At 46.3% G+C, this 142,056-nt stretch overlaps 5 protein-coding genes and 3 long non-coding RNA genes across 21 annotated transcripts; 4 read left to right on the forward strand and 4 right to left on the reverse strand.

Moving 5' to 3' along the window:
* Positions 1 to 27,581: 27,581 nt before the first annotated feature.
* LOC118557094 lies at positions 27,582 to 29,770 on the reverse strand. Its single transcript, XR_004927586.1, has 2 exons — positions 29,638 to 29,770; positions 27,582 to 27,929 (listed from the first exon to the last, which is right to left on the reverse strand). It is a non-coding gene; the product is annotated as an uncharacterized LOC118557094 (long non-coding RNA).
* A 7,115-nt stretch (positions 29,771 to 36,885) lies between these two features.
* rps27a (ribosomal protein S27a) lies at positions 36,886 to 39,912 on the reverse strand. Its single transcript, XM_012857864.3, has 6 exons — positions 39,834 to 39,912; positions 39,653 to 39,717; positions 39,275 to 39,329; positions 37,380 to 37,465; positions 37,148 to 37,279; positions 36,886 to 37,073 (listed from the first exon to the last, which is right to left on the reverse strand). Exons 2-6 carry the CDS (start codon positions 39,698 to 39,700, stop codon positions 36,924 to 36,926), a joined length of 471 nt encoding a protein of 156 aa, XP_012713318.1. The 5' UTR covers positions 39,701 to 39,717; positions 39,834 to 39,912; the 3' UTR covers positions 36,886 to 36,923.
* Positions 39,913 to 40,150: 238 nt separating this feature from the next.
* Positions 40,151 to 46,786, forward strand: LOC105921981 (clathrin heavy chain linker domain-containing protein 1). The gene is made up of 11 exons (XM_036126201.1): positions 40,151 to 40,365; positions 41,958 to 42,085; positions 42,259 to 42,344; positions 43,321 to 43,501; positions 43,662 to 43,816; positions 44,777 to 44,864; positions 44,933 to 45,036; positions 45,107 to 45,278; positions 45,976 to 46,175; positions 46,258 to 46,434; positions 46,525 to 46,786. The coding sequence occupies exons 1-11, from the start codon at positions 40,174 to 40,176 to the stop codon at positions 46,719 to 46,721; spliced, it is 1,680 nt and encodes a 559-aa protein (XP_035982094.1). The 5' UTR covers positions 40,151 to 40,173; the 3' UTR covers positions 46,722 to 46,786.
* Positions 46,787 to 57,107: 10,321 nt separating this feature from the next.
* rtn4a (reticulon 4a) lies at positions 57,108 to 81,119 on the forward strand. 6 transcript variants are annotated; one of them, XM_012857858.3, is made up of 9 exons: positions 57,108 to 57,921; positions 63,516 to 63,569; positions 64,577 to 66,412; positions 75,876 to 76,083; positions 78,689 to 78,827; positions 79,016 to 79,085; positions 79,293 to 79,339; positions 79,427 to 79,485; positions 80,384 to 81,119. In XM_012857858.3, exons 1-9 carry the CDS (start codon positions 57,327 to 57,329, stop codon positions 80,424 to 80,426), a joined length of 3,051 nt encoding a protein of 1,016 aa, XP_012713312.2. In that variant the 5' UTR covers positions 57,108 to 57,326; the 3' UTR covers positions 80,427 to 81,119. The 6 variants fall into 6 exon arrangements, with proteins under 6 accessions (XP_012713312.2, XP_012713314.2, XP_012713315.2 ...); XM_012857860.3 differs by lacking the exon at positions 64,577 to 66,412 and having other exon boundaries at positions 57,118 to 57,921; XM_012857861.3 differs by lacking the exons at positions 63,516 to 63,569; positions 64,577 to 66,412 and having other exon boundaries at positions 57,118 to 57,921.
* LOC118557092 lies at positions 61,542 to 62,073 on the forward strand. The gene is made up of 2 exons (XR_004927584.1): positions 61,542 to 61,591; positions 61,755 to 62,073. It is a non-coding gene; the product is annotated as an uncharacterized LOC118557092 (long non-coding RNA).
* Positions 80,563 to 97,945, reverse strand: mmrn2a (multimerin 2a). Of its 8 annotated transcripts, none has more exons than XM_036126182.1 (11): positions 97,740 to 97,945; positions 92,604 to 92,726; positions 92,425 to 92,528; positions 89,477 to 89,668; positions 85,586 to 85,944; positions 85,188 to 85,508; positions 84,745 to 85,109; positions 84,612 to 84,699; positions 84,203 to 84,542; positions 82,495 to 83,016; positions 80,563 to 82,428 (listed from the first exon to the last, which is right to left on the reverse strand). In XM_036126182.1, the coding sequence occupies exons 1-11, from the start codon at positions 97,925 to 97,927 to the stop codon at positions 82,037 to 82,039; spliced, it is 2,994 nt and encodes a 997-aa protein (XP_035982075.1). In that variant the 5' UTR covers positions 97,928 to 97,945; the 3' UTR covers positions 80,563 to 82,036. The 8 variants fall into 8 exon arrangements, with proteins under 8 accessions (XP_035982075.1, XP_035982076.1, XP_035982074.1 ...); XM_036126183.1 differs by having other exon boundaries at positions 84,612 to 84,684; positions 84,730 to 85,109; XM_036126181.1 differs by having other exon boundaries at positions 84,730 to 85,109.
* An 8,117-nt stretch (positions 97,946 to 106,062) lies between these two features.
* On the forward strand, positions 106,063 to 135,568 carry sncga (synuclein, gamma a). Of its 2 annotated transcripts, XM_036126231.1 has the most exons (6): positions 106,063 to 106,272; positions 110,229 to 110,270; positions 111,885 to 112,012; positions 112,301 to 112,327; positions 114,221 to 114,277; positions 135,483 to 135,568. In XM_036126231.1, exons 1-5 carry the CDS (start codon positions 106,152 to 106,154, stop codon positions 114,275 to 114,277), a joined length of 375 nt encoding a protein of 124 aa, XP_035982124.1. In that variant the 5' UTR covers positions 106,063 to 106,151; the 3' UTR covers positions 135,483 to 135,568. The 2 variants fall into 2 exon arrangements, with proteins under 2 accessions (XP_035982124.1, XP_035982125.1); XM_036126232.1 differs by lacking the exon at positions 112,301 to 112,327.
* LOC118557097 lies at positions 120,297 to 120,700 on the reverse strand. Its single transcript, XR_004927590.1, has 3 exons — positions 120,612 to 120,700; positions 120,427 to 120,521; positions 120,297 to 120,334 (listed from the first exon to the last, which is right to left on the reverse strand). It is a non-coding gene; the product is annotated as an uncharacterized LOC118557097 (long non-coding RNA).
* Positions 135,569 to 142,056: the final 6,488 nt, after the last annotated feature.

A 142,056-nucleotide genomic window follows, 5' to 3' on the forward strand; every position in this document is an offset into this window, starting at 1 on the left:
TAACAAAAGAAATAGAGAAAGAAATTGGACAAATTAATTCGGCCAGGACAATGAACAACCGAAAGATATTAATTTTTGCTAATAGCAAAAAACAACAAGAACAGATTCTCAAAATGACAACCTTGGTAGGTGAAAGAGTCAAAACATTCATCCCTGGTGCAGCTGCAAGATTAAGAGGAGTGATACAGGAGTTCCATTAGACATGACAGTTGAAGAAATCAAACAAGAAATGAAAGGAGGCAAAGTTATGGAAGTAACAAGGATAAAAAACAAAAGAGACGGAGTAGTTAAAGATACAATGGCAATAATATTGATGTTTGAGGATGTTGTGCCGGAATCTGTACAAATAGGATACATACATTTCAGGGTGAGAGAATACATTCTTAATCCAATAAGGTGTTTTGTTTGTCAGAGAATGGGTCATGTAGCAAAGGAGTGCAAAGGGAAAATGAGGTGTGCAAGATGTGGAGGGTCGCATGAGTATGGAAAGTGTGATAAAGACGCTAAAGTGAAATGTTGTAATTGTGGAGGAGAACATAGTGCAGCATATGGAGGGTGTATAGTACAAAGAGAAGCAAGGCAAGCACAAAGAATAAAAATAACAGAGATGGTTTCATATGCTGAGGCATTAAGGAAAGTTAGAAAAGAAAGTACAAATAACTTGGGAAATAAAGAAATTAATCAAGAAGATTTAAATCAGGAAAATAATGATTCACAAAGAAAACAGAAGCAAATCATTGTTAGTTCAACAGCTGAACGTAATGCATGTAAGCACAAATGTAATGTAGATGAGAATACAATGATGGTCAAAAAAGATAATTTTGTGGCATTTATTTGTCACATTATTAATGTTACAGTGCAAATGAAAAAGAAAAGTGATAAAATCAAAACGATTATAAGCAGCAGGACGGTTTCTGGACATGAAAGAGATTCAAGCAGATCAAATTCATAAACTTCTGAGTTCAGCTGGAAATGATCAAGAAAAGGATAAAAAAAATTTAATATTCTACAATGGAATGCTAGAAGTCCTATAGTAAATGGTCAAGAACTTAAAAAATATGTACATGAATTAGAAACAGTTCCAGATGTTATTTGTATTCAGGAAACTTGGCTAAAACCATCTTTAGATTTTAAAATTCCAGGGTACAGTTCAGTCAGAAGAGATAGGAGTAACAATAGTAATGGAGGAGGTTGTGCAACTTTCATTAAAGATGGATTGGCATATAAAGAACATCAAGTACCTGGGCAGTATGAATGTGTAAGTGTAGAATTATATAATTTAGAAAAAATTGGTAATATTAGGATTCTCAACTATTATAATCCATGTAAAAGGTTAGAAAGTGAGGTGTTTAATAACATTTTAGGATCAATAACAAGAAGAGAAGTTTGGTGTGGGGATTTCAATGCACATAATAGCCTATGGGGAAGCAGACAGACGGACAATAATGGTAAAATAGTGGAAGAAATGATGGATGAAAGGTCACTGGTGTGTCTTAATAATGGATAAGGAACAAGAATTGATATACATAAAGGAACTATGTCATGTCTTGACTTAAGATTAGTATCCAGTTCGATAGTTAGTTCTTGTGAATGGGGTGTGAGGGGAGAGTCTACAATAGGAAGTGATCACCATCCTGTTAGTACAATTATTAAAGATAATTTATTTAGACAAGATGAATTAAAAATAACAAGATGGTGTTTTAATAAAGCTAAGTGGCAAATGTTTAGAACAGTATGTGAGCAAACTAGTCATTTAGTAACATTAAAAGGAAATATAGATGAGTGTACTAAACAGGTAACGGAACATATACTTAATGCTGCAGAAATAAGTATTCCAAAAACAATTATTAAAGGGAAGAAAAAAATTGTGCCATGGTGGAATAAGGATTGTAGCAGAGTGATTAAAGAACGAAATAAAGCTTTTAAAACTCTTCAGAAAAATTTGACAGGAGAAAATCTTATTAATTATATGAAGAAAAGGGCAGAGGCTCGTAAAATAATTAAAGAGGCTAAGAAGGAAACATGGAGAAATTATTGTTCATCTATAGGAGCAGAAGTTAAACTACAAAATGTTTGGTCAATGTTCAAGAAGATGGGTGGGAAAAGAAATCAAGTTAGAATTCCAGCATTGGTTAGCGGTCAAGAAATAGTGGTGTTAAATAAAGATAAGGCAGACGTTTTGGGTGAGGCATCTGCAGCAGTGCATAGTGGGGAGCACCTAGGAAATATAAATAGGAATCAAAAAGAACAAAAACTCAAAGAATTTAATGATATATACAAAAAGAAAGACAGATCTGTATCAGCATTAGATGAAGATATAAGCATGAATGAAATAAAAACAGTTTTTTTTTTTTTTTAAACAGTTATTAAAGATACTGGATATTCAGCTCCAGGAGATGATAATTTTTGTTATGCAATGTTTAGAAGATTACCGGAAGCAACGTTAAAATTAATTCTACGACTTTTTAATAAAATTTGGAGAGAAGGTGAAGTTCCAAAGAAATGGAAAATTGCAATAATCCTCCCATTTAATAAACCAGGAAAAGATTCTTCAGACCCAAATAATTACAGACCAATAGCATTGACATCTCACTTCTGTAAATGGATGGAGAAAATATTAGTAAAGAGATTAGGGTTTATTTTAGAGCAGAGGCAGATATTCAGTAATTATCAATGTGGATTTAGAACAGGAAGGTCTACAATGGATGCACTAGTGAGAATTACTAATGATATAGAAAAAGGATTAAAAATGAAGGAATTGATAATAGCAGTATTCTTTGATATAGAAAAAGCATATGATTCAATGTGGAGGGAAGGTTTACTGATTAAGTTGGGAAATATGGGAATAGGTGGAAGAATGTATAATTGGATAGCAAGTTTCTTTGCAGATAGGAAAATTAGAGTTAAAGTTGGGGATAATTATTCAAGAGATTTTAAAGTAGAAAACGGCACTCCTCAAGGGAGTGTAATTAGTCCTTTACTTTTTAATATTATGATTAATGATATATTCTTAAATATAGATAAATGCATTAAATCAGCACTTTATGCAGATGATGGAGCCATATGGATGAGGGGAAGGAATGTCTCGCACGTAGTAAAAAATATAAAGAGAGTTGTAAATAAAATAGAAAAATGGTCATATGAATGGGGATTTAAATTGTCGTTAAGTAAATCCTGTTATATGATTTTCAGTAATAAAAGAAATATTGATATAAAATTATATGATCAACCTATAAAAAGAGTAGCAGAATTCAAATATTTAGGATTATGGTTAGATAGTTCATATACTTGGAAAATACATATTAAGCAATTAGAAACAAAATGTAAGAAAGTAATAAATCTCATGAAAGCCGTGGCTGGGAATGATTGGGGGGCTGATAACCAATCACTATTGAATACTTACAGGGCACTTATGAGATCAGCAATAGATTATGGATGTATGGTATATAGAGCAGCAGCTAAATCATCATTACAAATAGTAGACAAATTACAATATGGGGCATTACGAATAGTTACTGGAGTAACTAAGACTACCCCTATTAATGCTCTTTTAGTAGAGGCTGGAGAAACTCCTTTGGAAATGAGACGGGTCAAAATATCACTCTCATTCTGGATCATAATTAAAAGTAGTAGTCAAGAAAACTTAGCAACAAGCATTATAAAGAACTGTTGGGAATATTCCAAATTTACAAGAAAGGGTTTTGGCTGGACTGTGAATAAATGGGCAAAAATATATGAGTTAGATAATAAGACATTTTCAAAAAATAATCTAATTAGTGCTGTGCCACCATGGTTGTTTCCAGAAACCAAAGTTGACCTTAAAATACATGAAATGAAAAGAGAATGGAAACATAATGAAGTCGGGGTTAAAACTAGCATATATATTAGACAATGGTATTATAGTTATTTAAAAATATACACAGATGGTTAAAAAAATTTAAAGGGAAATGTGGGAATAGGGATATACATTCCGGAGTTTAATAAATGTATATCTAAAAGATTAACAGACCTGTTATCGATATACACAGCAGAAATGGTTGCAATTATTCTTAGTTTACAGTGGGTGGAGGAGGTTAGACCGGTGTTGAGAATTAACAATATATCTTAGTTGGGGTTACTGAGGAAAGCAGAGGGGGGTCTGTCCTTTCCTGCTTCAGCGTAAGATAAACATGGAGTTTTATTGCCCCGAGGGGGTGGTCAGCAGGAGAGGGGGTCAGTCATCCTCCCTCTGAGCCATGCAGGAGGAGTTTAAAGTTGATAAAAGGAATGTCTTGGTAAAACTTACTTTAGACAGACAGACAGACTTCTCGACCACGCGGTGAAAGATCTCGATTGGTAATGTAACTCTGTCTCCATATTTAATTTCTATGAATTAAATATGTATTTAAACCGTTCTACTTCTGATCAATGATTCCTCATTTATTGTCAAATCTTAAACCGGGGTAAAAATGGGCCTTTAGTAGCGAAGCAGGATTAGGCCAATAATACATAAATCACAATTTGGTCAGCCGTGACCCGGATTTGACATTAAAGTGGAGGATTTTGAATTTGGGCACGAAGAAGTAATCACTTACAGCAAAACAGGGTCGACCCGAAAAAAAGTAAGGAGATTTTGATTCTCCTATTGGCTAAAGATTAGATGTAGGCTAAATCAAGTGTTGCTGTAAATGAGAAGCTTTCTTCTCAAAATATCAGAGGCTGAACGGTATAACTAGGTTTGAATGGAATTTATGTTGAAACCGAGAAATGATTGAATGGGATTTATGTATTTGTTTGCGTCAGAAAAACGAAAAATTAGATAGAAAATTAAATGGCAAGTAATCTTAGATGGTGAGGCTGTATGAGAAGGAAATTAGAAATAACAGCCAAGAAACTTAACTGTTGAGACTTTACAAAAATAAATAAAATAACATAAGAATAACAATTGAGAAACTTAAATGTTGAGATTACAAAAAATATTTAAAATCAAATAAAAAAGATAAAATACAAAGAATAAAAAGAGTCCCGAGATTTGGTCACCTCTTCACCAGACTGACAAACTGGTGAATTTAGGACTAAGATGGAGTGCTTTCTTTGGGGAAGGGGACACCCTAATGCAGCACAGGGAATAGGACGGCCGAGAATACGTAACATCTTTAAGTTGAGGCTAAGAGCAGCAAGACCTTAAGAGTGAGCTGTTATAGAAGATAAGAGATAAAAAAGGGGCCCCAAGGGAACATTTACATTGTTCTCTAGCATCAGAACGGGGATTCTGATTGCACAACGATTAGACCGAGGTGGTATTAAAATGAATAGTTGGTTTCGTCGAGTGGATGGGTATTAAAAGGAGACCCTCTGCGCGCGCAAGGCTGTCTGTCTTAAATGTTATATTTGTTATGTCTTGTCTGATGTTTTGAATGTCTCAGTAACATGGGATCCATGGTTTTGAGAGAAGGAGAGATTGGTTGGACCCTGCAACTCAGCGGAGAGTGGGGGTGTGTATGTGTGTGTGTGTGTCTTCATGACGGTGTGAATTTCTCTGCGTGCATGGGCCTGAAGATAAGAGCAGTGACTGGGGAGCAGTTTAATTTTGTTAAGTAAAAGTGATAAGTAAAAATATGGGTGAAAAACTAAGGGGAATTTGGAAATCATTAGAAAAAAGGCCGATGCATTAATAATGTTTGTTGAAGTGCAGGAGAATTTCAATGCAGTAACGCGATTTGAGGTATTGGCTGCAAGCTGTATGTGTGAGTTGCATTGGAGAGCATGAACTGCTGCGTCTTGGTGAGTTTTGGAGAAAATTTTTATTTTGAACTGTAGCCTAAAAGTTAGAAAGTGGTTAGAAGTTTGGAAAAGTTGTTGAAAATTTGGCTGAACATTGAACATCTGTTTGAGGCATTATAAATTGGGAAAACACAAAAAAGGGAAAAGGCCTTCTGTTAGAGTGTAATTTTAACTAGCATTATCTATTGCAAAATAGCGTTTTAAAATGCCTAATGAATATATATACTTTCAGACATGAAATATAATTTGCGATTAAATAGTGATTAAATGATTTTCATTGTTTGATAGCCCTAGTTATAATAGATAAATAGATAAATATAATTCATCAGACTTAAATCTAGCTGATTAATAGGGAGCAGGAAATAGCCACCCTATAAACTTTTGCTCATTTGCAGGCCTGGGAAAACCACATTAAGCAGAACTAAACAGAGTTAAAAGTTGGGTTAAACTGTACCTTAATAGTGTGTGCCAACTGATATTGCGGTTGATTTGATCGATTTTGTTAACACTGCATTTAGTCATGAGTCAGTTTTGAAGTTATCCTCAAAAGAAGCAGCTAAAATTGAGGAATCTGTGACAAATGTTAATGGCGTGTATCATTTTATTATAGATACTGATATTGCAGAGCGCCAAAACCTAGAAATAGAAAATATTACGGGATCATAGGGTTAGGGTTAGAATAGAATCAAGAATAGAATTTAAAATTCTTCTTCTAACGTATAAAGCCCTTCATAATCAAACTCCATCATATATCAGAGCTCTGATTACCCCGTATGTTCCTAACAGAGCACTTCGCTCTCAGACTGCAGGTCTGCTGGTGGTTCCTAGAGTCTCTAAAAGTAGAATGGGAGGCAGAGCCTTTAGCTATCAGGCTCCTCTCCTGTGGAACCAACTCCCAGTTTTGGTCCGTGAGGCAGACACCCCGTCTACTTTTAAGACTAGGCTTAAAACTTTTCTTTTTGACAAAAATTATAACTAGTGACTCATGTTACTCTCAGCTACCTTTATAGTTTTACTGCTATAGGCTTAGGTTACTGGAGTATATCAGGATCTAATTTTCTCACTATATTGAGTTCTACTGTTCTTCAATTATGCATTATGTGTTGTCATTTCTGCTTTAACTTTCTGTTCTCTCTCTTTTCTCTTCATAGTAGGTACACCTGGTCTGGCGTTCTGTTAACTGTGACATCATCCAGAGAAGACGGCTCACCCGCTACTACCATCTAATGTAGAACAGATTACTAGATCAATGTGTGCTTCTGTGCTTTTTTGTCTCTCTTGTTGTGTCTCTGTTCTGTCTTCTGTAACCCCAGTCGGTCGAGGCAGATGACCGTTCATACTGAGCCCAGTTCTGCCGGAGGTTTTTCCTTCCCGTTAATGGGTGGTTTTTCTTTCCACTGTCGCTTCATGCGACAGTGGAAAGAGAAAGAGTAAGAAAATGGATGGATGGAATTTTCACACACACACACATTCAGCTTTAAAAGGAGAGAGTTAGGACTCCTGTGGATGCTACCTGTGAAATGTGCATCTAATCAAAGAGAGAGTCCTCTTGTTGACAAGCAGAGGAACTGCAATTTTTCGTTTCCCGAGTCTTCTTTTTTTAATGTTTAAGTTTAATCTCCCACAGCCTTTTTATCACCTGAAGAACATTTCCAGGATTAAAGGACTAATGTCTCAGCAGGATCTGGAAAAACTAATCCATGCATTTATTTTTAGTTGAATTGATTACTGCAACGGTGTTTTCACTGTATTTTGCCATGTTCTATTTTGTTTCTACATTTTATTCCTACTTGCTTTTATTCTGTTTTTTTTCCCTGTATTTTAATCATGTAAAGCACTTTGCATTGTCTCTGTACTGAAATGTGCTACACAAATTTGCCTTGCCTTCTCCTGCCATATATTCCAATAAATTGGAAATTTACCAATTCATAATTTAGGATTTAACCAAATACTTGAAGAGACATTTAGAAAGTGCTTGAATATAAATATTCGGGTGACCATATTCCAAACTAATATACAATGAGCGATTATTGGATGCGTTTTTGCTTTTTTTCTTAATTTAGTAGAAAAGACTTGCATGACGAGATTCGCCCGGAGTACCTTAAGGCTCTGGATGTTGTGGGGCTGTGTTGGTTAATGCGGCTCTGCAACATTGCGTGGACATCGGGGGCAGTTCCCCTGGATTGGCAGACTGGGGTGGTGGTCCCCCTATTTAAAAAGGGGGACCGGAGGGTGTGTTCCAACTACAGGGGAATCACACTCCTAAGCCTCCCTGGTAAGGTCTATTCAGGGGTTCTGGAAAGGAGGGTCCGTCGGATAGTCGAATCTCGGATTCAGGAAGAGCAGTGTGGTTTTCGTCCTGGCCGTGGAACACTGGACCAGCTCTACACCCTCAGCAGGATTCTTGAGGGGGCATGGGAGTTTGCCCAACCAGTCTACATGTGCTTTGTGGATCTGGAGAAGGCATTCGACCGTGTCCCCCGGGGGATCCTGTGGGGGGTACTCCGGGAGTATGGAGTACCGGACCCTTTAATAAGGGCTGTCAGGTCTCTGTACGACCGGTGTCAGAGTCTGGTCCGCATTGCCGGCAGTAAGTCGGACTCGTTTCCGGTGAGAGTTGGACTCCGCCAAGGCTGCCCTTTGTCACCGATTCTGTTCATAACTTTTATGGACAGAATTTCTAGGCGCAGCCAAGGTGTTGAGGGGATCCGCTTTGGTGGCCTTAGGATTGCGTCTCTGCTATTCGCGGATGACGTGGTCCTATTGGCTTCATCAGGGCGTGATCTACAGCTCTCACTGGAGCGGTTCGCAGCCGAGTGCGAAGCGGCCGGGATGAAAATCAGTGCCTCCAAATCCGAGACCATGGTCTTGAACCGGAAAAGGGTAGAGTGCCTTCTCTGGGTTGGGGAGGATGTGCTGCCCCTAGTGGAGGAGTTCAAGTATCTTGGGGTCTTGTTCACGAATGAGGGGAGGATGGAGCGGGAGATCGACAGGCGGATTGGTGCAGCGTCTGCTGTGAAGCGGGCGCTGTACCGATCCGTTGTGGTGAAGAGAGAGCTGAGCCAAAAGGCCAAGCTCTCGATTTACCGGTCGATCTACGTTCCTACCCTCATCTATGGTCACGAGCTTTGGGTCGTGACCGAAAGAACGAGATCCCGGATACAAGCGGCTGAAATGAGTTTTCTCCGTAGTGTGTCTGGGCTCTCCCTTAGAGATAGGGTGAGGAGCTCAGTCATCCGGGGAGGACTCAGAGTAGAGCCGCTGCTCCTCCACGTCCAGAGGAGCCAGTTGAGGTGGCTCGGGCATCTGGTCAGGATGCCTCCTGGACGCCTCCCTGGTGAGGTGTTCCGGGCACGTCCCACCGGGAGGAGACCCAGGGGAAGACCCAGGACACGCTGGAGGGACTATGTCTCTCTGCTGGCCTGGGAACGCCTTGGGATTCCTCCTGAGGAGCTGGCCCAAGTGGCCGGGGAGAGGGACGTCTGGGCCTCCCTACTGAAGCTGCTACCCCCGCGACCCGACCCCGGATAAGCGGAAGAAGACGGACGGACGGACGGACGGACGGACTTGCATGACAGAGGGGCACAACAGCTTGTTTCTTACATTACCAGGGTGGGGCTCTTTCAGGAGGCAGAAAACAATGGGCCAGGTGCCTTAAACTAAAAGATAATAGTAAAATAACATCTTTGGTAGCCCTAAACCTCCTTTATCAGATGATCTTTGTAAGTTGCTGTGTCATTTACCATTCTAAATAAATATCTTGGATATTATGTTTTTGAAATAATAGAGGGGAATTTCTAAGCGGAGGGACTGCTTAAGATAATTAAGCTTGGGAACACAGTTCATTTTCGAAATGTTAACTTTAGCTGCCAGGGACAAATTAAGAGCTGTCCGTCTTTCAATATGATATGAGATTTTTTTTTTGTAATATTGGCTCAAAATTGACTTTGACCAAATCTTTAAGCTGTCTGGGAAACCGAATCCTGGGTCGGGTCGTGGGGGTAGCAGCTTCAGTAGGGAGGCCCAGACGTCCCTCTCTCCAGCCACTTGGGCCAGCTCCTCAGGAGGAATCCCAAGGCGTTCCCAGCAGAGAGACATAGTCCCTCCAGCGTGTCCTGGGTCTTCCCCTGGGCCTCCTCCCGGTGGGACGTGCCCGGAACACCTCACCAGGGAGGCGTCCAGGAGGCATCCTGACCAGATGCCCGAGCCACCTCAACTGGCTCCTCTCGACGTGGAGGAGCAGCGGCTCTACTCTGAGTCCTCCCCGGATGACTGAGCTCCTCACCCTATCTCTAAGGGAGAGCCCAGACACACTACGGAGAAAACTCATTTCTCAGCTGCCTCAGCTTTCAGTTCCCTGCCATATCATTATTGAGCTTTTGGTGAGTTCTGTCCAGCCTCGCGTTTGTAAGCCTGTAGACTTAACCCAATTGCCCTTTTTGTGTTTTCTGAGCCAGCCTGTGTTCCTGTCTGATTTTTCCTGTCCCGGTTTTTTGAATGCCTTCTCGTGTACCGACTTTTGGATTCCTTGTATGACCTTTGAGATTGCCTGTTCCCGTTCTAATAAGTTCTGCTTATTAAAACCTGGTTTCTTTACGTACCTCGCTTGTTTTGGCTGAATTCTGGGTCCACCTTCATCTAATTCATTACAGTCCCTTTTTACAGTAAATCTGGTCACTTACATTCCTCTTCCCAACGTAAATAATCTGAAACAAACCCATTGGTCTGCTGCTAGTGGGTGCTTATATATACATGAATCCATATAATAAAGGTGCTACCAAATCCAAACTCTTCAAAAAGTTTGAACAACTATCCACATCCGATCATATCAAATGCCTTTTTGACGCCTACAGAGATTACAGGCAGGGGGAACTGGGCATCAACCACCAACCACATAACATCAACAAGGCATCTAATATTATCTGAGGAGCTATGAAATCCAATGATCTTAACATTTTGCATTAAGGTAATAGGATGGTAATATTAGCATTCATCCAGATCTTTACCATTTTTAGGAACTAGACTAATAACAGACCTCTCAACCTTTATCAAAAATTAAGAGTGAGATTATGTTCATTTTGGAGGCGTGGCTGACTGGACCCTGGAGGAGAAATCTTTGTTTCCTGACTTTGATAAGAAAATATTGTAGTTGATTATAGAAGGAACAATATGAATTATCAGATTCAAATGCAGGCAATGAAAACACTGCAGATTATCGTTATTCTATCCATGTGGGTCTCATTGTGAATGAGGCAGAGTTTCATCAAGCGGTCCAACATTTTCCCTCTCAGCTGCCACACTTAAAGCACGCAGGGGTTCGTGCTGCGTCTTTACGCTGATCCAGCTGCTGGATTTTACCCTGGTTCGCTACGCGCAAAGGATAAACAGTGGGGAAAATGCATAAATAAATAAAGACTGTAAAGGGCTCCTTTAGGGAGAAAAGAAGGAATAATGGGTCTGAGCTGAAACCCCTGATGTTACAAGTTCCTTAAAAAGACCCTTAAATGTGTGCACCTAAACTACATGTAATGTAATTTTGTGCACCTGAAGGCAGCGGCCCACCGAGGCACCGCTGGTTCTGTGTCGTTAAAGGAGAAGTCCGGTCAAAATCAGAATTCAAACTGCTGAAAGTACTTTAAATATAAAATTATTACATACTGTTCAATAAATGATAAGATTTTTTAATCAAGAGTTATTTTCATTTGAAGGTCCTTTTATGGGGGCAGCCATCTTGGTCAAGAACAGTACTGCCTCCTCCCAGTTCGTGACGTCAGGTCGCGGTATCGGCTGTAGAGCAAGTCCCAATGCCCCATCTGTCCCAGGTAAATAAATATCCTTTTTCATGCTGAAATATTTTGTTAACCTCTTAAACAAAGACAGACATGGTTTTAAGCATTTAAATTTAAATTAATACTAATTTTACATTTTAGAGACATAAAAAGACAACAAATAAGCATTAAAGTACGGTTTATGGATTGGGTTCTGCAATGTTATAAGATGAGTATAAAACTCATCTTTAGAACCAATCTCTGCTCAAAATGGTGATCTGCACCGCCTGATCTACTTTCAGCAGTTATCATCAGTTATTGCAACCGTAAACTGCAGAAAATACAGGCAGATCGGCTCCTTCTGAGTTTACTCTGCTGCTGTCAGGATGAGCTGCTGTCAGGATGAGCTGCTGTCAGGATGAGCTGCAGCGTTATGAGGCGGAGGGATATTTCAGCGTCACTTAGTTTAGACCCCAAACAATCGACTTCACTTTCAGAAACAAGCCCAAAAAACTTGTGCCTTACCGCACAAAGATGTCACAGGATTTGATGTCAGGCGGCCATTATTGCCCAAATATGGGCAATAATGGCCGCCTGAAATTGGGGCATTTTGGTACGAGTGGAAGGACATTAAACGTAGTGGTTCACGTTTTGAAGGCTGGCTGCTGATAAAAGCACCTGGCTCTGAGGGGGGGAGGAGCAGCACAGAGACACAGCGCATGTAGTTAAAGCATGCAGAATTAATAAGATCGAAACAGACTAAATGGTGTTTTAGAATGCATCTGGTTAGCGGATCTGTTTTCTGATCCAGCGTGCAGCCATGACTGGTTCTTAATGAAGGACTTATCTGGATGCCGCTCTCCCTCTGCCTCCTGCTTCGCACTTTCACCGCTGGTTAAGACCAAAAAATCATGACTCTGATCGCTCTTCCTGCTGCTCTGTTAACACGAACTGCAGCAGGAATAATTACTGATGGCCACAAGCTGTGAAAGAAGCTGAACCAGCTTCGCAGAAGGCGGGTTTAGACTGAGCTCTGGACGGACAGAGGTGTGAACGGATGATCCACAGCCCAGATGGGTGTGTGAAGTTAGTGAAATGCGTGTGTCACACGGTGAATACGTGAGAGTTGAGAGCTCTGCTGATAAGTTGGTGGCAGCACCCTCACCTCTAGCGCGTCACCTTTGGAAAGTTGAAGCTAAGTCTGTCGCCAAGCTCTTAAAGAATTTCTCAGTAAAGCCGACAGGCCCAGGCCCTTTACTTGACAGCAAAGCCTTAATTACCACTTTAATCTCATCAATAGTAATATCAAGATCTAGAAAATCCCTCTGTTTGTCTGTCAGTTTTGGGGTCCTAGTAGTTCTATAAACTTATGAATTTCTTCTTGAGATGGGAGAGATGCTGAACTATAGAGATTCTAACAGCAGGAATAGTGGGGGAGAGTACCCTCTGCTTTATATAACTGGCAGCCAACTTACCTGCTATATCTCCTGACTCCCTAAATAGATTAAATTCAACCTTCTGGGATAATATGTTATTACACTATCATTTTAACTGAGTCAGTTGTCTCTTGCCTTCCTGTATCATGTTGCTTCAACTCTGTTTCAGCCAGTTTAATTACACTTTCCAGTTCTAGCGGCACCCATGTTTTAATTGTCTTATGGTATGACGTATGTTTGATAATCCGTCCCCTAACCACAGCACTTCAGGGGATCCCACGCCACACCTGCTGATGATACAGATTAATCAATTAGTTCTGTGCTTAGCCACTCAACATTTACTGGGTCCTGCAGAAGAGATGAGTTTGACCGTTATCTATAAGACTTCCTTCTCTCTGTGGTAAAAGATATGAGCCAACCCAAGTATGGTCAAAAATAATTATGTTCCCTATTTCACAACCCATAGTAGAGGAGACCAGTGCTTTTGATATTAGGAAAGAATCATGATCCTCCAAATATCTATTAATTCTAAAGATTTGCATATTTTTCTACTGTTATAGCGGCCCTTGGCACTTTACGCAACACTGCCCCACTGATCCATTAACAGATTAAAATCTCCTCCCAACACAACAGCGTTAATCCCAGCGGGTTGTAATTTCCTATCAGACCAATGAAAAAAGTTTGGTCATTCAGATTAGGCGCATACATGTTCCTCAGGATAAGTTTCTGAGACGGTATTACAGCCAGTATAATGATTAGCCTTCCCCAAATGTCCTTAATATGTGTGAGACTTTAAATTTTAAATGTTTACTTATTAAGGTTATAACACGCTTGCTCTTGTGCCTATACTGTAAATAACATGTCCTGCACAGAGCTTCTCAGAATCCACTTTTGACGAGTGTGAAAGACGGAGGAGGTTCCCTCTCTGGAAGGATGGGCTGTGGAGATGGAACGACTTTCAGCATCGGACAAAACGTCTGGATAGACTGGATATATATGAAGCAAGATGGGTCAAATATTTAACTTTGTTAGAAGGCCTCTGAAAAGTGTTATATACTGGTGAGACAGAAGGTTTCATTAAAATCTGTACAAATATATAACTGTGCTTCTTATTTTGATATGTAGGTTCTATTTTTCGCAATATGTCCTCATCAATATGGTCAGTGTAGCGGTGGTAGTTATGCAAAGGAGCAAGGGAGTAGATGCTGGTAACCAGAAAATGATCAGCACAGATGGGGGTGTTTGTCTGGGTGAAAATAAACTGGCCGAATGATAAAAACATTTCAGACTGACTCAGTTTCCACAGTTACAGCAGTTAGATACAGCTCACCTCTCTGAGGATGAAGGTCCAGGAGATTTGAACTGAAGAGGCTCTCCCATTGACCAGTCGCTCTTAAAGGACACACAGCTGGGTTCTGGTTCTGGTTCTGGTTTCAGTCTCTGATGGATCCTAACAGAAACATTATGATTAAAACACATTCTGTGAGGTTCTGTTTCCATTTCAGCCCACATTTACATCACTGACCCATATAGGCAGGACTGGGCTGAAAAACTGGACCCAGATGTAATTATCTACAAGTTAAATAATGTGTTATTTATCTATTTAGATTTGATGCAGAACAACTCTGGGTAAAAACTGGGACCCATATGGGTACCAGAGGTTCTGCTACATTTGATCTGATTTACCTGAGACCCATTTGAGACCCAGTCAGTACCTCTATAGCGGGACCAGCTGGTTCTGGTCATCTTGGTTGTATTTAAAACATTTCAGACTGACTCAGTTTCCACAGTTACAGCAGTTAGATACAGCTCACCTCTCTGAGGATGAAGGTCCAGGAGATTTAAACTGAGCAGGTTTATCCATTGACCTGTCGCTCTTAAAGGACACACAGCTGGGTTCTGGTTCTGGTTCTGGTTCTGGTTTCAGTCTCTGATGGATCCTGACAGAAACATTGAGATCAAAACACATTCTGTGAGGTTCTGTTTTCATACCAGCTGTTAAGAAAATATCCCAGGCTTAAGGTACCCCCCCCCCCCCCCGTTGCTGGGCAACGGGGGGTGGGGGGTGGGGGGGGGGCGGGGGAGGGAGCTAAAATCGATTGAGATTTTAGCGCCCTCTGGTGTACACATCATAAACAAGAGAAGACCTCGTCATTATAGCAGCCGCATTGTTTATTTTTATTTTTTTTACAAAAACTGAACAGGGAATAGAACAAATAACACATAACAACGCCAAGGCATAAATTATTGAAATAAATGTATTAAGTACAAAATACAGAAATACATATGCAAATCAAATAAATGATAAAAAACCCTGAAAAATATTCAAAATCAAATACTTTTTCTATACTCCTATATGTGTTTATAGCTGGGTTTTTTTATGTACTTTAGGAAATGGTGTATATATACAAAAAGAACCCCCCCCCCCCCCCTAAATCGTGCTACCGGTACGGATCGGGTAGTGACAGCCGTGTCACTACCCGATCCGTACCGGTAGCACGATCCGTACCATCAGCTCATTTGCGCGTGTGCGAACAGAATAACTTCCGGTAGAAAATATTTAGTTTTTCTTACTTTTTTATTCTTTTGTATTTTTTTGAGGCAGGGGTTTCTTTTTGTATATCTTTGTATTTGCGTCAATATTGCTAAAAATTAAACAACAGAAACACATAAAAAATACATGTTTTTTGTTTTTTTAATAGCAAAAATGTTTCCCAGTTGTGGTTATGGAAATAAAAATATATAAAACATTTCTTAAAGTACATAAAAAAAACAAGCTGACGGTCCTCGGGTTTGGGGCGGGTTCCCGGGTGGGTGCCGGCCCATTCCCGGCGGCTGCTTCGCGGGGCCTGGCCCCCCGGGGGGCGGCCGGGGCCCCTGCCGTGGGGGCGGGGCGCCCCTGGGGCCTCTGGCCCTCAGGGCCCATGGCCGGGACCACTTCAGTGGGGCTAGCTGCCGGCGGAGCCCACGGGCTCGTCCCCGCGGCTCTTGGGGGCGCCGGCATTGCGGTGGCTGGGGGATTTCCTCGGGGTCGTCTCTCCTCTTTCCTCGGGGGGGGGGGGGGGGTTGCAGATATCCTGTGTAGGCCCCTCCTGGGCACCCTGCTTTGGGGGCCCCTTTGGGAGTCCGGGGTTATGGGTCCCCAGACTCCTGCCTCTGTGCTCGGGTAAGGTGGGTCTTTGGTTCTCCACAATCACTATCGAGCCATTTCCTTCTGGATAATTTTCACCTAAACTATTGCACTCTCACAAACTCCCACAGGTGCTGGGTCCCAGGTATTAAGTGTTCACTTATATACAGAAAGCCTATAATTTATTTATTTTATTTTTTTTCACTTTACACATGTCAACTTAAATAATAATACATATGAATTAGCAATGGCATCTAGGTGTTACTTGATTGTATCTGTTGCTTTATGTCTGTTGGTTGTGCTGTTCTTTTTGCGTCTCTTTCCAGGTGATGGAGAAGATTCTCAGTCATTCAGGTCATGCTCATTCCAAAAAAGTAAAAAACAAAGCAACTGGGCTTGTTTTCTGTAGTTGAAGACGTTTCGCTTTCTCTCCAGGAAGCTTTCTCAATTCAAAAAGTCTGGAGTAATGATGAGTACCAAGCTTTATACTACTGCCTAACAAAGGCCTGTAATGGCTTAGATAACATGCAGATTCAACAGAAACAGGTCCACTCCTCTGTAATGGGCGGTCGTTAAAGCCATTAAGCCAGCAGATTGAACCGAAACTGGTCCACTCCTCTGTAACGAGGAGTCGTTAGGGTCGTTATTGGCCTGTCTTAAAGGAACAATGTTTTAATCACCTGAATGAGGGTGAGAGTTAAGGTGATGATTGGCTGGAATTAATCCAATAGCTGTGTTGTAAGTTTTTGAGAGTTGGAACCTAAGGCCTCCTCCTCTGTTTAAGGTTGGTCTTTCTCTCTTGACGTAGATGGCTTCCTTCACACCCCTTTCAAACCATCTGTCTTCTTTGTCCAAAATGTGGACATGTTGGTCCTCACAGAGTGTCCTTTGTCCTTTAGGTGTAGGTGGACAGCAGAGTCTTGACCTGAGGAGGTAGCTCTCCTGTGTTGAGCCATGCGTCTGTGGAGAGGTTGTTTGGTTTCTCCAATATAAAGATCAGAACATTCCTCACTGCACTGAACTGCATACACCACTCCGCTCATCTTAGGTTTGGGGGGTTTTGTCCTTGGGATGCACCAGCCTCTGTCTGAGGGTCCTGTTTGCTTTGAAATGTTCTGGGATTTTGTGTTTGGAGAAAATCCTCTTGAGTTTTTCAGAGGCTCCAGCAACATATGGGATGACAATGTTTTTGTGTTTATTCTTCTCACCATTATGTTCTGCAGCGGGTCTTTTGGATTTTCTTGCTGATTTGACAAAAGCCCAGTTAGGGTAGCCACAGGTTTGGAGGGCATCTCTGATGTGTTTCTGTTCCTTGTGCTTCCCTTCTGTTTTAGTCGGGACATGCTCGGCCCGGTGTTGTAAGGTTCTGATGACAGAAAGTTTGTGCTCCAGTGGGTGGTGTGAGTCAAAAAGAAGATATTGGTCTGTGTGAGTGGGTTTCCTATACACTTCAATGTTGAGGTTTCCATCTCCTTCCATGTTCACCAAACAGTTGAGAAAAGGTAGCTTGTTGTCGTTGGCATCCTCTCTGGTAAACTGGATGCTGTTGTCCACCGAGTTGATGTGTCTTGTGAAAGCTTCCACTTCTTTTACTGGATTTTGACAAAGGTGTCATCCACATATCTAAACCAGTGGCTTGGTGGTGTTCCTCTGAAGGTTCCCAAAGCTCTCTTTTCCATTTATTCCATGTAAAGACTGGCTACAATTGGTGACACTGGAGATCCCATGGCACAACCATGCTTCTGTCTGTAAAATTGATCGCTGAACTTGAAATAAGTTGTAGAAAGACAAAGGTCCAGTATGGTACAGATGTGGTCCGGAGTGAAATTAGTTCTGTTATTTAGGTCACTATCTTGTTGAAGACGTTTCCTGACTGTTTCTACTGCCTCTGATGTAGGTATGCAAGTGAAAAGTGAAGTGACATCGAAAGACACCAGGACCAAAATGTTCACATTTTGGTCAGAGAAGACAGATGGTTAGAAAGGGGTGTGAAGGAAGCCATCTACGTTAAGAGAGAGAAACCTTAAACAGAGGAGGAGGCCTTAGGTTCCAACTCTCAAAAACTTACAACACAGCTATAGGATTAATTCCAGCCAACCATCACCTTAACTCTCACCCTCATTCAGGTGATCAAACATTGCTCCTTTAAGCCAAGCCAATAACGACCCTAACGACTCCTCGTTACTAAGGGGTGGACCTGTTTCTGTTGAATCTGCATGTTATCTAAACCATTACAGGCCTTTGTTAGGCAGTAGTATAAAGCTTGTTACTCATCATTACTCCAGACTTTTTGAACTGAGGAAGCTTCCTGGAGAGGAAGCAAAACGTCTTCAACTACGGAAAACAAGTCCAGTTGATTTGTTTTTTACCTTTTTTTGGAATGAGCATGACCTGATGACTGAGAATCTTCACCATCACCTGGAAAGAGACGCAAAAAGAACAGCACAACCAACAGATATAAAGCAACAGATACAATCAAGTAACACCTTTTTTACCTTTTTTTGGAATTACCAGGTGATGGAGCAGACAGGGAACATTTTATCATTCTCTCCCTTTTATCTCTTCTTTCTTTCACCTCTTCTCTTTCTTTTTTTTCTCTTCTTGTTCTTCCTTTACTCTCCCATTGTAGTGTCCATATAATTTAAAATTTTCCCTGCAGGAATCACAATAAAGCTATTTACAAGCATAAATCAAGCGGAGCACTATGCTAGACAGGACATTGGGGGAAAAAAATAAATAAATAAAATAAAAATAAAAAAAAACCCAGCTATAAACACATACAGGAGTACAGAAACGTATTTGATTTTGAATTTTTTTTTATCATTTATTTGATTTGCATATGTATGTATTTTGTGCTTAATAAATGTATTTTAATAAGGTATGTCTTCGCTTTGTGTGTGTTCTTTGTTCTATTCCCTGTTCGGTTTTTGTAAAAAATAAACAATGCGGCTGCTATAATGACGAGGTCTTCTCTAGTTTATGATGTGTACACCAGAGGGCGCTAAAATCTCAATCGATAATTTTAACTTTCTAATAAAATAAATGTTTAGAACAAGATTATTTGTATTATGAAATTCACAGTATAATTAAGGATTAAATATTTTTACAGTCCTGTTTGAACAAGCCATAAAACTAACAGAGTGCATTCAGACAATACAGTTAAACGTTACGCAATAATATCTTCCCCGACTTCTGAGCATATCTGACGATGACGTCAAGCAATACAATGGAGAGAATGTAAAACGTATCAATTTCTTTTAGAAAAGTCTTCAATATTTTATTTACGATATAGTTTAGCATTCTTTACTGATGTAAGTATAGAAATAAGTATTTTCAGTACCGTAATTACATTTTTCTTTTGGCGACCCGGAAGTTATTCTGTTCGCGCAAATGAGCTGATGGTACGGATCGGGTAGTGACAAGGCCTGTGGATTTTGTGTCCCTTACTGTCAGGACCCAGGCTTGGCTCCGTTATTGCCTGACTATAAATGAATCAACATGTCTTCCCCAGTGTGGTCGTTTGTCTGGATATTAGAAGATGACAGCAGCATTGCAGTTTGCAAAACCTGTTTAGCAAGAATTTAGACAGGAAGAAAGAAGGCTTCGGGTTTTAACACAACAAACCTGATAGCTCACCTGAAAAATCGTCATCGTGGCACTTTATTTTGAGGATGCAGTTTTATTGACTTTTTTGAATTGTTGGAATCGACGCTGATCTGCATATGTTAGTACATATAATTTCATGTTTGAAAATTATTTGACTTGACTCCACAAATACCTTTGCAGATGCTAGTCTTCTGAACATTTTTTAAGAAGTTGCTCTTTTTTCTTTGACCTTTGCTGTGGTTATTTTTGAAGATGCTTTTTATTTTTTGACTTCACAAATGCCTTTGCAGTTAAAGCATAGATCTGTTCAGTCATTTTTAAGGGATGCTATTTGTATTCTGAATTTGTTTGTGTCTTTTGTTATTTAAAGCAAATTACAACTTTTATGTGTGATGGTATAAAAAATAAACATTTAAAGAGCCAAAACCTTTTGTTTGCTGTTATATATAAGCCAGAGCTGCTAAATAATTTGTTTTTCATAGCTGCAACCAGCACAAGCTGCACATTATGCAAAAACTATATTGAATATGAACGTATCGGTATCGGAATCGGCCATGAAAAGCAGAAATTTGTCGGTTATCGATATCGGCTGAAATTGTTAATATCGTGCATCACTAGTTCTCACTATATCAGGCCAGAAGAGACCAAGTGGTCCTGAAGCTGCTGCTGGTCCTCTTTGCTGCTTCATCCAGACTGAACACAGCAGCTCAGCTCAGTTAAACAGGTCCAGAATGTGGGCTGTTTTAAGTATTAAGAGCCGGCCTGTTGCTTCATATCTCTGAAGGCCCATCTTACCCCGGTTCCAGATTTGACAGTAAATAAGGAATACGTTGATCAGAGGGAAAACATTGCAATATGCAGGGCAGTCAAAAGTAGCCGGTCAACGGCGGCAAATCGCCGTCTATAGCAGCTCTTGCCGCCGCCTACATTTCCCCGATTATACATCCCAAAAATCAGCTTAGCATCTGTCTCCACTGAGAGCAACACTAACGAGTGATTGGGTTCCTTGTTCCAACCGAGATGCTACTTTTCCCATCAAAACACAGACCGGTGTTATGCTGAAAAGTGCAATAAAACCGTGAGAGCCGACGTGAGTTTTGAAACTGCAAAGCTTTTTAAGCGGAAGATAAAACATTCACAGCACCGCGTTCATAGACCAGTGTGATGCATTCATTTATGCAAATGGAGATTACCTAACCTTGTTAAAACATGATGATAACATCATGTGAAAAAATAATGTTTTAAGAATAATCAAAAAAACAAAGGTTGTTTTTGAAGAATTGATCATTCACATTTTTTGTCTTTTATTGAATTTGAAACATGAACTCTGACTCTATTGTTTAAATAACCACCTGTCTTGAAAGCTTCCAAAATATATCAGGGAGACTCTATTTCTCTAAATTCTCCCCTCCGGGGCTCGGGCATCGGCATAAGTGCACCCTCCTACTTGATAGTGTGCGGCCTGCTACTTTAAAAAAGTTTCACTGCCCTGCAATATGCATATTTAATTTAATAATAAATTAAATATGGAGACAGAGTACTACATTACCATTATAAGATGATTTCACAGTGTGGTGTAGGAGTCTGTCTGTCTTAACAACTCTGAACACATCTTTTTAAGGATAGGACCCTCCCTTGTTTTCTTAGGAGGAGGAGGAATCTGTTTCGGACAAAGGAACTCTCTTTCTGACCCACCCCCTCCATGTGTTATAAAGCTAAAGGCGGAAATTCAACTGAAGAAACTCTTAATTACCCCATCCAATCGGAGGCTGATCCGCCTCTGATGCAGCCAATCCGATTCAAGCTACATCTCCTCGAAACCCAATCATCATCAGCGTTCACCTTTAAAAGCAATTCCAAATCATCTCTCGGCCTGCTTTTCAGCAAACGCAAGAACCAGCGCTACTATGTCGGATTTCGATTCAGTCAACCCACCTCCATCCCCTTCTCCACAATCGTAGCAAGCTTTCTGACTTCTCCTCATTGCTCCGTCAACCTCGCCTTCCAGAGTATAGTTCCTCCGGACTCTCATGAAGTTCACTGTCACTCTCAAAAACGGTCCGGCAGAAGACCACCATGCTGAGCCTGGTTCTGCCAGAGGTTTCTTCCCAAAGGGGAGTTTTTTCTCTCCACAGTCGCTTCATGCTTGCTCATCATGGACAGTTCATGCAAACTTTGTTATCCAAGCTGGACATTTAACCCAAGTAAATCACCTTGCAAACCAGCCTCTATGGATTAACCAACTTCATCCATCTAAACTCCACCACCAGTTTCAGGCCCGGGGGGAAATATCCCTATTCTCATACATTTGCTATCTACATTAAAGTATAAATCAGCGTTTATGTTTCCTGCTGGACCTGAGCGCCAAAGTTACATCATTGTACCAATAAATTCTTCTAATTGCATATTTTCTCTTTGTGAGTTTTCCAGATTGAAATGGAGGGGGGGGGGGGGGGGGTAGCATTCTTTAATGATTTAAGTATAGAAATAAGCATTTTCAGTACCGTAACTATATTCATTTTTTTTGGCGACCCGGAAGTTATTCTGTTTGCGCAAATGAGCTGAAGGAACGGATCTGGCTACCGGTGTAGGTACCAGATCTGCTTAGGAGGTCAGATCTGCTCGAGGCCCTGCGTCTCCTGATGACGTCACTATACATGATTGACTGAACGTTTGCACAATTAAGCAAAACATGGTGATTGGTCCGGACAACTTATCAACGTAGTTATAGCAGGTTTGTATGTATGGTTTGTAAACATGGACAATTTTTATGAAGAAAATCTCCATGGGCCACGCGCCTCCCGATGACGTCACTATACGGCAACTCCACTCAAACTACTTGGCGCCTGCAGTCTGCAGTCAGGGATTTTGCTTGCACTCATTTTTAAACAATGGCGGCGGCGGCAACAACAGCAGGAGCGTATCGTTTTGACAATGCCTCTTCTCGGACAAAACCTGATGTCTATAACACTACCTGCGGTAAAGTGATTGTGGAAGATGAGTTTTTACATTTTATCTCTGTTAAGATAAAAACACTGCCGCATGATGACATTGTTTTGTTGGCTACAAACAATTTTTCATCTGACTGGATTGAAGAATCCAAACGACTCCTACATGAACTGTGCCCAACCAAGCAGCGTAACATCAAACATAAGGGAGCGCAGAAAGACGTAAATAATGTAAAGGACTGTTTGAAGTTGTTAAACGAGCGTGGTGAGAATATTCCCCGTTTTGTTTCGCACTACCTGGACGACCTTCCACCTGTTGGTTTCGGCAACATTGATGCCTCGGCCCTGCTTGGTAGAATGGAGCGTCTAAGCCAGGAAGTCTCTGTACTAAGAGGAGCTATGGAAGCTCAGGCTACTGTGAGTGAAAATCTTGGACGAGCGACGGTGGATCTGGAGCGCCGGCTGACGAATATTGAACCACCACCTCATGAATCCAGTCGGGCTAATGAACCCGTGCATGGATCGACGCAGGCTGAGGCGGAATTGGAAGAGCTACGTGGGAAAGACGCTAAACCGCAGCAACCAGAAGACGCCTCCAATCAACAAGTCCTGTCTCCGGCTTGGAGTACTGTTTTGAGGAAAGGGAAGCAGAAGCCCCAGAAACCCTTGAAGGGAGCAGTATCATTGGAACATGGAACACAAAACCGTCAAAAGCGGGAGCAGCACAAAGGAGGAATTATTGGCACTGACATAGCGGCTAATATCCCAGTGGTTAGAACCAAGCTGGTAAGTGTCTTTGCTACGAAATTCTCTCCCGACCTTGATGTTGACACTCTGAGTGCCTACCTAACTGAGAAACTGGGCAAATCGGTGACATGCAGGAAGATAGATTCGATGCGTAACCGATTTAGCTCGTTTCATATAACTGCAGAGTGCTCGGAAGTTGCTGAAATATACGATCCTAAACTCTGGCCCTCAGGTGTGTATGTGCGTCGCTACTTTGAGGCGCGCAGACCAAAAAACGACAGCATCCGTTTGGCTCATATGTCAGAGACTGGTAGACTGCAGCAAGACAACGTACCTGCATCTGTAACACCGCAGATGAGCAACGGCCACGCAGATCCCGATAAATAAATGACTGGTATTAATATTGTGTCATATAATGCGCGAGGTCTGCGTGTTGGACACAGTGAAACAGACAGAGCGCGTCGCCTTGTGGTGGACAAATTACTGGAGACTTGTGATATACTGTGTGTGCAGGAGACATTCTTAGCTAAACAGGACCTGGAGAAGTTGAATTGCATACACAAAGAATTTTACGGCGCTGGTGAATCCACTACCGACCTTAGCACCAGAATAATTCGGGGAAGGATAGCCGGTGGTGTTGCAATATTATGGCACAAAAAATATGATCAACTGGTTGAGGTGATTAGACTGGGTGTGGATTGGGCCATAGGGCTAAAATTTACTTGTGGAGACAAACTTTTTATTGTTTTAAACATATACACACCTTATGAATGTCCTCAAAACGAAGACGAATTTCTTAATAGATTGGCTTTTATTATGTCTTTTATGCAAGATAATCAATCTACTTGTTTTTTTATTGTGGGGGACTTAAATGCAGATGTTACAGATAAACATTCTACATTTGCTTCGCATTTAATGCAATTCTGTCACAGTAATGCCTTAATTCTTTCTAGTAAGGCACTTTTGCCTAGCAACAGTTACACCTATATTAGTGAATCATGGCATACAACTTCCTGGTTAGATCATTGTATCTGTTCAGCTGATGCTCATGATTCCATTCTGGGAATTTGTGTCAATTATGACCTCGCCACTACTGACCATATACCATTCTCCTTATGTGTAAACATGAATTGCATACCTTCTGTTTTGCCTGTAGACTATAATATAAGTACAGGAAAAATAGTATGGGATAACTTGACTGAAAAAGATCTATCAGATTATTGCTATCGAACTAATGATATGTTCAGCAATATATATTTACCAAAGGGAGCAATCTCATGTCGTGATATGAATTGTAAAGACCCTCAACATGGTATTGAGTTATGTACTCTATATGAGAATGTTGTGAAATCCCTTCTTATCTCAAGTAAGCCACTGCATAAAACCATCTCGCATAGCACCAAGCCGGGTTGGAACGACTATGTAAAAGAACATCATGCAGAGGCCAGAAGGGCTCTTAAAGCATGGGCTGACGCAGGTAAACAGAGACATGGTCCCTTGTTTGAATACAAAAAACAAGCAAATGCTAATTTTAAACATTCTTTAAGAATCATAAGGAGAGATGAAAATACTATGAGGTCTGACTCTCTCGCTAGAAAGTTAGGAAATAATAATGTTAAGGACTTCTGGAAAGAAATAAAGAAAGTAAACAACTGTAAAACGTCACTTCCATCTACTATTGATGGTATTACTGGTGTAAAAGAAATCACTCAGTTATGGAAAGAGCACTACAGTGCGCTATTTAATTGTGTCAAAAGCGATATTCCTGACATAGGAAACATTCACAGTAATGAGAATGTGACTGTATGCCCACAAGAAATATATCATACAATTATGACACTGAAAGACAATAAGGCCTGTGGGATGGATAACATTTCCGTTGAGCATTTGAAAAATGCAAGTAAAAAATTCTGTGCATTACTCTCTATGTGTCTCACTAGCTGTCTAGTACATGGTCTGTTACCTAATTCAATGCTATCTGTCATTCTGGTACCTACCATTAAAGATAAAACGGGTAAGATTAGCTCCTTGGATAATTACCGACCCATAGCTTTAGCTAGTAGTTTATCGAAAGTTTTTGAAAGAGTCCTTCTAAATAGGCTGGAAGAGTTCTTTTTGACCTCTGAAAATCAATTCGGTTTTAAACCCAAACACGGTACAGACATGTGTATTTTTGTGCTACAGGAGATTTTAGATCTGTATAATTTGCACAACACTACAGTATTTATGTGTTTTATTGATGCTTCTAAAGCATTTGATCGCGTGAACCATCAAAAATTGTTTTGCAAGTTAGAAAACAGAGGTATACCCAAATATCTAATTAGAATAATGGCCTATTGGTATGGCCATCAACTAATGTATGTCAAATGGGGTAACTCATTGTCTGACTCGTTTAATGTTGGTAATGGAGTAAGGCAGGGAAGTATATTGTCCCCTTACCTTTTTAACATTTACATGGATGAACTATCAAGGCGCCTGAATTGTTGTAAAACAGGCTGTGTAGTTGGTGACCGCATAATCAATCACATAATGTATGCGGATGATTTGGTAGTCTTATGCCCATATAGTGCTGGCCTTCAACAATTACTAAGGGTCTGTTCCCAATATGGATGTGATTTTGATGTCAAATACAATGCTAAGAAAAGCAATATCATGATTGTTAGAAGTAGATCAGATAAGCATCTGATAACCCCTGACTTCTCTTTATCTGGCATTGTCCTCAATATACGCAATGAAATTAAATATCTGGGACATTACATAACTGATGACCTATTTGATGATCGTGACATTCGTAGGCAGTATTGCATGATATATGCTCAGGCTAATATTTTGATCAGAAAGTTTGGTATGTGTTCATCCTCTGTGAAGGTAGCTCTTTTTAAAGCTTTTTGCACTTCATTTTACACAGCCCATCTATGGCGAAGATATAAAAAAAGTAGCCTGCACAAACTTTATGTGGCATACAATGATGGCCTGAGGCTCCTACTTAAAGTGCCTAGATGGAGCAGTGCTAGCCACATGTTTGTACATACCGCTGTTCCCACATGTGCAGCTGCACTCAGGAATCTCATGTATAAATGTATGTGTAGATTATCTGTGTCATACAATAATATAGTAGTAATTTTAGTGAACCCTGTTTTTAGTACAGTGAGATTTTTCTCAAGATTGTGGAAACATTGGCGTCATCATTTATTTGTGGCTCAGTGACTGTCATATTATTCTCTGTTTGTCTTTTTCTTTATCATTTGTTTTTACTATGGACCTCTTTTGTGTCTGAAATAAAGATTGATTGATTGATTGATCTCTATTTGTACTGAATCAATATTATTGAGTTAATTATCGCCGATTGTTTGCCACTGTCGGCTATTTCACCAAATACCTATAATACTTTAACGAGCATCGTAAATTAACAAAAAAAAATTTATTTGTTACAAATAGAGACCACAGGCGCAATGTAGTTTCTTTGAGTGGAGTTGCCATATAATGATGTCTTGTCCCGCTTTGGGGCCACTCTGCCTGAATAAAATTCCATCACATTTTAATATTGGCTATTTTTAATTGGAAGAATTTACTTATCGGCCCGATGTAAAATTCCACCAAATCGGCCGATATTTTATCGGTCTGATAATATTGTGTATCCCTGCTGAGAACGCTGTGTGAAAAGGGCTCTGGACACTTAGAGATGCTGATCTCACCTCTGAGCGTGGCTCTGGCTCTCAGCTTCCCCACACAGAGTGCTTTTAGAGGGAGGGACTCCCTCCTCTCTGTCCTCACACTGATCCATGCTGCTGAATTCACATCCACATCAGCTCACACACACTTTCTACCTTCACCTGCAGAGGAAACACACATCATTCATCTGATCATCAACTCTGATCATCCTTTACATCATTAGTGCTGGAAAAAGATCAGCTGCTCCTCCTCTGATTGGCTCTTCTTCTCTGCTTCATATCAGCTGAATGCAGTCAGACAGCAGTGAGAGGCAGAGGAAGCTGCCATCAGCTGCTGTACTTCTACTATCAGTCCACTAGATGGAGCCATGGAGCAACATTTCATCCACTGACACTGATTTACTCTGACTGAACATCAGCAGCTATTTTATTTCACAATCATCAGACTCTACAAGTGGATTATCTGCTGCATCAGGGATTAACTATTTAATAATCTGACTGAATCAAAGACATTTTACCATTGATTTCATTTTATTTTGAAATGACTCACAGGAAGCAGTGAGAAAAGAATTGCTGATCCTAGCATTAATGACAGAAACAAATGCTCTTTACTGTCAAATAACAAAGAAAAATGTAAATACTTCAATATATAATGTGTCAAATTTCCATCATATACAGCAAAGTAATGCTCCATACGAGGGATTGCTGCAAAGTCAACAAGTCTATTCCAGCAACCGTCCACCGTAGCTCCATGTTCATCCAGGAGGAGTGAAAGCTGCAGGTCAGTGACTGGATGCAACCTGCTGGGTTTCCTGAGAGAGACTCTGAACCATCCTGTCTGGATAATCTGATGGAATTACCTCTGGAAAGAAGATTGAGGTGACATGATGTGAGCTGGCGCTAGAGAAATAAATTTTGAATTGAATAAAGTTTTGAGCTGAACTGGTAAGCAAAAGGAAGTGAACTTTTTAACAGAAATCAATTTGTAATAAAACTCCTCCAAACAAAAATGCATCAGTCTGATATTTCTTGGTGAAAACGGGCCTGGATCCGTATTACAAAGATCCTCAGAGCCTCTCAGAGCTCCTGTCTTAGTCTAGAAACTCCTCCCTAAGACTCTGAGCGTCAGAGGTTCAGATGCTGCTGAGACTCTGAGGAAAGATGAGACATTTCTATCTTAGTCAGGTGTGGTTGACCCTGTCGCCAGGTGCTGTGATTGGTTGATGGTACAAAAAAAACATAAATGCACTCTTAGTGATTAAAAGAGAGAAATGAACCATTTAGACCAGATGAAGATGAAATTTAGCTAAATTAATTTTACTGGCATTGTCTGCTTGTGTTTAGTAAATGCATGACATAAAAAAATGTAGGAAAAAAATGTAGAAAACCAAAGGAGTAGCACATCTGTCCACTCAGCTCTGTTGAAAAGTGAATTAGTTCCTGGATCACGGCGCGCAAAAAAAAGCATATTTAAGTGTAATACTGCAGATCAACGCGTCTTTTTCTGGAATCAAATGAGGAGATGGCTTCACACCAGCAAACTTCTAGATGACCTATAGGCTGCTGACATCAACATGTACAAAACAGAAAATACTGCACAGCCTCTTTTAGATATCTTCTTTGTTTGATTTCTTCACTTTTTACTCATGATTTAATATTTTCAGGTTATTAATTTATCCTCTATAAAAATACGTCACAGCCATCCCTTTAACATGTCCTCCTGCTGAAACTAATTAATTTCTCTCTATGGGGGGATAAAGTTTTAAAAAAGTTGACTTTGTAATGTGCTTTAAGATTAAATGTATTATGAATCGGAGCTATATAGTAAAAATGTATTTAAAAAATCAAAAATTGAAAGGTTTCTGTTCTCATTTCCTCCACTGTGTAGCTGCTGGATTAACCAATCAGCTCTCTCTGTTTCCACCATCTTCCTGCTCCAGTCGCTCTTAAAGTGTTTTATCTTCCTCTGTTTTATCAGTAGAAGAAATAAGATTTTAATGTTAAAGATGAAGTTTGCTTCATTTTTTTTTTCCTGTGTAACATTTTCCTCTGTAATGTTTCTCTGTTCATTTTCAGCACTTTGAATCTTTGCTTCACAAATAAACTTACCTGCCTAACATTTTCCACATTAGCAGCTCGCTTAATGCTAAAGATACTTTCTGAATAACTTTTATAGATGAAATTCTGAGAAAAACCTTAGAATTCCTGAAATGATAAGATTTCTCCTGAAATGACGTCACTAACAGCTACTCTCAGCCTCAGGACTCTTGGTGAAAACGGGTTTGGCGACCCCTGCTGGCCTGTTAGCGCCATGACGTCAGTGTTGATGCCAAGATATGAAAACATGACGTAATTTACCCAGAGAGGAAAACCAGAATCAAAGACATCAGCTGATCATCATGTTTGGTTCCAGATCATCATTAATCCCATAATCCTGTACATTAGTCTCCAAACAGCAGAGAATAAACTTTAAGATGAAATCAGAGTCATTGTCTGCAAACATCAGAGCAGAAACCAACAGGAAAGTTCCTAGAAAAAAAGTCCTAGCAGGAAAGAGAGAAAACTCACAGTTTGTTCAAACGGTCCGAAGGAGAGCAAACAGAACCCCCGTAGAACCGGACTGGGTTCTGCCTGGACAGGACGAGCTCAAAGTGAAAGACGGTACAAGTGGGAACGGCTGCAGTAAAACGGGCTGAGGGGGCTCAGGACGGCCCGGTTGGTCAGGTTACATCTGGCCTGTGTTAGAAATGGGACGTATGAGTGGAACGTCAGTTATCCTGGCAGCTGCATGCTAAGACAGTCTGGAACACAACGTATCAGATAGAACCCAGTGGTGATGTATTTAACTGATGTGTGCAGGCCTTGCATTGTACCCAGACTTCTCTATAGAGCCTATGGGAGGATCAGGCGGGACCCTTAATACATTCCTTTCTTCCTCGCATCGTGTCCAGAGCCTTTCAGCGCTGATGTGTCTGTAAACATTTCTCTGACTTTTCTAGATTAAAAGAGTTAAAGTATAGATTTCTGCGTCGTCTATTGAAAGCACTCTAAAGTACAAGTGGGGGTCGCCTTAGGGGAAAATTCTGGGCCTACCAAAGATGTTTCACCCCCACAGAGGGCGGCAGCTCAGACACATGAAGCCAAATCTGCAGCAGAGCTGAGTGGGCTGATACCAGGACCAAAATATTATCAAGTTCAGTTACTTTGTGCAGTTTGCTAATAAATAAATCAGACTACTTTATGTAACTAAAGTCCTGATGAAATGTGTTTAGAATTGTGTTTTAATATGTTACATTTTAATTGTTTTAAGGACAGTATCAGTGCTGCCGACTCACGAAAGTTTTAAGTGACTTTAGAGAAAAACAAGCAAAGCAAAGTCGTGTTCTGATGCGTCTACTCTACCAGGGCGTATATATACACTACATACACGCAGTGATTCAGCCGCTACAGCCGTTTAGTCTGTTATTTACCACGCCACGAAATGTTTAAGAGAAAAAGTTTAAACAGAGGAGGAGGACTCAGATTTTAACATTCAGAAGCTTCCAGGTTTGATTCCTGCCAATCCCCCCCCCTCCCCTCCCTCACACACACACACACCCACACACACACCCATCTATATGAGCATTCCAAAACCACTGGACTCTCTGACACTGCTCTGAACTGGTTTCAATCATACCTCGCTGACAGAACGGAGTACATCTCAATTGGCAATACAAGTTCACGGCATCACAAAGTCACCTGCGGAGTCCCCAGGGATCAGGACTGGGGCCCATCCTCTTCATCATCTACATCCTCTTCATCACCGGTCATGTCATCAGCCATCATGGAGTCTCATTTCACTTGTACGCTGATGATACACAACTGTACATAAAATCCCATCCTACTGCAGCTTCAACAACAGCATCATCATCTTCAACACTCACTACCTACCTGGAGGAGATAAAGATGTGGATGAAACACAATTTTCTCCAGTTGAACAGCTCCTTGTTGGCACATCACACCAAGTCCAGTCATCCTCCATTACTGGTATAACCATCTCTGACCAGGACATTCCCATCTCCACAACAGTCACCAGTCTTGGTGTAACATTTGATCCACAACTAACCTTTGAACCCCATATCAAACAACTCTGCAAAATCTCCTAATCTAAGAAATATTTCAAAACGCCGTTCTACACTCACCTTGGCTGATGCAGAAAAACTGGTCCATGCCTTTGTCTCCTCCAGGCTGGACTACTGTAATGCACTTCTCATCAGGATCCCTAACAAGAGTTTGCAGAAACTACAATATATTCAGAACAGTGCTGCAAGGATCCTGATGAGAGTCCGAAAGTATGACCACATCACACCCATTCTCCACTCCCTTCACTGGCTTCCTGTTTCTGCAAGGATTGAATACAAGATCTGAATTCTCACCCATCAGTGCATCTATGGAAATGCCCCCCCCCCCCCCATACCTGAAGGAACTGCTCACCCCTCTCAATACAACACGATCCCACCGCTCAAAACACTTAAACAATCTCCTCCTCCCCAAGACTAAGTTAAGCACCATGGGCGACCGTGCCTTCTGCTCTGACGATGCCCTACCTGATCATCTGAGGGAACCACAGACTATTCAGACTTTTAAAAAAGGATTAAAAACATTTCTTTTTAGCAGGACGTATGACTTTTAACATTTTACAATTATGCTATTGATTTTATTCATAAGTGTTTTAAAGCGATGCTTAGTTTTACATTTTGATTTTACCCTTCTATGATGATTTTACCTGTAGCACTTTGAGATTTTTCTTAAATGTAAAGTGCATTACAAATAAAATGTATTATTATTATTATTAGCATTCCTCCTGGGAGCCAGGCTAACGAGGAACCAGGCTAACGAGGAGAGACCCGTTCCAGGTGAATCTCCAGGTGAATCTAAGCTCTAAGGAGGCCTGTGGGTTTATGAAATCTGGAACTCCTCACTACTGCAGACATTTAGACCTGAGAAAGCTTCCTGGATGGAAGAGAAACGTCTTCAGAATAAAAGTCCAGTTGTTTTATTTTTCTAACCTTTTTAGGATGATCAGGACCTGGATGACTGAGAATCTTCACCAACAAATCATTCTTAAATTCAGATTGGAGGGCCGCACTAAATCCGTCCATGGGCTTCTAAAGGCCCGCGGGCCACATGTTGGACACCCGTGGTCTGGTGGGTGAGTTACAGGTTTGCTTCACAGTTAAAGTTCATATTTTTTCAGTTTTAGCTTTTAGATGCTAGAATGTGTTTACTGACACTGATTAATAATAAATAACCGGCCTGTTATACATTTACTGTCCAGTTGGTGGCGCAGTAGAGCCACTGAACCATGATGGAGCCTCAGCGCTTCATCAGTTTAAAGTCTCATCCCACCAAAGATGAGACTTTAAACTGATCATCACCAGGAGACAAAGTGTTTTTTACATAAAAACTTCCACAAACTCTGTTCATTGTCACTTGCTAAAAGTTATTCATCCAGTAATAAAACAATAATTTCTCTTTTAAGTCACATTTACCTTTATGTCCTGCATAAACAACCTCAAACCAGATCTAAGGGATAATCTTAAAGAAAAGCTACTTTATTTATATGGTAAAAACAGAAGTCCACAGATGATGAATATTTGTCCCTCAAATATTCATCATCTGATGTCAGATTTATTATGAACCATCATATTAATCTGTTATTCCTCATTTTTCGGTTCTTTATGCATCAACATGCATTTTCTTCCTCAGGAACATCTAAATTAGGCGTTAAAGTGAAAATAATCAGTTTGACTGAACATCTTTCCAGTCAGCCCATATATTCCCGGGCCGTGGACATCATGACACATCAGTTTCCTCACCTGCTTATTGTGTAAAGTCAACTTTAACTAAATCTGGTAGTTTTAAAATATCCATTGATAATTCCTGTATCTGTCCACCTTTCAGCTTCAGAGCCTTGGTGTCATCCTGGACAGCCTCTCCATCCTCTGCTTCACTTTCCACATCATCACCTGGTTAACTTTCATCTCTGCAGCATCAACTTCCTCCTTCACACTTTAGCCAAACTGCTCCACAGTTCACTTTACACTTTAACTTTCCTCCCTGTCCTCCAGAAAACCTCCAGAAACTGAAACTAGAACAAAAAACAGCAGCTTCATCATTACATCATCTACTTCACTCCTGAACATAAACTCCTCTGGCTCTCTGTCACATTCAGGATAAATCTATGATCCTACAAGGCGACCACAGCCTGGACAAATCAGGTCACATGACCAACACTATGATGACGTCACACGTTTTAATATAACACAGATTACACGTTACAATAATCAGTTTTAGAAGGTTAATAAAACGGTTATATTTTAGCCCAGTCCAGGATGGACTCTGGTCCTCGCCTCTCACTCATTGACTACTGGAGAACCCCCCCCCCCCCCATGACCCTGTGTGACGTCAGCTCTGCCTGCTTTGGTCACAGAAGAAACAAAAGGCAGAATTATTTACTTAGTTTTACCTTTTCTGAATCTGATCCAGTCAAATGCGGCACATTGTTTCATATTTCGACCCTTTAAAAAAAAAAAAACATCCTGCTAAATTATCATTATTATTATACATGCTGTGAAAGAGCTTATTTATAAATATAACAAGCAGAACTCTTCAGTTTTTATGTTTCCTAGATGCATTGAAAGCATTTCACAGAGTTAATCACAGAAAACTATTAATGAATCTGACACAGAAAGGTGGACCAGAGTTCATATTCATATTCATATTGTTCATATGTTGAAGTATTGGTATGCTCAGCAAACACTGCAGATTAAATGAGGAGAACGTGTCTCTGCTCCATTCAAAGTTAGTAATGAGGTGAGGCAGGGAGGGATTTTATCCCCAGTTCTCTTTAATTTATATCTGGATGAACCATCAACCAAGATGAGAGCTTGTAACGCTGGATCTGTGGCTGGTAGCTTAATCTCCTGATGTATGCAGATGATTTAGTGATATTTAGTCCAAGTACTGCTGGGTTACAGCAACTACTTAACATCTGCTCTGATTATGGTCTGGAACACGATAAAGGTGTGGTTATAATCTGTAGGAGGAAAGAAGATCAAATACTGTGCTGAGTGTTACAAACACCACCAACCATCATCATCACATAAATCTGTCAGATATCTGTAGACAATGTAGAATGCTTTATGGCCAAGCTAATAGCCTTGCTGGTAAATTCAGTGCATGTACTGATGAAGTCAAAGTGTTTAATGCATGTTGTACCTCTCTGCTCACCTGTGGTCTACATATAGAAACACCAACAAAGGCTGCAGGCGGCCTGTAATGATGCTCTGCTGGTGCTGTTGAAACGACCAAGATGGACCAGTGAGATGTTTGTCTCAGTGAGTTAATACCCTACTAGATGTTTATGAAAGGTAATGTAGAATTTTATCTGCAGGTTAAATGCATCTGGAAATATTATCTTGTCATCTCATCTCAGCGCTGCGTGTCCAGAGCCCGTAACATCATCAGGGACCCCCCCCCCCCCCCCCCCCCCCCCCCACCCCCACCATGGACTGTTCTCCCTGCTGCCCTCTGGGAAGAGGTTCCAGCATCTGCTGCAGGTCCTCCAGGTTCTGCAAAAGCTTTTTCCCTGCTGCCATCAGACTGTTGAACTGCTAGAACTGCTGAACTATAACCCACAAACTCTGCACAACATTCACATATTTGCACATTTTGCATCATTGCATCTCCATCTAGCATTATAAATGCTGCAGAACTCTTAGTTTTTAAATGCATGCTTGCACAAAAATTCTGCACATACAAATGTTTTTAAGAAATACTCACCTGTACACTGTGATCGCACACTCTCTTTCTCCTGCATTGTTTACATTTCAATTGTTTTACTGTTAAATCACTGCTGCACTTTATCCTGTAATTCTATTTTGTAAACTTTATCCTGAAATTTACTTTATCCTGTAATCTACTGCAATTCACTGTAATTTTCAAGCTGTATGCAAATGAAATGTCGTTCTCTACGCACTCTGTGCATACAGAATGACAAATAAAGTTGTCTAAGACACCACATGTAGTGCAGTCAGTTACCAGTCTGAGCTGTGCAGACACTGGTATTCATGGCTTCTTAAAGCGCCTATTTAATTGATAATGGTACTTGTGTTTTTATTCTTATCTATTTATTTATGTATTTATTGGACTATGAGTCCAGAATGAAGTTTATCTATTATTGAGTTTTAAATCCAACCTAACAGTGAATAATGAGCAGATCCCTGGTTGGTTTATCATCTAAATGACTGGAATCCAGGTAATAAACGCTGACAGGTGAGGTGTCCACAGGTGGAATAAAAAGTCTAGAGGAACTTTTTGCTTTTTCCAAATGACGGAGAACTTTAACTCCTGATCTAAAAGCACGTTTCTGCTGTAAAGTACCTTACCATCATTTTATCTAAGACTGTTTTTATTCATGGAGGCAGAAACCAAAACCTCTGATTTATGGATTAATGACGTGAGAAAAACCAGCTGCTGGTTGGTTAGTAACGACCTCTGCTGATAATTCACTTATTCTGGGACATATTTAGTTACTGCAGCACATTAAATATGAGTTAAATGATTTTAGACATGGATGTGAAGCTGGTTCTGGACACGTATAGACCACCAGACCACCAGAACCAGCTGGTTCTGCAGGGAGAGAAGAACCCAATTCACCACCAGGTCCTCTTTGTTCTTCTGGTTCTGCTGGCAGCCCGGTTCTGGTCAGGAAGGTTCTGGTGAGACGCTGCTGGACTGATGCGTGTGAACCTTGGTCTGGTACCAAAGTCATCTGTGGTAACCTAGGTAACCGTTATCATCCATCATGGCTGATCTTTAACTTTAATTACCGTTTAGTTCTGATCACTGACCGTTTAACCGACCCGGTTACCCATCACAGGACAGTAAGAGGCTGGTGGTGGACCGGTACCGTCTGACCTGCAGCTGGATCCGCCCGGTTCTCAGTAGAACCTCCCATGTGATCAGATGGACCCACACTGGTCTCCATCAGAACCTGGACTGAAACCGGTTCTGATGAGACCGGCTGTGATGGGACCTGCAGATTTAGACACGCTGGAAACCTTTGGACCTCCATCAGAACCAAACATCTCTTTGGTTCTGATGGAGGTCCAGTTGGTTCTGGGACGGTTTGAATAAAGATGATTCTTTATCCTGGAAACCTCACATTAGTGCCAGAAGTACAAAACCAGCCAAAGTGGTCCGTATACCGGGAAAAATCTGCCACCTGATTAATAAAAAAGCTGCAGTTATGTTATATTATTCTATGTTATATCCATATATTAATTACTGTAATGTTGCTTTGGTTAGCACACACATACTAAACTGGAATGTGTTGGACTTCAGAATCGAGCTTTAAGGCTAATATTGTGTGTAACCACTGTTTGCTCACCAGGTAATGAACTTAACCAGTATCCAACTCATAGTAGTTGTCTCATCAGGCCTCCTCTAACACATTTAGTGTATTATAGAGGATCATTGGAACATTGACAGATCTTTCTAAAGAACAATTTAACCACAGAGTAAAGTTGCTGCTGCTTAGTCTGAATTTTCCATGTAGATTTGTGGTCTGAATGAACTGTTTTATATATTGAAATGTTGTTGAAATATAGTTATTATGGAGGCGGCCTCTTATTAAGCCCCTCCCATGTTCTTTTTTAGTGAAACCTGATTCTGTTTTCATGTTTTATTGTGAAATTAAATAAAGCAGACCTACAGCCCCCCCTGGTTCTGACCCACAGTGATGGTTGGTAGTGAACAGACGAGCTCTCAGACGTGTTTTTTATTATTTTATTGTGATTTATTGGCTCCGCCTACTTGTCCTCAGGCTTGTTGAAGCAGTAGGTCAGGCAGCATTTGCCGCAGTAATGCCGGTCAAAGTGGCTCGCCATGAAGACGCCGGCGCCGCACTCGTCTGCCGGACACTCACGCCTCAGACGGTGGATCTTTCCGTTCTCGTCCACCTGCAGACAGAACCAGCAGCGTCAGCGTACCGCAGGAGAACCTTCCCAGGTTCTGGTTCCGGCCCGGTTCCTACCTTGTAGTACTTGAGCACGGCCAGCTTGACCTTCTTCCTCTTGTGCTTGTTCTTCTTGGGCGTGGTGTAGGACTTCTTCTTCCTCTTCTTGGCGCCGCCCCGCAGCCTCAGAACCAGGTGCAGAGTGGACTCCTGCAGACAGGAAGTGATGTCAGAGCGCCATTTCTGCCCTTTTGTCCAAACCAAAGCATCTGATTGGCTCTACACTAAACAGGTAAAGAGCTCAGGTGACCTTCTGGATGTTGTAGTCCGACAGCGTGCGGCCGTCCTCCAGCTGCTTCCCAGCAAAGATCAGCCTCTGCTGGTCAGGAGGGATTCCTGCAGGAAACCAAACGGGTCAGACGGGTCAGCGGTACCGCCGCCTCTAAACTGTTAATAACATATTTAAAGGTTTTCTCAACAAAAACAAAATTAATTCCTTTCATGTTGTCAGATTACGTTTTATAGATCATTCTTTTCACTTCCTGCTCTTGCTGCACATTGACCAATAAAAACCAAAATACATTTTTAAAAAGTAAAATATGAAAATTCTTTTTGTTAAAAAAACTGAGAACAGTTATTCTGAAACCCTTTATTATTTAAGTGGTTTAAAGTTTGATAGATTAGCATTTATATTTGTCCTTATGAACAGCACCAGTCTACCAGCCATGTTTTAAGATTTCTGAACAATAATGGAAAATATAAAAAACTGGAAACCTAAATTATTCTCCTTTCCTCTCAGAAACAGAATGCTGAGGATTTATGAATAAAACAAGTGCAGAGAAATCTGCTGAATAAGGAGAAAAGAGAAAGCGTCAGAGTTCCAGACTGGGCGGTTCTCTGCAGCCTTTAAGCTCAGCTATAAACTCCTAAAGCCCAGAAAATAAGGAGCTGGAGGCTGAGGAAATTCTGCAGAACCGAGCCCTGTTCTGATCCACTATAACCTCCTGAGGGAGCAGAACAGAGAAATAATCTGGTTCTGGAAAGCTACCAGCCTCCAACTACTACGCTGTTCTAATAAACCAGACTAAGGACCCGTTAACGGACCTCTGCAGAACCTCACTGCCCATCCAGCAGGTCCAGATGTTTTATTAGGTGTCTGGGTCAGGATGAATCTAGAACCGCGGCTCTGGAGGAGCGTAGCAGGAGATGAAACGCTCCACAGACAACCCTGGTTTATGTAGTTTGACGTCAGTTAAATTATTTATGAATTATGTAGACAAACTGATCAGCAGCTGTTCAAACGTCTTGGTGACCTCATTTAACTGCAGATTCATAAACTGTTGAAATGGAGTCAAACTAGGGCTGAACCATTTTTATCTTAATATTGCTATTTAATGCGATCATTTTTTTCTTGTTTTTTTTTAACCCCATACAAACAATTCAGTGTTTCCTCGCTGTGCAGATGAGGTGCTAAAAGAGCCGCTGCATCTCGCCTCAGAGCAGGAATGATCACATTCTGACTACAATGTATTTCAACCAAAATTATGATTTAATTTAGACTTTTCTGCATGAACAAGCAACAAAAAACGGCCTTTAGATGTTTGTAAACATGGACTATTTAAAACAAGAACTTTAAATGTTTCTATTAATCAGAATATTATTCAACAGAACAGCTTTTACTTGATTTACACATAAATCCCTGTTTAACATTAAGTGTCACTAATAAACCAGTCCATGAATTAAACTGAGCTTCTGGTAAAACTATGATTATATAAACTCTAAAACAATAAAGTTAGATTATCTCACTGCTGCTGATCTCTTCCCTTCCATGTGGAGAAAACCCACTTTAGACATTTTACTGACACCTAAAGGTCTGATTCACTAAATGTTACACAGCCAAAAACTAAAGACAGATTTGGAAATTTTTTTAATTGCAATTATAAATTATATTAATTGTGCAGCTCTAAGTCAAACCCTCCAGTGAGATTAAATAACAAAATAAAGCGTCTCTTTCTCGTCTCCTCAGTGGTTCCTGTCCTGCATCATCTGCTGTGAGACCTCCTCAGGAACCCCTGATCCCCGTGGATCACTGCAGCAGAGCAGACTGCATGAGGCTGGACTGGACCTTAGTCAGAACTGTTCAGAACCAGCACCACAGAACCGAACCTCCCCACCGGGCCCACAGTTCTACCGGGGAAAACTCACCTTCTTTGTCCTGGATTTTAGCCTTGACATTTTCAATAGTATCTGAAGGCTCAACCTGTAACACAGAAAGGACCGCCGGTCAGAACTTAGCGCTACGGAACCACCACCGGAACCAGGAGCGTTTCCATCGGCTCCGTTAAATGAGCTCTCCGCCGCGGCGGCTACACGTGTTTACCGCTCCGCCGCCGTTAGCCGCTTAGCTTCAGCCTGGCCGCTCAGAACCAACCAAGCGGAGCCTCGTTACGTCATAATGAAACAATAATGTCCGATTATAAAACAATATATGTCTACATTTTAGTCTTTTCACCGGTAAAGCTAATAAAACTCAGAGTAACCGCAGTCAGTGAACGCGTCACCCTTCCATCACACTGAACTCACCTCGAGGGTTATAGTCTTCCCCGTGAGGGTTTTCACGAATATCTGCATCGTGGGGTTTGGTCCACCTGCAGGGAACCGGAACCGGACACGGACACTGTCAGAACCCACTCAGCGTGGAAAACGGCTCATAAATGCGGCCATTATTGATTAAAAACGCATAAAATCACGGAGCGATACTCACCACCGGCTAACTCCTAATGGCGGATACTGAAAAGAGGACCTCACAGGGAAAGGCACGGGGTTTCCTACACGCGTTCCCAGGGGCGGCTGGCCGTCACAGTGCCTGATGTAAAAAGATTTAGGACATCGCCGTACTTTTCATTATGAATTTTGGCACTTAAAAAATTGTAAAAAAAAATAAAAATAAAACAAATACCTTAAAAAATACATGTCAGCTTATCAGAAACCTATTTATTATAGTTCGAGGTCCCAGGTATCCATGGTAACGCAGTGTTTGCGCTGTTGCTGACGGCTGGCAGACAGAAGAGCTGGAGCTGGTGTGAAAACAGAGGTATAAAAAGATGAATAAAGGACAAAAGGAGCCTGAAAATGCAGAAAGGATCCCTGTGGTGGACAGTGAGCTGTGTGACAGCGACAGGAGGTTTTTACAATCTCTGAGAAGGTTTATTGACGAAGGGAAGACGTACCTGCAGTGTCCAGACGGGGGCGCCAGTGAGCTGCGGTACATCATCTACCGCTCCGCGTTCAACAAGGTGATCAATTCAGCAGATTAATGTCTACAAGCATTGAGATAATTGATTATTTAACAAGAATATCCGGTTATAACCCTGAAAGAGTTCATGTGTTATAAACTGATGAAGTTATTTTATCTAAATGTTGTTTCCTGTCCTAAATATTCCCCCATGTGATCCAGACTGTCCTCCCATCTGGACCACAGCTCTCCGGGCTTTCTGGAGAGCTTTACAGACTTTGTATTTGAACTGGATGAACTGGACTCAATCTCTGTCTAAAACATACAGTCCCTTTGAAAAGTATTCACACCCTATTTTTGTTTGGACTTTATCAGACAGTTCAACATAACATAGAACTATAAAGTGGAAAGTAAAATGTTCATGATTTTAAAAATTCTTTACAGGTACAATCTGAAAAGTGTGGCATGCATTTATTTTCACGCCCCTGGGTCAGAACTCTGTAGAACCGCCTTTCTCTGCAGGTCCAGTTCCAGTTCCTCCAGAGCAGGCGTGACTCATTTCCCTATGGGGCCGCTAGGCATCATTGCTCCTGTATATATGATACTTTTGGTTTCATAATTTCATTTTAGTTCACATAGAAATGTAAACAATTCACAGTAACGTAAAAGTAGCACCTTAGGCCCAGTTTATACAGTTTATCTGCAAATAAAGTTGTTATTGGAGTGAGTTACACTTTAAACTCATCATTCCGCATCACTTCTTCTCTTTCTGGACATTTCTGGGTTGTTTTAATGTGAGAAAACTGACACCTAGTGGCAGGAAGCTGTTACTACACAGTTAGAAAAAAATCAACATTCGCTACAGGAGGCTCAGTTTTAGTCACTTCCATGTTTCTGACTCCATCCTCCATGTTGGAGCTAGGAGACAGGAGCTAGGAGATAGGAGCTAGGAGACAGGAGCTAGGAGATAGGAGCTAGGAGACAGGAGCTAAGAGATAGGAGCTAGGAGACAGGAGCTAAGAGATAGGAGCTAGGAGCTAGGAGACAGGAGCGAGGAACAGGAGCTAGGAAACAGGAGCTAGGAGACAGGAGCTAGGAGACAGGAGCTAGGAGACAGGAGCTAGGAAACAGGAGCTAGGAGACAGGAGCTAGGAGACAGGAGCTAGGAGCAGGAGCTAGGAGCAGGAGCGAGGAGACAGGAGCTAGGAGCAGGAGCTAGGAGCAGGAGCGAGGAGACAGGAGACAGGAGCTAGGAGACAGGAGCTAGGAGACAGGAGCTAGGAAACAGGAGCTAGGAGACAGGAGCTAGGAGACAGGAGCTAGGAGCAGGAGCTAGGAGCAGGAGCGAGGAGACAGGAGACAGGAGCTAGGAGACAGGAGCTAGGAGACAGGAGCTAGGAGACAGGAGCTAGGAACAGGAGTTAGGAGACAGGAGCTAGGAGACAGGAGCTAGGAGCAGGAGCGAGGAGACAGGAGCGAGGAGACAGGAGCTAGGAGACAGGAGCTAGGAGACAGGAGCTAGGAGACAGGAGCTAGGAGACAGGAGCTAGGAGACAGGAGCTAGGAGCAGGAGCTAGGAGACAGGAGCTAGGAGATAGGAGCTAGGAGCTGTTATTAAGGGTATTAAGATAGAGTCCAGTTTGTGTCCTGCAGGTGATTGGCCAAGCGGCAGCCAATCAGAGGCTCCTCCTGGCCATCAAGGCGGAGTATGATGACATCATCAGGGAGCTGAAGAGGAGGGAGGATGAAGCTGCAGCAGAAAGGAGGCAGAGTCCAGACAGGTGAGGCTGGTGCTGCTGGTACCAGAGGTACCAACGTCTGGTACCAGTGGTACCAGAGGTTCTGGTACCAGAGGTTCTGGTAACGTCTGGTCCAAACAGCACCAGAGGTTCTGGTATTTATCAGCAGGCTTCACGTCTTCTTCTGTGGTACTCTCTGCCGTCTCTCTGTCCAGAATCCCGGTCCTTCAGAACCAAACAGCAGAACCTAAGGAGGAGACCAGGATACAGAACTCCCCCACTCAGAACCGACCGGTACCAGGTCCGGACTCATTAATTCAGTTGGAACTGGGTTTGCTTAGAGCAGATGTTCTGGATGTTCAGTGAGTTAATAACTGGTTCTGGTCCAGTTGGGTCCAGGCTGCTAACTGGTTCCGGTCCAAACCTAAAGCCACCGGATCAACAATCATCTGGAGCTTCAGATAAAATGAATTTAGTGAAATGTTTTCTAGAAATAATCCGTTTTATTCAGATTATTGATGCAGGTCCAGTTCACCTCCAGAGGTCCGTCACTAACAGAACCGGTCTCGTTCTGCAGGAACCAGTTCATGTTTCTCATTTTGGGCCCGTTTGACCCGTTCTGTGGTTCCTCAGAGGAGTTTGGTTCCGTTTCTTTGGGTTCAGGCCTCGGTTCTGTGGTTCTGGCTGACGCGTGTCTCATGGTCAGCAGGTTCCTCTGGGTAGAAGAGGTCCAAATGAGTCCAGTTCATAACGGTCATGTTCAGAACCGACAACACCATCTGGATTTATCAGCTCCAGAACCATCGGGTCAGAGGCACCAGAACCTTCACAGCAGTACGTCTAAACCACAGCAGAACACATAGTTAACCAGCAGAACCGGGCCTGGTACCACTGATAGGGGAGACAGAACCATCTCAACCAGAACCACCAGCTGCAACAACCACACAGGAGCAGGACCAGCAGCGAGGTCACCAGAACCAGGTTCTACTGGACTGAAAAGGGACCGGCAGTACAACCAGAACAAAGGAACAGGAACTAAGAGAACTTGGAGAACCCCAGAGGAACCTCACAGAACATCAGAACCACAGAACCAAGGCCCAAACCCAAAGAAACGGAACCAAACTCCTCTGAGGAGCCACAGAACGGTCCAAACGGGCCCAAAATGAAACCAAAGAAAAGATAAACCAACATGTTCATCAGAACAAGCCCGGTTCTGTTCGTGACCGACTCAATCGGGTCGTTCCTCTCTGATCAACACTCCTCGTGTGGTTCTGCAGGTTTGACTGTGGCCCAGTCTGAGCATCCTGCGGTTCTGGTGGTTCCTCCAGAGGATTCATGGACCCAAAGTGAAGTTCTGTTGGACAGGAAGAACCGGTGTGGTTCCGTGGAGGTCCAGACTGAACTGGACTCTGAGCAGCACAGAGACCTGAGAGTCCAGAACATCCTGCTGAGGACCCGGTATGGAACTCATGGGTTCAGCAGATCCGCTGGTGATAAAGGAAGAACCAGAACCAGAACCAGAACTTCATGACTGGATCTGAGAGAAGAACTGCTGGGCTGATGAAGCCCAGTTAGGCCCGGTTCTGGAGTTAAAGCAGCACCATGTGTTCCTCTGCAGCTACAGACGTCTGAAGCTGGTGTGTGACGCCCTGCGGCGCTGGGAGCAGACTGGACCGCCGGTACCGCCGGTACCGCCGGTACCGCTGGAGGACCTGCTGGGTTCTACCATCCAGAACATCCAGAGCATCAGACCAGAGTCGCTGCAGGATGAAGGTAGAACCCGGCCCAAAGAGGCCGGTTCTGGTGGTTCTGTCTGATGAATGGGGTTCTGGACCCAGACACTGGGTCCTGCTGGTACCGGAACAAGAACCCGTTTATTTATAGCATGAAATAAATGATGAATGAGGTTCTGTGAGAAGGTCCGTCCCAGAGAAAGGTTCTGCTCATTTTATTATTGGACCTTAAAGGCCACAGATTCTCCTAAAGGATCAAAAACAACATTTAATCTACATTCATGTAAATCTTAGTTTATTATATATATTCATTATTTTAATAAATAATTATTTTAATAAATAATCAATAGATAAAATATGTTCATTCAATGAGATTTCCACTCTCTGGTTCTGGACTACAAGTCCCATAATGCACTGAGGCAGGAAGCCTGCAGCCATCCAGGTGTCTCTCTACTGGAGTGCTGATTTTGGCGAAAAACTGAAGTCACTGGCCGCCATCTTGCTACTCCCTACTCTCACAGAATCCCACAGGATTTGGTTGCAGCAACAAGCAGTTTTCTGGCTGAGTGGAAATGTTTCACAGGTAATTCTACAGTCAGTGGATGTACTAACACTATCAACTACTAGGAAATTACTTGATAGTTTTAGAACATAACATAAAAGTATATGGCATTTGACATTTTAAAAGTCTTAAGCCCCCCTGAACATGAGAAAATCCTCGTTATTCGATGCTGTAGCGCACATATTCCCTAGTTACTGGGGGGAAATAGGGAGTACCAATATGGCGGCTGGTGGCTTCACAGTGACTCGTTCTAACAGCGGCTATTAGCTGTAATGGTAACGGTACCGGAACCAGAATCAGTAACGGTACCGGTCCGATGAAAGCCACTGCAGTCTGGACCTGAACGTGTCGTTTATCCACCTGAGCTGAACTGGTTCTGGTTCTGGTTCTGACCCGTCCATGGTGGACCTGCTGAAGCTCCTCCTCCTCCTCCTACAGAGGAAGACTCCTGCTGGCCGGAGCTGCCTGAGGACGAAGAGCCGAGCGGCGCCGACCAGTCCCGGCTGCTGGCGGATCACCTGGCCAGGTGGGGGTCCGGCAGAGATCAGAACCGGTTCTGTGGGTCGGTGTGTGACTGGTTCTGGTCTCCTGCAGGTTCCTGGAGCTCTTCAGGTGCGCTCGCTACGAGGCGGCGGCTCTGCAGGCGGCCAGGTGTCCAGGAGTCCTGAGGAGCGCCGACACCCTGCAGATGTTCACAGGTGACCCCTGACCCCTGACCCCCCCTCTGAGCCTCTGAGCCACAGAGACTGACCCCTCCTCTGCCCTCAGGTGTGCAGGGCCCACCTGGCTCCGCCCCCCCGGCCCTCTGCTTCTTCAGGGCCCTGCTGGTTGCCACGGCGACAGGCAGCCGCCTCTCAGGTGAGCTGTCTCTGCGGGGCGTCGGCTGCGCTCTGCAGCACGGAGACGTGGCGCTGGTCGCTCACGCCGTCACCCAGAACAAGTAAGGACACCACCCGGCCCGGTTCTAGTCATGTAACACCAGAACCAGAACCAGAACCAGAGATGTTCTGCCTGCAGCAGGTCAGGTTCTGGAGCGTCACGGCAGGTAAAGACGGTCTGTCCCGGGCCAGAACCGACCGGTTCTGAGAGACCCTGAGCTCAACCGGGTCCATGAACCCAAAATAAAACCCAAAGTTCTTCATGGAGGAGAAGAAGAAGAAGAAATGTTCCTGAAGAGTCCAGAAGATTTAAATTGTCCTCAGAGAGGTTTTAAATCCAGACCCAAAGCCTGTCCGTGTCTCATAGTCAGGTTCTGGTTCTGGTTCTGGAAAGACAAACAGAACTTCTCTCTGAGGACAAGGTTCTGATCAGGTTTCTGGATCAGAATCTAGAGTCTTTATAACCAGTGAAGCTTTATTATGGAAATGAATGTTTGTTTTCTGAGGTCCAGCCCGGTTCTGATCATGATCAGAACCGGGCTGGACCTTTACTGACTTCAGCTGAAGCCTCCAGACTCTGGTTCTGCTGAAGGTCCATCAGCTGATTCCTCCATCAGTGAAAACAAGCTTTAAATATTAAACGTTAATGAGCTAAATGTGTTGGGCTCAAACCGGACCAAACCGGTCCGGCGGTTCTGGGTCCGGTCTGGCGGTTCTGGGTCCGGTCCTCATGTCTAACGCTCTTCTCTGCTTCCTCAGGCTGACGTTCTGTGAGGCGCTGGGCGACGCGCTCACTGAGCATGCTCAGAAGGACCCGGGCGTGGCCGACCTGTGCCTGGCGCTGGCCGCCGTCGTCCATCAGGCCTGCGGGCTGCACCTGAAGGCCGCACTGAGCATGTGCAGAAGAGGCCTGGTCCACGGCGCCGCTGAGCTGCTGAGGCGGCAGCAGGTGCCTGCAGGTAGGAGCCGCCTTAGGCATGGGGCCCCCAGGGGCCTCAGAGCCCACAGGGGCCCCAGGGTGACGTCTGGTCTCCTGTCCAGAGGACGCCATGAGGGTCCTGTCCCTCTCGCCCAGCCTCCTCCTCCTCCAGCTGCTGACCGAGGCCCACGGCGGCCAGGCGGCCATCTTGCCTGTGGGCGGGGCCTGTGCCTCCATGCTGGCGGACTCTGAGCAGCGACAGGTGGCGCTGCAGCTGCTGGACGGCTTCCTGAGCCGAGGTGAGCGGTCCGACCCGTCAGCGGTCCGTCTCACTCTGTGGGATTCAGACCGACAACCTTTCCCTACAGCTGTCTCTGGTGTCCCATCAGGCACGCTGCAGGACGCCATCCTGGAGGACGTTGGGTCCTCGGTGGACGTCTGGGACCAGGTGGCCTCTCTCTGCTCCCACCTGAGCCGGGCCGACCTGAGCCGGCCCGTCCGCCGCGTTCTGCTGGGCCAGAGCGGAACCGGGCTCAGAGGTTCTGACCCGGAGGGAGCCCGGCTCATGGAGCACGTCTTCCTGTGAGGTTCTGCTGTGGTTCTGCTGTGGTTCCGCTGTGGTTCTGCTGTGGTTCCGCTGTGGTTCTGCTGTGGTTCTGCTGTGGTTCCGCTGTGGTTCTGCTGTGGTTCCGCTGTGGTTCTGCTGTGGTTCTGCTGTGGTTCCTGTGAGGTTCTCCTCATTTAACAGTGGACAGCTTAATAAACTGTGCTGTCTCCGTCCATCTTCTACCACGTCTGTCCCTCATGGGGTCCTGAGGACTGCTGGTGTCTCCTGTCTCTGGCTGAGAGGTTCAGGTCTCCACTCCATCACACAATTCTGTCTCCAGTTACAACAAGTTCTGATAAAATGTTCCAGTTCAGCTAATAAACCACAAAAGCTTAGAGCATTCAGCAGCTAAGTTCCTCCTCCTGCTGCCTTGATGTTCTCCCCACAGCGTTCTTTAAGAACGTTCTGCCTGTCATAGCGTCTGATCTGACTCAGATAATAAACACGTCCCTTCTGTCAGGTGTTTTCCTCCAGTCCCTAAAAACAGCAATTATCAAACCACTGCTGAAAAAGAACAATTTAGACAAACTACTACTCCAGAACTACAGGCCCATCTCAAACCTCCTTTATCAGTAAGATTGTGTTCTTCATAGAAGGTACACCTGGTCTGGTGTTCTGTTAGCTGTGACATCATCAAGGGAGGCAGATCATCCTCTATTACCATCTACCATAAAGTACTCCTGGGTCAATGTGAGCTTCTGTGCTTTCTGTATCTCTGCTCTGTCTTCTCTACCATAGAAAGTACTCCTGGGTCAATGTGAGCTTCTGTGCTTTCTGTGTCTCTGCTCTGTCTTCTCTAACATAGAAAGTACTCCTGGGTCAATGTGAGCTTCTGAGCTTTCTGTGTCTCTGCTCTGTCTTCTCTACCATAGAAAGTACTCCTGGGTCAATGTGAGCTTCTGTGCTTTCTGTGTCTCTGCTCTGTCTTCTCTACCATAGAAAGTACTCCTGGGTCAATGTGAGCTTCTGTGCTTTCTGTGTCTCTGCTCTGTCTTCTCTACCATAGAAAGTACTCCTGGGTCAATGTGAGCTTCTGTGCTTTCTGTGTCTCTGCTCTGTCTTCTCTAACATAGAAAGTACTCCTGGGTCAATGTGAGCTTCTGAGCTTTCTGTGTCTCTGCTCTGTCTTCTCTACCATAGAAAGTACTCCTGGGTCAATGTGAGCTTCTGTGCTTTCTGTGTCTCTGCTCTGTCTTCTCTAACATAGAAAGTACTCCTGGGTCAATGTGAGCTTCTGTGCTTTCTGTGTCTCTGCTCTGTCTTCTCTACCATAGAAAGTACTCCTGGGTCAATGTGAGCTTCTGAGCTTTCTGTGTCTCTGCTCTGTCTTCTCTACCATAGAAAGTACTCCTGGGTCAATGTGAGCTTCTGTGCTTTCTGTGTCTCTGCTCTGTCTTCTCTACCATAGAAAGTACTCCTGGGTCAATGTGAGCTTCTGAGCTTTCTGTGTCTCTGCTCTGTCTTCTCTAACATAGAAAGTACTCCTGGGTCAATGTGAGCTTCTGAGCTTTCTGTGTCTCTGCTCTGTCTTCTCTAAGCCCCAGTGGGTGGAGGCAGATGAGCGTTCACACTGAGCCTGGTTCTGGTTCTGCTGGAGGTTCTCCTCCCTGTTAAAGGGGAGTTTTCCTCTCCACTGTCGCTTCATGCATGCTCAGTATGAGGGATTAATAAAATTAAATTGAATTGAATTGATTATAGAAAAAGCTGAGTTTCAACAATTAAACAGCTTCTTAACAACGACCAGCAGCTTTGATGTTCTCCAGTCAGGTTTCCTCACCACAGTACAGAGACCGCCCTGATCAAGGTGCTGGTTCTGGTGGACCTCAGAACCTCAGTGCTGGTTCTGGTGGACAGTTCTGCTGTCTCCTTCCCGGTCCAGCAGGTCTACCCTAACCTTCACCAGCACCATCAGCTCCAGCTGTCCTGTCGGTGGACAGAGGAGTCTTTGTTTGGATCAGAACCACTAAGCAAACATTCTCCCACGGGTCTGTAAACAGAACCTGAACAAAGACGGACCTCATTCTGTTCCTGCAGGAGAATAGAGTCTGAATGAAGCTGCTGCTTACTGAGACGCTGAGGAACCGGTCCAGAACCAGGCCAGAACCGGGCCAGAACCGATTCTTTGTTTCAGTCTCTCAGCTCTTTGAATCCCTGACATCATTTACTGTCTGCACTCTGGACCTCTGCCTCCTGAGGAACATGTGAGGAACATCTGAGGAACGTCTGAGGAACGTGTGAGGAATGTGGAATGTATTAACTTTAATCCTTTTTTATACGCTTTTATGAAGGTTCAGTATACTTTTATATACTGTTATATACTTTTATATACTGTTATATACTGTTATATGCTGTTATATACTGTTATATGCTGTTATATACTGTTATATACTGTTATATACTTTTATATGCTGTTATATGCTGTTATATGCTGTTATATGCTGTTATATACTGTTATATACTGTTATATACTGTTATATACTGTTATATACTTTTATATGCTGTTATATGCTTCAAGGCTGCGCACGATTGGTGAATAGATCAGGGTAAAATGCGCTAATCTATTGCTCTCAAGGCCAGGGAGAGGGAAATTACTTTTATTACACGTTCCAGATAAACACACATTATGTACTGCAATACACACATTCAACGGAGGAGAAGAACAATCCATAAAAAGTAACGCTGTTAGGCAGTAGAACCGATACTGTGTGACTCTGTGAAATCCTTTTATTTGAAATTAATAAGACGAGCCTGAAGGGGGGGGGGGGCGTACCTGCTCTACCTTCACCAAGGTGAAACTGAATTCTACGTCCTGGCTGAGTTTTTGTTTTAAGTTCTGCAAACGAATTAATGAACCTGGAGAAGCAAGACGGCTTCAACAGGAACCTCTGAGGAACGGGGGGAACATGTGAGGAACGTGTGAGGAACCTCTGAGGAACGTCTGAGGAACATCTGAGGAATCTGTGAGGAACATGTGAGGAACGTCTTAGGAATGTCTGAGGAACGTGTGATGAACGTGTGAGGAACGTGTGAGGAACCTTTAATCTGCAGAGAAGCTGCTTCCTGCTGGAACGTGTCCCATCAGCACCGTCACATCTGATTTTTATGGGTCTCCATCAGAGAGTTAGTTAGACTCTTCATGGAGAACTGGTACTGTAACTCTTATTTAGTGTTAAATATTAAATCTCTTTTATAATTTATCATTTAACACTTAATTATCACCAGCTAGGAGTTATTAACTCTCACTGAATGTTTTCCTAACAGGAGTTATTCTCTAATTAATACCAAACGCTGAAAATGTTACTTTACTGAACATATAAAAATAAATAAATAAAGAAGTAATGTTTGTTTTTTCTGACAATATTTATTTCAAAAGTTCACCACAACTGGAAAATATGTTTAAAAACACGTAACAATGTGGAACAATATACATGTTGTGACTTTTATTAGAATATTGCCTGTCAACATAAATAACATAATGCTCATTATTTATTTCTTTATTACAGTATGCATGAAAGTGTTCCTGCTGTATTATAATATGTCTAATTTTATTAAACACATGATGGACGTTGCAGTAGATAAAAACAGTCCAGCCTGTGATTTCTTACCCAGCTTGTCGTTAAAATCCAGATTTAATGTGTTAGACAGTAGATCTTCCAGCCTATGGGCTATTCTTCTTTTTAAAGGATCACATTTAAGTCTTTTGAAACAATAGTTTGTAATGAATTTAAACTAAAACATGTTTTGATGCGCTGCAGAGGAGGATCATTTCTCCAATCAAACCGCCGTTGGCTGGTTTTATGGGAGACTGCAGGTAGACGGGGATTCATGTAGCTCCAGTGTTCATATTAACATTTCACTAATTATTCTGTAGGTGTGAAGATGATGATGAGTTTAGCCAAAAAAACATTAAATATTCGTCTACAAACCCTTTTTCAACATTATAGTCACAAAGATAACAAGTTAGCTAAACATGACTAGGCTACCACCAAAGCTAATGTCTACCACACGCCTCTGCTGGGACTCAGAAATTAGAAAATAAATTAAACCTAAAGAGCCTGTCTCCCGCATAGACATAATATAAGAGTAGACGCGTCATTGGGCGGGTTCTGCCTATGCTGCGATGCGTCAGAGCGTCCGCCATCTTAAATGTGGCAAATCTGCAGTTACTCAGTCACTTAAAGGCATACTATGCAACATTTTTCAGTTAATTAATATGTTCCATACCGTTTTGGATGATTAAATGAGTCATTTCAGGTTGAACTAAGGTTTTCTCGGCCGCCCTGGTGGTCTGTGGGGGAAATACCGCACTTGCAATGCAGGAGCAGTCGGCCCGCAGTCACAGGCTCAGTAGTCTGGTGTGCATCGCGAGAGTCGGTCTTGCTTTACGGTGAGAACTGCTACACGCCCGCAGTGAAAGGCGTGCTCGTTGGTAGCGCAGTGGCGATATTTGTGCAGTTATCATGGCGGAACCAGCGAGAAAACAGCGAAAGCCCATGTTGGAGCAGGCAAGAAAGAGGAAAAGGGCTCTGGACAGAGAGAGGAGTCGTACACGGGTGAACATAGAAGGCTGCAAGGCTGACGCGGACCTCGCGTTTCTGCTGATGTGATTGTAAGTAACATTGTAGGGTTTCCCTCACGCTACCGCCTCGCCGACATTCCAAAAAAATAATAATAAAAAAATAAAACTAACTCGATATGCGCACCGCTCCGCTCAGCTGGTCAGCAGTGCAAAGTTTGTCTCCCCCCCCCCCCCCCCCGCCCCGCTCCGCCCCGCTCCGCTCAGCCGGTCAGCGGTGCAAAGTTTAACGTCAAATAAACATGCAAGCATATCGAGTTTTATTATTATTATTATTATTATTATTATTATTATAATAATCTTTTTTTATGTTGGCGAGACGCTACCGCGGCGGCGGCGGCTGCGGCTTGGCGAGGCGGTGGCGGTAGCGTCTCGCCAACATAAAAAAATAAATAATAATAATAATAATAAAACTGGCGAGGCGGCGGCGGTCGCGGCTTGGCGAGGCGGCGGCGACTAGCGCTGCGGGAAGCTTGATGTTCATATCTTCACTGTGTTAGTCATTGTTTGTACTGCCGTTTTTTCCACTTTTCGTTGCGTTCGCCTGTCTGCTAAGCTCAAAACAACCGCGCCTGGCTTGACGGAGAAACCAGAACAGCTGAGCATCTTTACGACAGTGCACTTTTACTTTCGCCCTCTGGGGGGAGCCTCGCTGGAAAATCAACCCCGGTTGCATAGTATACCTTTAAACAGTATCAGAGGGACTTTAATCTCTGAATATACTTTGTATTCGTAGTATTTTTTTTTGTAATATTACAAGTTTATTTTCGTACCCTTTAGCTTCATTCTCCTGAATTTATTCTCCTAAAGAATACAAATATTTAAAATAATCTAACCTGGCTTTATTACTCCATGAGTGAAATAATTCTGCAAACTGTGACTATTCTGGAAATGTTCCCCCTAAATTCTCATAATATGATGTTTTTATCGTAACAATATCACTTTTGTGTTTGTTTGTTTATTTTTACTTAATTGACCTAGGACTTTTTTTCCTCATATTATTAATTTTACCTGTTTAATACTCACCCAAAAAGTTCCTAAAGGTTCACATGTGACACGGGTTTATGAAATAATGAAGACCACAATGTTTAGATTTAACAAATTGATCCTTATATTCATAACACATACACACACAACACAAATATATATATATATATATATATATATATATATATATATATATATATATATATATATATATATATATATATATATGTGTGTGTGTGTGTGTGTGTGTGTGTGTGTGTGTATTTATTTATTGCAGCACAAGAATGAGGCATCTTCTCTGATCCACGTTCACAATAACAGAACTTAACTTTTTTATGCCACATACAATATGGCGGTGACGTTGACGTGCGAACCTGCGCCCTATGACGTGTCTACGTATATATGTCTGTGGTCTCCCGTGGCCTTGGAGGCGGAGCCTGTCAATGTCCTCTCCGTCTATAAACTCCACTCTAGGAGTTCAGAGTTTATAGATAAAGTTATTTTTCTATTTAAACACCTGCAGATTTATTATGAAACCCTCCATTTTAACGACTAACATGTGACACCTCAGAGTTATATTTATAAAATATAACTCTATTAGGAGCTAAATCAACTACTAACACCATATTATTTAACTCTCTAAGAATCAGAACCGGTTCTGCTCTGCTGTTCTCAAACGGGGAGTCAGAACCTCCTCCCACACATGAAGAGGCCGTCTGAGCTCAGAGCAGAGAGGATGTGTCCTCAGGAGGAGGAAGATGAAGGAGATGAAGGAGATGAAGGAGATGCTTCATCAGGTGCTGATGCTGTGAGGCACCACCTTCTCCACCTGGAGGTTCTGGAGCTCCTGTCTGGTGCTGGATGCTGGTGCCGGCAGTCCGGCTCAGGGCTTCCTGGTCCAGAGGACCTGGTAAGTTCTGGTTCTGCTCTGAGTTTCAGGAAGTCTCAGATGGACCTGGTCCAGTTCTGGTTCTGCTCTGAGTTTCAGGCAGTGGGAGACGACGTCCTCAGAGGTGGAACCTTCAGGCCAAGATGGCCGACTGAGGGCAGGCTTTGACTGACGGCTGCAGAGTGGAACGATACGGAAAGGTGATTATTTCCACAAGAACCTTCACCGCCTCCACAGAACCGACTTGGTTCCTCAGACAGAACCGAGTCGGACCTCTCAGGTACTGAACCTGGCAGCAGCTAACAGCTGTTTATTTTTAATTTAACGTGTGCTGTCTGGTAACGTAGCAGTAATAGTTGCTGTCTTGATGCCAAAAAGACAAACAGAGTTATGTTCACCAGAGGAGCCTTACTGCTGTTACCATGGTGATAAACTTTATTCATAAGCAAGAAGCTTTACTAGAATTTATGAAGGGAATATTTCATGTCCAGTGGACACAGAACCAGGAAAGGAAGAGAGCGATAGAACATCCTCTGCTTCTACAGCTGCAAAGAACAGCAGAACCAGCTGATAAAGTGTTACAGGAACAAACAACGCCTGATACCATCACTGAAGAATATACAGGATTAATTAATACCACATGTAGAAAGTGACAGCTGATAATAATAACAGGATTAATTAATACCACATGTAGAAATAATAACATGATTAATTAATACAACATGTAGAAAGTGACAGAAGATAATAATAACAGGATTAATTAATAGGAGCTGTGGTGTCTCTGCATGTGGGGCCACCAGGTGGCGCTGTGGAGCTCCATGTTCACAGTAATCAGTGGGACATCATCATTCTTTATAGAATAATATTGTAAAAACACAGATTAATTTACCAATAAAGTTCTCTATAAAGATCGTGTCTTTATATGTGAGGCTTCCAGGAAACTAACAGCTCAGCAGATAAATCCTCCTGAGGAGCTTTGATGTTGGGCCACCAACATCTGTTTAAATAATGAACATCTGGAACCACACTGAGCATGCTCAGTAGCTCTCAGCAGACATGGTGGGGCACAAACCCTACGGCCCCACGCTGGGATCGACCAATCAGAACGCTGGAAATGCAGACGTTACGTTTAGGTTCTGCTGGATAGAGAGAGACCATCTAGACAGATTTATAGAACATTTCAGTACGAGGACAATGCAAAGTGCTTTATATGATTAAAACATTAGAAAATAAAAACAGAATAAAAGTAAAGTAAAAAACTGTTGGAATAAAAAACAGGAAAGTTTAAACTAAAATGGACGAACATGGAAACTAAAAGCAAACATTAATCTAGTGATGGTTGTCCTTGATGATTTATTGAAGGATTGATGAGAATCTTTTCTGGTCAATAAATGAACATTATGAGGGAATCTATTTATAATTTGATGTATAAAAATGTAATTACATTTAGCTTCTAAATTGATTTTCTAGTGTGTTGGTTTATGCTGATTTATCTGTTTATTGAACCTTTGATCAAAGTCAGGTTGTATGCATCATAAAAACTGTCCCAGTTTACTCATGAAGCCAGAGACGCTGCTGAATGAGAGGAGAAGATAATAACAGGATTAATTAATACCACATGTAGAAAGTGACAGCTGAAGATAATAACAGGATTAATTAATACCACATGTAGAAAGTCACAGCTGAAGATCATAACAGGGCTTTTCTGCTTCTGCTCCTCAATCCAGGCGCCTGGTGGTCACAGCAGCACGCTTTCTCCCTAAGAAGGTCTGAAGTTCCCGGTTCAATTCCCGCAGGCTGCCATCATGGGTCCCTGAGATAGACCTCAGCCCTGATGGGTCCCTCTGCTCCCTGAGGGACGGTTAAATGCTGAAGAAGCTGGTTGGTTCTCTTCTGTCTCTGGAGGCCCGTCTGATCAGGAGTATAAAATACTTCTTAGAGATGAAATAATCAGGTTTAATTATTTTATTAGCCTCTCCAGTAATATCAGACCAGGGTTAGATATAACGGACCTCTCTGATTAATGTCTGAAGAGCTTTATTCTCTGTCTGGAACCTTTATAAAACAGTTTATACAACAGAACATGATTTACCTTTTATTCCCTGATAAATGTGGTTTTATTAACTTAATCTGTAATAAAGCGTTAGTAACAGCTGCATTAGACCATGAGCTCCAGATTAGGCTTTAAACCTGGAATCACACTAAAACGGCCAATACCAGAACCAGAACCACTGTGGGCTGACCTGGTCCAGAACAGTTCAGGTCACGTGGAAACGGGTCCAGAACCAGGTGGGCCCACAGAGGTTCTGGTTCTGGAACAAATGTGCTCAGAAACAGACGGAGCAGCACAGAAAAGTCCAGAAATCATGAGAACATCTGGGATTGTTTCATTAAAGTGGTTTTAATAATCTGGTTCTGCTCCTTTCTGCTCCTCAGGTTCTGACATGATCTACCCACAGATCCACTAGAACACATGGAACCGTTAGAATGGACTTTAGAACCGGGCTCGGTTCTGCTCATCAGTCAGTGAGTCACAGGAGCAGCAGGTGATAAACCAGCAGGGACAGTGTCAGGTCTGCAGGAGATCAGGTGACCCGTCAGCTCTCTGCTGATTGGTCCCAGCGGGTCATGTGATCAGAGATCAGGAGGAAGCTTCACAGACATGGACTTTAGGTCCTCTGCAGCTCCTTGGTACCGTTGGTACCGTCCCGGTCCAATTCTGAAAACAGCTGTTGCTAGTCAGCCTGCAGCAGCTGGGCCCGCTGACCCGGTTCTGCCCGGTTCAGCCTGGTTCAGCCCGGTTCAGCCCGCTGACCCGGTTCAGCCCGGTTCAGCCCGGTTCAGCCCGGTCCAGCCGCCATGATGGCAGCTCACGTCTCTGACTGATTCTGCTTCTCTGGTTCCTCTCTGGGCTGATTTGGGTTTCCAGGCTGAAACGTTTGACTTTAACGGCTTTAAGAGTTTAAAGCGTGAAGGAACTGAAAGACACGTCTGACCAGAACCGCTGGAAGGAAGCGGACCTGGTTCTGGTTCTGGTCCTGGTTCTGGTTCTGGTTCTGTCATAATGACACGTTGGGTGTCTCCACGTGTGAAGCTGCTGCTGCTGTGTTCAGGTTCCTGTGGGTCATCTGTGCGCCGTGGAATCCTCCCTCTGCTCTGCAGCTCCTATAAAGATCATTTTCCTTCAGGCAGGAGGAGGACGCCTCATCGGTCAGAGCAGGAGAACATCTGGATGATACCAGCTCCACAGCTGCATGCTGGGGCTGCAGCAGGACACCAACCTGAGGTTTCCCAGGTTCCCTGAACGCAGCGCAGCATGTTGAGAAACCCTCAGATTACTCATGAGGTTTCTGTTAACACATGAAATCAGCCGCGGGGAATTATTTCCTCTTTAGGCTGACTTAGACTTCTGCTGCGCTGCATTCACATCACAATGCAGAACCCGAGTTCTTCCTGCAGAACCGAGACCCAGAACACGGTACAGGCCTGCAGACCCAGTGACCCAGAACCAGAACCAGAACCACATCACCATCCCTCCGCCACCGTGCCTGACAGCCGCCATGATGTTCTCAGACGTTTTATTACACATGGTCTTTTCTAATGACTCTTTTATTAACATCTAACATGCTCGTGGTTAATTTTTATTTGTTTATTATTCAGTTAATTACATATTCTAGGTGTTATAGTGGTTATAAAGACATAAAGTAGCGGCAGTAAAGGCGGAGCTGCGTTCCTCCGCAGAGCCTCAGCCGCAGAATCTCAACTTTCTGCTCCTCCTAACTTTTTGGCCTGTTTTAGGGGGAGGAGGAGTCAGGTTACGCCACGCCCACTCAGCTTGATTTGATTGGTCAGTGGCCACGTCGCTCAGCGGCCCGCCGTCGCTGATTGGTCGGCGGGAGTTCCCTTTCTCAGAGGCCGACCCAGGCTCGGGTTCGACGCTGTGGGTCTTCTGCGGTGTCGCGTGGCGCAGTTGGGCTCGGTTCGGAGAGAAAACGGAGGCGAACCGGTTCTGGTCCGCGGCACCTTTCCCCGATCACAGCTCACCCGCGGAGGAAACCGGCCCGGAGACCCGGAGAGAACCGGAACCAGAACTTTTTGCCACTTTGGGAGAAACTTTAGAAAAGTGAGAAAGATGGCAGACAGCGAGGAGCCGCAGGTCTCCTCCAGCAGCCCCCTGTTCGGCGAGGCCCGCCACTACCAGGCCGAACCGGAACCGCAACTGGACCCGGAGCCCGGCCACGACCTCTTCGGTTCGGACGACATCGTGGATCTGGTCGGCGGGGCTCAGGACGCGCTGGAGCGGCACAGGGCCGAGCAGCAGGGTGGGCTGCAGGAGCCCCGGGTGACTTCCACAGAACCGGAACCAGAACCAGAACCGGAGCCAGAACCGGAGCCAGAACAGGAGCCAGAACCTGTAAAGAAACCCGAACCGGTGGCGGTTAAGGAACCAGAACCCGCGCCCCCGGCCCAGAAGCCAGACCCAGACTCCACCAGCTCCGGCTCGGTTCTGGAGGAGCCCGAGGTTCTGGCCCCCCGAGCCGAGGCGGAGAGCTGGGAGCTCGGCCCGGCCCCCCCGGTGGCGGCCCCCCCGGTGGAGCCTCCTGCCCCCCCGGCGGAGCCTCCTGCCCCGCAGAGCGACGCCCTCCCCGCCCGCCGAGCAGCGCCATCCCCGGCAGAAGCAGCAGCGCAGCCCGCGGTGACGCAGGAACCAGTGGCTCCGGCTTCGTGTGAGTATCTGCGGCCAGAGTTCGGCTCTTTTATCGGAACCGGGACCCAGACCCCCAGGCTCATCGGAACCGGTACCTCAGCTGAAACCGGGGCGGTTCTTTTTTTGTTTTTTTACCGGTTATTGGGCGTTTCTCTGCCGGTAAGGGAACGTCTGAGGAGCCGCGCCGTGATGCTGCTCATCCCGGACAGAACCGCCTCTGACCCGGGCTGATGTTTGGGTCCCGGTCCGTTAACTGGACCCGGAACCGGGCTCACAGGAGCGTTTTATCGGGACGGATCGGGTGTATTTCTGCGGGTTCTGGTCCAGGTTTAGGTTCGGCGGTTGGTGCGGTGATGCGGCCCACCTGTTCTGTTTGGACCGGCTGATGTGTCGGTGCCGACCCGCTAAACCAACCGTTAAAATGTCGATCCGGTACCGGAGACCCGGAGGGGGGTGTGGAGCATATGCAGCGGGCTGGGGGCCGGTTCTGTCCCCGGTACCGGTGTCGTTATTCACCGTTTTCCCCGCCGTTAGCGGTACGTAGCTGGGTTCCATTATCGGACAGCGGGCTGCGCGCTATTCACCATCAGAGTTACGCAGAAAGCGCTGCGCTGCTTCCTTACACCGTTACACCGTTACACCGTTACACCGTTACACCGGCGCCGTTCTGCTCGCACGCCGGTTCCTCCCGGTCCGCTCTGGTGTCCGCCTTACAGCGGAGGTTCTGGTGCGTTTATTTGGGTCGGGTTGGCCGGGGCCGAACCGGAACCGAACCGGTTTCCCCCGCCGGAGCAGAGCAGGCCGTGTCCGGTAATGGACGCAGCGGCGGCGGCGGCCCAGCCCAGATTAGTCACAACAAAGGAATCCACCGGGAGTCCGCTCCCCGCCGCCCCGCCGCTCCGCCCGGCCCCGGGGCCACGGAACCAGGTCAGGGTGACGCCCTGGCTCCGGTTCCTCCACCCAGAACCAGCTGCAGGTCCGGTCCGGCCCAGTTCTGCAGCAGGTTCTGGGCCTGATGATGATGATGATGATTATGATGATGATGATGATGATGATGATGATGATGCGGAGCGAAGGTGAGCGGGCCTCAGATGCTGGGTGGGGCTGGACCCGGCCTTCGGAACAAAAGGAGCAGAACCTGACTGGACCGGGCCGATCAGAACCAGCTGAGTTCCTGGAGGTTAATTTAGGTTTAATTGATTAATTAATGAGTTTATTAATTAAGTTAAAACAGAGACCAGGATTAGAAAGCAGGTAGAGAGACAACAAAGAGCTGAATCAGCCTTAAACCCAAACTAAACCCAGACAGGTTCTCCAGAACCGAGGCTTAACGAGCCGCGGGTCGTTCTCCAGAACCAGGAACCATCAGCGGTTCTGACCTCACAGGTTCCTCTGCTTGCTGTCATGATGACCAGCAGGTCTCTGAGTTTTCCCACGGTCAGTGAAGGCACCCTCACCACAGCAGGTGTGTTCTACCTGGTTCTGGTCCTGGTCCGGTTCCTGCTGTTTAACAGGCTTCGATGAGCCTGAGTCACTTCAGCAGACAGAAGATCTGCTCCCCTCCCCCACCTGTTGCTGTGCTGGGTTGGCGGGTTTGACCCAGAGCCGGCTCGGTCCGGTTTGGTCCGGTCCGGTCTGGTTCTGTCTGGTCCGGCTCGGTCCGGTCGGTGTAGAGCTGTAGGAACTATAACAGCTGGTTTACTGTGTGATACCGGCCCAGAAGTTCTGATCGGGGAAGCTGGTTCTGCCTTTGATCTGAACATTTGGGTCCGGTCCAGTACACCAGTGAGCCTGGTACCGACCCGGCCCACCCAGACCGAGCCCAGTTCAGATAATTATCTAGCACCCCCTCCTGCAGAACCAGTTCAGGTTCTGACCCAGCAGCCGTGTTCCTGCTGGTGGCTGACCCGGTTTCCTGAAAGCGGGTCGGGTCGGGTCGGCTGAGCCCGGTTCTGCAGACAGCAGCTGGTCTCACTAATCTGACTTAACCTCGTGGCTCCGGTCCAAACTCCCTGAGGAGGAAGAGGAGGGTTCTGGACCTTCGTCCTGGGCTCCCGGCGCTGTTCCTGTAGGAGGCGAATGTGGGTCATCAGAACCAGAACCACTGTAATTAGAAGAAGAAAGGTTCTATTAAGACTCAGCTCGGGTTCTGCTGGGAATTGGACCTTAATCACAGAACCGGCACCAGGAGGCTGCTAAACGGGTCCGGACCTGAGGAAGGACCGGCTGTTGTTGTGGTTCTGCTGCCGCTTGGTACCGAACAGCTGAAACGGGTCCGGTCCAGCCTTCAGAACCACAGAAAGCTCTGGTTTCCATCAGAACCAGGGAAGTCGTGTTAAAAACGAATAGAAAGTTAAACCCGGTACCGAGAATTCAGGCCCGGCCCACATCGTTGGTTCTGTTGGACCCGCTGGACCCGGAGAGGAATGATCTGATGTCAACGTCCTTTTCTCTGAGCTGCAGATGTTCTGAGGTACTGACTCAGAACCAGAACCGACTCTGTTGGACCCAGTCAGCCTAACTGACCTGATGGACCAGAACCAGAACTCTCTGGTTCTGGTCGGTGGGAGCGGGTCGTCTGCTGCAGTGTAGTCAGCAGGAGGCGTCGACAGCAGAGGTTCTGGGCGTTAAAGCCCGGCAGCAGCTGACTGGACCCCAGTCGGGTTTCACTGCAGGATCCAGGAAGGATTTTTATAGCTCAGGACACAGAACCGGTCAGAACCAGAACCAAGCACTTATTCTGGACAGAGGAGCCAGAACTGGTTCTGATTTCACTTTAATTCAGAATCTTTACCTGAGACAGAACCTCAGAACACAGCAGGAGACCCGGATCAAAGAACCTCCACTCTAAACCAGAACCATCGTACTGAGGTTCTGGTTCTGAACTACCAGACTCCTTAAAGTCACACTCCACCAGAACATAAATCAGGTCCAGTTCCTGCCGCCATGGGTCCATCAGATGGTTCCTACCTCCATCCTCAGCGTGAAGCAGCACCTTTCCGGGTTTGGTACCACAGTCCTGGTTCTGTTCTGTTCCCTCAGGACAGAACCTAAAACTAGCTCATGTTCTGCTCGGTTCTGTCTTCAGGCTGCAGGTCTATGGAAGGTAATCATGGTTCTGTTAGAACCGGCCCAGACGGATGTGGGTTGTTGGTTCTGATGGTTCTGGTTGGTACCAAAACAAGAAGGAACCAGCAGAGCTGCTTTTTAGAACTTTTCTAGTGATTCTGACCCGACCCATTCCCTTCATAAACAGAACCTGTATCATCGGCAGGTTCCACCTCAGGGGCTAATGAGTCGGATCTGAACTGAAGCTGCAATTCAGTTCAGAACCCGCTGAGTGAACAGTTCCCATTGTATGAACAGTTCCCACTGTATGAACAGTTCCCACTGAGTGAACAGTTCCCTCTGCACGGACAGTTTCCACTGAGTGAACAGTTCCCACTCTAAACAGTTCCTTTTGTGTGAACACCCAGGTGGTACCAAATCCCACTGTGTGAACAATTCCTACTGTGTGAACAGTTCACACTGATTGAAAAGCTCCTTCTTTGTGAACAGTTCCTTTTGTGTGAACAGTTGCCAGGTGTGAACAGTTCCTTTTGTGTGAACAATTCCTTCTGTGTGAACAGTTCCCACTGAGTGAACAGTTCCTTCTGTATGAACAGTGCCCATGTGTGAACGGTTCCCAGGTGTGAACAGTTCCTTCTGTGTGAACAGTTCCCTCTCTGTGTGAACAGTTCCTTTTATGTAAACAGTTCCTTCTATGTGAACAGTTCCCTCTCTGTGTGAACAGTTCCTTCTGTATAAACAGTTCCCAGGTGTGAACAGTTCCTTCTGTGTGAACAGTTCCAGGTGTGAACAGTTCCTTCTGTATGAACAGTTCCAGGTGTGAACAGTTCCCGGAGGAGCCGCAGCCAGAGCTGCTTTATTGTGGAATGGTTCTGAATAGTCATTTTATTTATTAAAATCAACATTGCTTAACAAAATAATTATTAAACTAGCAAAACTATTGAATGTATTTCACTTAAAGATCAAAAGCAAAGTAACATTTCAAAGCCAGATGGTTTATATCATTTAATGATCAAACTCAAACTGAATAAATGGACTTAAAAACTGCTACACTGAGAGATTAAAGAACCAGAACCAAATAAGATGAGGTGATCCAGAACCAAAGAAGATGAGGTGATCCAGAACCAAATAAGATGAGGTGATCCAGAACCAGAACCAAAGAAGATGAGGTGATCCAGAACCAGAACCAAAGAAGATGAGGTGATCCAGAACCAAATAAGATGAGGTGATCCAGATCCAGAACCAGAAAGATGGAGGAGTGTAGAGAACAGTTTCCACAGAAACAGCAGCTGTTGGCTCTTTATATTGTTCCTCTCCTCTGAACCCAATAACCACCAGAACCACAGAACCCGCCCGTCAGAGAACCTGCCTGAGCAGGAACACCGCTGTGGTTGGAGGAGGTGGGGCGCTTGGTGTCTCTCTGCATTAACACGGATCAGAACGTCTAATCTAGTTACCTGGAACCAGACTGATCCAATCAGTGGCGTGTCAGAACCTGCCAGGTGCGCCCAGGTATGCTGGGGGAGGAACGGAGGAACGGTGACGCTGGATCTGGGCTGATTCTGGTTGGCACCATCAGAACCGCAGTCTGCTGGAGTCTCGGGTCGGTTCTGTTTCTCCTGAACATCCCATAATACAGCAGCAGGACCCTGGTAATCAGACAGCGTGTTTTACACCACCTGTCCAGGTGGGGGCGCTGCAGCCTGCTACCCAGCTTCCTGCTGGCCCCGTCTGTCTGGCTGTGGCTGCATTTGGATCTTTATTCTGGTTCTTCAGTTCTTCTGCAGTGACCCGGTTCTGTGGGTCCGGTGGCCCGGCTCTGCAGCAGGAGGTCCGGTCACCCGGGTTGGTTCTAAGCATCGTGATGTAATCTGGGGTGATCATGTGACCGGGCCATGAGATCACTGGTTGTCATGGTAACCGTGTACGTGGGTCTTTGCGGCGTTGCTCGGCGGCCCGTGGCAGCAGGGTGCGTTTGATTCGCTGAACACTGGTGACCCTTCCCTGCAGATGCACTTCCTGTTTTCAAAATAAAAGCAGATTCACCTCCACCCGCCTCTCCTGTGGGTCCTCTGACCGGGGAGGAGTGGACGGGCTTTGACTAGGCCAAAGACACTCCTAGCCCTTCAAAATAAAAGCCCCCCACCGTTTGTTCAGCTTTCCTCTGATAATAAACATATTTAGAATAAAATATAGAGTTTCATCACGTCAGTAAAGGATGGCTGTAATGTGCCAAAGCTTTGTGTGTTTAATTAACGGTAACGACTGATTAATGCTGGGGGGAGTGGTGGGTTCAACTCCCAGACTGCCTCTCTGTCCCTGAGCAACACCCCTAACCCCCGACTGCTCCCTGGGGGTTAAACGCAGATGTCATAGGAACGTTTGTTTCAGTATAATTATGCTTCTTAATGAGCTCCGCCAGCTGGACGACGGTAGAGACGTGACTCCTCTGGGAAGAACCGTGTCTTTTTCCAACGAGTCGTCTCCCAGAACCTGTTCAGACGCTTTGACTCACCTCCTGCTGCTCTCTGTCTCCTTCCACAGATGTGTCTTCTCCTCCTAAAGCTCAGCCTCATCTTCTGATGCAGTTCCCTACAGGCAAGTCCTCTATCCTCTATCCTCTCTGAGTGTCCTATGTCCTCTGACCTCTGTCCTCTGTCCTCTCTGAGTGTCCTCTGTCCTCTCTCCTCTGTCCTCCGTCCTCTGTCCTCTGTCCTCTATCCTCTCTGAGTGTCCTATGTCCTATGTCCTCTATCCTCTGTCCTCTGTCCTATGTCCTCTGTCCTCTCTCCTCTGTCCTCTCAGAGGTCCGGTGCATGTCTTCTTCTCTGCTGGTCTTGGTGTCTGTGTGGTCTGAGGTCGGCGCTCCTCCACGGCGCATTTAATCTGGTTAATCCTCACTGAGCGTGGATTAGTGCCACCTAGCCTGGGTCCAGAACTGATCCACCACCATGTGGGAACCGGACTGGAGAACAGAGCAGACAGACGCCTTACTCACAGAACCTCACAGAACCTCACAGAACCTAACAGAACCTAACAGAACCTGACAGAACCTAACAGAACCTGGAGTCTGATGGTCCGGTCTGACTCACCCAGGAGGTCCCCCTGGTGAACCGTGATGTCATTGATCTGAGCTGCAGGGGAAATCTACCCGTTATTCTTCATGGTTCTGCCTGGTTCTGGAGCTGCCAGTACCAGCACCGATACAGTTCTGGTCGTTTCTCTGTTCCTGGTTCTGGACCTGGCAGCTCGGTTCAGACAGACCAGCCCTTTGTCTGAAGCTCTGGAGTTTCAGAGTTAAAACATGAAGAACTAAACGCTGATGTTCTGTGGATCCACCAGAACCTGATATTTGACCAATCAGCCCCCCCCCCCCCCCCCCCCCTGCCCCGGTTCTCTCAGGTTCAGCTGCTGTGTCTGCTCTGGTCTCCTGGTTGTGGAGGAACACCTGCCCAGGTGTGGTGGCTCTGTAAGGAATGGTTTGATTTATGTGCTGTATGCACAGGTGTGAACAGTTCCTTCTGTATGAACAGTTCCTTCTGTATGAACAGTTCCTTCTGTATGAACAGTTCCCATGTGTTCTCCCTCCTCCCTCTCTACTGAAGAACTTGGGCAGAAGGGTGACTCCCCTGCACCCATCTCTCCCATCTCCCCTCTCCACTCGCCCGACTCTCTGGAGGAGCTGTCTCTGACCGAGAGTCCCAACCAGCCCCCTCCTCCAGGATCTTCTGCACCCCTGGGCTCCTTCTCCACCCCACCCCCCAGGTCCCTCTCCAAGGACACGCCCTGGGAGGGTGAAGACGGCGACTGTGGACCCGGCCGTGGTAAAACTAAGGAAGACCTTCTAGATTCCCTAGCCGGTCCCTACCTGAGTTTAGGGAAAGACTCGGGGCCTCACACTCTGTGTGAAGACAGCGGCGTCTCATTTTCCCCCGAGGAGAAGCTGATCAGCTCAGACCGGTCCTCCACCGGCCCCTCCCCGGTCAACCCCCTCATGATGGCTCCTGAGTCTCACCTGGCCTCCTCTAACCCAACAGAGAACTGGGATTCACCGTTCCTCTCATCTGAAGGCAACTCCAAGGTCTCCATGGATCCCCTCACCAAGGACACCCCTCCCATTAGCTCCTCCAGATATGAGCCAGACGTGTGTGCCAACCAGTCCGATGACGATGAAGACCTGATGTATGAGGGCAAGAAGAACAGTAACCCGTTTGAGGGCTACTCCCCCTTGGCCGACAGCGGCTACTCCCACTTTGGAGAGTCTGACACCAGGGCATCCAAAATGTCCGAGAGTCCCACACCAGATCTGGTCCAGTACGGGCAGACGGGAGAGTCCCAGGACAACCAACCGTCCATCCTAGACGAGACGAGTAAGACGGCCAGCGAGTCCCTCATGGCGTCCATGAACCAGTTCTCCTCCGGCCTCAAAGAGGAAGAGGACGAAGACGAAGAGGACTCTCCTCTGCCGCCGTCACTTCCGGACATCTTGAAGTCTTCCCCTCTGAACCCTGACAAAGTGGACTCTGGCTCATCTGAGGGAAGTCCGGAGCAGAGCCCCATCCTGGAGCGCCGGATGATGGAGTCGCCCAACCCTCCCATCAACCTGTCCGCCAACAACCCGTTTGCTTTTGAAGCCAAAGTGTCCCTGCTGAAGGAGATGACGGAGCAGATGGAGGCCAAATCTGTAGACAGTCCAAACGGTGAGGACAACAAAAGCTTTGGGGCCTTCGATCTGGTCAAAGAGGCCGAGGAGACCACCCCGCCGAAGGTCAAAGAAGAGGAACCCGTCCAGATCGAGCAGAAAGACTGGTTCTCCAGCAACGATTCTCCCAAAGAGGCCGAAAAGTTCGAGCCGCTTGACTTCCAGAGCAAGACCACCGCTGAAGATTCAGACTCTGAGTCTCCGACCGCAGACTCCCTGTCCCCTGTCCTGGAGGCCATGGCCAAGAATCCATCCATCTTCCAGGTGGAAACGGAGACTAAAGACCTAAAGATGGAGCTGGAGGAACCAGAGGTGGCGGAGGAGGTGTCTGAGCATGAAGTCTCCTCGGAGGAGTTTGAGTTCATTGAGAGACCGCCCCGAGGTGTTATTGACGAGTTCCTCGAAGCTCTGGATACATCCAAGTTCTCCTCGCCGAAGCCTCCAGAGATCCCCATGGACGATGACCTCAGCTTCTGTCTGAAGGACACGCCTTCCGTGGCTGCAGCTCCGCCTCCAAAGGTAGCCTCCCCTCCTGAGCCGGAACCAGAAGCTCCGAGTCAGAGCTCCTACCGCCTCCTCACCCAGGCCTCCCCCCAGAAGAGCAAGGCTGAGCTGGAGACGCCCCCCAGCCAGGCTCCCCCCACCCAGCCACCCGCCGGAAAACCAGAGGAGGTGGCGCCCAAGAGGAGCGCCGCGAGCAGCCGAGAGTTTAAGATGCCCAACCTGAACCTAAGAGCAGGTAACCTAAAGCCGTCCAGCATGGACTCCATCCCACATCCTCCTTGGTTCCACCGCCATCCACACGTCACCATCTTCTCAGTTTGACTCCACCCATCCCCCCTCCATACGTCACCTTCAGTTCCTGACCCGTTCTGTTCCTGACCCATTTTACTTCTGTTCCTGATGTGTTCTGCTTGTTTCTGACCCGTTCTGTTCCTGACCCATTCTACTTCTTACCCATTCTACTTCTGTTCCTGACCCGTTCTGCTTCTGTTCCTGTCCCGTTTTGCACCTGACCGGTTCTACTTCTGACCCATTCTATTCCGGACTCATTTTGCTTCTGTTCCCGACCCATTCTATTCATGATCCATTCTGTTCCTGACCCGTTCTACTTCTGTTCCTGACCCGTTCTGCATCTGTCTCATTCTACTTCTGACCCGTTCTGCTTCTGTTCCCGACCCATTCTGTTCCTGACCCGTTCTGTTCCTGACCCATTTTACTTCTGTTCCTGACCCGTTCTGTTCCTGACCCATTTTACTTCTGTTCCTGACCCGTTCTGTTCCCGACCCGTTCTGCTCCCGGCTCGTTCTATTCCTGACCCGTTCTGTTCCAGACCCATTCTGTTCCTGACACATTCTACTTCTGTTCCTGACCCGTTCTGTTCCTGACCCATTCTAGTTCTGTTCCTGACCCGTTCTGCATCTGTCTCATTCCACTTCTGACCCATTCTACTTCTGTTCCCAGCCAGTTCTGTTCCTGACCCATTCTACTTCTGTTCCTGATCCGTTCTGCATCTGGCCCATTTTACTTCTGTTCCCGACCCGTTCTGCATCTGACCCATTCTACTTCTGTTCCTGACCCCTTCTGTTTCTGTTCCCGACCGTTTCTGTTCCTGACCCGTTCTGCTTCTGTTCCCGGCCCGTTCTGTACCTGACCCGTTCTACTTCTGACCCATTCTACTCCGGACTCATTTTGCTTCTGTTCCTGACCCATTCTATTCTGTTCATGACCCATTCTGTTCCTGACTAATTCTGTTCCGACCCGTTCTGTTCCCGACCCATTCTGTTCATGACCCATTCTGTTCCTGACCCGTTCTACTTCTGTTCCTGACCTGTTCTGCATCTGTCTCATTCTACTTCTGTTCCTGACCCGTTCTGTTCCTGACCCATTCTGTTCCTGACCTGTTCTGCATCTGACCCATTTTACTTCTGTTCCCCACCCGTTCTGCTCCCGGCCCGCTCTGTTCCAGACCCATTCTGTTCCTGACCCATTCTACTTCTGTTCTTGACCCTTTCTGCGTCTCTCATTCTACTTCTGACCCATTTTACTTCCGTTCCTGACCCATTCTGTTCCCGGCCCGTTCTGTTCCAGACCCATTCTGCTTCTGTTCCTGACCCGGTCTGTTTTTGACCCGTTCTGTTCCTGACCCATTCTACATCTGTTCCTGACCTGTTCTGCTTCTGTTCCTGACCTGTTCTGTTTCTGACCCGTTCTGTTCCTTACCCGTTCTGTTTCTGACCCGTTCTGTTCCTGACCCATTCTGTTTCTGACCCGTTCTGTTTCTGACCCGTTCTGTTTCTGACCCGTTCTGTTCCTGACCCATTCTGTTCCTTACCCGTTCTGTTCCTGTCCCATTCTGTTTCTGACCCGTTCTGTTCCTGACCCATTCTGTTTCTGACCCGTTCTGTTTCTGACCCGTTCTGTTCCTGACCCATTCTGTTTCTGACCCGTTCTGTTCCTGACCTGTTCTGCATCTGACCCGTTCTGTTCCTGACCCATTCTGTTTCTGACCCGTTCTGTTTCTGACCCGTTCTGTTCCTGACCCATTCTGTTTCTGACCCGTTCTGTTCCTGACCTGTTCTGCATCTGACCCGTTCTGTTCCTGACCCATTCTGTTTCTGACCCGTTCTGTTTTTGACCCATTCTGTTTCTGACCCGTTCTGTTTCTGACCCGTTCTGTTCCTGACCCATTCTACATCTGTTCCTGACCTGTTCTGCATCTGTTCCTGACCTGTTCTGTTTCTGACCCGTTCTGTTCCTTACCTGTTCTGTTTCTGACCCGTTCTGTTCCTTACCCGTTCTGTTTCTGACCCGTTCTGTTTCTGACCCGTTCTGTTCCTGACCCATTCTATTCCTGACCCATTCTGTTCCTTACCCGTTCTGTTTCTGACCCATTCTGTTTCTGACCCGTTCTGTTTCTGACCCATTCTGTTCCTTACCTGTTCTGTTTCTGACCCGTTCTGTTCCTTACCCGTTCTGTTTCTGACCCGTTCTGTTTCTGACCCGTTCTGTTCCTGACCCATTCTGTTCCTGACCCATTCTGTTCCTTACCCGTTCTGTTTCTGACCCATTCTGTTTCTGACCCGTTCTGTTTCTGACCCATTCTGTTTCTGACCCGTTCTGTTTCTGACCCGTTCTGTTTCTGACCCATTCTGTTTCTGACCCGTTCTGTTTCTGACCCATTCTGTTTCTGACCCGTTCTGTTTCTGACCCATTCTGTTTCTGACCCATTCTGTTCCTGTCCCATTCTGTTTCTGACCCGTTCTGTTTCTGACCCATTCTGTTTCTGACCCGTTCTGTTCCTGTCCCATTCTGTTTCTGACCCGTTCTGTTCCTTACCCGTTCTGTTTCTGACCCATTCTGTTTCTGACCCGTTCTGTTCCTGTCCCATTCTGTTTCTGACCCGTTCTGTTTCTGACCCATTCTGTTTCTGACCCGTTCTGTTTCTGACCCGTTCTGTTTCTGACCCATTCTGTTTCTGACCCGTTCTGTTTCTGTCCCATTCTGTTTCTGACCCGTTCTGTTTCTGACCCATTCTGTTTCTGACCCGTTCTGTTTCTGACCCGTTCTGTTTCTGACCCATTCTGTTTCTGACCCGTTCTGTTTCTGACCCATTCTGTTTCTGACCCGTTCTGTTTCTGACCCATTCTGTTCCTGTCCCGTTCTGTTCCTGACCCGTTCTGCATCTGACCCGTTCTGCATCTGACCCGTTCTGTTCCTGACCCGTTCTGCATCTGACCCGTTCTGCATCTGACCCGTTCTGCATCTGACCCATTCTGTTTCTGACCCGTTCTGTTCCTGACAGTTCTGGTCAGGTCAGTTCTGGTCCGCTCTGTTCAACACTAACTTCTTTGTTTGCTTGGACTTTTGGTTCTGTTTGTCTCATCATTAACTTGCATCTCTACGGTAAGTTCGCCTCATCTTTGTTCCTCCTCCTGTTAAACTTCCCGACATGTCTCGACTTTCTGGTGAGCCAGAACCAGAACCGGGCCCGTCCAGCATTCTGGTTCCTGTGTTTAAATGTTCCTACAGTAGCGTTAAACTACGCAGCGCTGCTGCTTCCCTCAGCGCTGGAAATAACTTGATACGGGTCGGTAACCCAACACTGAGGGGCCTCAGTGGAGTCCACAGAACCACACCCAGCCAGCCTGGTAGAGACTGGACCGGGTCTTTACTGGACCCGGTCACTGCAGACATGTGAGTAACCAGAACTTTAGGCTCCTCGCTAAAATATTTTAAGCTGTTTATTTTAGCTGTTGAGGATCTGAGAAAACAAGCAGGAATGAAAGTAAAGCAGGAGCTGAATCTGCTGAAGGTTCCCCCTCCCCTTCCTCCTCCTCCTCTTCCTCCTCCTCCTCTTCCTCCTCTTCCTCCTCCTCCTCCTCCTCCTCCTCCTCCCTGCATTGCGACACTGGCAGCCCCACAAAGGGTTCTCCGACCCAGAAACCACTCAGCAAATGTTCCTGCTTACGTAACGTGGCAGCCATGCAGCTCAGCTCCTCTCAGGCCTGCAGGGTTTGGACCTGATGTTCTCCAGATGGTTCTGTTTCAGTGGAGGTTCTGATCGGTTCTTCTGAACGGTTCTGTTTACAGGGAGGGAACAGGCGGCTGCAGTCAGTCTCAGGAGTTAAGCTGGGCTCAGATATATTCATACACCCCCCATCATCAGGCTGTCTGTAGCCAGCAGCAGGCCTCTGACATCTTGATGAAACCGGACCTCCAGAACCGCTGGTTCTCCTCTCACAGACGGGCCTCGGTGGTACACGCCCACTGGGTCCAGCTCTCCACCATCTAGCACAGCAGCCCCAGCATCATGCTGCCACCACCGTGCCTGATAGCAGTGAGACCCGGTCCGCTGTGACTCTGGTGGTTCTGCAGGTTCTGGTTCATAGAGTTCTAACCGGTTCCGTTCATCTGAGGAGGTCCGTTCGTGGCAGTGCCGTCTGCATAATCTTGTTTGAGCTGAACATCCTGCAGGTGAGCAAAGATGGGTCCTTGGCAGAAGTTCTGGTGTGAATCAGTGGTTCTGAGACGGTTCTGATCGCCCCATTCATCTGGGTCTGGCTCCGTCCAACCAGAGCAGCACTAAGTTTACAGGACCTGTCAGAACCTTCAGAACCTTTTTTGCTCTGATGGCAGCTGCATAGTCAGTCAAAAGAACTGTTCATAGGAGCCATTGGAGCCCAAAAGGAATCGGATCATGTTCATGAGAGGAAGGAATCCTCTGACCCGTGTTGGTTGTAGTTCTATCCTGCGGTCCTGGAGTTGGGCCGACCCGGTCCTGGTTCTGACCCGGTTCATGAAGCTTCAGTTTTTCTGCTCATTAGTGTCAGGAACCAGAGACTGGGCCCGGCAGGTCTGGACCGGACCTCAGACCGGTTCTGGTGTGATGAAGCTCCACTTCAGAGGTTCCTGGTGTCCCTGCAGCAGAACACGTGGTCCTGCAGCGCCCCCTGGTGACGTCATGGAGAAGCACCGGGGGGGAGGTTCTGCTGGTTCTGATCGGCAGCACAGCTGTTTGTTCCTGTGCTGAACACATCAGAACCGGGCCTTGTTGCTCCTGAGTTGGGTTTATAGCTACACAGGTTCCTACCAGAACCCTGAATCATGGGGTCGGACCTCAGAAACCCGGGACTGGTTCTGATCAGGGACCGGTTCTGATCAGTACTGGTTCTGACCCAGTCCCCCCTGACCGGGTTACAGCAGCTGGAGGTGAACGGTCACTGATCCCAAAGCAGCTCCGGGTTCTGATCCGTTTGGACTCAGTGATGTCGGTTCTGTGAGATCCAGTTCATGTTTGGTCTGACTGGACCCGGCGCTCAGAACCAGACTGGACCTGGTTCTGACTGGACCTGGTACTGACTGGACCTGGTTCTGACTGGACCTGGTTCTGACTGGACCTGGTTCTGAGCGCCGGGTCCAGTCCTGGTGAGCAGCAGCTTCATCATGGAGGAGGAGGAGGAGGAGGAGGAGGAGGAGGGGGGAGGCTGCTTTTAGTCGCTGCGTCACCGTTCTGGCAGCAGACAGTCAGCTGACCGCAGGAGGCGCGCCATTGGCTGGCCGCTGGCCCCGCCCCTCCGTGACTCCGCCCCTCCCAGGCCCCGCCCCTCCCCCCTCAGTCCGCCGCGCTGCCTGCTGGAATGTGCGTGCGCTGACGGAGCGGATCGGACAGCATGGAGGACAGCTGCGTGGAGAAGAAGGAGCCCGTCCCCCCGTCATGGAGACAGCAGGGTACGCCGCCCCGTCTGCCCGGTTCTGTCCGGTTCTGGTCGGTTCCGGTCGGTTCCGGTCGGGCTCAGAGACTCGGACCGGCAGCTCCCTGATCCTGCAGGGATTATCACTGTGAGCCGTCTCTGTCGGTCTGCGGCTCGGTTCCAGCGTCTGTGCTTTGAACCAGAAGGTTCTGCAGGAGGTTCTGGGCCTTGCTTAGCTGTGGTTCTGCTGTGGTTCTGCTGTGGTTCTGCTGTGGTTCCGCTGTGACGGCTCAGCGGACCGGACCTTTGGACCTGCAGCGGCTCAGGCCAAAGGTGGACAAAGAGGAGCGGGAGGGGCGGGAGGTGAGGCTGCAGGTTAATGATTGGCTGCAGAGGAGCGTCGGAACCGCTCAGAACCAGAACCTTTCCAGAACCTTCATTCATCCTGCATGCAGCTGGAGGTCTCGGGTTCGTCCTCCAATCAGAGAGCAGATCAGTCTGCTGAGTCAGCAGCTGATCAGAGCCGGTTCTGATTGGACCATCGACCCATCTGCTGATTGGTTCTGATCAATAACAGAAAGTTCTTTGTTGCAGCTCAGCCAGACCCCTGCTGTTCTTCTGGGTCTGATCCAGTTCTGGTTCTGTGACGGTCCAGAGATCCGGTACCAGGACGGCGCCTCTAATGTAGAGCAAAGGTTTTACCTGCTGGTCCCGGATCAGAACCGAGCGGACCGGGCTAAGGGGAACCGGCCCGTTCTGGTCTCTAGTCCATCTCTACCAGCAATCAGCTGCTCACTAATGTTGTTCTGGTTCTGGCGTTCCGGACCTCCTGGTTCTGGACCTCCTTCTCCTCAGATGTTCCTGTCTGCTCTGCTGCTGAAACCTGCAGCTTTACGGCAGAGACGTTGGTTCTGACCCGTTGGTTCTGACCCGTTGGTTCTGACCCGTCGGTTCTGACCCGTTGGTTCTGACCCGTTGGTTCTGACCCGTCGGTTCTGACCCGTCGGTTCTGACCCGTTGGTTCTGATGGTACCAGGTGCCTCTGTGTGGGAGCGGTGCTGATGGTCAGGTGGGGGTGTGATGCTGCGGGCCGCGTTGTCTCAGCATTGGACCCAGAACCGGGTCAGAATCCCTCTGCTGGTTCTGAAGGTTCTACTAAAGAACCAGCTTGGTTCCAGGTCACCATCTGATCCAGTTATGTTCTGATCCGGTTGCAGAGGAAGAACCACTAACTGGGTCTCAGCGAGCTCCAGAACCAGCTCAGATCCACATGATCCTGAGGGGAACCAGTAACAGCCCAGTTCAGCAGAACCATTTGGACTGATTGCTGTAAAGACCCGGTTCTGGCAGAGGTTCTGGACCAGTCCGGTTTAAGGGAGACTGATCTGGGGTTCTGATCCAACCTCAGCTTCAGATTCTGGGCGTCCCACTAGAGCCTGTCCCTGCTTGGGGAAAGGTCTCTGACCCGGTTCTGGTCCCAGACCTGGACCAGAACCGGGTCAGGTACCAGATTCTGTTCTGACTGTGTTATGTCTCCTTCAGGCAGAACATGTCGGAACATTTAGAGCGGTTCTGAACATTCTGGGGTATTTTTTCACAGGGAACCAGAACCAGAACTTTCACTGGAGGCGGTTCTGGTCCGTTTAGAGGAAGACGGTTCTGGTCAGTTCAACGTTCGGTTCTGTTTATACCTTCAGAGTTCAGGGCTGATCCGGTGGAACCGGCGCCTCCTGCTCAGACGACCCGTTAACGTGGTGGTTCTGGTTCTGGTTCTGGTCGCCTCCCAGAACCTTCAGCAGAACACGATGCGTTCAGGAACCGTCAGCCGTCCCAGTTTGCTCTCTGGCTGCTGAGCTGTAACCGTTAAAGGCTGAGCTTGGTTCTGGTTCTGTTCTGGCCTCCAGGCTTGGTGTTGGAGCTGCAGCACCGCAGCTCTCCCAGCATGCACCTGGGTCTGGTGCCGCTCCTTATACGGTCATCTTCCTTCCAGCAGGATGGATTTGAATATCTGTCCTTTTATCTGCAGCCTTTCCCTTTTATGACCCGCGAGCAGAACACCAGCGACCCGGCCCGGCTTATCGGCGCCGCTAACAGAACACCAGCGACCCGGCCCGGCTTATCGGCGCCGCTCACAGAACACCAGCGACCCGGCCCGGCTTATCGGCGCCGCTAACAGAACACCAGCGACCCGGCCCGGATTATCGGCGCCGCTCACAGAACACCAGCTCCTCCTGGTCAGACGGGTCGCTGCTGGACTCACCTGATCAGGTACCAGAGTCCAGATGTTCTGGTTCTGGCCTCAGAGGTTCTCCAGAGAACATCAGCAGGGTCAGGGAGAAAGTTCTGGTCAGGTTCTAGAACCACCTCCTGCAGACCTGGAGGTCCACCTGGTCCAGAGGCAGCCAGGAGGAGGAGGTGGTGCTGTGGGGGAGCTGCAGAGACCCACTGCTCAGGTGGAAGCTCCGTGCTGAGGGAGCACCATGAACAGCAGACTCATGGGTCAGAACGGCCTAGTCAAAGTCCAGGCTGACAAGCTGGCTAAATGCACGCCACACTTTTCAGATCGTTATCTGTAAAAACTTTAAACTTCAAGGAGTGAGAAACACTGAGCCATACAGGCCGCTGTGATGAGGTTATATTATTAAAAATATAACATTTAACAGAGAAATAACATCTAATATTCCTAAACCTTCTGTTTAGTTAATGGATACAAGATAATTTAGGCCATTTATTGCAATTAGTCGGATATTATTTCATTATTTCTCGCAGGTGTTGCAGATAATAGAAAAAATTGTCATAAATTCAGCTGCGCATGCGCAGGTCCCCGCCTCTGCACTGATCTCGGGTCACCCGGAGGGGGGCGGAGCCGCGCTGCTTGCTGCTGCTGGAGGCTCCGGAGGCTCAACATGGACGCAGAGCGGGGTTAGTGTGCTTCAATGTGTCCGCTGCGCCGCGGCTGGAGCATGCCGGACCCTGCGGTTCGGTGCCGGTGGTGAGAGCCGAGGTTCTGGAGGGAGGCGGGGGTCTGTCAGGGGAGGTGAAACGGGTCATCCCGGACGGAGCGGAGCGGTGAAACCAGATCTGTGTCCGGGCTGAGGGCGCCGTGCAGCGGCTCTATTTTTAGCGGCGTCCGCTGCGGGGAGCCTCAGACCATAAGTAGGCAGGCGGCCACATTTGGAGCGGAGCCCCGCTGCTCCCCCCGCGGCTCCCCCGCGGCTCCCCGCCCGCCTCCCGCCGGCAACATGGCCGCCGTGTTAGCCGCTAGCTGCTAACGGCTAACACGGCGGAGCCAGGCGGCTTCCCCGGATGTCTGGTTTAATTTAACGCATTTAATCTGTTTTAGCGGAACACCAGAGGAGGTTTAAATGTTGTTGGGTTAACTATGAGTCCATTTATGAGTTATTTCCGTTCCTAGGCCGAGTTTAAGGCGGGGAGCTGCCGGCGGTCAGTGACTCTCAGCCTGGGTAGAAGCAGCAGGACAACACGCAGCTCCGCCTGCTGCTCTGGGATCAGTTTAGACCACAGGAGCTGAAGGCCTGCCACCAGGACAGCATTTAACCAGTTTATTAATAATTAATCTAACTAATTAATCCTTCATCCCCGCTGCCTGGACACACGTGACGCTGCTAGATGACGTTAGGAATATGTTTGCTTTGGCAGCTAAAGAAATAAAACTACCAGGTAATGATGATGTTTACAGGGAGAACCAGGCTCAGGCAGACCCCTCACATCACACCATTAAATAACTTTATACTTTATTCTTTATTCCATCGTTGGGCTCCTTTTAATACATACTTCATGGTTGGAACCCCTGTGTGTCGGATTATTAAAGGTTCTGGTTCTAATCTAGTCCCTGTAAGTCAGCCTTGGTTCTGTGCAGCTGGAGTCCAGAACCAGGAGGAACTGGGCCGGGGTCTAGGAGGTGTTCTGGTCGGGTCAGGTGGTCCCGGTGGTTCCTGGCTCATCAGAAGCAGAACCGTGGCTGACGGCTGTCCCGTCTCTCCTCAGTGGTGGAGCTGCTGTACTGGCGTGACGTGAAGACGACGGGCGTGGTGTTCGGCGCCGCCCTGCTGCTGCTGCTGGCGCTGACGGTGTGCAGCATCGTCAGCGTCTGCTCCTACATCGGCCTGGCCCTGCTGTCCGTCACCATCTGCTTCAGGATATACAAGGGCATCCTGCAGGCCATCCAGAAGTCTGATGAGGGCCACCCCTTCAAGTGAGTCCTGCTGCCGCCGCCGCTGCTCATCTCTGCTACCTGAACCTGGTACTGTGTTCCTTCAGCAGGGCGGGGCCATAAAACATTTAATGTGCGCTCTGCAGGACGCTGCTGGGCTTCACAGAAACACTTTAATTTATCATTTTTTTAAGCTGCTTTGAAGTGGATCTGATGTCTAACAGCAGCAAACATTTAGACTTTCATCGTTCACTACGGCAGGGCAGACATCTTGTTTTCTCTATTTAGTTACACTTTTAGTTCATTTCGACTCCAAGTTTTTAAAATATTTTATTTGTTAAACATAAAGGAGAAAAAAGACTAAATCAGATTTGAGATGATCTGATATTTTAGGTGTAATGTCACCCAGCCCTGCAGCTGTTGCCCCCAGACATCTGGTCTTGGTGGGTTAACATAAACTAACAAAGATTCTCCTTCCACCAAACTTTCCATTAATATCCCAGAATGCAGCTTTCTGTGAGCGGCCATGTTTGTTTCTCTATCGTGAGTCTTTATCCATGTTTATGTAATGAATGTCTGGTTCTGGTCCATTCATGGGGTTCTCTGGTTAAACTGGATCCTCACATGTCAGGAACACGTTCTCAGAAATCTTCTGCGGCCCACCTGAAATAAAACGTCTGTTTCTGTTTGTCCTGCTGCAGTTAAATGTTGACAGCTTTAATCAGAGCAGACGCCTCTACTGCAGCCGTCCTCAGAAACGTTCCTTTAACACGTCCACCAGGGCAGGTAAAGGTGTGAGTCCACCTGCTGGGAACCCAGGTGACTCAGAGCAGGAGCTAGCAGCAGGAGCTAGCAGCAGGAGCTAGCAGCAGGAGCTAGCAGCAGGAGCTAGCAGCAGGAGCTAGCAGCAGGAGCTAGCAGCAGGAGCTAGCAGCAGGAGCTAGCAGCAGGTTCAGACTTGTCCTCTGATCAGTTCACAGAGAGACGCTGTGCTGGTAAACCTGATCTGTCCTCATGTCCGCCTAATGGAGAGACAGACAGCTCAGGATGATCAGAAAGACTCGTTTTAATAAAATGAACCAACTACAGCGTTTAATAATGCGCTTCACGCTGTGACCTTCTGGGGGGGCAGAACGGTAGAAACTCTGTCAGGATAGAGGAACTAGCGCTGGGCGATACGGCCTAAACATAAAATCTCTCAGTGCATCAATTTTATGATTTTAATCAAGCTTTTTTACTTACAAAATAAACTAGTAACAAGGAAATCATTCAGATAAACTTTGTTTTTATTTGACACAAACAAATGAACAAACCAGGAGTAATTTCCATGTTAGCTTAAAGTGCAAACCTTAGCTTAAGGCAAAATGACTAAAAGGTTCCTCTTGAACATAGATGAGTGTCCCTACTGTGATTAATAGTTCAATCAGTTTATTTTCACAACAGCAGCAGCAGCCTGTGAGACAGCGCTGAGGGAACAGACTCTAGCTAACATAGACAGGTCACTGGTCGTTAGCTGTTAGCCGTTAGCTGTTAGCCGTTAGCCGTTAGCTGTTAGCCGTTAGCTGTTAGCTGTTAGCCGTTAGCTGTTAGCCGTTAGCTGTTAGCTGTTAGCCACCAGCAGCTTCTTTAACTGCAGCGAGGCAGACAGCAGGCGGTTTATCTGAAGTAAATTTTAACATTTCACTATATTTAAATTAATTTTAAACTCTGATAATTAGAATAAGTGCAGAAATATCCAGTAGCTGTGCTTTATCACGTGCTTTATGTTGTTTTAACATATTTTCTAACTGATTCTAAGCTGTGGCGGTTTTTATTTAGCTGTGGCGCCGCCTTGTAGCAGAAACCCTCAGTAAATAATTTCCCCTTTAGAGTTTGTTTCCTAAACATTCAGCATCATAAGATTTTACCAGAACAATTTGTGTATATATATTTTTTTGCATTGGCAAATAAAAATCTGGATTTAAAAAAAAAAATGTATCCCCAAATATCAAAAATTGCAAATTCAAATGAACAATAAAACGGATTTATGTCGCAGAACTAACAGAACTGAGGCCAACAGGACCACCGGGTCTAGACCGGTCCGGTTCTGGACCGCGGACCTTCCACGGCACCAGCCCGTAACTTGGGTCTACCTCTGGTTCTGGTTCTGATGAATAAACTTAATCTGAACCGGATCTCATTTAGCCCGGTCCCTGCGGTTCTGAATGTTTCCTAAACGGACTTCAGAGAGCCTTCAGTAACTCGCTGGTTCTGTCCGACCCGTCTGGGCCGTTTAAAAAGCTCTGATCCATAAATCCTCAGTTCAGCTGGTTGATGTGGGATTATTGGACTCAGAGCGGTTCTGCTGAGCGGTTCTGAGTCCAAAGAGGATTTATGGCTGATCCGTGTTTCTGGCTGCAGAACAGAACCTTCCAGACTCATTAACTGGGATTAACAGCTGAGCTCAGAGGATCCGGTCCAAACTACCGGGTCAGCCTGGATCAGAACCAGAACCCAGTTACTGGTTGGCTGTAGACGGACCGACCCGGAGCGCCGCTGGTTCTGCTCGCTGGCCAGGAGGATCCGGGCTTTTAAGCCTTGTGAGGTTCTGGTATAGAGAAGTCCAGAACCAGGGTTGACTGACGCCGACCCGGTTCTGTCCCCACAGGCAGTACCTGGACCAGGAGGTGGCGCTGTCCGAGGACATGGTCCATAAGTACAGCGACGTGGTTCTGGAGAAACTCAACTGGACCATCGGGGAGCTGAGGCGCCTGTTCCTGGTGGAGGACCTGGTGGACTCCATCAAGGTGAGCCCGCCGGGCCTGGACCGGTTCTGTTGGGTTCTGAACAACTGAGCCCGGCTGCTGGCTGAACAGAAACGCTGAGGACCAAACGGATCAGTCAACATCAGCTGATGTGTTGCACCTTAAGCTGTGGTTCTGGAGGCCCGGTTCCTGCAGCGGTTCTGGTTCTGACCCACTTTGTCTCCCTGCAGTTTGCTGTTCTGATGTGGATCCTGACCTACGTCGGCGCCTTGTTCAACGGGCTCACTCTGCTGATCCTGGGTGAGCAGCTTCCTGCTCTGCTGACGGTACCGACCCAGTGGTACCGACCCGTGGTACCGACCCGTGGTACCGACCCGTGGTACCGACCCGGTGGTACCGACCCGTGGTACCGCCCCGTGGTACCGACCCGTGGTACCGACCCGGTGGTACCGCCGGGTCAGCGCCGACCCGTGGCGGTTCTAACCTGCCGCTGCTTCTCTCTTTCAGGTGTCGTCGGAGCGTTCAGCTGCCCAATCGTTTATGAGAAGCACCAGGTAAATATCACCCACAATGCACCTGTGTCTGACCCGCTCAGAACCGCAGGTCCAGATGCTGAGGTAACACCCTGTCTCTGTCCCCAGGCCCAGATCGATCACTACCTGGCGCTGGTCAACAACCAGATCAAGGACGTGGTGGGAAAGTAAGTCCAGAACCGGGGGGGGGTGTCGGGTCGGCCAGACCAGCAGAACCAGGGTCCAGGTTCTACTGAAGCTAAACGGTTCACCTTCACAGCAGGTGGTTTTAGTAAACTGACCCAGCTGCTGAAACCGGGCCAGTCTACCAGAACCCCCCGTCCAGTTCTGAGGACTGATCCATTCAGCAGAAATGATTTTCAGACGTCGCTCTTCACAAATCATGGATAATTTGGGTTTCCTGTGCGGTTCTGTCACCTTTTTCCTCCTTATTCATATTTAATTACATTAATGCAGGAACTGGAAGCTGATTGGCTGTTCATGACGACGAAATGTAAACAAACGACTGGCCGTCTAAAAATGGGAACTTCTTACAGAACCAGTCAATAAAGAATCATTTACATCAATATTGAACCGGATCGTTACCCAAAGAACCGGATCATGACCCAAATAATCGGATCGTGAGCCAAAGAACTGGATCGTGAGGTTCTTAACGGCACCCTGCTCAGCTGACTGGGTGGACGGGTCCAGTTCTGGTTCTGCTGAGGACAGGCGGCTGTGTTCTGCTGGAGGAAGGGTGGAGAACTGATACTGGTGATGATGTCATCAGTGACATCATCACTAGACTTCCTGCTTCAGACCCAATGATCTCTGTAGTAACGTGTTAACTGATGAAACAGGCCTGGTTCTGACCCAAACAGCTGCTGTTAGACTGAACAGGCAGAACACAGGTTCTGGTGGGGTTCTGATCAGGTTCTAATCAGGTTCTGATGGGGTTCTGATCAGAACCTGATCAGGTTCTGGTGGGGTTCTGATGAGGTTCTGGTGGGGTTCTGATGAGGTTCTGATCAAGTTCTGGTGGGGTTCTGGCGGCCCGTCTGACGCGTGTTCTGGTCTCTCCTGCAGGGTCCAGGCCAAGGTTCCTGGACTGAAGCGTAAGGCGGAGTGAAGGCTCAGCAGGTCGGCGTCTGGATTCAGGAAGTTCTGGTGGAGGATATGAAGGAGGAAGAGGAGGAGGAGGAGGAGGAAGAGGAGGTTCTGGTGTGGGCGTGGCCCGACTTAATGTATTTGTCAGATTAATAAAGTTTTTTTTTTTCCAGTTCAGAATTCCTTATTTTGTGGTTCTGGGGAAGGTCCGGTCGGTTTGATGACGATGATCCGTTTATTTACGTTTCTGTGAGCCAATCAGAGTCCCAGAGGCACGTTAAGCCCCGCCCCCCTCGCCCTCAGCGTACCGCAGGAGGGCGGAGCCGCTCCACCAGGGTCAGGCGGCGCGTCTGGTTCTGGAGCCCAGATCTTCTGACGGTTCTGCCGGCTGCTGCCAGACGGGCCTCGGACCCCTGGAGGAGGAAGAGGAGGAAGAGGAGGAGGAGGCTAGTACTAAATCTTCATCGCTTCTCAGTAGCTGTAGCTAGAACCACGTAGAGCTCGTTAACCTCGTTAGCTCATCATCGTCATCCCCGCCGTCTCCGCCCAGCCGATTATTTAACGCCGAACCGGGCCTGGGCCCGGTGGGCCGGTGAGCCGGTACCGCTGGGCGTCTGTGTTCTGATTGTGAGCGACTTCATTCTTCACCTGTGCTGGTTCTGTGGAATGCTCTGTGAGATGTAAACAGTTATCAATAAAGCTTCTAGACCAAGAACCACGCCTCCTCTCTTCTCTGACCCGACCCGACCCAACCGGGCCCGCTTCTGGTACCTCAGGTTGGTTCTGCTGCAGGTTCTGGCTTTAGTGGGTCTGGAACCAGAACCTCCTGGCAGCCCTGGTGGGAGAATCCTCCCACAGAGTGACACCGGTGCTGCTGGGCTTCAGTCCAGCAGAATCTGGTTCTGGTTCTGTTTCTATGCTGGGTTCTTCAGAACATTTGGCCCTTAGAACCAGTTCTGGTTCCAGGTTCTGCTAGGTTTGGTGAGCAGGTCCGGTTCTCCAGGACATCTAGTATTGCACCGTTACAGTGACGGAACGCTGGTACACTCAACAGAACCGGGCCCGGTTCTGTGGGTCCAATTAGAAGATGGTTTACACACATATAATCTTTATTTAAATGTTTTACAGAAGTTTACATTCACATCATTTAGTTAATCAACATGAAGCCACTGAGCAGCACCAGAACCTTCAGGGGAACCGGGTCCAGATCCCCTGGGTTCTGCTGCAGCAGCGCCTCCTGCTGGTGAAGGAGTAATATTTAGTCTGTGAGGAATACATGTCAACATCCTTAGCAGGTGGGTTCTGGATCGGACCGGTCGGGTTCTGAGGAGTTCTGACCTAGTTTTTATAAAAACAGGAAATAAAAGCTTCTCAGTAAAGATGCAGAAGGTTAAACATCACCGCGGTGCGTTCAGGTGCTGCAGGAGAAACCATGGAGGAGAAGGTTAAACATCACCGCGGTGCGTTCAGGTGCTGCAGGAGAAACCATGGAGGAGGCTCCTGCAGCAGCAGGTGGACCTGCCGGTTCTGTTGAGGTTCTGAAGTCCAAACGTTCAGGACGCTCTTCAGTCTCTAAGGTGCAAAGATCCCTTGAGGCTCCGCCCCTGGCTGCAGCTGATTGGTTCACAGCCCTCAGGTGGTGCGCAGCTGCAGCACCGCCAGCTGGCTGCTCTCTGACTCCGCCCACTCCCCCCTCACCTCCAGCCTCAGCTCCTCCCCCTCCCTGAGGAGCAGCAGGCCCACCCTGCTCCAAGGCCCCGCCCCCTCCACCTGCAGAGCCGCTGGAGCTCCGCCCCTCTCCTCCACGCGCCGCAGGGCCACGTGGGCGGAGCCTGGCCTCAGGTGCAGCGTCAGGATGAACAGGTAGAGCCCGTCCGCAGGAGCCGTGAAGACCCCGGTGTCGGAATAGAACCGGTCCCGGTTCAGGGACGGGCTGAACGTGACGGTACCGTCGGCGGCGCTCCGAGGAGCTCCGCCCACAAACAGCAGAGAGACTCCTGATTGGCTGGACGGGAAAGGCGCACCTGCGGAGGACAGGTGTGAAACTTAAAGCCGCTTTGGTGTCTCAGATGTTGTGAAGCAAGACTCACCTGCTGACGCCCTCCTGCTGCGGTGTCCTCCTCCTCCTCTTCCTCCTCCTCTTCCTCCTCCTCTTCCTCCTCCTCCTCCTCCTCCTCCTCCTCGCTTCCGGCCCCTCCTCCTCAGCACCTCCTGCAGCTGGTCCAGCTCCAGCGCGTCTCCAGACGCCGCCACCGTGTCGGCGTTGCTGAAGACGCTCTTGAAGACTCGCAGGTGTTCCTCCAGGCCTCTCTGCAGCCACCGCAGCTGCAGGTCCAGGCCGGCAGGGGGCGCTCCGCCCTCCGCCGGCGTGCCGTTGCAGGAGCAGGACCTCTCCTCCAGCAGGAGCACCCTCTGCTGCAGCTGCTCCACCTTCTTCTCCAGCTTCCACAGGTCGCTGCCGTCCCCGGCGCGCTGCTCCAGCTCCGGGTGGAGGAGGAGGAGCGGGGTCTCCCTGGCCGGAGCTCCTCCGCCGGGCCTCCCGGAGCCAGCGGGGGGCCAGCGGGGCGGGGCGGGCTGGTCAGCAGAGGGCACCTCCTCCTCCTCCTGGCCTCCTGCAATCAGCACCATGAACATCAGCTTCAACCTTCATCATGACCCATGGAGGCCACTTTCAGCTTTTTCCCTCCGCCCCAGAGAAGAAGAAGAAAATTTGTAATGTTTTAGTCTTTAAATATCAGATAAAGACATGATTTTATGTTTATTACCTTTTCTGTTTTAAAGCTTCAACCATAAAATGTTAAATTCAGACAAAAAAAAAAACTAATTCCTAGTTCTGGTGGATTTTAACCAGATGCTGGAGACAGAACTAAAGCTCACAGAACCAGAACCAACAGAACCTGCAGGTCTGTTTGGACCCCAGGGAGGAGAACCAAAGCACCGGATCAGGACTTTTCAACAGAACCGCGTCGTTCCCACAGAGAAAAACAAACGAGGATTTAATGCATCAATAAATATTTAAATGTTATCCATAGATTATTTTTGGCGGTTTAATAAAAATTATTTCTATTATATTTCTTTGCTGCAGTTTTAATCCGTCACCACTAGATGGCGACAGAAGAGCGACATTAAGGCTAAATCTCTACTTCCTGTTTCAACCAGGGAATCATCAATTAACCAAACATCTGTAAATAATCTCCTTAACAAGCTTTGATCTGTATTAGAAGGCAGCAGATATTCATCATTTCATGTTTTCATGTTTTCACCTGCTGCTTTCAGCCGTAGTTTACCTGGAAGTTAGTGACGGCCAATCAGAACTCAGCCGGTTCTGAGGAAACCTGAAGGTCCATTTCATCAGAACTCAGCCGGTTCTGAGGAACCTGAAGGTCCATTTCATCAGAACTCAGCCGGTTCTGAGGAACCTGAAGGTCCATTTCATCAGAACTCAGCCGGTTCTGAGGAAACTCAAGGTCCATTTCATCAGAACTCAGCCGGTTCTGAGGAACCTGAAGGTCCATTTCATCAGAACTCAGCCGGTTCTGAGGAAACTCAAGGTCCATTTCATCAGAACTCAGCCGGTTCTGAGGAACCTGAAGGTCCATTTCATCAGAACTCAGCCGGTTCTGAGGAAACCTGAAGGTCCATTTCATCAGAACCCAGCCGGTTCTGAGGAACCTGAAGGTCCATTTCATCAGAACTCAGCCGGTTCTGAGGAAACCTGAAGGTCCATTTCATCAGAACTCAGCCGGTTCTGAGGAACCTGAAGGTCCATTTCAGCCCGGCTCTCCTCAGGTGACCTACCTGCTCCTCGCTCCTGCAGCCTCCTCGCCTCCTGCCGGCTCCTCAGCTGCTCCTGCAGCTCCCTGACCTGCTCCTTCAGGGCGGGGATGGAGTGGGCCTCCTGGTCCTGGACGGGCCACTCCAGGAACTCCAGCACCTCCTCGCCCAGCAGGAGCTGCAGCACGTCGCTGTGGCGGATGGCGTCCTGCAGCAGCGAGCGGAAGGACAGCGTCAGCATCTCCGCCTGGTTCTCCTGCAGGACCTCCGCCTCCTGCAGAGCTGAGACGGCGCTGCCGAGCTGGGCCAGCCTGTGGGCCGTGGTTCTGGTTCGGTTCTGCTCCGAGGCCAGAGACTCCTCCACCTGCAGGAGCATCAGAGTTAACCTTTGACCTGACTGTGAGAATCACTTCCTGTGTCCGGTGAGACAAACCTGCTGGAGACCCCTCTGCAGCTCCTCCACCTCCGGCTCCCAGTCCCTGGCTCCGCCCCTCGTGGCTCCGCCCCTCGTGGCTCCGCCCCTCGTGGCTCCGCCCCTCGTGGCTCCGCCCCTCGTAGCTCCGCCCACCTCGCTGCTCTCCCTCAGGGTGAGTCTGTTCTCATTGGCCAGCTGGGTGGCGGTGGCCACGCCCCTCTCCAGGCGGGCCACGGCGGCCTTCAGCTCCCCACAGTTGCAGTCGGCGTACAGGTGGTCCACGTCCTTCTCGTTCTCCTGCAGACGCTCCTCCTGCTGCTCCACGCGGCTCTCCAGCTGCTCCACCCGCCGCAGCACCGTCACCGTGGACCGCTCCACCTCCAGACCCGTCTCCATGAACAGAACACGGCTGGTGCGGGCCGTCTGGTTGATCTGCTGGTCCAGATCCTTCAGCCGCAGTGTCAGCCGCTCCACCTCGGCTGAAGACACCTCCGCCTCCTCCGTCAGCTCGTCTACCTGCACGGAGACACACCTGCTGAGCTCTGATTGGACCGCCGCAGCCCACCTGATGCTTTGGGTTCTGATTGGACACACCTTCACCGTGTTGTTGACCACCATGATGTCCAGCCGTCTGATGGCCTCCCACAGCGCCGTGTTGTCTGCCGGGTGGTGGGGGTGGAGCTCCGGCTGGTCCTCAGGTGTCTGATCCTGGTCCAGATGTTCTCCAGCCTGGGTGGTGTTTCTGGCCCCCAGCCTGGCCTGGTCCAGATGTTCTCCAGCCTGGTTGGTGTCTCTGGCCCCCAGCCTGGCCTGGTCCAGATGTTCTCCAGCCTGGGTGGTGTTTCTGGCCCCCAGCCTGGCCTGGTCCAGATGTTCTCCAGCCTGGGTGGTGTTTCTGGCCCCCAGCAGCCTGGCCTGGGATCAGATACAGTGTTAGTCCTCTGCAGACAGAGACGTCAGTGTTTCAGTGTTTCAGAGTTTCAGCCGCTGACCTGCAGCATCGTCTGCTGCTGCTTCAGCTTCTGGTCCACATCCACCCTGAAGCTGCTGAGGTGGAGCTGCAGCAGGTTCTCCATGTTCCTGCGCTGTTCCTCCATCTGCCTCCTGATGTCCCCCGCCTGCTGAACGGCCTCCTCCAGTCCGCCCAGCTGCAGCCCTGCCTCCTGCGGGCGGCTCCTCAGGTCGGCCACGTCTCCAGCCAGCCCCCCCACCCGCAGGTGGAGCTGCTCCAGCGAGCGGTTGAAGGCCTCCAGGATGGGCTGCAGCTGAGACAGAACCAGCGCCATCATTTCTGGGACGGGGAGCGCTGCAGGGACGTCTTGGTAAAGAGCAAAGGTTTCCTCTGAGGCTGCTGGGAAACACAGTTAATCAAATCAATACTGGCTCCACTTCTAGAAAGAACCAGAGAACTCGGGTTAAAGCAGCAGAACCATCACAGAACCATCACAGAACCATCAGCAGAACCATCAGCAGAACCATCAGCAGAACGTCAGATCCTGATTTCATTCTGGTTCTGAGAAACTCCTGTTGATTCTATCAGAGGTGCTTTACCCCCGCAGCCTTACTGAGGAACACCTGCTGCACTGACGGTTCTCCAGTTTGACCCGTTCTTGTGTTCAGATGATCCGGTTCCTCAGAATCATTCTGTTCGACCCATTCATCAGCAAATGCTTAACAGAACCAGGAGATAAATCCAAATATCTCCATCACGGTGACTCCATCTCCTCCAGGTGGATCCAAACATGCTCCCAGCCCAGAACACGCTTATAGTCCCACCACAGAGTTCTGGTTCTGGTTCTGGTTCTGGTTCTGTCCCAGCGTCTCCAGGTATCCCGGATCCCAGAGCGGCAGGTTAAATGTTAAATAAAGAATCAACAGTCTTTACTGTCGTTTTGTAAACATAATGACACTTTGGTGAGCCGTCGGGTCAGAACCGGGTCAGAACCGGGTCAGAACCCAGACATAACTCACCAAAAACAAGAGATCGTGTTCAAATAGCTGAACGTACTGAGAAGTTAAGAGCAACTGGTCCTGAGATTTAAACGTCTGAACAGAGAAATCAGAGATTTAAAAGTCAAACAGCCTGAGACGTTAAAACGAGACGAAAAGCTGCCGGGAACCAGGAGCTCAGCGGTTCTGGTTCTGATACTTTAGCTCAGCGGTTCTGATACTTTAGCTCAGCGGTTCTGGTTCTGATACTTTAGCTCAGTGGTTCTGGTTCTGATACTTTAGCTCAGCGGTTCTGGTTCTGATACTTTAGCTCAGCGGTTCTGGTTCTGATACTTTTTAGCCTTCAGCGGTTCGGTTCTGATACGTGTTAGCCCTCAGCGGTTCTGATACTTTAGCTCAGCGGTTCTGGGTCTGGTATACTTTAGCTCTGAGCGGTTCTGATACTTTAGCCTCAGACGGTTCTTGTTCTGATACTTTAGCTCTGCGGGCGGTTCTGATACTTTAGCTCAGCGGTTCTGATACTTTATAGCTCAGCGGTTCTCTGGTTCTGATACTTTAGCGTCAGCGCGTTCTGACATTTGTGAGCTGCAGCGGTTCTGATTCTGATACTTTAGCTCAGCGGTTCTGGTTCTGATACTTTAGCTCAGCGGTTCTGACATTTTAGCTCAGCGGTTCTGATTCTGATACTTTAGCTCAGCGGTTCTGGTTCTGATACTTTAGCTCAGTGGTTCTGATACTTTAGCTCAGCGGTTCTGGTTCTGATACTTTAGCTCAGCGGTTCTGATACTTTAGCTCAGCGGTTCTGATTCTGATACTTTAGCTCAGCGGTTCTGGTTCTGATACTTTAGCTCAGTGGTTCTGATACTTTAGCTCATCGGTTTGGTTCTGATATTTACTTCCAGGCGGTTCTGATACTTTAGCTCAGCGGTTCTGGTTCTGATACTTTAGCTCAGCGGTTCTGATACTTTAGCTCAGCGGTTCTGGTTCTGATACTTTAGCTCAGCGGTTCTGGTACTTTTACGTTAAAATAGAAACAGCAAAGCTTCATTCGTGGGAAAGCAGCTCTGGACTGTTTGGACCTGCTGGTTCTGCTGGTTCTGCTGGTTCTATTGACACAGAGGGATGATCATTGGACCCGGAGGCCGTGAGGTTCTTTTTAACCCAAACCCGTCTCAGTCTTACAGAACAAACAGAACCTTCTGTGGGAAAGTCCAAACGGGCGGCTCCATGTTTTCTTCAGCAGGAGCTGAAAAAACAGCGAGACGCTTCTCACACCCACGCAGCTGAAACCCAAACGGGCCCGCCGGGCCGGTTCAGAGGTCCAGAACCGCCTAAAACGGGCCCGCCGGGTCGGTTCAGAGGTCCAGAACCGGCTGCTACATGTCCGGCTTGTTGCTGTTGGATCAGCCCCACTGACAGAATGAAACCAGAACTTTCTGCAGACTGGATCATCTGCAGGTTCTGACTTGGGGACAGCGTCTCTGGTTCGGTTCTGTGGCTGTAAGGCGGGTCCGCAGGATGTTCTGACCCAGCATGGAGAACCTCCCTCTGCTTCTGGAGGCCCGTTTCTGGACCGGATGAGTTCATGTAAAAAGTTCATATCAGCCAGAAACAGAGAACCAGAACCCGGCCGACCCGGTTCTGTAGAACCTGCATCATCATTTCTGCAGGTTCTGGTGTCTGGGTTCTTGTCTGATTAACAGTACATGAGGTGGAACCGAGGTCCGTTTACTCCAGTAAGTTCTTGGAGCTCCTCTCTGGTAGACTTTGGGTCCGCTCTGGTCGCTGATAGAAGGCCCGACCCAGACGGGTTCTGATGGTACCGGCTTATTGCTTCTATGCTGACGGCACCGTTTCTGGAGAATAAATCAGACGTTTAACACGTTTATTTCTACCTGAGCATTTTACTAAACTCTGTCCTCTCAGCGCCATCTGGGCTGGACCTCAGTGTCTCTGGAGGATCCATCCGGTCCAGTCCGGTCCAGTCCGGTTCTGTCCGGTTCTGTCCGGTCCAGTCCGGTTCTGTCGGGTCCAGTCCGGTTCTGTCCGGTTCTGTCCGGTTCTGTCCGGTCCTCAAAGTGCTTCACTGAGTGTAATAAAGTGTAATAAATAAATAGAAATACCCCAGGAACCAGCTTAAACCGGGCCTTAGGGACCTTCAGAAGGTTTTGAACCAAGGACCAGGAGAGTAAAGTCATGTTGATTATTATGCAGAATAAACCCTTTTATTTTGAAGGCCCTGCCTGGACTTCCTGTTACCGTGTCAGCGTTTTTCTGTTCTAAGCAGTTCTGGATGACGGGTCGCAGTTTTTAGGTGAGACATCGTGATCCTCAGCAGATCCTAGCTTCACCCCAGTTGGTCTGGAAGTGGTCGGGTTCTGCACAGAACCTGACCACCAGCCACGGTCCAGTGAAGAACTGCTTCTTCCTGCAGGGGTTCTGAAGGACAGTAGAACCCGACCAGAACCACGGATTACAGAGAGTCTGGATCTCATGCAGGTGGGAGGTCCGGATCAGGAGGTTCAGGTGCTGTTGTTGTTCCTCCCACTCTCCCAGCAGAGGTCAGAGGTCATGCTGTGACAGGAAGCTGCAGGCCTCCGCCCCCTCAGGCTGAACGAGGGTACTGCACCTACAGGCGTGGCCACGTCACCCAGAAAAAGTGACGTCAGTAGCTCCGCCGCGTGCCGCCGTGTCGTACACCGCCGTGTCGTACACCGCCGTCTCGTACGCCGCCGTAGCGACTTGGGCTAGCGAGCTCTGCTATCAGGTTAGCGACCTGTTAGCCTAGCATTTAGCTAATTTATTTAGCGTTTATCTCGTTCTAGCAGCCAGAACCGCTCTGACCCAGTTTCAGTCATGGAGGATAAAAACTATGAAACATTTAAAAGATAAAGCATTGAGCTGCTCAGGTCCACTCATGGTTCTGGTCTTACGCTGCAGCGGTCCCGGGTTCTGCCCCTGATGATGGTAAACTGGAGGACGGTGGTAACCGGGCCGGTGTTCTGGGTTCTGGTCGGGCCGGGCCGGGTCGTTCGGGTCGTACGCGGCGCTGAAGGACGTCTGGTAGTCGTTCTGCTCTCGGTTCGGGTCGGCATGCTGCTGCAGCCCGGGTCCAGCCGGGTCGTCTGGAACAGAGGACACGGGTTCTGGTGTCAGACCAGCTCAGACCCGTTTGGGTCAGAACCTCCCAACAAGGAGCCAGAGGAAACATTTCAGATCATAAATTTAATCTTTTATCAGCTTTAATATTTTCATAAAACATCTAAAAACACAGAAAGCGTTCCTCTGACTGAGCAAGATGAGGTTCAGCAGAACCTCAGCAGAACCTCAGCAGAACCTCAGCAGAACACAGCTGATGTTCTGATCCAAATCACCAGTCAGTTCATTTTATGTATTTAAATGTATACATTTTATTTATTAGTTGCCTTACTTTGCATTCTAAGCAGTTTGCAGGGCCTGTTGTGTGTTTTCTGTACGTCTGGAGATAAATCAGCTTTATGTCAGACATTATTCTGCATCTTATTATATCGTTACACATTAATATCTTAGAGGATCCATTGATTTGGGTCAATCGTTGTTTTCAGAAGTGATTCCTAAGACGATCTTAAACTTGATAATCAGTAAAATGCTGCAGGGAGTAAAACTTAGAGACAAAGTGGTTCTGAAGGAGTTTACAGAATTCTGTTCTGGGTAAATTATACAGTTTTTATGCTTTTAAATGATTTAATTTCCCTTTAATCCCAGAGGTCATAAACTCTATGAGTTCCTTATTGTTCCTGTTTTTTAGGTTTGGCTCCAGGTTCCCATCCTGATGGTTCTGGGTTATAGGAGCCAGCAGAGGTTCTGTTGTGTTAAAACACTTAAAAACTGCCAGGATTTAATGACATCAGTAATCAGGAAGTTATTCCTGACCATATATGGTGATTCCTGTCCAGAATATTTACCGTATTTAGAGTTTAGACCCTCCTCCGTCCCCCCAGGGTGGCTCATTCATTCATTCAGCCCAGGCTGCAGTAATTTGAGCTTTCTTCACTATAATGAGCCTCGTAGGGTAGAACCTCCTCCTGCTGTTTTAGAATATATCATTTAATTTTAGGTCTTTACATTTTAACACAAAACTTTATTTAAATCCTAAAATTAAAACAGAATCACATGATCCTGAGAAATGAGCCGGTTCTGGGAAAAGGATTCAGGTTTAGATTATAAATATGACTGAGATGGTTCTACCAGCATCAGAACCCAAACTGGAGAACATGAAGACTGAGGCGGGTTCTGTTGGTACCGGCCTTCCTGGATCTGTTCTGGACCTTTTCTGCATCGTGACTAAACTCCAGGTTCTGATGAGTTCTCCCAAATCAAACCCGTCCTGTGGTTCCGCAGGTCAACATCCCAGAGACGGAACATTCAAGAACGTTTCTGATCCGATCCAAGAACATTCTTCATCTGAGAACCGAGACGTTCTGGTTGCATGACCCAGTTCTGGTAGAGTAACACGTACTGGGTGGTTCTGACCCGCAGGAGGCGGTTCTGACCCGCAGGAAGTGGTTCTGACCCGCAGGAGGCGGTTCTGACCCGCAGAAAGCGGTTCTGACCCGCAGGAAGCGGTTCTGACCCGCAGCAGGCATGCAGAGGATGATGGATGTGGGGGTTTCCTCGGCTGAAGCTCCATGTTTCAGTTTCATTCTGACAGAACCGGAGCGGAGAGTCACCGACCTGCAGAACCGACCCGCAGAACCGACCCAAAGGAGGAGGTTCTGCGGGAGTAAAACACCGGGCCTCCCCTGCTGTAGATGTATGAATGTGACCCGGATCAGGCAGGAAATGGTTCTGACTCCAGATCAGGAAGCGTTAGAACAACAGGCTGAACCGATCTAGAACACATAGATCTACGGCCAGGGCTGCTCACAGCAAATGGACCAGAACTTTAAGACGTTCTGTTTCCTGGTTCTGACCCAGATCTGCCTCCAGCTCTCAGGTTTTATTTCTCACAGACTGAAGTGAAGGACTGGCTGCTGGGTAAAGGTCACGGTACCAGAGAACATAAACCTGTGAGGTCAGCAGAGAACCAGAACTGTCCAGAACCTCAGCACCACCGGGTCCTCTGCAGAGACCCGATAAATGAAGAACGGTTCCGGTCATTGTGCTCCGTCAGCTTCAGCGACAGGAAGCTCCTTCAATTGGAGGCGTGGTGGGACCGGACCGGACCGGACCGGACCAGACCGGACCGGTGGAGGTGTGGCGGGTCCGCTTTGTTCCGCTCAGACTCTAAAGGCCAAAGGTCTATTTTAGTCCGACGGTTCCTTCCAGGACCGGTTCTCAGAGCTCTCTGAGCCCCACAGGGTAAAAATAGTCCAGTAAACACCTCAGCAGAACCAGAACCAGAACCCAGGACACGTCAGGAGGCCCGCCTGATGTGTGTCATGCCTCAAACTCCACCCTCCTGAGCCGCGCCGACCTTAAAAACAAACACACCCAGCTGGTTCCTCTGACCTCAGGTTGATCAAACCCTCGTCTGGACCCAGACTGCTGGTTCTGACCCGACCTGAAGGCTTACCAAAGCTCCCTGGCTCTGTCAGAGGGGCAGGAACGGGTCAGAACCAGCAGTCTGGGTCGGGTTTCTGACCTCAGGAACCCACAGAAGAACCGACAGGAGGCGGGTTCTCCAGGTTCTAACATCTCAATGTTCTGAAGGGCTTCTCCTGACAGACCAACAGAACCCGGTTTGGTTCAGATCAGGTTCTGGGTTAGACCTGCTGACAGAACCGGGGGACGGGGAACCAGAACCACGCAGAGTTAAACTAGCAGTTAGAGGAGCAGGACCCGGTACCACAGGACCTGGTACCTGTAGAACCCACAGACCCTGAACAGGGTTCTGACCCACCTTCGTGGCAGTTTGGACCTCTGTGACCCGGACAGCAGCGCCACAGCAGGGAGGTCAGAACCTTCTTCTTCTGGCAGAAGGTGGGCCGCGTGGACAACCGGTACCTGCAGGTGAAACGTTTGCTTTACAGAGGAAAGCTGCAGGAACCTCTACCGGTACCGGTACCGGCCCGGACTCACGTGATCCTCTGGCAGCCCGGCGACCCGGCGCCACACGGACTCTGGTCCTTCACGGCCCGCCTCTGGGACCCACACGGCTCGGTCACCATCAGAACCTTCTTCTGGACGAAGGCGCAGCGGTTCCTGTGAACACAGAGAGGAACGGACCTCATCATCAGCGTCTGTTTGACCTGGTTCTGGTCTCATCCGGGTCCAGGTTCTGGTTCTGGTTCTTTTAGCGTCTTGGCTGGATAAACCTGAGCTTCAGGTGATGAAACCGGGCCACAGCTCCTGCTTCAGTGTCTGGAATCATCTACTCTGAAGGTCCTTCATCAGCCTGAAAACCCAGATGTTCTGGTGCTGCAGAACCTTCAGTTCTCCGTCTAAAGCACCGTGATGGACCAGAAAGGTGTTCTGATCCGGTTCCTGATCAGCAGCTTCAGCTCCTGCCGGACTCTAAGGAGGTCCGTCAGACTATGATGAAGCTTCTCTCTGTGAGAAGACCTTCTCTGGAGGTGCTGGGTCCAGAACCGTTCTGCTGTCCCGCTCCAATCAGGAAGCAGAACCACCAGCAGCTGAAGCTCCTGCTGACGGAACGTCCAGCTGAGGAACATCTGGGACGTTCTCTACAGGCGTGATCCAGCTGTGGGCCGCTTCCTGATTGGTCGGCCTCCGTCTCCAGTCTGGATGTTTATGCTGGAGCTTCCTGATGGATCTCTGCTTACGGCTCCCCCCCCCCACTCTGTGGCTCCACTCCGTCTGAGATGTTTCATGGTCGGCACTGGTGTTTAACTGGTTCTGGATCAGTTCTAAGCTTCAGCAGGTGTTCATGTCCGGATGGACGGAGGATCTCCACAGACTGAAGACCATCATTAATCGTGTTTAACGGGTTAAACGGAGTAAAAATCTGGATCTCCACAGACTGAAGAACATCATTAATCGTATTTAACGGGTTAAACGGAGCAAACATCTGGATCTCCACAGATTGAATAACATCATTAATCGTATTTAACGGGTTAAACGGAGCAAACATCTGGATCTCCACAGATTGAATAACATCATTAATCGTGTTTAACGGGTTAAACGGAGCAAACATCTGGATCTCCCCAGATTGAATAACATCATTAATCGTGTTTAACGGGTTAAACGGAGCAAACATCTGGATCTCCACAGATTGAAGAACATCATTAATCGTGTTTAACGGGTAAACGGAGCAAACATCTGGATCTCCACAGACTGAAGAACTTTAATCGTGTTTAACGGGTTAAACGGAGCAAATATCTGGATCTTCACAGACTGAAGAACATCATTAATCGTATTTAACGGGTTAAACGGAGCAAACATCTGGATCTCCACAGATTGAATAACATCATTAATCGTGTTTAACGGGTAAACGGAGCAAACATCTGGATCTTCACAGACTGAAGAACATTAATCGTGTTTAACGGTTAAAACGGAGCAAACATCTGGATCTCCACAGACTGAAGAACATTAATCGTGTTTAACGGTTAAAACGGAGCAAACATCTGGATCTTCACAGACTGAAGAACATTAATCGTGTTTAACGGTTAAAACGGAGCAAACATCTGGATCTCCACAGACTGAAGAACATTAATCGTGTTTAACGGTTAAAACGGAGCAAACATCTGGAGCTCCACAGACTGAAGAACATCATTAATCGTGTTTAACAGTTAAAACGGAGCAAACATCTGGATCTCCACACACTGAAGAACATTAATCGTGTTTAACGGTTAAACGGAGCAAACATCTGGATCTCCACAGACTGAAGACCATCATTAATCGTGTTTAACGGGTTAAACGGAGTAAACATCTGGATCTCCACAGACTGAAGAACATCATTAATCGTATTTAACGGGTTAAACGGAGCAAACATCTGGATCTCCACAGATTGAATAACATCATTAATCATGTTTAACGGGTTAAACGGAGCAAACATCTGGATCTCCACAGATTGAAGAACATCATTAATCGTGTTTAACGGGTTAAACGGAGTAAACATCTGGATCTCCACAGACTGAAGAACATCATTAATCGTATTTAACAGGTTAAACGGAGCAAACATCTGGATCTCCACAGATTGAATAACATCATTAATCGTGTTTAACGGGTTAAACGGAGCAAACATCTGGATCTCAACAGATTGAAGAACATCATTAATCGTGTTTAACGGGTAAACGGAGCAAACATCTGGATCTCCACAGACTGAAGAACATTAATCGTGTTTAACGGTTAAACGGAGCAAACATCTGGATCTCCACAGACTGAAGAACATTAATCGTGTTTAACGGTTAAACGGAGCAAACATCTGGATCTTCACAGACTGAAGAACATTAATCGTGTTTAACGGTTAAATGGAGCAAACATCTGGAGCTCCACAGACTGAAGAACATCATTAATTGTGTTTAACGGTTAAAACGGAGCAAACATCTGGATCTCCACAGACTGAAGAACATTAATCGTGTTTAACGGTTAAAACGGAGCAAACATCTGGATCTCCACAGACTGAAGAACATCATTAATCGTGTTTAACAGTTAAAACGGAGCAAACATCTGGATCTCCACAGACTGAAGAACATTAATCGTGTTTAACGGTTAAACGGAGCAAACATCTGGATCTCCACAGACTGAAGAACATCATTAATCGTGTTTAACGGTTAAATGGAGCAAACATCTGGATCTCCACAGACTGAAGAACATTAATCGTGTTTAACGGTTAAAACGGAGCAAACATCTGGATCTCCACAGACTGAAGAACATCATTAATCGTGTTTAACGGTTAAAACGGAGCAAACATCTGGATCTCCACAGACTGAAGAACATTAATCGTGTTTAACGGTTAAACGGAGCAAACATCTGGATCCTCCACAGACTGAAGAACATCATTAATCGTGTTTAACGGTTAAAACGGAGCAAACATCTGGATCTCAACAGACTGAAGAACATCATTAATCGTGTTTAACGTTAAAACGGAGCAAACATCTGGATCTCCACAGACTGAAGAACATCATTAATCGTGTTTAACGGGTTAAACGGAGCAAACATCTGGATCCTCCACAGACTGAAGAACATGTAATCGTGTTTAACGGTTTAAACGGAGCAAACATCTGGATCTCCACAGACTGAAGAACCATTAATCGTGTTTAACGCGGTTAAACGGAGCAAACATCTGGATCTCCACAGCTGAGAACACATTTCATCGTGCTTTAACGGGTTTTAAACGGAGGTCAAACATCGGGCTCTCACAGATGAAGAACATAATCGTGTTAACGTTAAAACTGGAGCAAACATCTGGATCTCCACAGACTGAAGAACATTAATCGTGTTTAACGGTTAAAACGGAGCAAACATCTGGATCTCCACAGACTGAAGAACATTAATCGTGTTTAACGGTTAAAACGGAGCAAACATCTGGATCTCCACAGACTGAAGAACATTAATCGTGTTTAACGGTTAAAACGGAGCAAACATCTGGATCTCCACAGACTGAAGAACATCATTAATCGTGTTTAACGGGTTAAACGGAGCAAACATCTGGATCTCCACAGACTGAAGAACATTAATCGTGTTTACCGGTTAAACAGAGCAAACATCTGGATCTCCACAGACTGAAGAACATCATTAATCGTGTTTAACGGGTTAAACGGAGCAAACATCTGGATCTCCACAGACTGAAGAACATTAATCGTGTTTAACGGTTAAAACGGAGCAAACATCTGGATCTCCACCAGGAATGTTCCAGGTTCATCTGACAGGTCGACGTGTTTTCCACTCGGACCTGAAGAGGAACCCGTTTCTCTCCCATTGTTCCAACATGTGGACAAACGGCTGCTGAAACAGCTGAGGTCATTTCCTGCTGTGTCACTTCCTGACGTGTCACTTCCTGTCCAGAGGATCCAGTTTCAGCCCAACAGGAAGCGACATTTCCTGAAAACCTTCCATCCCTTCATCCCAACGTCTCCCTACAGCTCAGAGAGGAAAGGTTCTGGAACCAGGAGTCCAGGCTCTGCTGGTTCTGGACGGGCCAGGTCCAATCAGCTGAGGGTTAACAGGCAGTAAATGTGAGTCCAGAACTGAACCGGGTCACTAAAATAAACCGGTTCTGGTTCTGACTGCTGACGCCGGCTGTTGGACCCAGAGCTTCAGAGACAGAACCGGACCCTGCAGCCGCGGTCCGGTCTGCTGCAGGTTCTTCAGGTTCTGTTAGAAGGCACCTGCCAGAGCTTCAGAGGAACCGTTCCTCTGGTTCCTCTGGTTCTGCAGCTGTAGAAGAAAAAACGCCTCCAGAACGTCACATTTTCTGCTCCCACAGAAAAGACTTCCTCAGAGCTGGACTACCTGCTGACCTCAGACTGAGGCGGAGAACCAGAGAACAGTTCCGCCTGGTTCCCATTACAGCACCATCAGGGGGCGGGGCTTGATGTTATCGGGGCTCTGCAGCAGCGTGAGAACCTGCTTCTCCTAATCTAATTTTATATTAGATGTTAGAAATGAGGGTAAACTGAGATAAAAATGCAGATTTCATCAGTAAAACATTTTTCACTGATCATCAAGAAAAGAGAGAAAACTCGACTCACTGACACAAAATGATTCAAACTGATGCAAAATAAATCAGACAGAAGTTACAGAAAAATGTTTTTTTTTTAAAAGGTTCTGATTCTGTGATCAGGGCTCCAGAACCAGGCAGGGTGCTCCAGAACCAGACCCGGGTCAAACTGGACCTGCAGGCGGTGCCAGCGTGAAGAACAGCACAACACGGGTCCTGGTTCTGACCCTGGTTCTGGTCCTGGTTCTGGTTGTGGTCCCGGTTTCTCTTTCCTCATGAACACCTTAGTCGTAAACAGAACCCCTGGCACAGAAGGAACGAGGACCAACCACATGTTCTCACTCTGCTGGTAAATAGAACCTTCTTCACTCTGGGAGAACAAAGATCTAAGGTTCTGTGATCCTGGATCAGGTCTGGGTTCATAAAGTCTGTCACGCCGCTGGAACGTGAAGGTCCAGTCAGCCCAGGAGGAGAGGCAGAACCAGACTTCAACTGAACCGGATCAGAACCAGATCAGAACCGGATCAGAACCGCTGCTGCTCACAGAATTAGAACCAAAGCTCAGAACCAAACAGACCCAAACGGTTTCTCACCCAATCCGAGCTGCAGATCTCCCAGGCCCCCCCAGCAGGGGGGTCTCTGTCACCCCGGGGGGAAGAGCGGCTCTTCCTCCCTCCTCCTCCTCCTCCTCCACCTCAGGGTCCCGCGCTCTCACCTCACAGCGAGCGCTCACCAGTAAACCCAGAACCAGAACCAGAACCAGTTCTCCCACCGCCGTCATGTCTGCTCGCTGTCTGAAGTCCTGCCAGACCCCCCCGCTGCTTTAAAGGAGGAGGAGGAGGAGGAGGAGGAGGGGGGGGGGGGGGGGGTCCTGCCCCCTGCTTCCTCAGCCAGCCTCCGTTTCCTCTGCTGACAGGATTTCACCCTCATTCTCTGGACTTTGTTCCTTTGAGGCCGTTTAGCCAGAACTGAGAGCAGAAGGTCTGATGATCCTTCAGGTCCATGAACGCCGAGCAGATCTCCTCCTGGAGAACCTCTGCTGGTCTGTGGGTCCTCCTGGAGAACCTCCTCTGGTCTGTGGGTCCTCCTGGAGAACCTCTGCTGGTCTGTGGGTCCTCCTGGAGAACCTCTGTTGGTCTGTGGGTCCTCCTGGAGAACCTCTGCTGGTCTGTGGGTCCTCCTGGAGAACCTCCTCTGGTCTGTGGGTCCTCCTGAAGAACCTCTGCTGGTCTGTGGGTCCTCCTGGAGAACCTCTGCTGGTCTGTGGGTCCTCCTGGAGAACCTCTGCTGGTCTGTGGGTCCTCCTGGAGAACCTCTGTTGGTCTGTGGGTCCTCCTGGAGAACCTCTGCTGGTCTGTGGGTCCTCCTGGAGAACCTCTGCTGGTCTGTGGGTCCTCCTGGAGAACCTCTGTTGGTCTGTGGGTCCTCCTGGAGAACCTCTGCTGGTCTGTGGGTCCTCCTGAAGAACCTCTGCTGGTCTGTGGGTCCTCCTGGAGAACCTCTGCTGGTCTGTGGGTCCTCCTGAAGAACCTCTGCTGGTCTGTGGGTCCTCCTGAAGAACCTCTGCTGGTCTGTGGGTCCTCCTGGAGAACCTCTGCTGGTCTGTGGGTCCTCCTGAAGAACCTCTGCTGGTCTGTGGGTCCTCCTGGAGAACCTCTGTTGGTCTGTGGGTCCTCCTGGAGAACCTCTGCTGGTCTGTTGGTCCTCCTGGAGAACCTCTGCTGGTCTGTGGGTCCTCCTGAAGAACCTCTGGTGGTCTGTGGGTCCTCCTGAAGAACCTCTGGTGGTCTGTGGGTCCTCCTGAAGAACCTCCTCTGGTCTGTGGGTCCTCCTGAAGAACCTCCTCTAGTCTGTGGGTCCTCCTGGAGAACCTCTGTTGGTCTGTGGGTCCTCCTGAAGAACCTCTGCTGGTCTGTGGGTCCTCCTGGAGAACCTCTGCTGGTCTGTGGGTCCTCCTGAAGAACCTCTGTTGGTCTGTGGGTCCTCCTGAAGAACCTCTGCTGGTCTGTGGGTCCTCCTGGAGAACCTCTGCTGGTCTGTTGGTCCTCCTGGAGAACCTCTGCTGGTCTGTGGGTCCTCCTGAAGAACCTCCTCTGGTCTGTGGGTCCTCCTGAAGAACCTCTGCTGGTCCGTGGGTCCTCCTGAAGAACCTCTGCTGGTCTGTGGGTCCTCCTGAAGAACCTCTGTTGGTCTGTGGGTCCTCCTGAAGAACCTCTGCTGGTCTGTGGGTCCTCCTGGAGAACCTCTGCTGGTCTGTGGGTCCTCCTGAAGAACCTCTGTTGGTCTGTGGGTCCTCCTGGAGAACCTCTGCTGGTCTGTGGGTCCTCCTGAAGAACCTCTGCTGGTCTGTGGGTCCTCCTGGAGAACCTCTGCTGGTCTGTGGGTCCTCCTGGAGAACCTCCTCTGGTCTGTGAGAACCTCTGCTGGTCTGTGGGTCCTCCTGGAGAACCTCTGCTGGTCTGTGGGTCCTCCTGAAGAACCTCCTCTGGTCTGTGAGAACCTCTGCTGGTCTGTGGGTCCTCCTGAGGAACCTCTGTTGGTCTGTGGGTCCTCCTGAAGAACCTCTGTTGGTCTGTGGGTCCTCCTGAAGAACCTCTGCTGGTCTGTGGGTCCTCCTGGAGAACCTCTGCTGGTCTGTGGGTCCTCCTGGAGAACCTCCTCTGGTCTGTGAGAACCTCTGCTGGTCTGTGGGTCCTCCTGGAGAACCTCTGCTGGTCTGTGGGTCCTCCTGAAGAACCTCCTCTGGTCTGTGAGAACCTCTGCTGGTCTGTGGGTCCTCCTGAGGAACCTCTGTTGGTCTGTGGGTCCTCCTGAAGAACCTCTGTTGGTCTGTGGGTCCTCCTGAAGAACCTCTGCTGGTCTGTGGGTCCTCCTGGAGAACCTCTGCTGGTCTGTTGGTCCTCCTGGAGAACCTCTGCTGGTCTGTGGGTCCTCCTGAAGAACCTCCTCTGGTCTGTGGGTCCTCCTGAAGAACCTCTGCTGGTCCGTGGGTCCTCCTGAAGAACCTCTGCTGGTCTGTGGGTCCTCCTGAAGAACCTCTGTTGGTCTGTGGGTCCTCCTGGAGAACCTCTGCTGGTCTGTGGGTCCTCCTGGAGAACCTCTGCTGGTCTGTGGGTCCTCCTGAAGAACCTCTGTTGGTCTGTGGGTCCTCCTGGAGAACCTCTGCTGGTCTGTGGGTCCTCCTGAAGAACCTCTGCTGGTCTGTGGGTCCTCCTGGAGAACCTCTGCTGGTCTGTGGGTCCTCCTGAAGAACCTCCTCTGGTCTGTGGGTCCTCCTGAAGAACCTCTGCTGGTCCGTGGGTCCTCCTGAAGAACCTCTGCTGGTCTGTGGGTCCTCCTGGAGAACCTCTGCTGGTCTGTGGGTCCTCCTGGAGAACCTCCTCTGGTCTGTGAGAACCTCTGCTGGTCTGTGGGTCCTCCTGGGGAACCTCTGCTGGTCTGTGGGTCCTCCTGAAGAACCTCCTCTGGTCTGTGGGTCCTCCTGGAGAACCTCTGCTGGTCTGTGGGTCGGTCCAGAAACACAGAACATCCCTTCCGTTCTTCTAGGACAAGTTCCTCCTGAATTATTGAGATAAATCCTCAGAAAATGTTCAGATTTCCATGACTGGATATAATCTGAACATTTCTGTCTGAGTTGGTTTGATTGGAGTTGGACCTTCTGAACATGTCAGGTTCTGGTTCTGATCAGCCCAGAAGAACCTCCTGCAGACCTCCTGCTGGTAGACGGGTTCACAGTCAGAACCCCACAGGTCCTGAAGTCTGGAGCAGATTCTGAAGATAAAGCTGGATCAGCAGGTCTGACCCCAGAACCCTGCAGAACCTCCTGCAGCAGCGAGGTCCGTTTACCTGAGACCAGGAGGAACCAGGAGGAACCAGGAGGAACCAGGAGGTAGCAGGAGGTACCAGGAGGTACCAGGAGGTAGCAGGAGGTAGCAGGAGGTAGCAGGAGGTACCAGGAGGAACCAGGAGGTAGCAGGAGGAACCAGGAAGAACCAGCAGGAACCAGGAGGAACCAGGAGGTACCAGGAGGAACCAGGAGGTACCAGGAGGAACCAGGAGGTACCAGGAGGTAGCAGGAGGCGATCAGCTCCTCCTGGCTCCTCCTGGTTCCTCCTGGTCTGAGGAGAAGACGCAGGTTAACTTGATGGTTTTGGTGGTTTATTGATGCCAGAAACATGGAATAAACACTTATGAGACGTTATTATAATATAAACAGATGACTGTAGACCAATGAGGGGAGGTTTAGTCTCTGACATCACTTCCTGTCCCACAGGGTCGGCTTTAGTTTAGATTCTACATTAATCTCTGATTTCCTGCAGTTTTATCTCCAATGTTTACCAGCTGAGACCAGGAGGCCTTCCACCAAGGTCATCGTCTGTGTTCTCCCATGATGCACTGCTTCAGTCTGTCTCTCAGTCCAGTCATCGTCTCAGAGCAGGACTCAGATGGTTCTGTCCCGTGGGTTCTAACGGGTCGTCAGAACCGCCTTTTACTTCAGCTGCTGCAGGTCCACAAAATTACAGAAATAAAGAGAAGAATGCATGAAAACTATTTAGATTTTATCAAAGATCTGTTCAAATCTGCCAAAGTTTTATTGTTTTAGTGAGAAACAAACTGGTGAGAAAATATTTCAGTTTGATGGTTTTATTACATTTAACCATCGTTGGTGGTTCTGGTCCTGGTTCTGTTAGATGTTTCAAAGAGAAATCAAAGTCAGAATCAAGAGGTTTTATTGTCTTCATGTGTCGCGTAGTGAAACTTTGAGGAGGCAGACTGCACATAAACACATAAACACATAAACACATAAAGCAACAACATGTAACAGATTATGAACTGGCTGGTGGTTTGTTAAAATCTGATCATCTGGGTTTGGCCAGAATCTAAAGGAGCTGAAATATCTTCAGATCAGAGAAGCATGAAAGGTTCTTCAGGACGACGATGTTTAAGGTTCACGTTCTTTCTCTAAGGAACGGTTATCTGCGTTAGTTTTTCTACAGGAAACCAGTTTGTGACAGGTTCTGGTTCTGCTCCTTACTAATTCATTCACTGATTCGTTCATTTATTCAGCCTTTAATCTATTACAGAAATTCAGAAGTTAAAGCTATTGTAAGTAATACTGACACCTTGTGGCTGAAAGCGGTACTACAGCCTGCCACTGACAGGACAGGTCCATAATGTTTTATTCTGGTTCTGGTTCTGCTCCGCTTCTCTTATGGCTTCCATGTCTGCAGACTGCTGCTCTTTAACCAACATAAAATAACAAACGCTCTGTGCTGGGAACCCTGGGAACTCTGATCTGATTGGTCAGGAACCAGGAAGTAAACACGGCCGCTGCACAGAGTGGAGTCAGGATGCAGCGGCTCAGTGAGAAGAGCGGTGAAATACACGAGTCACTATTTGTCCTACTGTACTTTGTATTTTTGTTTCTTTTGTATCTTGCATGTTATTTATATATATATATATAAATAACATGCAAGATATATATATCTATATCTATATATATCTATATATATCTATCTATCTATCTATATATATATATATATATATATATATATATATATATATATATATATATATATATATATATATATATAAATAACATGCAAGATATTTTAAAATGGCATTATGCAAGGCGTCTCCGTATATGATGTCTGTGGCTGAAGCGAAGTAGTTCTGGACCGTAACACCAGGTCTGAGGGAGGAAACTTGACTGGAACGTTGTTGATGGAGAGGATTGTTTAAAGGGAACGTTAATAACATCCTGGGTGATAAATGAAAATGATTTAGGTTGATTTTACAATATATATCTGACTTATTGCTCCTTTAAAAACATCCTGAGCTGCAGCATGATCCTGTTCCAGTTCTAGTTTAAATGTTCTCATGAGGTGGGGAACAATCATGCTTCCTATTGGCTAATCACTCATTACATCATCAACATGCAGCAACTTTTATTAATTAGAGGGTAGGGTTAGGGTCGCCACTATCAGGGCTGTCCATAAATCCACTGATTTCATTTATTCTGGCGGATTTTCTCTCAGTTTCATCTCAGTTTGTATTTTATGCGTCTCGTCCTGATTTCAACATGTTGTTGTTGTTTTCTGCACATTTTCTCTTTTCTTTCATCACCTTTTTATGGTTCTGGTCTGTTTGATTTCTTTGTTCAACTTTAAATGTCCACCATTGTGCTGTTGGGAAGTTGTGTATAAACTATTCTTATAATGTTCCTGCATTTAATTATAAGACAGTAATAGAATAGAATAGAATAGAATAGAATAGAATGTCCCACAGTGGGACACAAAGACATCTTTTTCCCAGGTCATACAGGTTATAACGCAGCTGGAACAGACTAGAAGGACTCTCCCCTGCTGAGCTGGTTCTGATGGGTCAGCAGAACCTCTGCTGCCCCCCCCCCCCCCCCCCCGCCAGGGACCAATTAGAGGACAGGAGGTAAATTCCTCACTGATCTCAGAGCTGAACTTTGGACAAACATGGATCCGTTCAGCAGCTGCTCCACTTTGTTTTATGAATCTTTGATCCAAGATCCTGTTTTATTGTTTGTGATAATCTGAGGGGAGCAACAAAGATGTTCTCTCATTTAGAACAATAGAATAGAATAGAGTAGAACAGAATAGAATGATCTTTATTGTCCCACAGTGGGACATCCAGGTTCTCCTCCATCATGGAGCAAATGATAAGAAAAAAGCTGTAGTTATTAAAGCGAGGATCCTAAAGGAATGACAGCAGTTGTTCAGTGGTTGATTTTATTTAATGTGCCAAACTTTATTTTCTGCATAAAGACACTTTAACACTAGATTTTCTATCTGTTGATAGAACGGGTCGGGCTGGATCATCACATTACTGAGTGGTGCTGTTCCTCTGAGGTCAGCATTGATCGCTGCTGATAGGCCAGCCCTCGTCACCATGGCAACACCGCCATCCCATAATCCTGCATCTGTCCATCAGGGATGGAAATGAAATAAAAAGCCTCTAAAAATAGTCTGGCGCCCGGCTGCTGACCAATCAGAGAGCAGGGTGAGTGTTGCTGAGTCACAGTCAGGCTCCTGACAGTGGGGAGGGGGGGGGGTTCACCTCCTGGTGGTCAGACGGCGTTATGACCACCAGACCTCTGGAGCTCTGCAGCAGGAGATTCTGCAGTGACAGCGAAGCATCATGGGACATTACAGAGTAACTGACACGGTTCTGAGTGGGTCACTGAGTCGGTTCTGGGTGGGTCACTGATTCGGTTCTGGGTGGATCACTGACTCAGTTCTGGATGGATCACTTACACGGTTCTGAGAGGGTCACGGACTGGGTTCTAGGTGGGTCACTGATTCGGTTCTGGGTGGGTCACTGACACGGTTCTGGGTGGACCACTGACTCGGTTCTGGATGGGACACTGACACGGTTCTGGTTGGATCACTGACTCAGTTCTGGATGGATCACTTACACGGTTCTGAGAGGGTCACGGACTTGGTTCTAGGTGGGTCACTGACACGGTTCTGGGTGGACCACTGACTCGGTTCTGGGTGGGACACTGACACGGTTCTGGTTGGATCACTGACTCAGTTCTGAGAGGGTCACGGACTCGGTTCTGGGTGGGTCACTGATTCGGTTCTGGGTGGGTCACTGAAACAGTTCTGGGTGGGACACTGACACGGTTCTGGTTGGATCACTGACTCAGTTCTGAGAGGGTCACGGACTTGGTTCTAGGTGGGTCACTGACACGGTTCTGGGTGGACCACTGACTCGGTTCTGGGTGGGACACTGACACGGTTCTGGTTGGATCACTGACTCGGTTCTGAGAGGGTCACGGACTCGGTTCTGGGTGGGTCACTAACTCGGTTCTAGGTGGATCACTGACTCGGTTCTAGGTGGATCACTGACTCGGTTCTGGATGGATCACTTACACGGTTCTGAGAGGGTCACGGACTTGGTTCTAGGTGGGTCACTGATTCGGTTCTGGGTGGACCACTGACTCAGTTCTGAGAGGGTCACTGACAGTTCTGGGTGTGTCACTGACTCAGTTCTTGGTGGGTCGCTAACTCAGTTCTTGGTGGGTCACTGACACGGTTCTGGGTAGATCACTGACTCAGTTCTGGGTGGGTCACTGACTCAGTTCTGGGTGGGTCACTGACTCAGTTCTGGGTAGATCACTGACTCAGTTCTGGGTAGATCACTGACTCAGTTCTGGGTGGGTTACTGACACGGTTCTTGGTGGATCACTGACTCAGTTCTGGGTAGATCACTGACTCAGTTCTGGGTGGGTCACTGACTCAGTTCTGGGTAGATCACTGACTCAGTTCTGGGTAGATCACTGACTCAGTTCTGGGTAGATCACTGACTCAGTTCTGGGTGGGTTACTGACACGGTTCTGGGTAGATCACTGACTCAGTTCTGGGTGGGTCGCTAACTCAGTTCTGGGTGGGTCACTGACACGGTTCTTGGTGGATCACTGACTCAGTTCTGGGTAGATCACTGACTCAGTTCTGGGTGGGTCACTGACTCAGTTCTAGGTGGGTCACTGACACGTACGTGTCAGCTGAGACTCAGGAATTGTTCAGGACTTCGTGTGAAGATTCTGAAAGTTCACACTGAGCTGCAGGAGACCAGGAGCCTCTCAGGGGAACAGAACCTTTGGGTCATTTTAGAACCTTAGAACCATTGAAATGTCTGCAGACACATTGATGCTGGTTCTCAGGGAGGAAAACAAGATTTATTTTAAAACGTTTCAGTTTAAAACTCAGCAAAGTTCTGGGAAATGTTTTTAACAGGTCGACAGACAGGAATGTTTGTGATCTACAGGAATCTAAATCCTCTTCATCTTCTCCTCCGTTTCAGCCCTTCATCTCGTCTTCCTCCCTCCCTCCTCCCTGAGCTCCAGCCCAGTCGTCTCCCTCCGTCCCCCGTCCCCCCCCCCCTGAAAGGTCTGAGGCAGACGGAGGCAGACGCAGCAGAGGAGGGACAGCAGCCCAGGAGAACAGTCACTAACGGACGAGGATCTGATCATGGACGCCCTGAGGAAAGGATTCTCCATGGCTAAAGACGGCGTGGTGGCCGCCGCCGAGAAGACCAAGGCTGGAGTGGAGGAGGCCGCCACCAAGACCAAGGACGGGGTCAAGTATGTGGGTAAGACCCCCCCCCCCCCCCCACTGAGACTGGAGCTTTTACAGTCAGAGCTGCAGGAAAATCATCTAAAGATGAATAAAGTCAATAATTTAACAGATTAAAGTGGCAGAAATAGAGCAAGGACAGAAAAACAGGAGGAAATGTCAATAAAAATTATATTAAAACTTCAAATAATTCACAGAGCAGCAAATTTATGCCGGTGGTGATGGGGGGAGAGTTTTTAAATAAAAGCAAAGACTCAGGTTCTGCTAATCTAAGCAAATGTTAAAACAATCAAATGTTTCTTTTTAAGCATTTAAAGGAAAGTTTATCTGGAAATAAAAACCTTAAAAAGAGACGACTGCTTCCAATAAAAGAGAAAATTAATGAAAAATCTACATAGTTTAAACAGTTTACTTTTATTTGGAAGAAAAAATCAAAATAAGAAAATGGAAAATGTTGAAAATCTTAAAATATTATATTTTCTTTTACATTTTATGGATTCAGGAGAAAATTACTGAACGATTAACTGGAGTATATAAAATAAACAGAAAGACGCTGAGTGTTGTAGAGATGTGAGAGGAAACGCCGAGTCATCGTTGCTGTTTGCGTTAATGTGATTAAAGATCTGCAGCCGGAAAGAGAACAAGAGTTAAATTCACTGTTTATTAATCATCTGAGTGGAAATTAAAAGATAAACTCATTAAAAACGAGGCAAGCAGAACGTGAGATGAATGAAGACCTGCAGGATTTTACTGATTTTATGAATCTTTGGGATGTTTCACAGATTCAGAGAAACAGGAACAGTTCCCTGTTCTGTTCAGCCGGTCCGGTTCTGTCTGCTGAGCAGTTTAATAAAGAATCAGAACCAGAACCCAGCAGAACTCTGGAAGGACGACAGAAACATCCAGATCACAGGAAGGAAAATAAAATAAAGTTAGTTTGTGGACCCGGTCGTGGTTCTGCAGTAAAAACGGATCCATGAAGAATGATCCAGAACCGTTCAGCATGAGGAGTCGGTTCCTTTGAACCTGTTCGTTTTCTGCTTCAGATTCAGACCTGAAACATTTATGAACGTTTCTATAAACCATCAGCAGAAAACAGGTGATGACGCTGTGTTTACACCTGGCTACCATGACGACCACTCCCTGGCCCACAGGAAGTGATGTCACAGCCTCTGCGGCGGTTGATGTTCTCCCCCCTGCATGGCGAGCTGCTGATGGTTTTAATCTGCTGGATCTGACCCACTGGGTCCGATCAGGCCGACCAGAACCAGAACCAGAGATGTTCTGTTTGATCCAGTTAATGGGCCTGAGTGCTGGGAGAGGCTGAACCAGTGCTGGGCCAACCAGAACCAGGAACGGTAGAGCAGAACTTGGTGCCAGAAGGTCCGTTTGGGTCAGAGTAGATGTTTGCCATCTCTGCCTCCAGCTGGAAGCGTTCTGTGGAAACTTCTCCTCAGCAGGACTCAGAGCTGCTCTCTAACCTGGATCCGGTTCCTCCTGGTTCCATCAGCGTAATCTAGATATCTGAGCAGAACCTCCAGCTTTTCCACGTTAAAGCCTGAAGCTGGACCAGCCACGCGGTTCTGGAGACACGGACTAACCGCTCTGCAGCGCCGCTGAAGCCCCCGGCTGGAAAGGCTCTGAAATATGAAACATGTCTGGATAGAAGGTTAAAATAACAGCAGAAAACATTTTAGAGTTTGTAGAAAATGAGAAATGTAGACAAAGACTTTAGATTTAAATCCTTTATTTATATAAATGTCTTTCTGTCCCTGGTGGAGCTTCTTACTCCACAACAGGAGTTCAGTTTCATGTTTTCATGAATATTTAAAGAGAAGCAGATCCTGCTGCAGTCAGAGGAACAACTATTAAAAGTCATTGATATTATTTCATTTCTTAGGCATTTCATTGTTTTTAAACTCTGCTTCACTTCAGCAGCTCCTCTTTGCCTTCAGGGCTCTGATTTTTACTGCAGATCAAAACTTAAAAGGTTCTTCGTATAAAATCCAGAGAACATAAAAACATTTCAGCCTCATGAAACATGCATCAGATCTGCGGTTATTGATTGGTGGAGCATCAGATTCTCATCTTTCAGCCTCACCTCCAGCTTCTGCTGCTGGGAAACAACCGCAGACCCACCCAGAGCTGCTGGCTGCAGATCAGCTGACCGGGTCCACCAGACAAAGAACCGGTTCTGTCTGATCCGTCACATGTTCCACCGGCACAACACCCACAGACTGAATTATGACCCAGAACCTGGATCTGATCCAGAGAACCAGTTAGAGCTGCAGTTAGAGCTGCAGTTCCTCTACCGTCCACAAGAGAGCGCCAGAAACCACAAATAGACATAACGATAATAACATAATAATAATAATAACAATAATAATAATAATAATATAATAATAACGATAATAATAATAATAGTAGTAATAATAATAATAATAATAATAATATTAATGTCCTCCAGACTCATGCAGCCTGGGTCATTTGTCACCTGAGGACTAATATGAAAAAAGTTGCACCTTAGAGACTTTAGGATTTAATTTGAATTTGATAAACTAGGATTTTCTGTGGGGATTATTTAATCTAGACTCAAATTATTCTTCTAAAAAAGATAAGGGACAGAGTGAGAACTCCCATATTCAGCAGCAATAAATCCACCTGTTTGGTTCTGATGTGAGCAGCTTTGCACACCTGAACATCAGGTAAGGAGCAGAAAGCATCTTTCACTCATGAAACACCGTTAATGTGTGATTAAGGTTAATTTCTACCATCATTTTCACTCTGGATTAGTGACAACAGATAAAATTAATTTAAATCTGAGATGACGGCTGGTGTTGAGTTGTTTAGTCCGTAGTTTGGTCCACCTGACTCTGCCTTTGTGTTTGTTCCTATAAAGTTCAAAGAAGAACCACTAATCAGGAGAACTTTAACATATTCTGTGCAAAATGTTCATGAAACAGCTTTTAACAATTTAGACGCAGTATTTAGAAAATAATCAGCCAGAAATGAATAAAGTTTTAATTATTAATGGAGTTAAAGAACCAGACGCTGAGCCGTCTCACGTTCCTCCTGCACTGAAGCTTCCTGCTGCCTCCTGGCTGAGCTGGAGGCTCAGAATGTTCTGGTTTAGGCGGTCCGATGTCCCGTGGGTCCGCTGATGGTCCATCTCCTGGTTCCTCCTCCTTCCCCCAGCACTCACAGAGCTTCCTGCATAGAGAACCTGACTCTGACCAGATGTGGTTCTGCAGAGCTCCATCTGGACTCGCTGGGATTTCAACTCAGCATAAAATGGACGAGCCAATCAGGATCACTGGGCGGGGTTTACGTAGACGAATCAGAGAAGCGACTGTTTGGACTCAGACAACAATGGCGGCTCACAGCGAGGAAGCTGCAGTGACAGTAATGATCCTTTTTCATCAGCGTTGTTCTGTCTACCGAATATTAAATCTTTAAAGAACACCAGAGGACGACTTTGAAGGCTTTTGTTGGTGGAAACGTTGGTTTCAGCAGCGCATCAGTAAAGATGACGGATAATTGGTTTATCCAATCATATGTGAGGATTTCTGATAAGCCCCTCCTCCTGAAACACGTCTCCAGTGGAGCGATCCCAGATGGACGTGTGGAGCTCTGCAGAAATCCATCTGCTGAGCATCAGGTTAGGAACATGGAGCCAAAAAGGTTCCAGCAGCGTTTTTGTCCCGGTTTCCCTGGAAACACAGAAAATGTCCAACAGCATGTGGTCCTTGTCTCTTCTGGGGACAGTTCAGGACAAACATGGACCAATCTAGGACCTTCTATCTCTTCGTCCTCAGCCACGACGTTGTAACATGTGCAGAATGATTTATAAGAAACATTAGTGAATTATTTCCTGATTTATTTGGGTTGAATAGAAGGAAAATAGCTTCAATAATTCAGTTTTACAGTGAAATTGTTGACATGATTCAAACCTGATGTCTGGATGTTTCACAGGAAACAAGACGATGGAGGGCGTGGCCACAGGTGTGAACACAGGTAAAGGGACACATAGGGTGGGGTCGGGGCGTTTTAATTCCTGAATGTTTTTCCAGCTTCCTTCCTTTCTTCAGTGACTTTTATCTGTTTGTGACTGAACATAAAGAATCTGCTCAGCTATACACCAGCTGGTTAATAACAGGGTTGACCCGTCACTCGTGGTAAACTAGTTCTATAAAGGTGGGAGAAATGAAGGCTCTGAGGTCGGTGACAGAAATCAGAAGCTCCCTTCAAGTCTGACAAATGCAAGATGAAACAAAAACCAGGAGACAGAATCAAAGTCGTAACTTAGAGGTCAGAAATTGTTAAACTGCTGGACATGTTCTAGCAGGAACCTCTGATGTTCAGGTGGAAGTCCAGCAGAATGAATAGAGCAGACAGCAGGTACCGGGCAGGCATCAGGCATTGATATATAAGCTTTAAAATGCTTATAAAGTCCTATTATTTACACATTTATCTCAGAAATTGTCAAAGGCAGCGCCCTCAGGACACCTAAGGTCCCTGGCAGGGGACGGCTGCATTCTGTTTGACACGCAAGGCCTCAGTCACGTGTTCCTGGTGGACAGTTGACTGAAACTGTAATTTAGATTACAATGGAAATTGTAGTTGACAATAAAGATTAATTGATTAAACGGTTCTAAAAACAAAAATGCTTTAATCCAAATGAAACTACATCCAATGCCAGTCAGGGAGGAAGAAGCCGTCTGTCCACAAGCAGCAGTAGGACACAGATTACAGCTTGTTGATGGACCCAGGGACAACATCTCAGCTTTGAGGACATTTCTTCTGGTCTGATGGAAGCAACGCTGAAGTGCTTATAAGCCGGGGAACCTATTAGCTTAAATGTGAAGTACGGGGGTGGCAGCATCATGCTGTGGGGTAGGCAGCTGGTATCATGAGGAAAGAAATGTTGAAGCAACATCTCAGAACATAAGCCAGATGATTAAAGCCTCCAGATGGACAGTGTCCCTCAGCAGACCTCCAGGCTTAGTTAATGAGTGGCTGAAGGACAACAATCAGTGTTCATGACCAGGCTTCATAAAGTCCTGATCACAGTCCAACAGGAAATCTGTGAGCAGAACTAATAAAGTGGTTTGACCCAGTTAGACCGGTTCTGGGAAGAAAAGTCGCAGCAATCTATCGTGTGAAGCTTGTAGAAAGAACCAGACCCACGTCATTAAAAAGGACAGATCTACCAAACAGTGAGGAAAGTCACACTGACTTAGTACAACATGGACAGGTTGGTCCGATATACTGTCTGTTCTGACATTTAATGAGATTTAACGACAATTAACGACACGTAACAACATGTAACGACACGTAACAACATGTAACGACACGTAACGACACATAACGACACGTAACGACACGTAACGACACATAACGACACGTAACGACACGTAACGACACATAACGACATGTAACGACACGTAACAACAGGTAACGACACTTAATGACACGTAACGACACATAACAACACATAACGACACATAACGACACGTAACGACACGTAACGACACGTAACGACACGTAACAACGGTTCTGGATGTTTTTATTCAGCTGATAAATGTTAAAATCTCTCAGACTGAGGCTCTGCTGGTTTCTCTCATCCAGTTGCCCAGAAGTCGACCGAACAGGCCAACATTGTTGCTGACACGGCTGTTGCCGGGGCCAACGAGGTCGCCCAGGCAACAGTGGAAGGGGTGGAGAACGCGGCGCTGGCAAGCGGATTGGTCAAGACGGTGAGTGATGTCACACCAGGAAACTTTAACCTCAACTAAGATGTCTTATAGCTACTAAGTTTAAAATATAAACCTAAAAATGTGATTGTTCTTTGTAAATAAATTAGCAAATAAATTTTTTTTTGTTGAGAAAGTAACAACATTATACATTAATTTTATTTTGACATGTAAAGAACACGGGATTTGCTTTGGGACAAACCCCTTAAAAGATGTTTTGTATAATTTGTATTTTCTGTTATTGTTTTTAAACACTGCCTTGATAAATCTTCTATGATTGGATGGATTCAGGAGGAGGCGGGACCAACAGCTGAGGAGGTGCCTGATTGGTTGTGACACAGCATGATGCTTGTTGCCTGATAAACGTCTGCTCTAAAAATCAGCTAACATAACTGAAGCATAACATACAGGATGTATTTAATTATTAATCATTTCTAATAATCTGTTTTATTCCTGCTGTCACTTTTAAAAAGCTGTTATTAAACAATAGATAACGTTAAAGCTGTTGCAGCAGTTTGTCATTAAACTGAATGTGGGTGATCTCAGACTTCCTGCTTCATTTTTAAAGCGGGCTAGTCACATACCATGACTTTACAGATTTCTACGCTAGCTTTTCCAGTTAAATTATTGTACCCTGGTGGGTTATTAAAGTCTATTTTGTGTTTACTTTTGCTCTATTGTTAGTAAAAAAAGGCGCCTTTCTGAACGAAGTAAATGGTTCAAATCGGGAGAAGTAAAACTCTAAATAGGCACTGTGGAGGGAAGTCTAGAGCAAAGTGAAATTATGCACTTTTGAGCTTTTTTGTCAATTCAGGTCACATTAAGGGTCGTCCTTGTCCATTTATCTAAGCACAAAAATGTTTTTTAGGTGTTACATATTTAGACAGTACAGTTAGGCTAACTTTCTATTGAGCAATGATGGCTTTACTGAATAAGATAAGATAAGATAAGATAAGATAAGATAAGCTTTATTGATCTCACAATGGAGAAATTCACTTGTCCCATCGGCTCAATAGTCAAAAGTCAGAAGAAGGTGCCAAAGTAGGAAAGAAGAATCAGTTAGATACAGTTATACAGCTATATACAATTCTACACACTTCTATGTATAAATAGGTTATTGCACACATGTTATTATACACTGTGTACAGGATTATTGCACAGGTTATAGCACCTTGTTTAAATAGCTTGTTGCACATAAGTTATTACAGTTATTGTTGCAGATATGGTGCATGGTTGCAGTAATTACTATAATGGTTACAGGTATAAAGCAGCGAGTATGATCAGGTAGCAGCAGGAATAAATTACCTTTATGTTGACAATATACCACAGCACATTATTGCACATAGTTACTGCAAAACACTTATTACATTAATTGTAACAGTTATACAGTTATACGTATAATCCAGAGATTGAATTCACATGAGTTGCACATTATTGTACGTTAGTTATTGCACGTTACTTATTACGGTTATGGTTACTATTATATTGCAGCGTTATATAATCTGGTAGCAGCAGGAATGAAGACGCCTGTTATTTGTGCCCTGGAGGGCGATCTGTCTCCCCATCTGATATTGCGGTGAAGCTAGCTGGGGGGAAATCGCTGCGTTGTTTCTGAGACAGAGACACAATTATCAAGCGACCAACAGCAGGTGTTCATGGTGAAAAATTTGCCTTCTTCACGTTCTGTGATAATGTACCTTTCAGTAGCTGCACCAACTACCGACAGCAACAATGTTTATATCTGCTGATCGCCACAGGGCAAAATCTTTTAGTGCTCAAAAATGAGAGATAAACACCGTCAGGACGTAAGCGTGGAGAATATTGTTTTATTTGAAGATTAATTACTTTTTTGTTCTCTTTTTATGGTCAAAATACGTGACTAAGTCACTTTCAAATGAATGGCAATGTGTCAAATTAATTGTAGTTTTTACTCTACAGCTTCATCAACACCCCCCCCCCCCCCCCCCCCCCCCCCATCAGTCTGTGATGATGTTGCATTGATTCACTAACAAGCTAACAAACTAACTGACACCAGACTGTAAGACACAATTGGGCTGCAGTTATTATTCTGCTTGTTTGGAGAGAAATGCAGCTTGGTGCATGAAGAGGATTAGATAAGAGATGATGATGATGATGATGGTGGTGATGATGATGATGGTGACGATGATGATGATGATGATGATGATGATGATGATGTTTTCTCCTGAACAGACTGGTGTTCCAAAAGGAGAAGCTGGGGCTGATCAGACTGAACAGGCTGCACAGTAGGTGAGAAGTTTTATAAATGAAACATAGTTAATATGTATTAAACAAGTTAATTTGCTCAGTTCAGTTCAGTTTTATTTATACAGTGCCAGTTCCCAAAACATCATCTCATCATCAAGGTTCTTTCCAAAGTCAGACTCCATCAGATCCTCCAGGTTGGTGAGAAAGTTTCCTCTCTAAGGAAACCCAGCAGGTTGCATCAAGTCTCTCCAAGCAGCATTCACTCCTCCTGAAAGAGCGTAGAGCCACAGTGGACAGTCGTCTGCATTGTTGATGGCTTTGCAGCAATCCCTCATACTGAGCATGCATGAAGCGACAGTGGAGAGGAAAACTCCCCTTTAACAGGGAGGAGAACCTCCAGCAGAACCAGAACCAGGCTCAGTGTGAACGCTCATCTGCCTCCACCCACTGGGGCTTAGAGAAGACAGAGCAGAGACACAGAAAGCTCAGAAGCTCACATTGACCCAGGAGTACTTTCTATGTTAGATGGTAATAGAGGATGCTCTGCCTCCCCTGATGATGTCACAGCTAACAGAACGTCAGACCAGGTGTACCTTCTATGAAGAGAAAAGAGAGAGAATAAAAAGTTAAAAGCTGAAATAACAACAAACAATGCAGATTGGAGAGCAGTAGGAGAACTCAGCAGAGTGAGAGAAATAGACCCTGATGTCCTCCAGCAGCCTAAGCCTATAGCAGCATAACTACAGAGGTAGCTCAGGGTAACATGAGCCACTCTGACTAGAAGCTTTGTCACAAAGGAACGTTTTAAGATTAGTCTTAAAAGTAGACGGGGTGTCTGCCTCACGGACCAAAACTGGGAGTTGGTTCCACAGGAGAGGAGCCTGATAGCTAAAGGATCTGCCTCCCATTCTACTTTTAGAGACTCTAGGAACCACCAGCAGACCTGCGGTCTGAGAGCGAAGTGCTCTGTTAGGAACATACGGGGTAATCAGAGCTCTGATATATGATGGAGCTTGATTATTAAGGGCTTTATACGTTAGAAGAAGAATTTTAAATTCTATTCTTGATTTAACAGGAAGCCAATGAAGGGAAGCTAAAACAGGAGAAATATGATCCCTCTGGTTGATTTTCATCAGAACTCTTGCTGCAGCATTTTGGATCAGCTGAAGGCTTTGAACTGCATTTTGTGGACTTCCTGATAGTAAAGAATTACAATAGTCCAGCCTTGAAGTAACAAATGCATGGACTAGTTTTTCAGCATCACTCCTGGACAGAATGTTTCTAATTTTGGCGATATTCCGGAGGTGAAAAAAAGGAAACTCTAGAAACCTATTTAATATATATATATATATATAAATAAATAAATATATATATATATATATATATATATATATATATATATATATATATATATATATATATATATATTATGCTGTATATTCATGTTATCCTATGTAGGCTACTACACTATTATTAGGCTACCATCAAGGACATTAATGAATTTATACAGGAAATGAACATTTGCCAGGAAGATGTTTATGCAAAGAAAGAGCTTTATTAAAACAAACACAACTATATACAACGCGAGGATCTGCCCACACATGCGTATCCAAAAATTACAACTCCGTGAACTGTCCGTTTGCCTCCTCGGGGTTGTAGGTAACTGGCAGCATTTTCTCCAAGGCAGGTCCGATGTGCAGACGCCTACTGTGCGTGGCTCTGTACTTTGGCGTCGCCTCTAACCGGGACTGCAGCTTCACACAGAGTTCAGAGAGATCCAGCCTACGAAATGACGGCGGCCGTACAATCCATCCAGAGACCCCGCCAACAACGCCATCTTCTTCGCCAGACATGAGGTCGATGGTGGCGGACTTCCAGAGTTTCACTTCCACATCCGCCTGCACACTCTGCCTCGATTCCAGCAGCTGTAAAAAAAACAAAAACAAACAATGAATCAGTACTGTGCGATGGGATGCACTGCGTATGGACACAACACATCTACAGGGTTTTCCGCAGCGCTATCTTGGCGAGGCGGCCAACACGTGACGTTAACACGCGTTTTTTTGTTGTTGCTTTCGCGTGTGCATGAATGGCAGGGAAAAAAACACATGGATACCCCCCACTCCGCGAGTCGGTCAGCTCAAAACGTATCGTCCCCCCCCCAACTCACCGCCTCGCTTAAGCAAACTCCTGCGGTAAACACTGATCTATCAATGCACCTGAAAAATAGTCACCAAATAAAGTCTTACCCTCTTTCTTCTAGCTCGACTCCGAGCTGAATTCTTGGCAGCTTAAGATAAGATAAGATAGTCTTTATTGATCTCACAGTGGAGAAATTCACTCGTCACATCGGCTCATACAAGAAGGTGCAGAGTAGGGAAGGTGCATTCAGTTATTTACAGTGAATCTTCATATCTACAATGGATCAGAAAGAATACCAAAAAAATACAAAAAAGGAAATAGGAATGGGCATATGATGTCTCATTTACATTCTTAGTGGTCTATATATATATATATAAACATATCTATATACTTAAATATATACATATATCTATGCGCCTACTTACATACGCACCTACGCGTATGTATGTGCATATACATTGTATACATTTGTACATACATACATACATACATACATACATACATACATGTGGGCTGACTTATGTTCAGGTGGTGATAGCAGCAGAAGTCACTACATCAGGATTATTGCACGGGTTGTAGGACAGTGTATTAAATAGATTATTGCACCTTGGTTATTGCACATTACTTATTACAGTTATGGTCACAGTTGCAGTTACAGTGCAGCATTGTATAATCTGGTAGCAGCAGGAATGAATGACCTGCGGTAGCGCTCCTTTTTACAGACAGGATGTCTAAGTCTGGCACTAAAGGAGCTGCTCAGCTCCTCTACAGTCTGGTGCAGGGGGTGGAAGGTGTTGTCCATGATGGATGTGAACTTGGACAACACCCTCCTCTCAGCTACTTCCTCCACAGAGTCCAGAGGGCAGCCCAGGACAGAAGTGGCCTTCCTCACCAGCTTGTTCAGTCTCTTTCTGTCCCGCTCTGTGCTGCCAGGAGCCCAGCAGACGACAGCGTAGAGGAGGGCTGAGGCCACCACAGAGTCATAGAAGGTCTTAAGCAGAGACCTGCTCACTCCAAAGGACCTCAGCCTCCTCAGGAGGTGGAGGCGGCTCTGGCCCTTCTTATACAGAGCGTCTGTGTTATGAGTCCAGTCCAGCTTATTGTTGACGTGAACACCCAGGTATTTGAAACTCTCCACAGTTTCTATGTCCTGCCCCTGGATGCTCACAGGTGAGTGAGGTGGGGGTCTTCTCCTGAAGTCCATCACCATCTCCCTGGTCTTACTGGTGTTTAAGCACAGATGGTTCTTCTCACACCAGTCCACAAAGTCCATGATGACCGACCGGTACTCCAGCTCGTTCCCCTCAGACACACAGCCCACAATGGCCGAGTCATCAGAGAACTTCTGAAGGTGGCAGCTGTCCGTGTTGTAGGTGAAGTCCGAGGTGTAGAGGGTGAAGAGAACCGGAGACAGGACGGTGCCCTGGGGGCCCCGGTGCTGCAGAGTGCCACCTCTGACTGACAGCCGTGCAGCCGCACGTACTGAGGGCGGTCAGTGAGGTAGTCCATGGTCAGTGAGGTAGTTGATGGTCAGTGAGGTAGTTGATGGTCAGTAGGGTAGTCCATGGTCAGTAGGGTAGTCCATGGTCAGTGAGGTAGTCCATGGTCCAGTCAGCCAGATGTTTGTCCACCCCAGCGTCCTCCAGCTTCCCCCTCAGCAGCACCGGTCTGATGATGTTGAAAGCGCTGGAGAAGTCGAAGAACATGACTCTCACAGCGCTCCCGGTGGTCTCCAGGTGGGTTAGCGCCCGCTGCAGCAGGTAGATGATGGCGTCCTCTACTCCGATGTTGGGCTGGTAGGCAAACTGCAGCGGGTCCAGGGTGGGGCTCACCACGGTGCGCTGGTGTGAAAGGATGAGGCGCTCCATGGTCTTCATCAGAGGATGAGGGGCTCCATGGTCTTCATCAGAGGATGAGGCGCTCCATGGTCTTCATCAGGTGGGAGGTCAGAGTAACTGGTCTGAAGTCGGCCGGTTCCCTGGCGTGCGGTGTTTTGGGAACCGGTACCACACAGGAGGTCTTCCACAGGGTGGGCACCACCCCCAGGCTGAGGCTCAGGTTGTAGATGTAGCTGAGGACCTCACAGAGCTCATCTGCACAGGTCCTCAGTAGCCTGGGGGGGATGCCATCCGGTCCTGAGACTTTCCTCTGTTTCAGCCTCGTCAGCTGTCCTCTCACCTGCATTGGTGTGACTGTGAGGGGGGAGGAAGGTAGGACTGAAGGTGTGGATGGGTCAGTCGTTGATAGGAGTGGCGGTGGGGGGGATGGTAGATCTCTGGAGCGCTGGTGGTTGGAGACATGTGGAGAGTTGAGGGCAAGGAGGGGGCCAGTGTGGGGGGAGTCGAACCGAGTGAAGAATGTGTTCAACTCTGCAGACTTGGTGTCTCCATCTGCAGCCCTGCTGGTCCTCTGCCCGAAGCCGGAGATGTTCTTCAGACCTCTCCACACATCCCTGACGTTGTTCTGTGCCAGCTGCTCCTCCATCTTCTTCCCATAATTCCTCTTTGCTGCCCTGATCTTCCACTGGAGCTCCCTCTGAACTCTACACTGCTCCTCTCTGTCCCCTGAGTAGAAAGCCCTCTTCTTCTGGTTCAGGAGGACTTTCAGCTCAGGGGTCACCCAGCGGGGGTTGTTTGGAAAGCATCGTAGCCGTCGTGTTGGCACGATGCTCTCCACACAGAAGTTCATATAATCAGTGATGCATTCAGTCAGGCTGTTAATCACCATGAGAGCTTTGAAACATGCTCCAGTCTGTGGTTCTGAAACAGTCCTTCAGTCTCTCACTGGCTTCGTCTGACCAAACTTTCACTGACTTCTTCTGTGCCTTTTGTCTCCTCACCAGTGGAGTGTAATGGGGGAGCAGATAGACGAGGTTGTGGTCTGAGCGTCCCAGAGGGGGGAGGGGGGCGGAGGTGTAAGCGTCCTTAACGTTAGCATAAAAAAGGTCCAGCGTTTTATTGTCCCTTGTTTTACACGTGACGTACTGGGTGAGCGTGGGGAGGGTGGAGCGGAGGGAGGTATGGTTGAAGTCCCCTGTGATCAGCAGGAGAGCGCGGGGGTGCTGTGTTTGCAGATTGTTTACAGCGGCGTGGATCCGCTCACACGCGGCGGCGGCGTCCGTGGAGGGAGGGATGTAAACACAGAGCACGATCACGTGGCCGAACTCTCTCGGCAAGTAGTAAGGTCTCAAACTCACTGCGAGAAGTTCAACATCCGAGCAGCATATCTGCTGCTTCACGTGAACATGCGCCGCGTTACACCACCTCTCATTCACAAACACCGCCAGCCCTCCCCCTCTCTTTTTTCCGCTCCCCGCAAAAGTTCTGTCCGCGCGGATAAGTTTAAAGCCGTCCAGTGAGATCACTGAGTCCGGGACAGATCCATCTAACCACGTCTCCGTGAAGCACATAATGCTAGCGTCTCTGTACTTACTCTGGAAACGGGTTAGTGCTGTGAGTTCCTCGGTCTTGTTCCGTGGAGATCTAACGTTTCCAGTGACAACCGATGGTAAATAACCCTTCCTCCGCTTCGTCCTCCCGCCCCGACATCCTCTCCGCCTCCTCCGTATTTCTGCGGGGATGTATAGTTTCTCAGCGTGGTGATGAACGGGGCCGCAGCGCGAGGAGTCACGTAGTCCGAGAAGCTGGTTCCTCGTGTAGATCAAGGGACGCTCGGAGTTGCGGACAAAGGGATCTCCACTCGCGGCATCGAAATGTGCCGAAAGTAACAAAAATATAATCAATAGAGTCCCAAAAGTTGGTTTCTTCAGGGCATCCAGGCTCAGAATACCCGATGCGGTATTCAAAAATATACATGCAATCCAGAAAACACAATAAAAAGGAGAAAGTAGGAAAAGAAGGGATACCGCCGATGTGACTGGCTGCTGCCTGCGCAGCGCCATCTTGGAAAAAAAAAAAAAGCTCCTGCGTACCGTCTCATAATACGTCTTACAGGCGGCTGGAAAACAATTAAATGAGAGTGGTATGAATAAAAATCAAACGCAAGTCACAGTAACAAGGAAGGAGAAAACAGTAAAACAAGTCACTTACACACAATGTCGTCTTTATCAACATCGTGTAAATCTGGACTTGCAGTTATTGCTCCGAACAAATAGGTCACCGCCTCATTATGAGGCGTGCTTAGTCTGTGAAAACAAAATGTACAGTTATGATCGGTATCTATCCGTATCTATTTCCTTTTATCGCAGAATGAAAGCATATTCTTTAAATCTTACCCTTGCTCCGGTTCATAGCGCCTGAGGACATGAACACACAGGAGCAGAGCGCTCAGCACATTTTTTTTTACTTCTTCTTCTTCTTCTTCTTCTTCTTCTTCTTCTTCTTCTTCTTCTTCTTCTTCTTCTTCTTCTTCTTCTCTATCATGGCGGATCGCAAGCAACTTTAAGGTGCATACCGCCAACTACTGTTCATGAGTGTGTAGCAACACTGTTTTACATCTATTAAATTCTATTTGTTAATTTTGTATTCTGAAGATAATAAATAATGCTTTCCTTAATCTATAAATATCCTTTATATTTCCTTTATTTCCCAATAATCCTTTAAGACACCATTCTTGGCATGTTCTTTTATTCCCAACAAGTTTGTAAAATTGTTGAAGTTACATTTTCATCCATACTACTTTTAATTTTCATCCAGTATACTAAACCTAATTTCATTCTTCTGAATTCCAGTGGAGTTTCTCTAGTCTCTACTAAAAGAGCGTTGATAGGTGTTGTTTTCACTGCTCCTGTGCATATACGTAAAGCCCTACTTTGTAATCTATCTATTCTTTGTAATGTTGTTTTAGCTGCTGCTCCATAAATAAAACTGCCATAATGTATTATTGATCTCATGAGAGCCTTATATATGTTTAATAATGATTGTCTATCTGCACCCCAATTATTTCCAGCCACAGCCTTCAGTAAATTTATAACTTCTAACTAAATAACACATTTTACGAAGCGATCAGTCCACAAGTGAAAAACCAGGAGACTTGTTGATGAAACTTCTGGCCATGATGCTTTTGTCATGGCAATCAACCTTCAAGATTTCTGACAATGCCATCACATCACTTCTGTGCATCAAACATTTCATGTGGATACTTGGAAATGTTGTCTGTGTGTGCTAATTCCCTCACGGCCTTTGCAAGCAATATTCCAAAGACTTTATTCTCCTTGAGGAAATGGACTGGTGTCCTCCGTGACAACTTCTTACAGTATGTGGTTTGTCCAAAATGTATGACAGTATACATGCTTACTGAAAGCTACGAGCTCAGACGCGATGGCACAAAGGTTTGTAAGACTTGTGGTCACATACCATTCTACAATCACCCACAGCTAAAGTCTGCATTAAGGAAGAAATGTGACTCTGTCTTGCTAATGTGACCTCAGGTACCGTTTCTATGCGTTAGACCCTCTTTGTACCAGGTCAAGGAGGTTGCAAAGAATAACAGAGGCACGGTTTCCCATTAGATATATAATTTATTAAATATACAGGTACCAAGAAACAGAAATCAATGTATTTTATGGTACACAAAAATAACTAGTTTAAAAGTGAGCGCCTATGCTGGTCTGGAATCCTGCTAACTGTAAAGAAAAGTTAAAAACCCAGTTGAATTAAGTAGATCCCTTGGGAGGGGGGGAGAACGACTACAAAACACAAACTGAATACACCTTAGTGTTCCAACAAAAACACACTCACTCCAAAAACCCTGGTGCATATAATAATACAAAAAGAAAACAAACTCTCCTCCCACTAATCCCCTTAACTCAATCTGAATAAAACCAGCGCAGGATCCAGGGACAGCATAGGGCCCCCGGTGGGTCGAACCCGGACAACAACCAAAGAAACAGCAAAACAGAACTAAAATTCCAACTGAAACAGTAACAGGTCAGCCTGCACACAAAAGAAGTCATGTTAAAAACAGCACTTTAAACATCCAGATGCAACTGTCAATTTACCTCTAGTCTGGAAAAAACAGTCCACGGTTCGGGTTTGCCTACAAAAAGGGTTGCCTAAAATAATCAAAAGGAAGGATTAACCAAATCATTCTGCAGCAATCTCATACTCAATGAGAGCCATACCTTACAGGAATCCTCTGCCTCGAATGCGCTTTCCTTACCCCTTTTTCCCCCTTTTAACTGGAAAGGCTGATTGCCTCTCATTAAACCCCAGCTGCGCACGATCCGCGTCCTCCATATATGACAGGAGGGAGAGTGTGCAGCACTATGCTATGACAGAATGCCCCGGCTACACTAAGAAAGGCGAAACCTCCCCCTGCAACACTGATTTGCGTTTGTATAGCTCACAGCATTTTCATTTACATGTTAAAGCCTCCCCTAGAATTAGGAGGAGGGGGGACATGGGGGGACAACTGCCACGTCAATTTCTGACAATAGGGGGTTTTCAGCTGACGTCACGCTCACGTGACTACTCAGCGCGTCCGCCATATTGGGTGGCAGTCGTTTCGCACAGTTGACCTGCATTGTATTACGCCTTAGGCAGTATTGGAAGTGAACAATGGGGAAAACGTGTTTAATGGTTGGTTGCACGGCCCGTGGAGGTGGAGATCAACGCTTTCTATCGCCTACCAGCCGTGATAGTGAATCAGTGTGAAAAAACAAAACAGCTGTCTGAACAACACCGTCACCTATGGCTGACACGGATATCCAGGTCCGATTTGGACGGTGTTAAGCTGGAATACGCCAGAGTCTGCGGTGCTCACTTTGTCACAGGTAATTAACTGTTAAGTATTTAAAACATATAAGAAGAATATATTAATAATAGGGCTTGGGCGTTATGACTTATTACTTTCCGCGGCTGTCATGTTGACTGCCTCCGCCGCCTCTACTGCCTATTACTACCGCGTACTGTACTCCCTCTCTCAGCCGTGTTTTAATTTGATTAATTTCACCTTAACTTGATTTCAACCATGGTAAACCGTTGCTGTATTGTGGGCTGTAACAGCGCAACACATGATCGCCATGGGAAAAACATAGAAACAGATTAATTTTCCACCGCTTTCCTGCCTGGAGGCGCAACCACGGAGAACAACTGTTAGTGATAACAAAGAGTCATCGGCTCGCTTGGATCGCGGCTGTAAGTCGACCGAACATAACTTTCCACAGTATCCCGATGTCAATGAGAGTGTGTTCTAAACCTTTGAAACACATAGCAGCTAGTTAAAAGTACATTACATGCGCGAGTGGTTGTTAGCGCTAACGGTTAGCATGTGCTAACCCGTCTGTACGCAGCTTACCTTTGAACGAGTTGCTGTGTTCCCACTGTTTGCTGGCTTTATGATCTGCAGCTCCTACCGGCGCCAATACGGTAAATACAACTTAATTTTGCACTGGTCATTGTTCTGCTTAAATAATTAAAGCCGCGAGCGGCGTCGATCGGCCCTGCAGCCAAGCGCCTTCGCGCACCGCCCGCCGTCAGCCACCGCAGAAGCATGCGACACATTTGCGTCGGATTGTTTACATTTTTACCATCTTATTAAAACTCACCCGTCCACGTATGATGGCGATTTCCTTGATGTACATAACCAGATGTGAACTGGTTGTGAGCCTCTAGATCCTTGTAAGCTCTCATTTCCTCAAGAGTGTGCAGAGGGTTTTCACTGAACACCAGGTAATGCACTATGTCGCCGTGCTCTACATTTGGCCAATCATCTGGATTACGGCTAAACAAGGCACCGTGGAGGGCATACGGGTCCATATGGTCGATCACGGAACATTTCCTCAGATATACGTCCTTATCTGGTCGCTCTAGCGTGCTGGCGTACTTATCCATTCGCGATACGATAATACGTGTACGACAACTAGAGATAAGGAAGTGTGCCACCCAATATGGCGGACCGGAAGTTGGCCAGTGACGTCAGTGAAAACACCCTATTCATGGCAGTTTTCGTGTTGCCTGCAAATTACCGTGAACAGCCGTTAACCTGAACTTCCACGACAATCTACAGTGCCGCATAGTGACGGAAATCACACTTTTCATGCAGTGTCACATCTGATGGTCGCTTTTGGTATAATGGTCGGGATCCCACTCGTCAAATCTGCGCACGTCTACGCAACAGTCAAGGACTTAAGCATCCCTGCCGCTTTCATCCACTACACTAGTGGACAGCCTCTTGTGCAAACCAAGACAAGAGGACTTTAAAGGAGAAGTCCGGTCAAAATCAGAAATCAAACTGCTGAAAGTACTTCAAATATAAAACTACTATATACTGTGCAATAAATTATAATTTTTTTAATAAAGAATAATTTTCATTTAATCATGTTTATGTGTAGAAACCCATCTTGTTCAAGAATAGTACTGTCACCTCCCATTTTTTGACGTCACTCAGCGGACCCGCTGTTGAGCAAGTCCCAACGCTCTGTTTGTCACGGCGCACTATTTTCCAGAAGGTGACGACTGGTGCTCTGTACGAAGCAGAGAGTGATGAAGTACTTAGTGACAGTGATGAGAGTTCTGTGGAGCTATCATCATCTGATAGCGATATGGATTTTTTTAGAAGAGTTTCTTGACAGAAACCGGACGCGCGCTGCAGTGGAGGAGAGATTGCGCTGAAGTGACTTAAGTTATACATTTGCTCTCTAGTAAATAGGGCAGGTGGTCATTATTGTATAAATATTAAAATATAAGAGCGTTCCAGCACATGCTGGGGCGGAGGGATACCACATCACATGTGGTATCCCTCCGCCCCTCTGCTCGGTGACCATCCCCGCAAATTCTAAATAAAAAATTCTAAATTAAATAATAACTTACCGAAAATCCTCGCTCTCATGTCATGTTCAAAACATTCTTCTTCAAAATGGTCGCTGCATATGACGTGTTTTCTCTCTGGCCAGAAGTTAGATGGCAAATCCGCTCTCTTCAAGTTGGCAATCCAGCGACGAGCCCGGTGGCTCATGAATCGGGAAGTTGAAATAAGCAATGTTTTTTCCACTTTTACCAGTTGTGTTGGAACATCCGATGGCCATGCACGTGGGCATTGTTGCTTCAGCAATAGCTCTTGGGAATGTCAGCAGTGAAGTCCTCTGGAAATCCGAAAAAAATTATTGATGATCGCAGCTATGTAGAACGGCTCCTATTGACTTTGCTTAGAAAGAGCGAGAAATGCTGTCGCAGCTCCGCTTTCTCCACATCACAGGATGCGATGTCAGACGGCCCTTACTGCCCAAATATGGGCAGTAATGTCAGCCCCCATACACAGTGATTCAGACGACAATTTATGTTTTTATTTTCTTATTGATTAAAGATAAGTTCATTAAATAGCCATGAACGTATTAGTTTTAGTTATAGCTAATGATACCCTGATTTTTTCTTGTTGACCGGACTTCCCCTTTAATTGACCAGCTGCAAATCGCTCAGCCTGGTCACCCGTTCTCCAGGTGAAAATCACTCTGCCCCTCCTCCTCCCAGCATGAGAGTCCGTATTTCAGCTGAAAACGTATTTTAATAAAATTTTGAATTTTAGTTTAATGTTAAAACCTTAGTCACTGTTCTGTATTGTGAATCCTGTTTTATTTGCCTTAAGGATTAAATATAATTCATTATTTCTACCAGCCTTTACTTATTACTACCTTTTTAGGTTCACAGTTTTAAGTTTTAAAATTTCTTGGGGTATTCTTTAAATGGATTTGAATTTAATAAGCTTGCAAGCATTTTTGAGCAATTGCGTTTCTTTTTTTAAAGAGCTGGAAAGTAACCCCCTTGAGGCCCATTCATACCTCACGTAAAAGACGGTTATTGCGCACCTCAACGGACGGAGGTATGAAGGAGTCAACGGATGGAACGTACGGACAGAAATACGGACGTGTAGGCCAAACGTAGGGTATGAATGGACCTTTACCATCTCATGAAAGAAAGGTTCGAATCTTTGCGCCGACGCCCCAGAGATGCTCCGAGACCAGGAGCTCCTCCACATCCATTGAAAATCCATTCGGGGTACCAGAGGCCGGATAACCTTTTGGTCTCGGGCTCGTCGGTCGGAGATCTTGTTTGTTAACTCAAAATGTGGATGGAATTCTAAACAATAGTAACTGAGTTCCCATCTTTACTAAATGACGAGACGGTGGTATGACGTTCCAGCACTTTTATTGAGAAACAGAGCAGAGATCACATAGATGGAAAGTAATCGCACCACACGGTTCCGCTGCAGTCTGCGTCTGCCCTGTCTCTGCCTGTCTCGCTTTCCGGCTTCCCCTAATACTGCACCGTGGCCTTGGCTTGACACATAACAAAGACAGTCTATCATAGACAATAATCATTCTACGCAGCATTCAGCCTTGCACTCAGCAAACAGTGGATCTTATACACAGCCATCATGTCTGCAGGCCTCGTATGTCCAAGTGGCGTGAGGCCATAGTGACTTCAGAATAATATTTTTTATAACACACCGCAGCGGGAGGGGAAAAACAGGAAAGGCTCGCCTATTGGCCGAGCGCGCACGTCAATCAAAGTGGCGTGTTTTGGGAGGGGCCAGGGTGGCTGGAACGTGGACCGGCCATACAAGATCCACAGACTCCCATTGCCGTTGGCGTCAGGCCATCGGCGCCACCAACCTGTCGGAGAGGGCACCGGGATTTGTAAGTTTCATCGGTCTATCACTTACCGCGATATGTACATTTTGCAACTCGAAAAACCTTTTTATAAGATAATGTTAAAATTATTATTAAATCTGTTCCCAAATATCCCTTCCAGACTCCTATTATGAAATTAGAAAAATATTTCAAAGTCCCACCTCCAGGCTGGGATTTTATAGAAGATAATTATATACTTCCAGTTTTACCCCGTACATCATTCTCCCTTCCGGACGCCTTGACCCCGCCTAAACACGCATAATTAATTAAGCCGTGGTCTCAGCAAATAGTAAAAGCTTCCCTGTTTTTTCCTTCCCGCCTGTAGTTTTGGTGTCGTGCAATTTCTGACACATTGTTGGCTCTATGCTGGGTGGGCTAATAACCCATTGTTAACCAATAGAACCAGGCCCGTACATCATTCCTCCTTCCGTGGGAAGGATAAAGTTTGTAACTGTGGTAGCCACATGCTGAACAAAAAACAATATTATATTTATTAAGTATTTTCCAATAAGTCCCAGCATCGGCCCCTTAACCACCACCATATGTACGTTTAATTGGTACGTCAACTACCGTGATTTGTATGTTTTGTAACTCCAAAAAAATGCCACTTTTTACAAGATAATTTTAAAAATATTATTAAATCTGTTCCTAAATATCCCTTTCAGACCCCTATTCTGAAATTAGAAAAATACTTCAATGTTTCCAGTGAAAAAAAAAACTGATGGCTGAGCTGGGTTTTGAAACCTGCTCTCCCAGGTGGGAGACACCCCTTAGGTCCTATATATAGGGGGCAGAGAGCCGCTTTATACTTCAATGTTGCCAATGAAAAGTGAAAAAAAAAAAACCTGATGGCCGAGGTGGGTTTCGAACCCTGCTATCCCAGCCTTGGCCCCTCCTAAACGCGCATAATTAATTAACCATGCCCGTACAGCATTGCTCCTGCCGTACGACTTGCAAAATATGGGCAGTGCCGTGTCCGGCAAGTTGGTATGCAGTCCCCCTCTCTGAACCCAATTTACAATATTGAGAAGAAAGCACCATCATTTGGTTATTGTACGTTAGTACAGTTGCACAAGAGTCGGATGAACGAATTGCGGGATTTTGCATAGCGTCTGTACGTCCACTTGGCGATAACGCACGCATGCAATCACTTTGTTTGTCCGACGCCATACGCCCACCAATCATTTGGCTCCTGGCCGTAGAAAAAAAAGTTTTGTACCGATTTTCCTGAACAACGCAAAGCCCAAGTTAACCAGAACATTATTTTGAGTAAGTAATATTCTAAAGACTTATTTGCTCAGTAAAATCCTTTAACTTCAGAATCAGTTGCCTTTGTTTATGCGATTCTCCCTCCGGGCGCTAGATTGGTTAAAGTCTAAAAGTTATCAAAATTGCCTTTGAACCAACATTAATATTCAACATTAATGTGGGAATAAGGTTCATAGCTCCATTGGCTGACAACGGAGCAGATCGGGTAAGCTTTATGCTTTAAAACAAGCTTCTTTGAATTTCCGGAAATCGGAAGCTACTAGAAGCTAATAGCATTTTTGCTAGCGGACACTCGCCGCTAATAAATAAAAGCTTCAGTTTCATTTTTAGTCATAATGAGTGGGCCGGATAACGTAAACATTAATGCCCCATCAATGTACGAAACCCTTGTGGAGATAACCTTTGTTATAACCATAAAAACACACTCAACAATGACATGGTACCGAATGTTAGCAATGAGCTATTTCGTTAGCCATTTGTTCAAACACCCATGTCTAAAACGATGCTGAAAAGAAGAGCTGGGTGGGAGCACCCCTGAGGGCTCCAGTCGGAAGTGGAAGTCTGAAGAGAGGGTGTTCAGAAGTGCTCTGACTTTTATCTGTAAGGGTGTCTACAGAAGCACGCTGCTGAGAGAGAGGTCCCGTCTTTTCTGCCTGTGTTACGGGGTAATCAAAGCTGTGATATATGATGGAGCTTGATTATTAAGGGCTTTATACGTTAGAAGAAGAATTTTAAATTCTATTCTTGATTTAACAGGAAGCCAGTGAAGGGAAGCTAAAATTGGAGAAATAAGGCCCGTTTACACTACACTTTTTTAACCGAGCCGAGACCAGTCCAAGCTCGGTAACCGAGATAACTCTCGTGTGTAAATGGTCAGCAGACTGAACTGAACCGTGCTAAACATAACCGGATCGCGCTAAATGCAGACCAGTTCCTGGGGTGGTCTCGGAGTGCTTTTTGTTTTTATCCCTGTTATCTGATAAAGAGTGCATGAGCAGACCGTGTCATCCCCTTACAGTCAGCTGACTGTCTGCGGGTTTTCCGGCGTGTCTGGCTGCACGTCCCGATTCACAATCCATTCAGACAAATTTCAGACATTCATAATAATACCAGCTTCCTTACCGTCCCACACGATTTCCAGAGATGATTCTGCTTAGCAGTGTGATGAACCTCAGCGTCTGTCGTTGTTTCCGGCGTCTGTAAATCCTTATTAGACGTTCGTTTATCTCATCCACTTCCCAAAAGCCGACTCTCTCAAGTAAATTCACCAATGGTTGCCTTCTTCCCCTGACTCTCCGCAAACACCGAAATATCACAATATCAAGCATAACATTCTGAATGTTACGGGCGCCGCCGTTTGTTTTGCTGGTTCCGCCTTCAATCCCAGAGAGCGACAGTACCGCAGATTGCCACTAGGGGGCGAGGAGCAACCAAGGAACCGAGATGAGCTTGGTGTGTAAACGGTCGTCAGAACCAGGCTCGGCTTGGTTAACTGATCCAAGCTCGTACTGGTCTCGGCATGGATCGGTTTAACAAGAGTAGTGTAAATGGGGCTATATGATCCCTCTGGTTGATTTTCATCAGAACTCTTGCTGCAGCATTTTGGATCAGCTGAAGGCTTTGAACTGCATTTTGTGGACTTCCTGATAGTAAAGAATTACAATAGTCCAGCCTTGAAGTAACAAATGCAGGGACTAGTTTTTCAGCATCACCCCTGGACAGTAGCGTAGCCAGGCTTTTTAATTTCGTGGGGCACCATGTGACCCACATATCTTGGGGGGGGGGGGGGGGGGGGGGGGTATGGTAACAAAGGTAATCTAACCAGATACAAAGAACTACATTAGATAAAATTATTTCTTACCTGTACCCCTCATTCTCTTAAGGAGGGCAAAATACTTAATATAAGTCTTAATCTATACCATTAAGTAACATTTAGTACACAAAGAAGTATTACTGGTACAAACAACCAATGCCTTGGTACCATCACTAAGGAATATACAGTATTGTTTTATACGAAAATTAGAAAGAGACAGCTGAAGATAATAATAGGGGTTTTCTGTATAGAAGTGAATCTAGATCCAATCACCTATAGGTGCGAAAAATGCTGAATAATGTTTGTGAGAGCAGAAGACATGCCCATCACAGCACCGAGGCAGATGCCATTGGAAACAGAACCCGATGCCTGAAGGGACCACCTGAGCAAAGGTGCCCAAGAGGGGCCAACACAGGAAATCTGCCTCCCCCATCTCAGGGAAGAACAGAGATGGGCCCCAGGAAACACTGCCAACAGCCACAACATTGAAGCCCCCAGGATTCGTGGGGAGAAGCCCGTGGGTTCCACAGGCAGCCGTCTACTTCAGAGTGGATCCGTCCATGGGCCTAGACACCCAAGGCCTAATGGCACCTCACCCCCCGTGGGGCCCAGGCCTTCCAAAGCAGCCGCCAGGACCGAGCTGGCACCTGCCCGAGCACTTAGCCAGGACATTGAAGACCACCAATGCACAAATGAGCCAAGGCGCCAGCTCACGGAGGGGAGCAGGATGGAGGGAAGGCTCCACACTTAGTGGAGACCTGAGATGTCCTAGGAGAGGGGCAGTACAAACCCAACCTGACAAACACATAACCACGTACAAAGCCATGTTTACACATATCCAGCCTAGTGCTCCCACATGCAAACACTCTTATGATCACACACCAGACGACCCAAGGGCCCATCCATCCAGAGATGGGGCCAATATGAACCGAATGGGCCAACCAACCAGAGCCCACCCCACAAACCTCGAGGTGCTATCTTCCCTACACCCTGCCCTCCATACCTAAGTCCTTCCCCCATATTCCTGGGGAGCTCAAAAGCACCCCAATCAATTCCCTGGACCAAACATCCACCCCTAGCCAAGACCCGACCAGGTGGCCAGCTTCTTCTCCAAGCCCTGGAATCTAGATGGCAATCGGATAACAGGTGTGTAAGAGAGACTGTGAAACCTGCCTCTGCCTGATCAAATGTCGTGTTGTTGCACATTGCTCTCAAGTGCGTTTGAAACTGAGAGGGCCAAAAAGGGGGGTGATTGGCAAGCCCCCCCTCCAGGAAGGTAGAAGGTGCCAGTGCACCCCATGCACCCTGCCCAGAACCCTCAATGTCTAAATGCAAATGGGGGCAAAGGAAGCCACCATGGTTGAGGCTTAGATAATGAGCCCCCCAGATGTCTTGTTTCCACCCCAACCCCCAATTAATGTCCTACATATATGTGTGTTGTAAGAATGTTATAAATTAAAGTGTGTAAGATGTATAGTATTGTATGTATAGTAGTTAAGGATGTCACCAAACAGCAGGGCTGGAAAATCCTCCCCCCTCCCAAGCGACGCCTCCACCCCCCAAGGTCCTACATGTGTGGCAGCATGATGGAGCACGCAGAGGGAGGTGCCCGGGGAGCAACATGCCCTCCCAGGAAGACAGCTCCCCTGCTGACTCCAATAGGCTCTACCGTTCTCCAAAAACCTACCGGGAGAGTGATGCTCCGCCAGTCGTACCACCATAGTCTGCCAGAAACAGGCAGAAGGGTTCAAGAGCCAACCGCAAACTGAGACTAACACCACCATCCCCCAACCCACCCACCCACCATCCAGAACGTTCGGGGGGGAAACAAAAATCACTCTGGTTAGACAATAGGGTGTTTTCACTGACGTCACTGGCCAACTTCCGGTCCGCCATATTGGGTGGCACACTTCTTTATCTCTAGTTGTCTTACACGTATTATCGTATCGCGAATGGATAAGTACGCCAGCACGCTAGAGCGACCAGATAAGGACGTATATCTGAGGAAATGTTCCGTGATCGACCATATGGACCCGTATGCCCTCCACGGTGCCTTGTTTAGCCGTAATCCAGATGCATTACCTGGTGTTCGGTGAAAACCCTCTGCACACTCTTGAGGAAATGAGAGCTTACAAGGGTCTAGAGGCTCACAACCAGTTCACATCTGGTTATGTACATCAAGGAAATCGCCATCATACGTGGACGGGTGAGTTTTAATAAGATGGTAAAAATGTAAACAATCCGACGCAAATGTGTCGCATGCTTCTGCGGTGGCTGGCGGCCGGCGGCGGACGGGCTCTGGGCTGATCGACGCCGCTCGCGGCTTTAATTATTTAAGCAGAACAATGACCAGTGCAAAATTAAGTTGTATTTACCGTATTGGCGCCAGTAGGAGCTGCAGATCATAAAGCCAGCAAACAGTGGGAACACAGCAACTCGTTCAAAGGTAAGCTGTGCTCAGACGGGTTAGCACATGCTAACCGTTAGCGCTAACAACCACTCGCGCATGTAATGTACTTTTAACTTGCTGCTGTGTGTTTCAAACGTTTAGAACACACTCTCATTGACATCGGGATACTGTGGAAAGTTATGTTCGGTCGACTTGCAGCCGCGATCCAAGCGAGCCGACGACTCTTTGTTATCTCTGTAACTCGTTCAAAGGTAAGCTGTGCTCAGACGGGTTAGCACATGCTAACCGTTAGCGCTAACAACCACTCGCGCATGTAATGTACTTTTAACTAGCTGCTATGTGTTTCAAAGGTTTAGAACACACTCTCATTGACATCGGGATACTGTGGAAAGTTATGTTCGGTCGACTTACAACCGCGATCCAAGCGAGCCGACGACTCTTTGTTATCTTATCTCTTGTTCTCCGTGGTTGCGCCTCCAGACAGGAAAGCGGTGGAAAATTAATCTGTTTCTATGTTTTTCCCATGGCGATCATGTGTTGCGCTGTTACAGCCCACAATACAGCAACGGTTTACCATGGTTGAAATCAAGTTAAGGTGAAATTAATCAAATTAAAACACGGCTGAGAGAGGGAGTACAGTACGCGGTAGTAATAGGCAGTAGAGGCGGCGGAGGCAGTCAACATGACAGCCGCGGAAAGTAATAAGTCATAACGCCCAAGCCCTATTATTAATATATTCTTCTTACATGTTTTAAATACTTAACAGTTAATTACCTGTGACAAAGTGAGCACCGCAGACTCTGGCGTATTCCAGCTTAACACCGTCCAAATCGGACCTGGATATCCGTGTCAGCCATAGGTGACGGCGTTGTTCAGACAGCTGTTTTTTTTTTCGCACTGATTCACTATTACGGCTGGTAAGCGATAGAAAGAGCGTTGATCTCCACCTCCACGGGCCGTGCAACCAACCATTAAACACGTTTTCCCCATTGTTCACTTCCAATACTGCCTAAGGCGTAATACAATGCAGGTCAACTGTGCGAAACGACTGCCACCCAATATGGCGGACGCGCTGAGTAGTCACGTGAGCGTGACGTCAGCTGAAAACCCCCTATTCGCCTAAGCCATGAAGACCCCAGTTCCTCAGATAGAACCAATACTGAAAGCCACCATGAACCAGGATCGAGACAAGGAGACAGACTTGGAAACCTCCAATTATCCCTCGCCAACCCCCACAAAGAAAAGAAGAATTTAATTTAACTCACCCCCAACACTAACATTCAAACAACTCCCGCACCACATATGACAATATACATCCAGGCTGAGTTCACCCACCCCCTCTCCCCTTCCATCCAAGGCAAACATTGGCTGGAACCCCCGGCAACATACTCCACAGCACCCAAGCCCCAAAGGCCATGGGGCTTGGGGATTTGAGGATGCCTAAGGATGCCTGCCTTAGGACGCCATATTTACTTACGCACAGCTCTCACAAGATCTCAGCCACTCATCTGCTTCAGAAATGCATGCCTTCCGAGAGATGCATTCCCTTGCTCCTACACACTTTTGTGAAGTGTACACCTGGTTGAAGTACACTTAAGGGCTCAAGTGCGCAGGTTACAAGCAGGTGTGCAGGTTATAAAATTTAAAGACTTTAAATTTGTAGCCCAATAAGAGACAAGGATAAGTAATTTGCGTGTGATGTAAACTTAAGCAGCAAGAGAACCTAACTACCAGTTAAACTGGGGCAGCAATCTGCAATCCTCTAGTTTTGTCCCTCTAATGCTCCTTCAAGATATACAGACCTAAAGAACAGCAGGAAAACTGCACCTCTCTGCTACACCCACCCTGCAGCAGACAAACACTCATGGATCTGCATCAGCACCGGCTCAGGGTCGGTGACACAGTGCTCTGTTCTCAGTTACATGGACCATTTCTTTCCCTTTGACTCTCTGAGGAGCAAAGTGACCCCCCGCCCCAGCCAGGGGACTTAGCTACTCTACTGGGGAATGATAACAAGGATTTTTCTACCGTTTTAATCTATCTTCATTTGTAAATAAAATACATGTTGGTATATAAACTACATACAGTTATCTACATATTCTACAGATCACCCTCTACTACCATCTAATGTAGAACAGATTACTAGATCAATGTGTGCTTCTGTGCTTTTTTGTTTCTCTTGTTGTGTCTCTGTTCTGTCTTCTGTAACCCCAGTCGGTCGAGGCAGATGACCGTTCATACTGAGCCCGGTTCTGCCGGAGGTTTTCCTTCCCGTTAATGGGTGGTTTTTCTTCCCACTGTCGCTTCATGCTTGCTCAGTATGAGGGATTGCAGCAAAGCCATGTACAATGCAGACGACTCTCCCTGTGGCTCTACGGTTCCCCAGGAGTGAATGCTGCTTGTCGGGACTTTGATGCAATCAACTGGTTTCCTTATATAGCACATTTTTGACCAATCTGTATAATCTGACCCAATCTGTATAATATGATTGAACTTGATTTTGTAAAGTGCCTTGATATGACATGTTTCATGATTTGGCACTATATAAATAAAATTTAATTTAATTGAATTATTTATTATTTATGTAAAATATTGTATTCCTTCTTAAAGCTATTGTTGGTAATCCTGTTCAAAAACCGTTTGTTATACTGGGTGAAATGGTCCCTCCATTCTGACAGTAGTCAATACATTGTGTTCAGAAAAAGGAACAAAAAAATGTATCTCTGTAAGAGCTGCAGGCTGTAAAAACTCTGACCAATTCTGTCATTCGGTCCCAATGGAAAGAACCAATCAGATGCCTTTGAACAGCGCATTGATGAGACAGAGAGGAGGTACCACTTTCAGATCTTGCCAGCTCTCCAAGATTACCAACCTTAGCTTTAATGTAGACCTTGTTAATGAAAATCAGATTCCTTGGTTGTGAGCACCAACATGTCCGTTGTTCTGGTTCTGATCTGATTTTTACGGTGGAGCTACTGGATTAAAATGTAATGTATTTTTCTTCTTGTTGTTTTCTGTCTTCCAGACTCTGAACATCCTGCTTTTACTGAGGAGGAAAGAAGAACTTTCAATGTTAACCTGTTGTTCATTAAACTCATTAACCAACCAGAAGCTCTGATCTCCTCGCTGTTGCCATAGTAACATCTGTTTGGATGCTTTAACACTCAGTGACAAAATGAGTCAAATAATGTGTTTTCATGCTATCAGCTGATTGGCTCATCTGGAGTAAGCGTGTTGAACACGTCCTGCTCACCTGTGTCAAATACCTGCAAAGCCCCGCCCCCTTGACAGCCTTAATAATGCATGAAGCTTTGCTAAAATTAATTTAAAACACTGGAGAAACTCAGAAAGTGATGATGATGATGAAGCTCACCTTTCTGTTATGTTTTGGGCTCAGCTAATTTTATCTTTTATAAACTACTGATGTGAAATAAAAAGATAAAGATACACCTGAATAGTTTTTTTCTTTATTCCTTCACTAATTTCACATATAATGTCAGAGTCACTGGATTTAAAGAAGGAGATTTCAGTGTCAACACAGCGTTTGTGTGATAACTGGCCTGATGTGAATCAAGTTTAAAAATAGTTCTGCTGCTTGGGTCAAGAACCTGACGACAAGGCAGGGAACCCGAAATTCATGCCAGAAACGGTGTGACATTTAAAAAATAAAGGTTTATTATTAATACCCAGTGTTATGCTATTACACACTCTTTAAAAGTTATTTAATGTTTAATAAATAACTATAACTAGTATGTATTGTCTGGTGATGATCAGCTCTTAAGCTGATATCAGAACAATGGTTGAAAGGGATGAATTCGAGCACTAGCGATCTTTTAACAGCAAACTCTGCACACACATAGAATAAAAGAGTGACAACTTCTTTTCAAGTTCAAGAATTTAATAACAGAAATAAAATTAATATCCAGAGAACATCACTATGTAATGCTGTTTACCTGAATTAACACTATATTTCAATTAATAAATCCTCTCTACTAGGCTAGTGAAGCTTAACTAAACTACAAAGCAAGATGAAGATAAAAGAAGATAAGCTAAGGAACTATTACATGCAAAAGAAACAAAAAACAAAATAAAGTGGTTGATCATCATTGTCAAGTCAAATTACACTTGAGATGAGTGCATTTTTAATAAATAAATAAAGTTGTAATTTGCACTAAAAGAGATTAAATACGGGGGTGCAATTCACTGACGGCAGTAGCGTCAAGCAACAAAACGGAGACAATCTGCTTAATTGCTGCCTGGTGCGCTCAAGAGCTCATGACGTCACACACGCGGTGCATCCCTGAAGCACAGGTGTGATATCAGACCCAAGTAGGAGCAGAAGTTATTGAGACACGGACGAGGATCCTGTTAAAATTAATACCAACGCAGCAGAGTACTTTTGAACGTCTACAACGATTGGAGGGGCAGCCGGTAAGAAGCTAAACTTAAAATCTGTGCTACAGAGTCGCTACTGTTGCTGCTGAGCCGTTTGAGAATGGTGTTTGTTTACGTGTTAGTGTGCAGCAGAATGGAGGCGTAGCTCTGTTCAATATGGTTTTGCCATGCTTTGATTGTCTTGATGAAATGTGTGTTAGTATGGCCATAAGCTGCGTATTTGTCAAATATTATTAGAAAGTGTTTGGTCGATTGGTGTGATAAGAGGGTCTGCCTTTTAATTGGGTTAACAGATATAAAGGATAAATAGGTTAAATGGGGTTTGTGCAATTAAAGTGGCAATATGTGGTTTGTGCTACGTAAGCTTGTATGTGTTTCAGTGTTTGGTGTTACAAGTAGCTTTGTATTGAATGGAGTATTTAAGGCTGACATTTACATGTATATTTGTAAAAATTTATGGGATTTATGTGTGTGGTGTTTTTTTTTTTTTTTTTTTTTTTTTTTTTTTTTTTTTTGCAAAGGTTTTTTACCTGTTTGACCACTGCTAAAGAAATGTCCTTATGCCAAGCGGCATAAGGACATCACGCATGCAGTAACGTGCTTGATAGTGATGGACATGCTGTGCTGTTTTCTGCAGCTGAAAAGCCTGGCTTCAAACAACTACTCGCCACTCTTGATCTGCAATATAAAGTTCCGGGCTGCAAGTTTTTCTCTAACAGCGCTGCCTAAATTGTGCAACTAGTGCAGAGAATCAGTGAAAAATGAGCTGCAGTCTGTTCCCACGCCACAAACTCAGACCTCAGCCCTGCGTCAGCCTCTCAATTGACTAGAAATAGAATGGACCCTGAGAAGTAACTAGTGTACTATTCCCACCTAAATATGCTATTCTATTATTTATTTGTTATATTTATTTTGGTCATTTTACTGGTCACTTTAGTTTAAATACTTTGTATTTAATAACATCCCTCAGGTCTCTTAGGTTGAGTTATTTTTCATTAAAAAATCAGCTATGGGCAAAAATGTTGGTTAAATAAAGATTTAATTGAGATTTAGTGTTTATGTGTTCTTTATTAAAAGTAAGTAATTTAGCAATATCATAAGAGCCAGGTTTTACATCTTTTTGATAATTATCGATCAATTTGCATTTTTTTTATCAATATGCTTTTTTTTCTATATCGTCCAGCCTTAGTTTCAACCCATTCACAATGCAAATCCTGAGTTCAACAAAACATTAGTTGATAAAAAAATAAGATTCAAAAAATAATTGGCTCAGTGAAAATCCATAGCTTTGGAACGATTGATTTTATTAATGCGATCATACCTCCGGAAAAGCCAGCGGTCGCTTTAGCAATCAGTCGCTAAATGGGTTAATCCTAAAGTTATGCAAAAACACCATTAAATTGACATTAACGTTCCATATTAATGCGGTAATAACGCTCATAGCTCTATCGAACAATGGTGGAGCGAAACAAAACAGACCGTAGTTGCATGGTATGTTATCCAATTCAATTTTATTTATATAGCGCCAATTCATGAAACATGTCATCTCAAGGCACTTTACAAAGTCAAGTTCAATCATATTATACAGATTGGGTCAGATTATACAGATTGGTCAAACATGTCCTATATAAGGAAACCAGTTGATTGCATCAAAGTCCCGACAAGCAGCATTCACTCCTGGAGAAGCGTAGAGCCACAGGAAGAGTCATCTGCATTGTACATGGCTTTGCTGCAATCCCTCATACTGAGCAAGCATGAAGCGGCAGTGGAGAGGAAAACTCCCCTTTAACAGGGAGGAGAACCTCCAACAGAACCAGAACCAGGCTCAGTGTGAACGCTCATCTGCCTCCACCCACTGGGGCTTAGAGAAGACAGAGCAGAGACACAGAAAGCACAGAAGCTCACATTGACCCAGGAGTACTTTCTATGTCAGAGAAGACAGAGCAGAGACACAGAAAGCACAGAAGCTCACATTGACCCAGGAGTACTTTCTATGTTACAGAAGACAGAGCAGAGACACAGAAAGCTCAGAAGCTCACATTGACCCAGGAGTACTTTCTATGTTAGAGAAGACAGAGCAGAGACACAGAAAGCACAGAAGCTCACATTGACCCAGGAGTACTTTCTATGTTAGAGAAGACAGAGCAGAGACACAGAAAGCTCAGAAGCTCACATTGACCCAGGAGTACTTTCTATGTTAGAGAAGCCAGAGCAGAGACACAGAAAGCACAGAAGCTCACATTGACCCAGGAGTACTTTCTATGTTAGAGAAGACATAGCAGAGACACAGAAAGCTCAGAAGCTCACATTGACCCAGGAGTACTTTCTATGTTAGAGAAGACAGAGCAGAGACACAGAAAGCACAGAAGCTCACATTGACCCAGGAGTACTTTCTATGCTAGATGGTAATAGAGGATGATCTGCCTCCCCTGATGATGTCACAGCTAACAGAACGTCAGACCAGGTGTACCTACTATGAAGAAAAAAGAGAGAACAGAAAGTTAAAAGCTGAAATGACAACAGTCATGCATAACTGGAGAACAGTAGAAATCAGTAGAGTGAGAGAAATAGACCCTGATGTCCTCCAGCAGCCTAAGCCTATAGCAGCATAACTATAGAGGTAGCTCAGAGTAACATGAGCCACCTTGACTCTCACAGCAGTGGGCCACTGTATAAAAAAAAACATTGTTATGCCAGAAGCTGTTTGAATATGCTTATTATTATTATTATTATTATTATTATTATTATTATTATTATTATTATATTATTATTATTATTATTATTATTATTATATTATTATTATTATTATTAATTATAATTTGGTATTATAATTGAAGTAATAAATCATTCAACTCAAAATTCCGCTATAACAAAATATAGTTCAAATGGTGGTGATGTTAGCTATAAGCTTGTAAGGATTTATACTACTAATGCATTAGTTAATTAGCTGTTATGAACTCATTTATGCTGGAATAAATGATCTGGTCGGACTTTTAACCGACGAGGTTTATCCAGCAGGCTGTGAGAACCCCAATGTAACTGCAATTAGAGTTTAAATCCTTATTCCTTATCACCATCCAATGATATTGTCTCTGTATTAAAATCAGATGTTAACTCCAAAGGAGGTTAGCTCTGAATTCTGAATAACCAGGCAACTGTGAATTAGATTGAACACAGAACAATTTCTATTCCGCAGTTGTTGTTTTTATTGAACCAAAAGCAATTCCCTGTTACAGTAATTCTCTGATTCAACGACTTTGGAAATCTTACTCACTACTAAACTACACAAGCAAAATATATGTGGAAATAAAAGAACAAACAAAAACAAATGGATTAACATGAGCAGTTAGCGAATCTAAGTCCAGCTCACGGTCGTTTAATACCACATTTCAGTTACCCGACACCCTTTCAAGATGGCGACTATGATGACGTATGATCTACCAATTTGCGTGATGCGTGAGGGGAGGTCCTAATGACGTAACCACGCTTACGCTGATGGGATAATACCTCGCTTCGAGAGGGCGTGGCTAACTGGGGAGTTTAAACGGAGACCGCGACTTGAGCTCGGACAAAAAGATTGCACCCGCTGATAAGCAAAGCAAAGATGGAACAAAGAGAAAGGAAAAAGTTGAAGAATCAACTCACGGCGGAGTCTCCACGGAACACAAAATCAAACAGCCAAGTCACTTTCACAAATGCATGCACATACAAAGGAAATATTCAGCAAAATAAATCCAACTTCGTCATGGAATAAAAAGCATTAACCTACACCTACAAAGTTCCTAAACCTGCCCAGGCACTTCTAAACATCCTGTGGGTGAAAAACAGATAAAAGGAGAGAACCCCGTTACTTTGAGGTGATCCAGGAGTGAAATCCCAGCTTCGGGGTCTGCGAGTGCTCCGACTAACGCGGCGTCCTGAATGCGTCTTGACTGCGTGGCTGCGGTTGCAGACAGGAGCGAGCAGCAGCGGGGAGGGGATGAGGAGGCTCCTTCGTCTCTTCCTCTGGGCTTACAGTCGCTTTGTTGGCTTGACAAAGCGGGGTCCTCTTTGATCACTGGGAGATAAGGTGGCTCCCAATCTTTTGATCAGAGGTATTTTAAAAGTACTTATTTTAGTCGACCTCCTGCGTCAGCAGGGATAAAGTTTGCTTCGAAAAGTCTCAGTCCAGCGAGAAACTCGAGCACGTGGCGTGGGATTGCCCCAACGAAGTGAAACAGCTGTGTCTTCTCAGGTTGGCAGCGCGCCAGGGAAGAAGGGAGATTGTTGTGCGTAGCCGCAATAAATACATTTTCCCTAGTAACGTTATCTCTCCGCTCAGTTGTTAGGGCGGCGACCATTTTTGGGCCGTGTTGCATGATGGGAGTTGGTGGCCATTTTGACCACATTGCATCATGGGAAACGCAGTCCATCACGTCCCGAATTACTGCAGTTCCGTCACGTCTGAGTCCGCTTCACAGCAGACGCTGCACCAATCCGCCTGTCGATCTCCCGCTCCATCTTCCCCTCATTCCTGAACAAGACCCCAAGATACTTGAACTCCTCCACTAGGGGCAGCACATCCTCCCCAACCCGGAGAAGGCACTCTACCCTATTCCGGTTCAAGACCATGGTCTCAGATTTGGAGGCACTGATTTCCATCCCGGCCGCTTCGCACTCGGCTGCGAACCGCTCCAGTGAGAGCTGTAGATCACGCCCTGATGAAGCCAATAGGACCACGTCATCCGCGAATAGCAGAGACGCAATCCTAAGGCCACCAAAACGGATCCCCTCAACACCTTGGCTGCGCCTAGAAATTCTGTCCATAAAAGTTATGAACAGAATCGGTGACAAAGGGCAACCTTGGCGGAGTCCAACTCTCACCGGAAACGAGTCCGACTTACTGCCGGCAATGCGGACCAGACTCTGACACCGGTCGTACAGAGACCTGACAGTCCTTATTAAAGGGTCCGGTACTCCATACTCCCGGAGTACCCCCCACAGGATCCCCCGGGGGACACGGTCGAATGCCTTCTCCAGATCCACAAAGCACATGTAGACTGGTTGGGCAAACTCCCATGCCCCCTCCAGAATCCTGCTGAGGGTATAGAGCTGGTCCAGTGTTCCACGGCCAGGACCAAAACCACACTGCTCTTCCTGAATCCGAGATTCGACTATCCAACGGACCCTCCTTTCCAGAACCCCTGATTAGACCTTACCAGGGA

This window comes from Fundulus heteroclitus, chromosome 22 (assembly GCF_011125445.2).
Source record: "Fundulus heteroclitus isolate FHET01 chromosome 22, MU-UCD_Fhet_4.1, whole genome shotgun sequence".
Classification (NCBI taxonomy): Eukaryota; Metazoa; Chordata; class Actinopteri; order Cyprinodontiformes; family Fundulidae; genus Fundulus; species Fundulus heteroclitus.

Excerpts from the sequence above, each read along its gene's own strand:
- rps27a (XM_012857864.3), bottom strand. The coding sequence starts at position 39,700 with ATGCAGATATTCGTGAAAACCCTCACGGGGAAGACTATAACCCTCGAG. Across the intron at positions 39,330-39,652 it reads GGAAGACTATAACCCTCGAG|GTTGAGCCTTCAGATACTAT; the intron begins GTGAGTTCAGTG and ends TCTGTGTTACAG. Across the intron at positions 37,074-37,147 it reads CCGTGCTCAAGTACTACAAG|GTGGACGAGAACGGAAAGAT; the intron begins GTAGGAACCGGG and ends TTCTGTCTGCAG.
- LOC105921981 (XM_036126201.1), top strand. The coding sequence starts at position 40,174 with ATGAATAAAGGACAAAAGGAGCCTGAAAATGCAGAAAGGATCCCTGTG. Across the intron at positions 40,366-41,957 it reads ACCGCTCCGCGTTCAACAAG|GTGATTGGCCAAGCGGCAGC; the intron begins GTGATCAATTCA and ends TGTGTCCTGCAG. Across the intron at positions 42,345-43,320 it reads TCAGAACCGACCGGTACCAG|GTTTGACTGTGGCCCAGTCT; the intron begins GTCCGGACTCAT and ends GTGGTTCTGCAG.
- rtn4a (XM_012857858.3), top strand. The coding sequence starts at position 57,327 with ATGGCAGACAGCGAGGAGCCGCAGGTCTCCTCCAGCAGCCCCCTGTTC. Across the intron at positions 57,922-63,515 it reads ACCAGTGGCTCCGGCTTCGT|ATGTGTCTTCTCCTCCTAAA; the intron begins GTGAGTATCTGC and ends CTCCTTCCACAG. Across the intron at positions 63,570-64,576 it reads TCTGATGCAGTTCCCTACAG|AACTTGGGCAGAAGGGTGAC; the intron begins GCAAGTCCTCTA and ends TCTCTACTGAAG.
- mmrn2a (XM_036126179.1), bottom strand. The coding sequence starts at position 97,927 with ATGACGGCGGTGGGAGAACTGGTTCTGGTTCTGGTTCTGGGTTTACTG. Across the intron at positions 92,727-97,739 it reads AGATCTGCAGCTCGGATTGG|GAACCGCTGCGCCTTCGTCC; the intron begins GTGAGAAACCGT and ends CTGTGTTCACAG. Across the intron at positions 85,509-85,585 it reads AGCAGCAGACGATGCTGCAG|GCCAGGCTGCTGGGGGCCAG; the intron begins GTCAGCGGCTGA and ends ATCTGATCCCAG.
- sncga (XM_036126231.1), top strand. The coding sequence starts at position 106,152 with ATGGACGCCCTGAGGAAAGGATTCTCCATGGCTAAAGACGGCGTGGTG. Across the intron at positions 112,013-112,300 it reads CAAGCGGATTGGTCAAGACG|GAGGAGGCGGGACCAACAGC; the intron begins GTGAGTGATGTC and ends GGATGGATTCAG. Across the intron at positions 112,328-114,220 it reads CGGGACCAACAGCTGAGGAG|ACTGGTGTTCCAAAAGGAGA; the intron begins GTGCCTGATTGG and ends TCTCCTGAACAG.